Here is a 125,375-nt window from a genome sequence, read left to right as displayed (position 1 = left end):
CAACTCCCAGAATGCCTGAGCTAACATGACTGGAGGAGGAATTCTGGGAGTTGAAGTCCACAAGTCTTAAAGCTGTCAAATTTGAAGACCCCTGGTATATACTATAGCTTTCAACAGCAGCTTGTCTATTATCCTGCTGGGGCTTCCTTGAAGTAATAGTACCTTGAAATACAAAAACTCAAAAGGTGTTTTTTTCAAGAGCAAGAAGTGTTTATGCATGCATTGGTGTGTGCAGGTGGGATAGGGAAGGGATTTTTTTCTGTATTTGTTTGTTTGTCAAACATGTACAAGATAACAAGTATAAATATGGACATAATTCCCTCAACACTGTCCCAACTATTTACAAGGTCTGCTACTATTAATCTCATCACTCCTTATCACCCATCCCCTCCCACTTGTATGACTACAACTTTGTCACTTGTATCCTTACGATTTATATTTACTATTTCCTAGTATGATTTGATTGCTAATTGTATCCCATGACTATTATTAAATGTTGTACCTGATGATTCTTGACGAATGTATCTTTTCTTTGATGTACACTGAGAGCGTTTGCACCAAGACAAATTCCTTGTGTGTCCAATCACACTTGGCCAATAAAGAATTCTATTCTGTTCTGTTCTACTCTACTCTACTCTATAAACAAGAACAAAGGAAGTAAATACAGATAAATGGGGTGGGTAAGACAGGGCTGGTAGGCCCGCCCCCTTTAAGGACCTCTTTAAGAAAGGGGTGAGGTCCACAGTTTCTTAGAAGAGAGTGTCCATAGGATGAGTAGATCCTTTACATAGTGATTTGAACACTGGAGGGATGGTGGAGGCAAATAGAATGCTAAGACCCGAAAGGATATCTATGCCAATGCCTGGTAGGTTACACTGGTCAATCCAAAACCACCTTGGGACAAGATTGGTACCCATTTGGGTCCAAGAGAAGCCCTCAGGAGATGGGGTGTGGTCTGAGGGAGCTATAATGGTGTGATTAAAACTTTGGCTGATTTTTTTGTGCAGCACACACAAGACCATGTGGCTGCCTTTTTAATTTTGGACACCAGTCTCCAGTCCACTGCCTGGACTTGAGAATGTCTTAATGGGGCTGTAGTTTGCAAAACAGTCCCTACATTTGGTGGGCAGGAAGAAGCTTGGAGGATGTTCTGGAGGGTGGAACCTAGGCATTGGGGTAATTGAGCAACAGGACAAACAATACACACCCTGCCTTTTCCAGGTATGTTTCCCATCCATAATTAACTTACTCATGGTGTATACAACTGGACTTTCTTGGCCTACGTGCCAACATGCAACATGCCAGCATCCTATGTGGACCCTTAATCTAATGATCTGGATTTCGAATACAGATAGTCCTCGATTTACAACCACAACTGGCTCCCAACATTTCTGTTGTTAAGTGAGATATTTGTTAAGTGAGCTTTGGGTGTCCATTTTGTAAGAATCCAATGTATTGGCAATAAGGACAGCAGACAGAATAGTAAGAAATTCCCTTAAGAGGGGATAATACAGGTAGTCCTTGGGATTCAAGGCTGGTGAATTTTTTCTGGCCTGATTTTTTTGCTACAAATTTTTATAGATTTGAACCGTACGGCTACTGTAATAAATTATATTGGTCCTCAACTTACAACCACAATTGATCCCCAAAATTTCTGTTGCTAAGTGAGACATTTGTATTGATATTCTGGGAATTGAAGTCCACATATCTTAAAATAGCTAAGGTTGGGAAAGAATGGTTTAGGTCTAAACTTTAGGAAGACATGAGAACCATTCAACAGTGGTGTCTGCAGAGTAGAGTTAAAGAAGTGGAAAAAAAAGGTTTCTATCATTCTACCTATTACATAAATAGGCTACCATTCCACCTATTGTGTAAACACACAACACACATAAAAAATAGACATGACTTTGATCACCCCATCGTGACCTCCTTTGACTTTGATCATGCTGTCATGACTTTTTAAAAAAACATTTCCTACATTCAACCAAAGTTAAGGTTGAATCTGGGCCATAGAAGAGTGCCCCCTAGAGTTTGCCTGGTGGACATCAATGGAAGTTCTCCAGCTGCATTCTGCGTTAAAGCAGATGAACCAACCTGGCGATTAAAAGATGACAACCAAACGACCTTGATGTGAATAGATAGATGCAAATGATGGGTTGATGCATGATCGAGAGATTGCAAGCTGCTGTAATTGCTATTGAAGCTTTGCAACCAGCTGAGAATCATCTGCTAATCTCAGCAATGCAGCTCGTGGAATTTCATTCCTCATGCCCAAATACAAATCTGTAATAGACCAAGAATAATGGAAAATAATTAAACCTAACAGTGTCTGTCAAAAATGTTGCCCTTCGTTTTGGGCATGAGTTCTGCCTGTTTGGCATGCATGTATTTAGATGCAGATTTCCTGGCAGGCAAAGGCACGGGTGGGGAAAACTTAAAAAGTACAAAGAAGATGCACAAGAAGGGAAGGGTTCTTTTGGCTTCGTTTTTCAATTCTTAGAAATGGAGATTTGGAACTATTAGAAACAACAAGAAACGTCTGCAAAACAAGATTGGGACGAAGAAGCCATCTTTAATGAACAAGTAATTTTATGTGGGGAAGAAAAAAGAAAGAGGGGAAAGAGAATGGAGAATTTAAGGCTTAAAGAAACAACCAAAGAAAAGAAAAATAATTCGAAAAATAAGTATAATACTGGAAAGCAACAGAAAAGGGGAATACAGAGGAGAGAAATAGAGGTAGAGAGACAAGGGAGTAAAAGGGGGGGAGAGAAGAAGAGAGGGAGGAAAGGAAAGGAAAAGAAGTTACAAAGGAACAAGATATAGAGAAACAGGACCTATTTAGAGAGAATGGGTGAAAATCTAACTGAAAAAGGGATTCTGTAAAGGTACATAAGATTGTATTGTTATATTAGTAATAGAAATAACTTTAGAAAAGGCTGAGTTCCTGAAGTGTTGTGTGCTGACTTTTGAACTTTCCAAGAGTCCTTGCATTCCTGTGGGCTGGATCGTTTGCTTCCTGAACTCCTTGTATAGCCTTGGTGTAGATAGCACTGGGTTGCACTATTTGCAGCCAGAGGCTGCTTGAGGTTTGGGTGGGGGTTTGTTATCACCCTGCTCTGGGACTTGCCAGAAATGTGGGAAATTTGGAGCACTGAAGGGATGGTTTGAACTTCCAGCTGTTTGTGTTATCTTTGTGCCATGCCCTGGGTCATCACAATTGTGTTGTGAGTGTCTTGGCATATTTTTTTGTTTAATGTATGTGTATATTTTATTCACACTGCTGTAAAACCCTTTGGGTCATCTCCACTGCATGCCCCAATCACTTGTAACACAAATAAATTAAGACGACCTTGATAAAAATCCTCTCTGGTTTCTTTGGTTTTTAAAAAAACCATTCTGGACACAGGCTCTCAACCAATCAGTAGCAAGCACATTATTTATTTAAATTAGTTTTACAAACTTCTCTTGATTGGTGAAAGACATGTGGATGTAGTGAGAATCATTAAAAAATAGTAGCCGCTATAAATCAGTCAAATTCTATTATATTTGGAACAACTTTTAAAAAAATTAAAACCCCTTTCTTTCTTTCTTTCTTTTGCAGCCTATAGACACATTTTAACTTTTGAAGAGCAGGGTTTCGTTTTAAGGAAATGTTTGGAAGCTGTGAACATGGTTTTTAGCTTCATGAGAAAGGTGGATTTTCTAATATTAATTGCCATTACGACAGTTCCCTAATTCAGAAATCTATCAAGGCAGTAATGAGGCAGAAAGAGCATGTTTAAATGACACATTTCCCCAAAGTGAAGGCTGGGGACTTTTTCACACATGCATGGATCATTTGCTGTTACGCTGATTTGCAAATATGAATGACTGCGGATTAAGCACCACATAGACTATTTTCAAGTCCCCAAATACCACTTTTAGCTTAAAGTCATACACTTTAAGTACAATGGGGAATCTGTAAATAACATTTCAATCAGCAAGACTCAAGTTCATCGTGCGTAATTTCTCTCATTGCTTTCACTGTGTCATGAGGTAACTCATTTTATCGGTATCCATCATGGTAGCTTGCCATGAAGACAGTTCATATGGTCATCTCTCTGACGCCTAGTAATATCTCAGCTTTCCTTTTCCAAGTGTCCAAGCTGAGATTCCCTCCTCCTTTGTAGTGGTTGGGGCCCAAAATAAATTATCTACCTTATTAGAGGCAGTATCCTGGGCTCTCAAATCCTGCTCTTTCTGAAAGAAGTCAGATCCAACTTATCAGGGTTCAGCCAATCTCTGGCTATGACACCATGAGATCAGTAAAAACACCCCTAAACCCCATCCTGACTTTATTCTGGAAAGGGGAATTCCTGGAAAGGGGAACCATATGAGACAGTGATGGCTAACCTTTTCAGCACTGGTGCCCAAAGTACGCACGCCCGCGCCCCCAAAATGCAATGTGTGTGCATCCCCCGCCCATGCGCCCCGCGCATGTATGGCAGAGACCCGAAGACCAGCTGGCCAGCAGGAGGCGTGTGTGCATGCGTGATGGAGCTGAGCTGGGACGACGGCTCATGTGCCCACAAAGAGGGCTCTCTGTGCCACCTGTGGCATGTGTGCCATAGGTTTGCCATCACGGATATAAGACAACTGTCAGTTCTTGACTAAATGAAAGGAGAAGTTCAGAAGTTAGCCCAGGAAGCTGTGAAAACTTCATGCTCTCTTGCAATGCCATTCAATCAAGAGGGGAGCTGGATTTCCTCTTATTTCTGGTCCATCAGGTCCTCACAGACGGTTGACATTCTTTGCATTCCTGCTCAACCATTCTGGTAAGGGTAAACTAGAATCTTCCAGCCACTGAGACCTGACAGAGGGGACTCCATGACTGCTGTGACTCTTCTACGTGTCCCAACAACACAACTGCCTTCTCCTCTGAGAGAAGTCTAACACGGCAAGGGCTGCACAACAAGAGGGTCATCCTGAAAACTGGCCATGGCTGGGACAGCACACGCAAACAAGGAGGGGACTTCAACTTCCTTCTCCAGCGAAGTTGATGATGCCACCCCTGCTTGCACACGAGTGACTATAGATACATGCATGTGCATACATATAGGTATGTACACCTGAGCTAGTCCCAATTCACCACTCATCAACACCTGTGCTGCCCTTGAGTGCCAAAAGCGGCCTATTTCTGTCCTAAAGTATCATGCTGGGATTATGGGGGAGTCATCCATGTTCTACTCTACACCAAGGAGCATCCATTGGAAGAATAACTGGCAACTGACCTCCTGCTTCTTCTGCTTGGCTCTGGTTGGCTGACTCCTGCAGGAAAGGAGAATTCTGAGGAAGGAGATACCAGGCAAGTGAGCTGAACATACAAACTGGAAAAACACTGGGAAAGAAGGCAATGATGGGAGGCAAATCACATCCCTAGGAGGAGGGGGGCACCTATGAAGGACATTAAAGGAGGTTGAACGTCACCTATGAAGGACATTAAAGGAGGTTGAACATCAGACCGTATCTCAGGCCTGTTATTCTGCGTGATTCATTCAACCTGGATGCACAACCTAAGCTCCATCACTACCCATCGCTCAGCCTGGTCATGGGTGGACCTCAGTGTGACTTTATGAACTTAGCCTAAACAGATGCAACCTGACCACAAAGATTCAGTGGCACCGCCGTTTTCCCAAGCCTGGGTTATCCGTATTTCTCTGGGGTGAGATCATCCTCATTATCTGACTTGGAAAAGTAGGCAGAGCTCTTACTCCACCCACCCAGAACTGGTGGACTTGCAAAGCACAACTCCTTTCAGACCACGCTTTGCCTGCTCACATCCATATTGTATCCCGGGGAGCCAGAGCAGTTTGGGCCAAAATCAATGAAAATCCCATCGGAATCGGAATCGATCGATTCTAAAATCTGGTCCACTATGTTCTCAGGGCTGGCTGTGGGAGCAATGGCAAGCAAGTCTGAGTCCTGGCCTAACTCAAATGCCCTGGTCGGGTTCTCTGTGGGATAGAAGAGTCCTTTGGATTGATCAGACACACATTGCATTGAACCAGCCGAAATCCTCTCCTGTTCTCCTGCTGGCAGGATCTTCATGGTGAGCATGGAGCTCTTGGATCCATTGTCTGTGATGGTTGTGAGATTGGAATAGCCCAGCATCTCACCGCAGGAGGTCATTTCAGAAACCGAGTGTCGTCGGATGCTCGAGCTGTTGGCGTTCGTGCCTTCTGTCTCATACTCGGCTACGGGAGTCAACAAAGGGTTGTTGTAACTTTTGGATCTCACCACCGGATTCTTAGCAAGAATATCCCCCGATTTAGAGCGCCGAAAGAAGCGTTTTTCTGTTAACAAACACAGAGAACAGTTAAAATCTTCATAGGGTGCCTACCAAGACAACTAACCCATCACAGAAAGACTGAGCCCAGGTATTTGGACGGTGACTTTGTCAGAGTATATTCATGAACTGGAATAGAGCTTGGTCACAAGGTCAGCCAATGAATAGGCAGAGCAACTAAGTCAGCCAATGAGGACTGTTTGTAAACTGAAACTAGAAGTAGCCTAGGCGTGGCTCTATATTAAGCTCTGCAGCTCTGAAGCTATGTTAAGCTCTGAGTCTGTCGATTGAAAATGAAACTAACTTGCTTGCTTACCTGCTGAAGTTACTTGCAACATGTTTCTGTCTGAGTTGGCTCCATGTTGGAGAAATCTACAACTGGTTTGTAAAATCTACTTATTATGTTTATAAAGACATTATATGAAGCATCAGCCATCCGTGTTTACTTTTCTGGCGCTGAATTAACGCTGCAAAACTTTGAACAGACTTCAAATCAGCATGTGAACTTCCTTTTCTTACATTTGTTTCTATTTTTTCCTGACCATTCAATTTCCCTGTGTCTGTACAACTGTCTCCCTTGGACTTGAATCAAAAGAGGCATAATGGAAAGGAAGGGTCCTCTAATCTTTGCTTCCCAGATCCTCTGTTCAACAGTACTGTCTACATTCCAAACCTTTATTAAATTTTGGCCTCTTCAAATAGAAGCTTGGTGTTACTGTCTATTAAGAGCAGCAATCACTGACTTCACTTTCTTATTAGTTCACTTGTATACTTTATCCTATTCTTCCATGAAGGGACACATTATTTTGGTAGTTTCCATTCCAGAAACTGGCGGTGTACATCCACACCTTGTCAGAAATTCAGATTGGCCACGAGATGGCACTAGCTTAATACTGTACTCTTCCTGGAACAAAGTTGGAGCCGAGATGTTTGCAAAAGGATGTAACAACAGATTATGCAGCCAAGGATTCAGTGGAGAGGCATTTGGGGCTTTCTTCTCTTTTCTGTTCTTTTCCTTCTTTTTCTGCCTACCTCATGCAAGCTACACAAGAAGTTTATACAAGTGTGTAGGGTTTGTAGGGTTTCTCCTTTGAGAATGCCCGAGGAAGAAGATAAATTTACCCCAGGAAAGAGATGAGTATTCATTTATTAATTCTTTTGCCTCCTCTTTTATTCCATACTCCCTGCTCCTGTCTTTTCCTCAAACAACAGCCCCGTGAGACAGGTTGGTCCAAAGGAGAGCGACTAACCCAAAATCTACAGGGAATTTTTGTGGCTGATGATGATTAGAATCTGAGTTTCCCTACTCCTAGTCCTTACTTTCTCTACCCCACTGTGATTCTTGGACTGAGAGGAAAAGATCAACCCAAAATCACCAAGGACCCTCTGTGCTTAAGTAGGGATGAGAACTGGGTATTCCTGCTTCTAGTTCAATAGCCTTACACTGGCTCTCGGTCTGGGAGAATGAGCGAGAGAGAGAGAGAGAGAGACTCTGGATCAAAGCCACACATAAATTTTACAGTGCTGAAAGAGGATTGGAGCAAGGAGATCTGAGTCTAATCCTCTTTCGGCCTTGTAAAATTTCTCTGTGACTTTGATCTCCTTGTTCCTAAGCCAACCTCTTCACCACTATGAATTCTCCCTCTTCCACTTGGAAAGCCTCCTTGGTCAACTCTACAGTCCACCGCCCTTCCTGGACAGAACTTCTACACTCCAGGCACTGCGGAGTGATTTTCACATGCTTCACAACTTTGAAATGTGAAGAAGCAAATGAATGGAATCAGGAAGTAGGTTTCAAGATGTTTTCTGATATCTGATAAGAAAGCTACTAACTCTAAAGCCAGTTGACCTATTAGTTTCGTAACAAGCCTTGGGAGACAACACTGATTAAGAAGTGGGTGTCGTATATACAGGATGTCAGATTATTATTATACAGAATAAATTATTTCTGTTACGTTTATACGTTTAAGAAGATATGCTACCATTGGCCACGCTCTAGAAGTATTACCTAAAATACAGGAAGAGTGAGTGAGAGCGCCATCACTGGAGTACAAACCGTACGTTCCCAAGTAAGGAGAAACAACCTTCTGCAAGAGAGTTTCCAACTTCAAATAATCTTCAGTAACTCCTTTTGATTCATGAACACCCTGAAAAACCAAAAGGAGAACTCTGCTTCAGTTTTTTTTAATCCAGTACAACCTGTTGGATTGACATGAATGGGGGAAGTGCAGGGTGGGAGTTAGATTAGTTTGGAACAGGAGGTCTTTCACTTGGAGAGGTGATAACTAGCTGGTTCACCCATCCATGTTCATCCACCAGGAAGGAATCTGCTTAACCTGGAGATAGAAAACATCCATATCAACCTTCCTAACTAGCAGGCTCCTCTGGCTCACCTTAAGAGGTCTCCCAAGATATCTGTCCACACTGTTAGATCACTGGCCATCAATCTACCCAGTTATCACTCAATGGTGGGCCAATAGTCCCCAAGTTTTTTCTTGCTGTAGGCACCTAACCTATTTTTTCCTTCAATTTATCTTCTTCCTTGGTTAGTTTCAGTGCTGGTATAGCAATAGCAATAGCACTTAAGACTTATTTACCACTTTATAGTGCTTTCCTTTCTAAGCAGTTTACAGAGTCAGCCTATTGCCCCCAACAATCTGGGTCCTCGTTTTACCCACCTCGGAAGGATGGAAGGCTGACTCAACCTCGAGCCTGGTGGGATTTGAATTGCCAAATTCTAGGCAGCTGGCTGCAGAAGTAGCTTACAGCAGGGGTCTCCAACCTTGGCAACTTTAAGCCTGGAGGACTTCAACTCCCAGAATTCCCCAGCCAGCAAAGCAAAGCTGGCTGGGGAATTCTGGGAGTTGAAGTCCTCCAGGCTTAAAGTTGCCAAGGTTGGAGAGCCCTGGCTTACAGTACTCTAACCACTGCACCACAGAGGCTCCTTGTTCTACCTGGTGTACCGGTAGCACCGAAGATCAACTGGCAGAGAACCAGTTTGCTCCGAGTCTCTCCGACGTTCTGCAGTTGGGCCCACCTGCCCGCTCCCTGCTCCTAGATCCTTTTTAACCTCTCAGCTGTTTGGCTCAGCAGATTGCTGTGCTAAACAGCTGAGAGGCACAGTAGCTTAGTTTGTACTCTTTTAATGCGTGCGCAAAGCGTGTGTTTGGCGCACGCAATCACACAATTCCCACCCCTGCAGCCACGCCCACCAAGCCATGCCCACAGAACCGGTGGTGGGAACTTTTGAATCCCACCACAGGTTAGTTTCTTTTTCTGGGTTGGCCCGATGTCTTGCACAAACTCAGCAGATGGGGGCTGATTCAGCAAGCAGATAATCCATGTTGTGCGAATGCAGCCATAAAGACCCAGTACCCTGACAATACAGTACAGAGGGTATTCTTGGACAGCAAAGGGGAAAAAAATTCTGTCCACGTTGAGTTTTTTTTTGTGTGTGGGATTAAAAAAAAAGAGGTAGTCTTCTTGCCCTGAATTCTCAGTTTTGCAAGGGGAGGCAGCGCTACAGATTTGTGAGTGATTAACAAGCTGCAATGGGAACTAATTGAGCAGCAAATTAAAATAGCAACTTCATGAGTGATACAACACATTTTTTTAAAAAAAAAGAGGGTATCATGCAGCTGGCATCTTGACCCCCCACCCCACCAGGATGTCCCTGTTAGTAGAGTCCTCTGAACAAAAAGCAGGAAATTGTTGAGTTGCTTGAAAAGCAGCCAAGAATCCCAAAAGCCAGAGATTTAACAGACTTGTGCTTTCATTTTCAGGCTCTCCCCTTCTTCCGCTGTTTCCTTTTTTTTTTTTTTGGTAACCTCTGATCGTAACAGGGGAGGGACAGCATCGTGAAATAAGAAGAGGTGGGGGCAGGAAGGGCTGGATTAAGGCAGCCCAAATGGAGCCAATTTGAAGAGGACCTAGATGGAAAGAGGCAACCCTGAAAAGCAGAAAGAGGCACCGTCCCAGTTAAAAGCAATACAGTGGGGGTGAATTCTTTGCTCATCTATCCAGAGGGACTGCCGTCAGAGAAAAGCAATTCAAGTGTTAAGTGCGGCAAGTTACGGGTCAGAAATCTTCCCTGCACAATGCTGCACCAAGCTGAAGAGTTCGTTACTATTTGTGAACAGCACAAAACGGAGAAGGGCCTGCTGAGAAAGACTCCCACATTCTGCTGTGAGAGCTTTAGGCTTCTTGCATCTCAAGCAGGAACCAGCAGGGTGACTCTGGTTTGGCTGTGTTCCCAGGACGTGCCCTGCATCCCTCCTCATTCCCCAGGCGGAGAGGCCCTCAAATCAACCTCCCCAGAGGGAGGATGTCCTCCAGTGGATTAAAAACAGGCCCAATGGCAGCTGTGGTCATGGGATGGAAGCTCATTTTGACGTTTCATGACCCTTTGAACTTCCCTCACCTGCTGTGGTCCACTTTGCCTTGGGGAGCAGAAAAGAGAGGATTTTAAAATTTTAAGATTTTAAAAACCTTTTTCTAATTCTCCCATGGTGCCTCGGGGGATTTAAAAAAAAACATTTTTGGTGCCACGATTTGCTTTCTTGATCACTATTGGCAATTTTTATAGGATTGTGGAAAACTCTCAGGCTGACAAGGCCAAATTTAAATGACACTTTGAAGAGACAATCTTGAAGCAGCGAGTTGAAAGACTATCAAAAAATAAAACCTCTCCACATGCTTCACTCTTTTATGCAGATATTTTAGCTCAGTTTTTCAAATAATAAGCAAATTCGGTTTTTCCCTCTGCAGTTTTCATTCCTTACTTTATACAGGAATATGTAATAGTTTTGTTTCATTGGGAAAAGTTCTATAAAATATTATGGGAATTAAAACCTCTCCACATACTTCACTCTTTTATGGCAGATATTTTGGGTGAGTTTTTCAAATAATAAGCGAATTGAGATATTCCCTCCTCCCGCAGTTTTCATTCCTTACTTTATACAGGAATATGTAATATTTTTGTTTCATTGGGAAAAGTTCTATAAAACATTCTGGAAACATTTGGCTGGTATAAAATGTGATACAAATTTTAAATTGCAATAAAGATACCATACATTTATTTATTTGTATACACACACACACACACACTTGTCTGGGCCTCCCAGCAATGTTTCACAACCATGACTTTATAGGGAAGAAACATCTTGCATCATGCTGTCTCAACCGCTGTGTAATCTATTTTGGATGCCTCACCCCACTTCCTAAAAGATAATTGAAAAGCTTCCCCAGCCAGGCTGGTGCCTGGAAACTTGAATTTATGAACAACTCAAAAGTTCTCCACCCAGGAATGCCATTCCTTGGGGTAGGCATTAATAGGCAGATGGCGGAAGGACCACAGATCATGAGTCTGACTACAATGTTGATCTGGCCCTTTTAGAAACCTAGTTTAACACCCCTGCTGTAGGTGATTGCGGTGCATGTTTATATCTTCAACTCTGGATCATAAGTACCTTTTGGGGGATCTGTTGCAGCTTCAAATGGTCACTACGTGAACAATCATAAATCAAGAACTACCTGTACCCAGCATATACACTGCGTGTAAAAGAGGGTGGAGCTTTGCATCCATGGGGGCCATCTTGGTTTTCCAGCCGCCTGCTCCATCTACCACTCGAAACTTACAATTCAGTTGTCAGTGTTCCAGAAAACCTCCACTCCAACAATTAACTCCGAGACAGACATCTTCTCAAAAGTTCTGTCTTATTTGGATAGCAAACTGGCACATCTGGGGAATCCTGAATCTGAAAGTTTCGGGCTTCCTTGCAATAAGTAAAAACTACAAATCCACCCCTTGCACCAGGGGTGGTATTCTGGTTCTGCAGAGCCGGTAGCAGCGATGAGCAGCGGAGACCAAACTGGTTCTCTCTGCTGCTCTGCTATTGGGTCTACCCGCCGCCTGGGCTCCCATACTCGCTCTGAATTTGAAGCGCAGCTGCTTTGCGCAGCATAGAAGAGTGCCACGCGGCAGCTGCTGAAGTGCCCGGGATTGTGCAGGCTTGCAGGAGGTGAGTTAGAACGCCTCTGCACCTGTGCCAAGTGTGCGTTTGGTGTGCACACACACACAGTGTGCACGCATGCCCACCAAGCATGCCCACCAAGCCACGCCCACCGAACCAGTGGTAAAAATATTTGAATCCCACCGCTGCCTTGCACCCATCATCACATCACATGCCCCAATCACCATCCGTCCCAACTTGAGACATGCCCTCACCCAGGTGCAGAGTAACATGACCTTGACTTAGAAGAAAAATGCTATTATGGCTAACATCATACACTCCAAGAACTTCGCCCCTTCCCACTTTCCCAGGCTCAAGTATGTGGCAGATAGGAAGTGAATATGGCTTCCAAAGCTGACAATTCAGTAAGGGTGCGCCAGAAAAATCCATACTTGTAGGATGAGTAACATTTGGACAATTGAAGGAGGAATCCTTGCGCGGGAACGGGATAACGCGTCTTCCAGTTTTATATTGAGAGTTATAATATTTCTGAAGTGCAACAGGGCCAGCTGACGGACAGGAGGCTCCTTCCCCTGCAGGAAACAAACAAAAGGTTTTTCATGATTTGTAGATTATTTTGTAGATTTGAAATTCAAAACGCCTATTCCCTGATTGCTATGGAGTGAACTAGAGGCTGTTCCATGAACATTTGGTCTGAATAACCCTAACAGTTAAGTCCTCGCCTTGCAACAGTTCATTTAGTGACCATTCAAAGTTACAACGGGGCTGAAAACATTAGAAAAACCCATATGAATATTAACTGATCTGAGAAGTGTTTCTCCCACTACGAAGAATTGCAGCAAAAAGTTCAAAGTCAGTGACTTACGGCTGTTTTTCACACTTACGACCTTTGTAGCAACCCCATGGTCACGTGATCAAAACTCAGTCTCTTGGCAACTGACTCATATTTATGACCACTGGTGCCTCCCAAGGTCTTGTGATCGGACACCTTTTGCAACCTTCTTGTCAGAAGGAAAGTCAATGGGGAAGCCAGATTCACTTAACAACCGGGTTATTAACTTATCAATTGCAGTGATTCACTTAACAACTGTAGCAAGAAAGGTTGTAAAATGGGGCAAAACTCACTGAAGAAATGTCCCCACTTAGCAACATAAATTTTGGACTCAGTTGTGGTCGTAAGTCGAGGACTACCTGTATTGGGATTCAGGACTGGTGAACTCTTTAAAGCCTAATTTTTTGCTACATTTTTTTTATAGATTTGAACCGTACGGCTACTGTAATAAATTATATTGGTTTATTATCCCCTCTTAAGGGAATTTCTTAATATTCTGTCTGCTGTCCTTGTTGCCAATACATTGGATTCTTACAAAATGGACACCCAAAAAGCTGAATATAATGTAAGAGCCTGAGCAACAAATTCTTAAATAAAAGTAACAGCGTTTTAATCTGATGGATATCTCATGTCACTGTTTCTAAACCTCAGCAATTTTTTAGTGTTGAAGTGTGGACTTCCAACTCTCAGCACGCTGGTTGAGGAATTCTGGGAATTGAAGCCCTCACAGCTTGAGGTTGAAAATCAATGTTTGTGATGACCCAGGGTGAGATACAAAATAAACACAGTCACAAAAAAAACGGTGAAGCCCCTTTTATTCCTTCACTTTGCTTCCAAGCTCCAAGTATCCTTGACTGAAGAGAAAAAACAACAACAACACAAACAAGGCAAGATAAGGGCTGGAGGAACACACACTGGGAAGGACGCCAAACTCAGAAAGGAACCATAAACTAGAGATATTTCCACACTTTGTTTCCAGCATTCGCCCATACGCAAGTCCGTCCCAGCTGCAGCCCATGAAGAGGATCAAGGCCCTCTCCTCCCAAGTAGACAACATCTTTCCCTTATCCTCTCCTCCCTGCGTGCCCTAGGATGGAGAGGGGATGGGCCTGGGTCCTCCTCTGACTGCCCAGCCGGCCTCTGCCCTTCCCCAGCCTCCTCCACAACCTTCCGGAGCCACGCTTCCACTCCCTGTCGGCTGTTCCTCCTCTCCCTCAGAGTCAGTCTCCACCAGGGGCATGACAATGTTCTTCATCATACGTAGCACATTAAAATTAAACCAGCACTTTTCAGAAAATGTTTCCGAGTTAGGATCAGATGGGAAACCACTGAGAAATCCCAGCACTGGAGAATGCTGGAATGGGAAGTTGAAAAAAAAAAACAAACCACATTCTAGGCAACCCATACTGTTGCCAAAAAAATACACAAATGGGTCCATGAAGTTAATAAGTCAGACCCAACTCAAGATTGTCCTTTGCACCTTGTAATAGCAGTTCTAATTCCACTGCAAGGTGAAAACGGAGGTTAATGTTATGGAAGTACAAAGTCCTATGAAATTTAAGTCAAAACAAGAGCTTCACGTTGGGAGTGGGGGTGAATCAGAATTTACTTCGAGAATACACATTACAGAATAGCTTATTCTAAGTTAGTCAAGAACTCTAGTAATTTTAATTTCCTTTTCTGAGTATGTTTTTAACTCTTCTGTCTCTAATGATTATTGTCTTTACGTTTGTGTCTTAGGTACTGAATTGCTTCTAAATCAGAGGAGTTTAGCATTATCTTGGGATCTCTTTGGAGCATTTCCTCTCACTGGAGATATTAATAGAGTTGGAAGGGACCTTGTAGGTCATCTAGTCCAACCCCCCGCCCAAGCAGGAGACCCTACACCATTTCCGAGAAATGGCAGTCCGATCTCTTCCTGAAAGCCTCCAATGATAAAGCTCCCACAACTTCCAAAGGCAATTTCTGTTCCAGAATTGATTGCTCTCACTTTCAGAAAAATTCTCCTTATTTCCAGGTTGAATCTCTCCTTCTTCAGTTTCCACCCATTATTCCTTGCCTGGCCTTCAGATGCTTTGGAAGCATCTGCCCAGAGATCCTCTCTGTTGCAGCCCCTCAAATATCGGAAGACCGCTATCATGTCTCCCCTGGTCCTTCTCTTCACTAGATTAGTCATGCCCAGTTCCTGTAACTGTTCTTTGTATGTTTTAGCCTCCAGTCCCCTAATCATCCTGGTTGCTCTTCTCTGCACTCTTTCTAGAGCAGTGGTGGCTAACCTTTTTGGGCTCCTGTGCCAAAAATTGTGTGCCCCCCCCCCTGCGCATGCGTGCATAATCCCCACCCACCCATGTTTGCCGCCCACTTACCTGCATTGCGCCTCACAGCTAATTTTGGGCTGGTTTGAGGCCTTTTTCGGCCTCCCAAAGGCTAGAGGAAGGCTTCTGCAGGCTTCTCAGGCTTTGCAGGCTGAAAACTAGCCCGGTTTTGTCACAAACCTGCCGAAAAAGGCCTCAAGCCGGCTGAAAATCAGCTGTGAGGCATGAGCATGCCCAGTGAGGTAAGTTTGCCTGCAGCTCACGTGCTGGCACAAATGGCTCTGCGTGCCGCGTGTGGCACGGGTGCCATAGGTTCGCCACCACGGCTCTAGAGTCTCAACATCTTTTTTATAGTGTGGTGACCAAATAGTGTGGTACTCTAGGTGTGGTTCTTCTACAATGCTGTGATTTGAGCAGCCCTATGCTGCATTTGAATTATTTTACCACAGATTGAGGTGAAGCTACCTATTTAACATTTTTAAAAGAGTTGTTTCCCAGTTTTTAAAATTCAAGTTTGCTTCTATTTCTCTGCTGTGAGATGGATCTATTTCACCAAGGAGCAAAGATGTTCCAATTGGGCGAAACCACCAAAACAGGTTTTTCTGGAATTACACTGGAGCTGCAAAAGGCACCTGTGGGATCCCGGAAAAAAACTGGCCTCTTTTTTTTTTTTTTTTAAATCAGATCGAGAATAAGGCTTTTTTTGCCTTCTTATCTGAAATGCCGTTCAACTTAAGGGGAAGCCAAGGGAAATAACCCGAATAGTACAGCCAAGAAGAACATTTTTATTTTAAATGTTTTTCCTGCCTGGTGCTTTGCTAGACTGCCAAGCAAATGACCTGCAGCTCTCTTCATCAATCACCAGAATTCCACTTACTGGTTTATCCGGATTCTAAAGCACCACAATTGCATTTTACCTGCACGGGGTAGAATATGGCCTGTAGCATGGGCAGGACATCACTGAAAAAGAAATCCCAGGTTTCAGCCAACGTATCCAAAAGTTTCTGTCCTGTAAGTTAAAAACAACAGGTTAAGTTAAACCGGATGAACGTCTAAAACGTAAGTCATTGCATGGAAATACAGGAAGTTCTCAGCTAGGATTGTAATGGAGGCTGTCCATTATGGCCGTAAACCAGACCGGTTTTTAGGAACTTTTTTGTTGTGGTCGTTAAGTGAACACTGTGGTTTTTAATCAACATCAGATCTGTTGTGTGTTACAGCCTGTTTTTTCTGGAAACTAGAAGTAAACAGTGGTTTTCAGCAAAAATGGTCTAAATCGTGGCCATATGACTGTGGGTTTCTCCAAAGCCCTTGGGGGCAAGTCAAGAAGCAGTGGGTGGAAACTAATCAAGGAGAGAAGAACTAAGGAGAAATTTCCTGACAGTCAGAGCAATTAATGTTCCAGCACTGGAAGTTTTTAAATTAAAATAGAATAGAATAGAATAACAGAGTTGGAAGGGACCTTGGAGGTCTTCTAGTCCGACCCCCTGCTTAGGCAGGAAACCCTACACCATTTCAGACAAAGGGTTATCCAACATCTTTTAAAAAACTTCCAGCGTTGGAGCATCCACAACTTCTGGAGGCAAACTGTTCCACTGATTAATTGTTCTAACTGTCAGGAAATGTCTCCTTACTTCTAGGTTGCTTCTCTTCTTGATTAGTTTCCATTTGTTGCTTCTTGTCCTGCCCTCAGGTGCTTTGGAGAATAGCTTGACTCCCTCTTCTTTGTGGCAGCCCCTCAAATATCGGAAAACTTCCATCATGTCACCCCTAGTCCTTCTTTTCACTTATGTTTCAAGAGGCTGATCATTTGAGAAAAGAAAAGAAAATATAAACTGGCTTTTCGGAGGCTACTGTTTGCTAAGCCGAATTGTTAGGCAAATTTCATTTCCTTGTTGACCAGGCAAAGCCACCGTTTTGTGGTCGGGCTGGAAGTAAAGGTAGGAGGCTTGACATGCATCAAGGAGCCCAACCGGATGTTTAACTTAGGGCTGTGCAAGCATGAGAAGGAGTCGGAAGGGGTTCTTCAGAGAACATATGCAGGGGCACCAATTGTGGTGTGGAAGGGTGAGTGTGAAATAGGAGTGCAGCACAGAGCTATCGAGTGAATGCAAGGCAGTTTTAGATACAAGCTTAGCTTAATGCAAAGCGTATCATCATATTTCAGATGTAGGTGTTTATGTATGTGCAGAGGGACCAAGCATATTAGTAAGTACGCACACTCACAAAAAGTACAAGTATGCAGAAAGAGTTTTTAACTAAATGGTTTGAATTTTGCTCAAAACCCTGAGCTGCTGATATTCTCTCCTCCTGCAACCAGCTTATCCACAGTTTTAAGAATGCTAATCTCCTCTCCTGTCTGTCTCTCCATAACTAAGACAAAGTTTATTTTTCTCACTTCTTCTTTAACTCTCCCTTGTGTTGTTCTCCAGCGCCTGCATATATCTGCTTTGTCATTCTGCCTTCTCTGCTGTACATTTCATGTTTATCTTTCACTCCAGCCGCATCTTTTATCTTTCATTTCCTGCCTCAACTAATGATTCCCCACCTTCCGTCTACCAGCCCCGGCACCTTTTGCAGGTAGTCCTTGACTTACAACAGTTTATTTAGTGACTGCTCCAAATTACAATGGCACTGAAAAAAGTGACTCATGACCATTTTTCACACCTATAACTGTTGCAGCACCCCCAGGGCAATGAGGTTTACCCCATGGTCATGTGATTTTGCTTGACAACTAACTCACATTTATGATGGTAGTAGTGTCCTGGGGTCATGTGAAAGAAAGGAACCAGAATCATTTAACAACTGTGTTACTAATTTACTAATTTGTGTATACTGTGTATATTCATACAATGACAATAAATAATAATAATAATAATAATAATAATAATAATAATAATAATAATAATAATAATAATAATAATAATTAGGAGGAGGAGTAATAGTAGTATTCTAATTTAAGAACTGCATTGAAGTTGTAAAATGGGGCAAAATTCACTTAACAAATTTCTTAACATTCATTTTAGGTTCCGTTCTGATCATACATTGAGAACTATCTTCTTTCTTTCTTTCTTTCTTTCTTTCTTTCTTTCTTTCTTTCTTTCTTTCTTTCTTTCTTTCTTTCTTTCTTTCTTTCTTTCTTTCTATTTTCCTTCCTTCCCTTCTCTCTTTTTTCTTTCAAAGGCAGCTTGCAGGGGATATTAAGAAGTTTAAACATCCCCCCTCTTTGGGCCTAATCTATGCGCTTGATAGTCAGACCACAAGAGAAAACCGACCCTGACTCTTGCACATATTATTGTTTCAGGGTAGTCCATACTTCCAGATGCAGTGCCTCTTTAAAGCAGCCACACCATTTTTCAGGCTTGCACGTGAACCCCCCCAAAAAGACCTAGCTGCTTTAAAGAGTTGTCTCCTTAAAACAACCGTGTGGCTGTTTCCATGTGACTTCTTAAAGCAGTTGTATCCACTCTCAGGCTGTGTGTACAGGAGTCTGAAAAAGAAGGATACTGCTGCTTTAAAAGAAATACAGTGCTTGCATTCCTATGTCCTGTTAGCACCTTTCTGAAATCATTTTGAAACATACACAGGCCTTAATCACCTTCATAAAATCGGATCTTATCCCTCAGGATCACCATGCCTTTTGTAAGCAGCTGGTTCTGAAAAGAGGACACAAAATATTAACAATTTTCATTACATGCTGTATTTTAACTACACTGGGTTTTTTTAATGACAGCTCAATAGAAAAATGATTGTTTGGAAATTACATTTTTATTAGACTAAAATTTGCTTACAGTGGAAGGAATCTTTGCTGCCTTATATGCACCTTTAGTGGGCTCCAGACATGTAGTAAACACTCTGGGTTTTTGCTCCAAATTTACAGTACTCTTTCTGGGTATGGTTCTCTGAACCCGAAGCATCTTAAGATGAAGCACAGGGCAAATAACCAAACAAAATTTTGGTGCTTAAATTTCTTAGAAGGACAATAATAGCTATCAGTAATTTATTTGGTAACTTGCTTCGGCTAATAATAAAGCTTTCATTAAAACAGTAAAAGAGAAATCAAAACTAAACAGAAGATTATACGAACCTGTAAATATTCCGTAAAAAAAGATCCCAACTCAGTTTTCAGAAGCTGCCTGTTCCAAAAAAAAAACATAATAAATAAAAAGAATCACCATATTTTAGTATACATTTATTGAACTTTGTTATTCATGGTTGTTGCACTACAAATGCAGAGCTTGTCAGAAGGGATGATCAGAGAATATGATGCTTTATGGAAATTCTCTAACTTGAGTGCTAACAACTACACACATAGGCCACATTCTTTGTATGTACTTTTGTTTCCTATCTAAATAACAATCAAACCTAATTCTGCTAATAAGTGCTAAGTAACAAAATTGTTTCTTAAATAAAATCTCTTTTAAGCTAATGTCAATAGCAGTTAGACTTATATACCACTTCACAGTGCTCTCTAAGCAGTTCATTAAGTGTTGTACCTTATGATTCTTGACGAATGTATCTTTTCTTTTTATGTACTCTGAGAGCACATGCACCAAGACAAATTCCTTGTGTGTCTAATCACACTTGGCCAAGAAAAAATCCATCCATCCATCCACAGAGTCAGCATATTGCCCCCAACAAGCTCCAGTTCAGATGGCTTCATAAAGATATCAATAAGACAATAATCTGAACGTACTTTGCCAGCTTTATTAAATTTGAAAGAAGCATAAAATACACATAAAAATACAAATGGACAACCATTTCTTTGAAATGGTATAAGGATCTCCTGCCTGAGCAGGGAGTTGGATTAGAGGACCACCAAAATCCCTTCCAACTCTTGTTATTCTGTTAAAAACAAAGAATAAAATAATTTAAATAAAAGAGGAAGGGGTAGGGAAAAACAAAATTCCAGAAGGCAGATGAAAAAGAAAAAAAAAAAGCTCTAGAAATAAATAACACACACTCCACGCGAGGCTACTATCAACCATCCAACTAGCAAACCCAAAATAAGGAAACATTCTCTTGAGTTTTAAAATCGCAACAGCACAACTTTATTGGATACACCATTTTGGTACTGAAGAATGAAAACCAGCTCTTAACCTAACTCACCCTACTCGGGTGCCTTAAAGAGTCTTTGGAAGTTGGCATAGAATGCAGCTATATGAACAGTTCCTGGGACCCCTAGGGTGGCCCATGTTACACCGCTGTTCCACAAGCTGCATTGATTGACAGTTGCTTCCAGATCCAATTGAAGGTATTGGTCCTTACCTTTAATGCCCTGGTTATCTGAAGAATCATCTCACCCCTAACGGGATTGGCCCGCCCCACTCATGCTGGCAGAATGGACCCCATCTTTCAAGGAAATCCAGCGGGTGGGGTCTCTTTTCTGCCATGGCTCCCACCCTCTGGAACATCATGCCCTCCAAAGTGAGATCCATACCCACATTTTTGGCCTTCCTGGCTCTGCCAAGTAGTCCAGGACCCCAGTGGAGGCATGTTGTTCTGGAGGTGGATAGCAATAGCACTTAGATTTATATACCGCTTCACAGTGTTTCACAGCCCTCTCTAAGCGGTTTACAGCCTCTTGCCCCCAACAATCTGGGTCCTCATTTTACCCACCTTGGAAGGACAAAAGGCTGAGTCAACCTTGAGCTTGGTGAGATTCGAGCTGCCGAATTGCTGGCAGGCGGCAATCAGCAGAAATAGCCTGCAGTACTGCGTTCTAACCACTGCGCCACTACGGCTCATAATAATAGAATAAGATAACCCCACCTCCTTCCTGCGTGCATCTTGTTCTCTTCCTCCCCATCTTGTCAATTTTAAATTGTGAATATTTATCACTTTAATGTTTTATCTTTTTGCTATGATTGTAAGCCACCCATAGTCGCCTCTAGGCAGGACAGTCAGCATAAAGAAGCCTCTGTGGCGCAGTGGTTAGAGTGCAGTACTGCAAGCTACTTCTGCAGCCAGCTGCCTACAGTTTGGCAGTTCAAATCCCACCAGGCTCAAGGTTGACTCAGCCTTCCATCCTTGTGGGTAAAATGAAGACCCAGATTGTTGGGGGCAATATGGTGACTCTGTAAACCGCTTAGAGAGGGCTGTAAAGCACTATATAAAGCGGTATATAAGTCTAAGTGCTATTGCTATATAAGCTTAATAAATAAGCAAATAAACTTTTGACTTAGATGCGGATCTAAGCCTAAAAACCAGTGACCCTTTGAACTAGAGTAAACCAAAGCAAACAGTACTGCCATCATCATAAACAAATCTAAGCATCAAAGCCCCAGATTAAAATTTTGTTTTTGTTTTCATTTCCTGCAAAAAAAAAAAAAAAAAATCCAAGGGTGGTTTCCAAATAGAAACAAAGCTAGAAAAAGTCCCTGCTTCTTCTGACGAGCTTGTTTTAACTGCTTTTACTAGGTTGTCCTTTGTTATCTGTAGCTAATTAATTTTGATTGTGTGGTTCCAGACACTTTATTACACGCCCACGATTGATCTTTCTTTAGAGAAAGTGCTCCAACCTCCCTGTAATTATAATGTAATTGTCTGCTTCTTACTTCCAATTTACTGATTGAAACGCTCTCCATAATATTTGAGATAATGACTCATTGCTCTGTCAAACAGATTTTCTTCCAAGGTGGCTGCATTACAGATTTTTTTTTTCCTATTCCTTTCCTCAGAAGCCTTGGCACACAATTTGGTTGGTTTTAATCACAAAAAAAAAAGCAAGGTGGAAGTTTTAAAAAACAAAATAAAAATTATCTCTTACTTTCGTGCAGCAAGCTACAATCCGAGGATTCTGTCTTAGTCACCATCAATTCAGATCCTAGCAAGATCTAAGTTACGTTCAAGAATAGGGGCAGGGCAGGATCCCAATGCGTAACCTTTGATTTTTATCTCCATTGCCAGAAACAGCTTTTTGAAGGAAAAGTGAAATCTTAAAGCAATGTTTCTCAAGTTTGGCAACTGTAAGATGTGTTGCCTCTCACGGATGATGTTGAAGAGACGGTGGGTGGCGGCGGAGCCTGTGGAGGAGTTGCTGAAAGCCTGCAGTTCTCCCCTTTGCCGCAATGGGCACCGGCAGCAGTAGACATCGAGTGCCAGTTGGGCACCTGGCCCAAAGCTCACAGCAAGTGGCTGGCTATCCAGGAGCTCTACTGGGCGGAGGAAGACTTCGGCTACCAATATGCCCTCCAGGAGCCGGCGAGAGAACGTCCGGTCACCTCAACGAGGAAGCAGAGGACCACGATCCTCGAGTGGAGGCCCCTGGACCTCACCAAATCAGTTTTCACTACGTCGTGCCAATATGACATGTCCAATAAATCTATTCTTTGAGGAATCAACCTGCCTCGGTAGTTTTGATTGCTATGGGTGTGTTACTGGGAACCCTGACAACCAGTTTGATGTAGTGGTGAAGGCATTAGGCTAGAAACCAGGAGGTTGTGAGTTCTAGTCCCACCTTAAGCACAAAACCAGCTGGGTGACCTTAGGCCAAACATGTTCTGTCAGCCCTACGAAGGGAGCATTGGCAACCCACATCTGAAAAATCTTGCCAAGAAAACTGACAGTCTCCAAGAATCAGACATGACTGAATGGAAGAAAAATAACTTTTGAGAAATAGGCAAAAGTTATCCATACAGATTTCTCAGAACGTTTTTCGTAGCAAAATTAACAATTATACAATACTGGTGGACCAAAGTATGTTAAAAGTTTCTGTTGTTGTTCGCCGGCAGCAGGTGCGGATGGCAGTGGTCTCTGAGAGTGAGGACTCGGATGAGGGACCTGCATATGATGCAGGGATGCGGCCAGGACTATCGGAGAGTGGGGTGATGCTTTCAGAGGTCGTGGAATCTGGCAGCAGTGACGAAGAGGACCCTGAGGAGCCTGTGCTCAGTGCATGTGTGTATAGGGCTGCTCAAAGGAAAGAGCAGTTGAAGCAGCATGGGCGACTCGGGAGTAAGGCTGGAAGGTAATGGCCCCTCCTATAAGGGATAAAAGCCAGCCTTCAGGGTTGGCTTCTTTGCAGGAAGCAAAGAAGTTCTTTATGCTCAGAGTCCTCATTGAAGCCATGCTTGCTCCAGTTTGTTTTTGAAACTTCTGACTTGGGGTATTTATCTGCAATTGGTCTTTTGTTCTTGGCAGCCTTTCGCAACATTGAAAGGCTTGTTCTTATCTGAGACAATTAGTTTTGAATGACTCTTGGCTGTGAATGCACAGAATTCATAGTGCCGCATTAAAAAGGTTTGCTTTTATACTTACTTTGTGTTTGTTTGATTTGAACAAGGCTTGGGTCAGAACAGTTTCCTGGACTGAATTTAGTTCTCCCGGGTCCTGCTCCAAGACTCTCACACCAGCTTCTTCCAAGTTTGAGGAAAGAATTAAGGCTCACCTTGGCTGGTGGTTCACTAAGCTGAGAAAATGGCCATGTTATATGCATGATGATGTAATGCAATCTCATCAATTGTGCTCATTTGCTACTTGTCCTGTGGGCAGCCATACATTTTCTTATTTCCTACATCCAAATGGGAAGGAAGAATCAGGGGATCAGCAAACCCAGCAGTTAAGACTTTGGTCTTAGAATTTGGGGTTATACATTTCTTGGCCTTTTAGAATTTGAGCCAAGATGAGATAGTAACAAATGTAGTCTCAAATCAGCCTCAGGAAATGGGTGGTGTTACCAAGTTCCTTGGTTTTAGAACAGGAAGTGCATCTTTCCAGTTCATAAAGTTGAAGATTCTGCTTTCTTGCAAATTTGGGGGGGGCTCTACCTAAGGATAATCATGATTTCATCTTCATAGCTCAATGTATTTTTAAGACTATACTTAAAGATTAATGAATACGCTCAAACATCAAAGCTGCTAATTAGAATAGTTTTTTTCTTTAAAAAGATATAAGGAAATATTTTTATTAGAAATAAGCAAAAAACACCCATCCTAAGTAAGCTTTTCTCTAGATCGATGGCCTTCATCTGAGAAAGAACAGGGCCAGAACAAAAGACAGGATCACTCAATTTTACTCCAGCCCCATAGACTCTGATAAACATCTGGGCACCAAATCAGATACTGCTGAGGTTCAGAGACCAAAGCCAAAATGGGGTACAGGAATCCTACCTCACTTGAAAGACTCTCACGGTAGGAGTGATCTACTCAAGAAGGAGCTACAGGTAATCCTTAACTTACAACAGTTCCTTTAGTGACCGTTCAAAGTTACAACGGCACTGAAAAAAACTGACGTATGAGCGTTTTTCACGCTTACAACCTTCGTAGCATCCCCATACTCCTGTGATTAAGATTCAGATGCCTGGCAACTGGTTCATACTTATGACGTTGCTGTGTCCCAAGGTCAGGTGATCTCCTTTTGAAAAGCAGAATCAATGGGAAAAGTCAGATCCACTTAACAACTTCATTACTAATTCATCAACTGCAGTGATTCACTTAACAACTATGGCAAGAAAGGTCGTAAAACTGGGGCAAAACTCACTTAAGAACAGAAATTTTGGGCTGAATTGTGATTGTAAGTCAATGATTATCTGTCTTGGGGTCTTAATTAGTTGTGATCAATTCTCACTACGCCTGAGTGTAAGCCAGGACTTTCCAAGGACTTTGTGCTTCTCCTTGATAGTTTGCATTTTTTACATTTTATTTGATTTCTCAATCGCTTACAAGATACAAGTATAAGAATAAATATAGTTTTGAATACATGAGATAGATACGTATAAGAAAAATAAAAATGAATAGGACAGGGACGGTAGGCACGATTGGTGAGCTTATGCACACCCCCTACAGGCCTCTTAGGAAGGGGGTGAGGTCAATAGTAGACAGTCTAAGGTTAAAGTTTTTGGGGTTTGGGGAAGAAACCACAGAGTCAGGTAGAGTATTCCAAACATTGACCACTCTGTTGCTGAAGTCGTATTTTCCGCAGTCAAGTTTGGTGCGGTTAACCTTGAGTTTGTATCTATTGTTTGCCCTTCTATTGTTATGACTGAAGCTGAAGTATTCATTTGCAGGTAGGACATTGCAATGTATGATTTTATATACTATATTTAGATTGGACCGGAGGCGGCGTAGTTCTAGATTTTCTAGGTCTAGAGTTTCAAGTCTGGTGGCATAAGGTATTCTGCAACGAGTAGAGGAGCAGAGAACTCTTCTTGTTAAATATTTCTGGACTTTTTCAATTGTGTTAATATCAGATACATGATATGGGTTCCAGACTGATGAGCTGTATTCGAGTATTGGTCTAGCAAATGTTTTGTATGCTCTAGTTAGTAGTGTGATATTACCAGGGAAGAAGCTACGTAGGATTAGATTAACAACTCTTAATGCCTTTTTGGCTATGTAGTTGCAGTGGGCTCTAGCACTTAGATCATTAGAGATGAGTACTCCAAGGCCCTTGACAAAGTTTGGATCCTCAACAAGGTCTTGACTATTTAGCTTGTATTTTATTTTCGGATTTTTTCTGCCAATATGTAAGACAGAGCATTTATTTGTTGAGATTTGAAGTTGCCATTTGATTGACCATGCTGATACATAGTCACACCAAATTCCATTCTGATCAGCGAAGTTCTTTTAAGCAAAAGGGAACTTGCATTTCAAAGGAGAAAAAGTGGGTGGGAAGCTCCCAAAACTGGTTCAGACTTGTTGATGGGGCTGCCTAGGCCTCTTGCACGGGCTTAAGAGAGGATAGATAGAGTGGTTCAGTTTCCTCTTCAGTTTCCTGGAGGCACAGAGTTCACTCTTCAGTTAAGTCACTGTGCTTCAGAGGCCGGACTCACAACTCATTCCAACTTGATATACTATCCTAACCCAACCTCTCCCATTCAGCATGTTGTTCAACCTTATCCAATTTTGTAATTTTTCAAAAAAGAAAACTATCCGATTTTTAAAATTGTAAATCTGAAATTACTATTGCATGAACCTTTCCAGAGTGTGTAACTTTTTTTTACTATGTAATTTGGTAGGATGGAGATATGTATGTATGTATGTATGTATGTATGTATACACATACATACACATATATACATATACATATATATACATAAACATATATGGATCTTTGGTTGTTCGGGTTTTCTCCGCGAAGATTCGGAAGTATCTGAGCAACGTTTCGATGAAGTCTCATTCATCATCTTCAGGCTTCTGTCTCCGGCTCTGTGCTTCTCAGAGTAATGTGAGATTCAGCTGCTTCCTCCTTTTAACTGCCAGTGGGGTGGGACTTGATTGGATGGGGGCTTGGCTGTGTTCTGATTGGGTGGGGGTGTTCTCATTGGTAGGGGGTTTGGCTGTGTTCTGATTGGTTGGGGGTTAGCCGTGTTCTGATTGGTTGGAGGCGTGTTCTGTTCAGGTGGGGGGCTTGGTTGTGCTCAGGTTAGTCTTAGTTGCTGGGGATTTGAGCTGGTGAGTTTTGATCTTGCTGTTTGGCTTCGAGTTCTTAGTCGTGCTGCATCTTCATAGTGGGTGTCGGTTTGCTTCATGTATGGCTCGGAGGGGTTTGAAGTGGGTAGTGATGCAGCTGCAGTGCAGCTTCTGGTCCATGGTCGTGTCTCATCTTCTGAGTGGGTGGGAGTCTGTTTTCATACATGGAAGTGTGGTGGTGGCATCTTGTGTGGCTCTCATGGGTGTGGGTCTGGTGTCCTTCTTCATGTTAGGTACTCGTCTGTTCATGAGGGCGGGTTTCCAAATGGCTGGAAGGCGGGAAGTGTCATCTCGTTTGTTCATGCTGTGTGGGCGTTTTCTATCTCTATGGCTTCTCTGATTATTCTGCTGTTGAAGTGTTCGGTTTTGGCGATAGTTCTGGTATTTTTAAAATCAATTTCATGTCCTGTGGCTTTGAGGTGTTGGACCAGGGAAGAGGTCGTTTCTTCTTTTTTTGATTGAGTTCTTATGTTCTTCAATGCGTGCACTTATTCTTCTGTTAGTTTGTCCAATGTATGTGGTAGGGCAGGCAGTGCAGGGATTTCGTATACTCCTTGGTTTTCTAATTCGATTTTGTCTTTGGGGTTTCTTAGGATGGTGGATATTTTTCTGTTTGTGCAGAATGCTGTTTTGATGTTGTGTTTTTGGAGGAACTTGCTAATTTTGTCTGTAGTGCCTTTTATATATGGGAGGAGGGCTTTGCCGTTTTCTTGTTTTCTGTCTTGGATTTTGGTTGGGGTTTCTTTTTGGATTAGGTGGGTAATCTTTCTTTCTTTGGAATCCATTGGCTGTAAGTACGTTGGTGAGAGTGTGTAGTTCGGTTTTTGGTGTTGTTCATCGGCTAAGCATTTTGTTCTGGAGATGAGTGTCTTGGCTACGGAATTGATCTGTGCTGGGTGGTGGTGTGAGAGTGCATGTAGATAGCGGTTAGTATGTGTTTTCTTCTGGTAGATGGTGTGTCCTAGGGAGCCATTGGATTTTTTTGTATACCAAGACATCTAGGAAGGGAAGTTGATTGTTGGCTTCTGTTTCCATGGTGAATTGTATTTTGGGGTGTAGGCTGTTGACGTGTGTGAGGAAGTTGTTCAGTTTTTCTTTCCGTGTGGCCAGATTATGAAGGTGTCATCTACGTATCTGAGCCAGAGTTTGGGTTTGTGGTCGTATTTTTCTAGAGCTTGTGTTTCAAAGTGTTCCATGTAGAGGTTTGCGATGACAGGTGAGAGGGGTGATCCCATGGGTGCTCCTTCTATTTGTTTGTATTTTTGTCCATTGTAGGTGAAGTATGTATTGGATAGGCAGTGGTTGGTTAGATCTAGGATGTGCTTGGGGGTTGTATTTGTTTTGGATGGCTGTCAAGGCTTCTTTTATTAGCACTTGGGTGAAGAGGGATATGACACCGAAGCTTACTAGTAGGTCGCTAGGTTGTAAGTTTTGTTTCTTTATGATCTCGATGAACTGGAATGAGTTCCTTACGTGTGAGTTGATGGATTCTGCATAGGGTTGTAGTTGTTTGGCAGAAATTTGGCCAGGTTTTGTAGAGGTGAGCCTATGGAGCTGACTATTGGTCTGAGTGGGGTTCCTACTTTGTGTATTTTGGGGAGACCATAAAGCTTGGGGCATCTGGATGATTTCTCTCTGGGTATGATTCGTTGCTGGATTTCTTCACTGATGGGGGAGGCTTTTATTTTGGATTTGGTAGTTTTTTTCTAGGTAGGTGGTGGGGTCTGTCTTTAGGGGTTTGTATGTGGGGTCTTGGAGTAGGTTGGTTAACTTGGTTTGGTAGTCAGATGTGTTCATTACCACTGTCGCGTTGCCCTTGTCTGCTGGTAAGATTATTATGCTGGTGTCTTCTTTCAGGTTAAGTAGTGCGGTTTGTTCTTCTTTGGATAAGTTGCTTTTGGGTGTTTGCTAGTGCAGAGGATGTTGGTGATTTCGAGTCTGATTTTGTTAGCATCATCAGGTTGGTTTTTGGTCAGGCTGGTTTCAACTCCGCATATGATGGTTTCTGTGGGGATGTGTTTGGGAGCGACAGCAAAGTTGAATCCTTTTGAAAGGACCTTGGTTTCAGCTTCAGTGAGGATCTTGTCTGAGATGTTGTGCACTGTTTGTTTCATGTGTGGCTGTGGTGGGGGGAGGAGTTGGTTTCTGGCGTTGTTGTAGTTTCCTGAGTTTGTTGGTGTGTGTGTCTGTCTTGAGGGTGGTCTGTGTTTCGGCTCTCCAGACAGCGAGTTGTTTGGATTTGTCCCAAAGTAGAGGGTGAATCTTGTTGCTGAGTCTGAGGTGGAGTGTGAGGAGATCTTTGTTGATTTGGTCTAGGAGAAACCTTTTTGTGTGAAGTTCATTTCTAATTAGGGCCAGTTCTGTTCTTTTAAGGATGCGTTTGGTGGCTGCTGTGTTGGTGTGGAATTTCAATTGGAAGCTTGTGGGAATTAAATTTTGATCTCGGCAGTTGCATAGGAATGCAAGGTCACATAAAATGGAGGCTCTTTGGACTTCAAGTTTTTCATAAGTCCTGGTCAGATGGTGGGTTTCCTCTTCCCTGGTCCAAAACGACCTCTTCCCTGGTCCAACACCTCAAAGCCACAGGACATGAAATTGATTTTAAAAATACCAGAACTATCGCCAAAACCGAACACTTCAACAGCAGAATAATCAGAGAAGCCATAGAGATAGAAAAACGCCCACACAGCATGAACAAACGAGATGACACCTCCCGCCTTCCAGCCATTTGGAAACCCACCCTCATGAACAGACGAGTACCTAACATGAAGAAGGACACCAGACCCACACCCATGAGAGCCACACAAGATGCCACCACCACACTTCCATGTAGAAAACAGACTCCCACCCACTCAGAAGATGAGACACGACCATGGGACCAGAAGCTGCACTGCAGCTGCATCACTACCCACTTCAAACCCCTCCGAGCCATACATGAAGCAAACCGACACCCACTATGAAGATGCAGCACGACTAAGAACTCAAGCCAAACAGCAAGATCAAAACTCACCAGCTCAAATCCCCCAGCAACTAAGACTAACCTGAGCACAACCAAGCCCCCACCTGAACAGAACACGCTCCAACCAATCAGAACACGGCTAACCCCCAACCAATCAGAATTACAGCCAAACCCCCTACCAATGACTTTTTTTTTACAGAAATGAACACACCTGGTGCACCCAATACACATATGCTTCTCCTTTCCCACTATGCTAAAACCAAAGTTCAGACAGTTTCCTTTAAGCTCCTGGTAACTACAAAGACACCTAACCAATGGGTGGAAACTAATCAAGGAAAGAAGCAACTCAGAACTAAGGAGAAATTTCCTGAGAGTTAGAACGATTAATCAGTGGAACAACTTGCCTCCAGAAATTGTGAATGTTCCAACCCTGGAAGTTTTAAAGAAGATGTTGGACAACCATTTGTCTGAAATGCTATAGGGTTTCCTGCCTGAGCAGGGGGTCGGACTTGATGATCTCCAAGGTCCCTTCCAACTCTGTTATTCTGTTAAATAATAGCATGGGAAAACCACATTTGTCCTCCATTCTGCCCTCCTTCAAAGAGCATGAAGAAATAGTATCAACCTCATAACACCACTTCTAGTTTGGAACATCTTAGTCGCTAGAGTTAACTCTGATTTTCCTTAACACACCTTAGGAGCGAGCTAAAGGTAGTCCTTGACTTACGACCATGATGGAGCCCAAAATTTCTGTTGTTAAGTGAGACATATATACATATACATACATACATACATATATACATACCTATTACAGAAACACTCCTCACATGCACTTTTTCCTATGCAATGTTCCATAGAACATATGTTTTTCTGCCACTTCAACAAATATAAACCAATTCTGTCACGTCTATGAATTAATATGGACTTTCCCTTTTTCCTTGCCAAGAATACCAGATGTCCCCATTCTCAGCTGATTTCTATCATCTCTGCTATAAGGCAGCCTAAACTTCCCAACAAAAGTGCCCTTTTTTAACACTTCTATTTCTAATGACATTCGACAAACATCACAAAAATCAGTGCTGTTGAACGGTTGCTAAATGAATGATTATAAGAAGGACCACCTGTATTCTTCCTTATACATTGCATCACTACTTTTTCTCTAGAGATACTAATATTAATTAAAGCTTTTCCATAGCTTTTAGTATTGTAATAGTTCTACATATTTTAGATTGGGTAATTTTACTATCCTTATTCTCAACAATCCTTTAGTTGCCTTATATAAAATTGCATCACCCTGTTAATTTTATTCTTAAACTTTAAATTACAATTTCACTTGCATTGTTATATCATTTTATAGCTTGTTTTACACTAATAGCAATAGCACTTCAGACTTATTACCGCTTTAGAGTGCTTTACAGCGATTCACAGGGTCAGCCTCTTGCCCCCAACAGTCTGGGCCCTCATTTTAACCACCCCAGAAGGATGGAAGGCTGAGCCTGGTGAGATTTGAACTGGCAAATTGCAGGCAGCAAAAGAAGCCTGCAGTACTGCACTCGAACTACTGTACCACTGTGGCTCATCAATGTAAACTTTTTTGTTGGTCAATAACTGATATAAAATGATGGACTGACAGGCTTCCATGCAAATTTAAAGCCCAAATGTTTGACAATTTGCTTATGAGGATTCTCTCCATGGGAAATTAAATCTGTACTGGCAGCAAGACCTGTCTGGGTGCAGCAGAGAGCATTCTCCATTTCTGCCTCCCTACCTGGCCTTACACATTTGCAATAACTGACTCTACCCATCACTGGGTCTGTGCTTGGATTTTACTGATATTAGAGGAGGCAGAAAAGAACTTTGTCCTCTTCTCATTGCACAAAGGGCATGGATTCTGCAATCTGGGCCAAAGCTGCTATATAGACATCAGATCCTATCAGACACCTATGGGAACAACATCTTACAAGCGAGGACCAAAAAGCCAAGATGACGCTCACCACCTTCTTACTGAAGCTGCCATCTTGACTTTTTGCCCCAATCTGCAGATGGCAAACCTGCAACTAACACAACCCATCAATGGCAAATCACTTGTGCTGATTTACCCCCAGCCTATCAAGTACTTAGAAAGTGAAGGCTGGGCAGCACAAACAAACGGCAGCCAACTGACTTAAAAGCCAGCCATTGACACACCCCAATCAGCATTTAAAAAGCCACATACAACAGGCACTGAAAATACCACACACACACTCCACTAGACACCAGTTCCCTGAAGATGGGCTCCAGTGTGAGTTCAAAAGCTCAGAAGACAAAATCTCTGGTTCTGGTGACCGATTTGCTTTGTTTGTATTATTGGGTAGATCTTATCTTTCCTGACCTGTTCTTTTTCACCCCAGCGACTTTCAGGTACATCGAGGACTGTGACACGTGCATCGTCTTGCACAGATTATTTAAAATTGCTGCTGGCTGTTAATCCATTCAGTCCAGTCAGTTGTTGAGAGAGCTTAGAAAACAGTGAGAAATTTATCTAGCAGCAGGGATAGAAAATGTTGATGTACTCACCTGACTCCTTCATTGAGATTGTAAAGATCGTGGTCTGCGAGCCCCTTTCTCTGAAACACAGCTATGACTCCATTCTGGATACTGCAGGAGAGATGAAGAAATATAGTCTGAATTCCTAATAATAATAATAATACTCCAGCAAGCACCGTTTATTTGGGGAGGCAAGAACCCACAGCTGCCACAGCTGTTAAATTAGACTGTCAAAAGAAAAGATAAAAGAATCTGGAGTAGAATCTTGAGGTCAGCTTCTCCTTTCCCACTATGCTAAAACCAAAGTTCAGACAGTTTCCTTTAAGCTCCTGGTAACTACAAGGACACCTAACCACTATGTTTCAGTCATCTGTAAGTTGTCTGACTCAAATGGGGTGGCATGTTCCAATATCTCAGGGGCTGCTCCAAAGAAGAGGGAGTCCACCTATTCTCCCCAGCACTCCAAGGCAGGACAAGAAGCAATGGGTGGAAACTAATCAAGGAAAGAAGCAACTCAGAACTAAGGAGAAATTTCCTGAGAGTTAGAACAATTAATCAGTGGAACAACTTGCCTCCAGAAATTGTGAATGCTCCAACCCTGGAAGTTTTAAAGAAGAGATTGGACAACCATTTGTCTGAAATGCTATAGGGTTTCCTGCCTGAGCAGGGGGTCGGACTTGATGATCTCCAAGGTCCCTTCCAACTCTGTTATTCTGTTAAATAATAGCATGGGAAAACCACATTTGTCCTCCATTCTGCCCTCCTTCAAAGAGCATGAAGAAATAGTATCAACCTCATAACACCACTTCTAGTTTGGAATAACTTAGTCTCTAGAGTTAACTCTGATCTTCCTTAACACACCTTAGGAGTGAGCTAAAGGTAGTCCTTGACTTACGGCCATGATGGAGCCCAAAATTTCTGTTGTTAAGTGAGACATTTGTTAAGATAATTCTGTCCCATTTTACAACCCTTCTTGCCACAGTTGTTAAGTGAATCACTGTAGTTGTTTCTTTATCTGATTTTCTGATTGACTTTGCTTGTCAGAAGGTCGCAAAAGGTGATCACGAGACCCAAAGACACCGTAACCATCATAAATAGGAACCAGTTGCCAAGCATCCGAATTTTGATCACGCAACCATGGGGGGATGCTGCAACGATCGTAAGTGTGAAAACTAATCATAAGTCCCTTTTTTTTTTCCAATGCCATTGTAACATTGAACAGTCAGTAAATGAACTGTTGTAAGTTGAGGACTACCTGCACTTTTTTTATCCACATCTTTGTACATTCTTGAGGCTGCTTAGCTTAAATGAAGCGTAGGGCTGCTCCTGTGCTTTTTAAAACCAAATTGCACAACCTCAAAACCAATATGGCACATCAGGGGCAGGGCAGAGGAGAGGAGTCAAAGTAAAACAATAAAAATGCTATCAAAACCTGGCACCTGTGTTTTGCTTTAGTAGCACAAGTCCACCACAGATGGTAATATGTGCCAGATTTTTGGTTACATTTCCAACATTTACTAAACAAAGTTTTGAACATTTTGTCTAACCTAGCAGGTGGTAAATACCATTTATAAAACATTTTTCTTTATAAGAAGTTGCCATTGTTAATTTATAATTTATTTCCTCTATATTTTGCCATTTCTCTAATTCTATATTATATCCAAAGTTTTTTGCCCACTGTATCTTTGTTTCTTTCACTTGTTTATCTTCCATTTTCAAATTTAATATAAAGTTATATAGTTTCTTAATAAGTTTTTCAATGGAGTTCAACAATATCTGATCAAAGTTTGTTGGTTCTTTATAAAAGCAATACATTTTCACATCTTTATCATATCTAGATTGTATTTGCAGTTGAGGCCACCATGATAATTCAACACCCTCTTGTTTAGATTTTAATTCCCCTTGGTGTGCACTTCTTTTGACACAGCTGCATGTAGATGATAGGGACAATTTTTCTAATTAAGCAAATGCCTTTGCAATGGGCCTGTAATGATTCTCAGTCAATCAGGTTGCGGTTTTCCCAAAGTTCCTTTTTTCAGTAGGCAACTGGAGTTCCTTGTTTTTTCTTTGAAGACGTTTCACTTCTCACCCAAGAAGCTTCTTCAGCCCTGACAGGATGGTGGGGAATGGAAGGATTTATATTCCTTGCGGACAGCTGGCCGTTTGCATCCTTTTAGAGGGTTGTTGAAGCACTTGGAGGTTTCTCTGTGTCCTCTGGGTGCATTTGTAATGCGGCACTGCAATCCAGGTTACAACAGGACAGTTGCTACAATGGATGTGTCTGGACGGGCTGTCTCGTTTTGCAGCAGAGACAGATAGCTACTCGGCAGAGGAAGGGATGCCAGCGAGGAACAACAGTAGGAAATTAAAACTGGCAGTGACACCAGCAAGGTGGAAATGCATAAAAAGACCAAAGCAGAAGACACATTTTGCTCTTTCTCTCTTCCTTTTCCTTTCTACTTTCACTTCGTAAAAGCAAGCAAAGAATCTTAACATTTGAACTCTTCTTGAGGAAAAAAAAATGCCGCATCACCTCGCTAAGATGCAAATCTTTGGTTGATACACTGAGAACAAGTTAGACTTACTGTTTTCTTACAATTAACCTGCAAAAGCCACTCCTCACCTACAGTTTAAAATCCCACATATGTGTTGATATGATCTTGGATTAGAGCATTTTACATTTCCCTGGGCTTTAGTAATGCTTTGTACTTTTTTTAAAAAGTCCCATGGTAAAGCATGTCTACCATTGATTCCTAAGAGGCTGTAACCATGGAGCTTTTTTAAAATTAAAAATAATTCTCTTGCTCAATTTTTGGGTAAATTCAGTGGCTACATAGTTTACTTCTCCACTCTATCTACACAGAAGTCTGAAAATGCAGGCCTTCTTTTTTGTTTTAAAATCTGCTTGCCTCTTAGATACAACTTTTTAAAAGTGTGGGTTTATTCTTCCATGATTGATATCATTAAATAAAAATAAAAACAAATTACACAATTCCTGCAGATTCAAGAAATCCACCAAACGTGCATTAAATCGACCCTAAATCTGAATACCAAATGAGAATAAAAACACATAATAAATTTAGGGGTACAAACACAACAAATTCAGGAAGTCAGTGAAATCTAATAGCAGCCTTGGTGTTTACAATGTATAATCTCGATAATGCTAGCATCTTGAGTGAAGCAGAATTTATCTCTTTTCTTTTACATTTATGGTTTACTTTTTTTCATCTTCCTTGAGAGTGGAAAACTAAGGCAAGGAACAACCACCACCTACAGAATCATGGTTCTGCACTTTAAATGAGTTGGACTGCAGCTTCTGTAGGTGTCAGAAGAATGATACCACAATGATATTGTGTGCAACACGACAGTGCATAAATAGTCAGGCAAGTTATGTAGTCGATGTGTTGACATGTTGTCACATAGCTATAACCTATGTGGAGGCCTATAATCACAATTTTCATGCATGAAGTTGAGGTGATAGGTATTTTCATAGACATTTAATGGACCTTTTTTCATTCCTTCTGGATCAGAGTGTCAAACTCACAGCCTGGAGGCTGGAGGCGTCACATGCTGGCCACGCCCATGCCCCATTTACCAAAGGGGAAAAAAGTCCCAATACATCATGTGACACCGCCATGACACCCCGAGCTTGACACCCCTGTTCTAGATTGTTCCTTACAAACCGCTACATAAATGGTGTCCTTCTGGGGTTTGTCACATTGTGGAAAGAAATGGAAATGGAAGAAAAACATATCCCTGGATCTATCTGGCAGCTGGGCTGGAGGAGAAAAAAAAAAAAAGGAGGCATGTCGGAGTCCAAGTGTTTGCTGCAGTTTATTCCGGACAACTAAATCATTCAGTCAGACATCTCGAGTCAGCCAAAGATTGTGCAGCCAGGGGAAAAAAACCCTGCCGTACTCCATGTCTGCATAATAGGACATTCTTGGAAGGATAGAGGTGGTATCAAGGTTAAAAATGTACAATAAATAAGTTCAATAAATAAAACCCTTCTTACTTGCCTACTGAAAATCTGTCAGAAAAAGCTTTTGGCTGCTACTTTAGGAAAGGCTGGAGATAGAGGCCAGACAGAGAGCTATGGGTGAATTCATTTGAAAGGTTGGTTATGAATGTAACTTAGGAAACAATGAGTAGGCAACACTTTGGCAAAGAGATGCATCCCTGGACCAATTTTAGGTTAGTGCATAGTTCAAAAGCTGATAAAGCTTTCTAACCAGTTGGGAATGATTTCCACTGTGCATTTCAGTGGTTTCCCAGAAATGTCACCACCAAAGCAGTAATTTTCCTGGAATCCCTAACTTTCTATTTCCTGATAGATCAATCTCTGCCATAGAATACATTTTGTTTATAACCAAGAAATCTTTTCCAGTTTTTGAGCAGGGTATCTTGCTGGACCATCTGCAAGAGCTGCAGGTTGGAAGCACCCTTTGTGACGATCCCGCCCCTGCCTGAATGGGGTGAGAATGATGCTTTTCTCCTATGGTTTTTACCTTTTACGCAGAAGACTGGAACGAGGCCTCCATGAGCACGCAAAGATACTTGACTTTGTGTCGATGTCATCCCAAACGGACGACAAACATGCTGTGAAAGTCCTGTACTTACATCTGTCACGGCTGCATCTCTCTTATCTAAGCTTCATGAGGGGACAGCCTGACATTAGCAACGGGGCAGGGAGAGGGAAGGAAAGGATTGGACCGTAGAGAAGAAGGGGAGGCGGAGGAAGCCCAGCTGAGCCTCGTGAGAAGCTTCAACCAGCCAAAGTCAACTATCGAATATGTGCAGAGCTAGGAAGGGAGAACCTGTTTCCTAAACACTATACAAGCACCTAATCGGACATTTACAAATAACCGGGGGCGGGGAGAAAGGGAGGGAAAGAGGAGAATTTACTTTGTGTTGTTTGCATGAGAAAACCCCCGATTCAGGTTATGCTACTTCAGTAATTGCCTAACCTTCAGTAAAATATACTCTTGGCAAAAACAAATGGCCAGGAGTCCTTCTTTGTTAGATGACCGGGTGGGACAGTTGACAATATCTGGGGCTGTGTGGGTCTCGTAGGGAGAACTAAACTTAGATTAAACCCTGACAAGGTGGAGGTAACAAATATCTAGGAATTCCTGAAGCACTGGAACCAGTGCTGGCTCTAGTTAGTCATCATCAAGAGTGGGTCTGTGTTACAAGGATTAGTATGGACACAAGAGTCCTTGTAGAATACTTGGTAGCAGCTCTGGCCAGTGTAGCCTTTGACCAGTTATGGCCCTGCTTGGTCCATGAAGCTTTGGCATTATAAACTCATACCATTTGTCCCCTTGAATCTTGTTGACTGCTGCAACAGGATCTATGTCAAAGCTTCAACTGATACAGCCTCTAGCATGTCAAACCCGTCATTGTGTGAGAACATCTATTTGCAACTGCTTCACCTGTTACCAATGGGTTCCGGGCCCAATTGAACATGCTAGTACCTATTATTATTATTATTATAATTAGTAGTAGTTCTGAAGAGCTTGTTTTGTTTCAAGAAACTGCCACAAAAATAAATGGAATGAAAATACAGATTTGGGGGAAAGGATTTGTTGTTCAATATGTTTCCGTATATTTTCTAAGCAGTCTACTTCCTTTTTTAAACATTTTATTATTAGAAAGCCATGAGTGAAAATGCTGAATAAAGAAAAATACATAAAAAAAGAGAAAGTGCTAGTACCTATGTACTATATACTGTACCTATGAAGCCATATGTGGCACAGGATCAGATTACATTCAAGGGAATACCTTCCTGAAAATTATTCGGCCTGCTCTGCAGGAACATCAGAAGAAATCCTGCAGAAGGAAGGTCCTGTTGTGTGAGAAGTGAATAGCCTCTAGTGTCGTGGCTTCCCCCACACTGAAATAGGCTGCCCCCAGAGATAAAGTATGGCTAGTCTAGAGAAAAGAAGGATTAAGGGTGACATGATAGCAGTATTCCAGTATTTGAGGGGCTGCCACAAAGAAGAGGGAGTCCACTTATTTTCCAACGCACCAGAAGGCAGGACAAGAAACAATGGGTGGAAACCAGTCAAGGAGAGAAGCAACCTGGAATTTAGGGGAAATTTCCTAACAGTGAGAACAATCAACCAGTGGAACAGCTTGCCTGCAGAATTTATGGGTGCTTCTTCACTGGAGGTTTTTAAGAAGAGACTGGACAGCCATCTGTCTGAAATGGTATAGGGTCTCCTCCCTTGTGCAGCAGGGGCTGGACTAGAAGACCTCCAAGGTCCCTTCCAGCTCTATTCTGATTGACGACTAACCAGGATAGAGACCTTTAGATTTAACCCAGCAAGCTTGATAATCATAGGCCTTCAATTAAGGGGGGAACTTGTAGGTTCAGTGCAGTCTTCTAGGTTGTTGCTCCGTGACAAAATGGCTCCTTTTCAGAAGCACATTTTTATTTTGTTTTTCTGCAAAATAAGGAGGAATTGAGAGTAGGAGGCATCTTGGGAAGGCGATTGGGGAAACGGGCTGTCTGGGGAGTGTTAGGTTATTACAGATGGGAACGGTTGTATCTAAGGTGCTTCGGTTCCCTTGATAATACCGCTTTTTTTCTCAAACAGGGCAAAACAACCAGCTCCACACCTTCTCTTTCTTGGAATCTCCCGTATGATACTTTAATTCAGAGGTCTCCAAACTTGGCAAGCTGGCTGGAAAATTCTGGGAGTCAAAGTCCACAAGTCTTAAACTTGCCAAGTTTGGGGAGCCCTGCTTTAACTGAACTAGCTGTGGCCCCCAATTCTCAAAAAAATCCCTTTTCCTGCCTTTAAAACTAGCATATTTTCAACAGCTTCCAATTTTCTTAGGGTCCTGAAAAGGTTTTTTACTTGAAACAGTCCTGGTGACCATCCTCCCTGCCCAATGCAATTTTCTAGAAATTCCTCCATTTCCTATCGGATTTAGTCCTTGACTTGCAACCATAATTGGGGCTGGAATGTCCATCACTAGGTAATGCAGTCATTAAGTGAGTCACACCAATTTACTACCTTTTTTGGCTGTGGTCGTTAAGTGAATCATGTAGTCATTAAGAAAATCCAGCTTTCCTCATTGACTTTAGACATTAGAAGTTCCAGAAGGTCGCAAAAGGTGATCATGTGACCCTGAAACACTGCAATTGTCATAAATACATGCGTGTTGCCAAGCACCTAGATCAGTATTGGCAAACCTTTTCGGCACCTCCATGTGCGTGGAGGAGCACCAGAAACCGGAACAGCAGCTCCCCGGTGAGCGCACTGGGAACCGCCAGAAACCGGAAGACCAGGTGGTGGCCAGTGCATATGCACGCATGGGGGAACTGAGCTTCCAGTTGCTGGCATGTGCATGCGTGATGGCCACCTGGTTTTCTGGTTTCTGGCATGCATGCATGCACACAGACCAGCTGGCTGGCACACATGTGTGCACACCGGGGAGCTGAGCTTCTGGTTTCCAGCACTCCAATGTGTGAGAAGACTAGCTGGCTGGCATGCATGCACGACCCAGAACCTGGAAGAGCAATGGGCGACGGCTGGTGTGCCCAGAGAGATGGGTCTGCGTGACACTTCCGGCGTGCGTGCCATAGGTTCGCCATCACGGACATAGATTCTGGTCATGTGACCATGGGGATGCCACAATACAGGAAAACCAAACTAACTGCACAACTCAGTGAGCAAAACTCAGATTTTACCTTCTGGTTTCGTTAGAATAAGTTATTCCTTTTTCTTCCTTTGCATTGTCTTCGGTTGCTTAATGGAGCTTTGTTGCTTCAGTTTCAAAGCACTGAAGTGAGAATTTGTGTTAAGACAGGGATGGGGCTTACTTCTGGCCTTATTCCCCAACCATCCCGGTTTGGAATTCTGCTGGCTGCTGGGTAGGATTACTTTGCAAAACTGAGCAGCAAAGAAAGAAGCAGGGAAATAGAGAGATGGAGATGGCATGCTCCAATGATAAAAATGGAAAAACAAGATCAGAGGGCCTTTACATATCAATCCCCAACTCTTCCCATAATTTGAGGAGTCCTAACACATTGGGAAGACACCAAGCGGGGTCTGGGTTGAAGAAGATCTTTGGGGCCCCAAGCTGTCTTTCCATCTGGTTTCTTGGATGTCATCACCTTTCCCTTCAACTATGTAGCCTTCAAGTCTCTTGATGACTTTAAGAGTGACCAAGATTCATGTATGAGGAGAGGGGAATTTGTGCATATTTATCCTGGAGAAAAGTGAACTGAGGGGAACTTGATAGACTTGGGTACGAGTTCCATATTGTCACAACTAAAGATTAGTCAAGCCAAAATCAAAAGCCAATTATGACAACCCCCTCACAACCATGGAAAAGGCAGGGTTTTAGAACAATGGACTTCAAACTTGGAAAGTTTAAGACTTGTGGACTTCAACTCCCAGGATTCCTGAGCTAACATGGCTGGAGGAGGAATTCTGGGAGTTGAAGTCCACAAGTCTTAAAGCTGTCAATTTTGAAGACCCCTGTTTTAGAATAACCACAAGTGTAAAATATTGTATATTATAGATGTACAGTATATCGGTTTAGTCTTGCTTCAATATAATAGCTTCCATGTTCTCTTGCTCCCAATTTGAAATACTGCAATTTGGTGACGTGATAAAAATTCAGCTATCCTTTTTCAGTCCGTCTGAGAACAATCGTTTTAATGACTTCCTGGTAACAGGAAACCATGGTTGAACCATTTAGACCGCAGGTGCCTTTTTCAGTGCTCAATGGTTGTGAAAGTAATCCAAAGAACTCTGATTTGGAGCTCAAAAAATTCTTCTCTCCAGGATGTTAAACCCACATCCGGGTACTTTTCAGATGATTCTGTGGGACCTATATCTTTAAACAAGATTTTTAAACATTAATTTGTGTTCACAGATAATCTTATGGGTCACAATACAGTTATGCTTCACCTGTGCACTTCTCACAAACGTAAAGGAAATTTCAAGTGAAACTGAAAACTGAATACAATATATTCTTCTTGTAAATGGCAGAAAATGGAAGGGGTTCCTGGTATTAGAAAAAGCTAAAGGCACCCTTGAACTGGGCTCAGTGGCATGGCCATGTTTTCTTGGCAAAGTGATAAGAGATTATTTACTACCATCTGCTTTTGAGAATTTTCTGGTGGTCTCTAATTTAACCATTAGCCAGGTTCAGCCCCAAGTCATGGACAGAGATATTCAGAAACCATGCTGAAGTCTAATCCTTTTGTCTGGTAGTTGAAGTCCACAAGTCTCAAAGTTGCCAAGTTTGGAGATCCCTGTATTAAGAGCTGTTTTGATGGATGTAGAAGGAGGTAAAGACAAACATCCAGACTTGTGGTTCTTAAAGGTTACAACCTCCAGACACAATTTTAGGCCATCTTCAAGAACAAGGCTTATGTTTGTGGAAATGTATAATTCTGGCTACCTGTTTTCCAACAGGCCTTCTGTGATCAGCCTCACACAGAATGACTTTCAATTCACTTTCTACTACTTCAAAGGCATGTTAACTCACTCTCTCCCACACAACTGGCAGTGGCATGCCCACCACGCCCAGGCATAAGCACTAAAATTAGCCAGGAAAGCATTTGTACAGAACTCAAATCTCAGTACAGCTACATGCAATTTAAAAGATGAATCCGCCAAGAATTCCTTGCTTGCCTTCATTAAAACCAAGCTCAAATGAACAGGAGGTGACAAAAGATCAGAAGTTTGTCAAGACCTTGTTCATCTAACATAGGGTGTGAAACTGGATTTCTTCGAGGGTCGGATCAGCACGGTACTTCTCCATGGACCGGACTGGGTGGGGGGGAGTGACAGGATGGACGCCTCCTGAAGCACTCTGCTGGCCAAAATGGGCCGTGGGGGTGCTGCATGTGGCCCCCCCCATGCCCCATTTTGGCCAGCAGAGTGCTTCAGGAGGCCATCCAGGCTGAAAACAGGCTAACCCCCACCACCACCACCATGCCCCATTTTGGCTACCAGAGGCACCACGGGCCGGTCCTTTACTATTTCCAGGCCGGCCCCATGGACTAGATTTAAGAACCCTGAGGGCCTGATTTGGCCCGCAGGCCTTGAGTTTGACACCCGTGATCTAACACATTTTATTAAAAGTCATAGTCGGAAAGGATGTTACCAAACTCCTTCTGAGGTAAAGCTCCAATGGAAGAAGAAGAAAAAAGTCTTAAATTGTGTAATTTATGTAAATGCAAGTGCTTATTCTTGGTTGGCTTAATCATAATTTCATCATCTTCCCAGCAAATACTGTAACCTAACTCTTCATATGAAGCCGGGCTACGTCTTCCATAAGTTGACAATTCGCCATATTAAGGAGATCTATAAAAGAAACTATAAACTTGATTGGTTTAATGTTAATGAGAATAATAATTCATGAAGGATTATAGGTTTCCCAATCACATTAATATTTAATAACAAGCTTTCTATTATTCAGCATCACATACAATCTTTGTGAGGCCATCATAAAACCTCATTATAAAATAACCAATATTACTGCAGAAGTACAATGTTTGGAAGAGCTAAATAGCAAAGATATATTACTTTACTGAGTGATGTGGCATCTTAAATATGAACAGGTTTATTATGTTATGACTTATGCTACGGTGAACCTTTACATAATGAAATGAAACTTCTCTTTACTGCACAAATGAAACTTCAGAGAAGGACAAATGTTCAAAAAAGAATTTGGCAACAATTCATAGAATTGTAAAAAAAAAAAAAAGCTATGTGTTTTGTGATGACGAGATTGAAACATGTTTGCTTTAAGTACTGAATGGCGAAGAACTTTCACATTCATAAATCGAACATTAAAAGCCAATAATGTTTATAGTTTCTTTTATAGCCCTCCAATGTACAGTATGATGGACTCATAGGCTGAGTGGCTTACTCTCTCAAAATTATGGGGAAGATTTGAAGCCACACCTTTGGGCACAACAACTGTCATAACATGGAGGGAATTATCACCTACTTACGAATGCTGCCAAACAATTTTCTGTCAAAAACAAAGGATAAATGGCATAGGGTAAAATTTAAGATTTCCTAAGCAAGTATGTTCACCTAGATACAGATTAAGATCTTGCATCATGCAAATAAGTCCTTATTTAAGAGGCTTACTGAAACAAACATATGTTTGTTGGAAGAAATGCACAATATGGACAATGAAAGAAAGACTTAAGTTATGTGGTTCAACCTCATAAAAAGATTAACAGTTCTAAGTACACATAGTTTTGTTGCAGTCAAATATGGCCTAGGTATTCATAATGCTTATTGAAAAAATGATATAACTTGATTTTTTTTTCTTTGATGACCTTTGGAAAGTGGACTTTCTAGATGGATATGGTTGCTCTTTCTTTCTTTCCTTTATTATTTTTGTAAATAACTCAAGGTGGCGAACATATCCAACACATCTTCCTCCTTCCTATTTTCACCATAACAACAACCCTGCAAGCTGAATTGGGCTAAGAGACAAAGACATTTCAAAGTCACCAGCTGGTTCTCGAGATTAACGTGGGACTTGAACTCATGATCTCCCACTTTCTAGCCTGGTGCCTTTACCACGAGGCCAAACTGGCTCTCCGTTTCTTCACAAAATGGTGGGAAGAAACATCCAGAAGGAGAGCCTGCAGAACACTGGCAACAGACTGTGAGAAAGTCAACTGAGTGTTGAATAAAATTCCTCAGCCATGATCATTTCTATGCAATTCAATGGAGCTTTTCAATGGATTTTACTTAGCTCTTGGAAGCCTTTTAAAATCTCAGTTCAAAAGTAACATTCCAAAACAGTGTCTCTGAACCTCAACAACCACAAGATATGTGGACGTCTACTCCCAGAATTCCCAGGCAGGATGCCCATTGGCCAAGAGCTCTGTGGATTCCTTAAAAGGAATTTCAGTTCTTTCAGTCAGAGGATGAAAAGAAAATGATTTACCCTTAATCTTGGTGAATCATAAAATCTAATTCATCTTCCTTTAGGAGAGTTTCCTTCAGAATTATTCCCTGATTCCTTGTAACTTAGCTTGCAGCCAACAATGTGCAAATCTCATTTTCTGGAGGAAACTTATGATCTTTGATTAGATCCTGGATTGGCCTGATTTTCAGAGTCTTTTTCAATCTGGCTATATGAGAATTTTAAGTTCTCTGTAGATGCTCACAGTAATGCTTAATGCAGAAAAGAAACCTGTCTAGTTTTTTAAAACAAACACTACAGGTAATCAACAAGATATGACAAGTCACTTAATGAATGTTCAGAGTTATGACAGACAAACCAAAATTATATATAACACTGTTTCAAAATTACAATGTTAAAGTGCCCCTGTGGTCACTTTCCCTTATGGCCAACCAAAGACATGGATATGGTAGAGCGCCCCATAAACATCAAACTAAATGCCTCAAAGAGCTACTACGTTGGGGCCCTGGCCTTTAGCCTTACTTCATTTAGCCACATTTCATAGAATACTTCACCATCGCAGTATATAGACTGTGCCAAAATACCCAAATTTCAAACCACAGGTTCTGTATTCACAGAACATGCTACGCCCAGATTAATCAAATCAAAACATGGCTTGGTGAAACGTACAAATTAGGTAATATTGAGAAAAGAACAAGAACAACAAAACATTCAAATGTCAACTGTTTCAAAAATTATTTATGATACGAAATCAAACCCAGTAAAAGGCCAGCATGCGATACACTAACTGTACAAAGAAAACTTTAAACTTGTGAGAAAATCCTAAAGCCATGAGCAGCTAACAATTCATAATATGAAGGGAAGAACCAGACAATCCTAATAGCTATTGACTGATAAGAATTCTGCAACCTTCTTTGGCTTCTGAAGAGTGACCAATGATCATTAGAATTATTAAAAATTGGAAGTATTAAACTTGATCCCCATGGGGTATACAATGGACATTTTTAATAGTACATACAAGACAGATTCTACCTCCGATTCTGAAATAATAAAAAAGTCAAAAACTAAGGGATAAGTAAACTAGACCAAGAAAGGATAATAAGATAAGAAAGAGTCATAGCAGGCTTTGATGTCTCAGAAATAACCAAGAGTGTCTCTGGTTTGGGCATCAAAGTAAAATAATGGTCAGGTTCTGCCCCTTTTCAACATGTGCATTTCAAAAAAGCCAAGGCTTTGCTGCACAGTCATGCTATTTTCTTCAGTGATTTGACCTCCCACCTCAGAGCTATCTCTGGCAATAAGCAAGTCTTAATTACAGCATGAGGAAAGAGAAGGGGGTGGAGGTGGGGCGGGAAGCACAACTCTTTCCATAAAATTTCTTCCCAGTTACTACTTTTGCTTTCTAGCTACCCGGGTACTTAATAGTGCTGTGCAACACTTTGATCCGGTCTCCCAAAAGAGCTTCAGCAAACAAAGCAAGGAATTCTGGAAAAAGTGTCACAGGCAAAGTGTCGCTTCGAAACACTTTGGAGAGATCGAAAATGTTGAATTTGTTCGCCCTACTGATGATCGCCAAGAGACCTGCTATTTTTCCTCATTCCAAAATGCAAGCCGTTTTCTTACTCCTTTGCTTCCAAAAAGCCAGGTATCCTCAAAGACCAATGGAATGCAGAAAGGGGTGGATATCCTGGCATGCCTTTAAAAAAATATATATACCCCAACCTCCCCCAAAGGAGATTCAGCCCCAAAGGCTGAAGATTTGGGAGAAAAGAAGGAAATCGATCAACCCGAAGCAAAAGCCACCAGTTGGGTGGCAATTGTTTCTTGAGAGGGCCCTGCTGGGGAAATTCCTGGGGAGGGGAGGGGAGGGGAGAGGGTGAAGACGAAGGCCGAGCCCTTACCTGTTCCAGGTGGCATTGGAGCAGGCCCGCTGGTGCTGAGTCCCCCGCTCGTCCAAGGCAGCTGCCTCTCTCTTGCCCAGATCGCTGAGGCTGGGCGAACTCATGAACTTCAACCTGCGAAGAGTCCTCATGATCAATGGTGGTATTGTGCGCGGTGGCTAGAGAAACCCCATCCTCTTTACCACACACAGACACACGCAGCTGAGCCAACGGGGGCAACTTCTCCGTCTGCTGTTCAAAAGCGAAACTTAAAAAAAAAAAAAAGAAAGAAAAAGGAAAACCAACAGGAAAGAAAAACAAAACAAAGAAAAGAGAACCAGTCTCTACAGAACAGTCCTCGGCCAGCAAGAAGTCAAAATTCTTTCCTCAGAGCAATTCTGACATTCCACAGCCCGGTTAATCATTGCAATAGGTTGGTGCTCCTTTCTTCAAAGGCCCTTCTCGTCCCGGCCAAGGAATCACCACGTTTCTCTCTCTCCTGGCCCTCAACAGATGGAGATTCATTCAGCCCAAATGTTCCACCTGCCATAGTAAACATTGTTTTCGCTGAATGCACAGATGGCTCCTCCTCCTCCTCCTTTTGTAACAGGAGATCAAGCTGCTATGTGTGTGCGCAGGGCAAGGGTGGGGGGAGCTACCCACAAAATATGACGTATGGAAATTTCACAGCAAAGTTTCACAACCGCTGAAACTTTGCCACATTACAACACACGGGGTTTCCATTTTTTTCCATTGGAGCAAAGAACAACTCAGCTGCTAGATAGATGCCTGAGCTGAAAGGGTGAACAAGCCTCATCTTTAACTCACCTGTTTAAAGAGACAGAGACCTCGTTTTTTTTTTTGTTTTTTGCAAAGCTATTCGGAAGATGTCCTATGACCCAAGGGGCTTTCCCTCCTCCAGGCTTCCTAAGCTGGGATGCAGATTTACAGTAAGGGTCACCTCTAAATAGGTCAAGGGACACACTTGCAAGCCGGAGCATTTAAATCACAAAAGGTGCGCTGCGCATAATTATCATCTGACTCCGAATTCCAGGCATTTTCTAAGCATTCACTTTCTTTGGTATGCAAAACTGGAAATAAAGGATGCAGCAGGAATCCCAGTTTCTGAAACTTTCGACTTTCATTTAAACAGGAAGGCAGAGGACCAAGAAACACGCAGGGCCTACTCTATAATGTTTCTGTAGAATGGACATAAAGTTCTTAACCAGCAGAATTATTGAATATGAGCAGCCATTTGATAAGGCACCACAAAAAAGCAACAGGAGTTTCAGGATCAAACAAAATGTCCATGCTGAAAAAGAACAGCCAACACTTCAGAGGTATTCAGCAGGTTCTGACCAATTTTGGAGAACCGGTAGCAGAAATTTTGAGTAGTTCGGAGAACCAGCAAATACCATCTCTGACAGGTGCCGCCCCCATCTATTCTCTGCCTCCTGAGTCCCAGCTGATTGGTTTGGTTGCCCTGCACAGGAGAACGGAGATGGAAAGCAGGCTAGTGGGGTAGGGAAGGAATGGAGATTTTACAGTACCCTTCCCCTACCATGCCCACCAAGCCACACCCACAGAACCAGTAGTAAACGTTTTTGAATCCCACCACTGCAACACTTCCATATGCACGCCTCCAGGTACAACCCTACCCTGGCACAATTTCAGAGGCAGACCTGGTACTCTGCAGATCACAACGGAGACTGTTTGCTTTCCAGAAAATCCAAAGGATATCCTATGTTTTCTCTAGCTTCAGGTGCTACCATTACTTCAGTGAAGAAGGACTGAATTCCTTCAGAAATTGCTGCTTTGTTCAGTGGGAAAGATCAGCATACATGGGTCTACATGTTAGTAAGAGAGGACAGCCAGTTGTTGGGGACACTAGTCACAATCCGCAAACCAGCCTAAGGGTATTTCTTAAATGGCTGAGAATTCCCCCTTACCCTCTTGTTCGTTTTTACACAATCTGAGCTGTGACTTTTTGGTTGGAAGAGCTGTCCAATAACAGAAGAGCTCCTTCCGGAAGCAGAATATTGGAGAGGCCAGATGGCCATTTGTCAAAACTGCTGTGGTTATAGACCAGGGCTGTCAATCTTGTAGCCTGCGAGCCGGAGGTGTCATGCGCTGGCCACAGTCCAGGGGTGAAATTCAACCACCTCAGCCCACCTCAGGAGATGTGGTAGGGATGATTTGAATCGGTAAAAAATCACCCCTGGTTGCTGTTACTATTATACCATGTATACCAAGCCATGCCCACAGAGCCAGTAAGGACAATTTTTGAATTTCATCCCGGGCCATAGCCATGCCCGGTTTAGCGAAGGCGAAAAAAGTCACAATACGTCATGTGCAACCGCCGTGATGACACAAGTTTGACACCCTTACTATAACTGGGGGTCCCCAAACTTGGCAACTTTAAGACTTGTGGACTTCAACTCCCAGAATTCTCCAGCTTGGCAATTAAAGTTGCCAAGTTTGGGGACCCCTGCTATAGACTATCGTAGACTAGATGATCTCAGGCAGGCTTTTGGCCAGGGAAGGCGAAGTCCCTTTGCTTTGTTTCTATCCAGTTTGTTGTTTTTACCATCATTTATTTGTTACTTGTACTTAATATGTTAAATAGTGTAATTGTATTGTAAGTATGTGATGTAATGTAGTTATATTTTATCTTGTTTTAGTTGTTGTGAGCCATCCAGAATCATTGGGAATCAGGTGGCACATCAAACAAACAAACAAACATTAAATCTCAGAGGTTCCTTTTAACTGTTACATTTCATGAGTTTATGAGTTAAGTTTTGGAGAAATGGCAAAGAAAAACCATCTTCTTGGTTGACCAAAATGTCCTAAGGCAACTCCTTCTCCTCTACTATCAAAACTTTCCTAAAGTGAAGGGCCAATTCAAATGCCTTATATTAAAACAGCCGTAACCTGACTCTCTTCCTACCCAACCAGGAAATTCTCTTTGATGCTATCCTTCACTTTGACCCATTGATGCAGTAAAAGATTGGATAATGCAATTTGCCTAAGAGAAAGAAAGCAAAGTGGCGAGTATAGTAAGCCGAAGTTAGCATGATGTCTGGTGATTAAGATGGACAAACACCACTTCTCCATTTAGCCTACAATCTGGAGATTTCCTGGTCTATCTCCTGCTTAGTTTTTCAAAACCATCTACCATATGGAAAAGAGGTGGAGAACCAGATGGAGACGATCCAATTATGGGTCCTTCTAGAGCAAGGGTCTTCAAACTTAGCAAGTTTTAAGACTTGTGGACTTCAACTCCCAGAATTCCTGAGCTAACATGACTGGAGGAAGAATTCTGGGAGTTGAAGTCCACAAGTCTTAAAGCTGACAAATTTGAAGACTCCTGTTCCAGAGCACCATTAAAGGGAACTGTTTCTCATTTGCATTGGTTACTTCCTTTCTGACATTTCCAAGGAGTTTCTCTCTCCTTTTATTCTATGTCCCTTGTCTACTCGAACAGTTTGCCTGAAAACGCATCCCAGCCACTGAAAATTTCATTCAGAAAATGTTCTTCTCTACATTCAGTACCGAGATTCAACGTTCATCTATCTCACAATAAATACTTTCTCATTTCAAGTCCAGCAAGTCAGACTTTCCTCCAGGAATGACTCAGTATCTCATTTCAAGCTCATTTTTGCATCTTTAAAAAACATTGTGGTGGCAATGTTGAACTTGGATGAAAAAACAGAGGCCACGCTTTTTCTCTTGACTTTCTGTCTTTTGCTGGGTTTTTGGCAAGAGGGCAACAAAAGGTTCTGTATCTTAAGACCAAAGGTGACATGTAATTGCAACCATAAATTAATGCCTGATAATAAAACTAGCTTCCTTTATAGAATAAGGACCTTGAGCCCTAACAAAATTATGATTAAGGAAATGTAAATGGAGGAAAACACATAATAAGAATGACATAAAAATGGTCTTCAGCTGTTGATAAATGGATTAATTGGTAATTAATAAATTTAAATCCTACCTGTCAAATTTTTTATCAAATATTTGCACCAAGACAAGTGTGTCCAACCACACTTGGCCAATAAAGAATTCTGTTCTATTCTATTATTTGAATCTATTTGTTGTTGTCTGTCTAATTTTATAGAGTCTACTAGTTAGGATTCTTGTGTTTAACCAAAGACACAACTAAGTTCTTGAGAAAAAGCGAGCAGAAATATTCAATGGTTGAGGGGGAAGGAACTGACTTGATATCTGCTGTAGTTATTAAACGCAGCAACAATAGATTTACATAATCAGATTGAAACAAGATTTACTCTATTTTTTAAAAAAATCAAATCTGTATGAACAAGAAAGCACGAAGACAAATTAGTCATCTAGTGGGAGGTTGCATTTTGGGGAAGAGGCATGGCCATGGTTTTTAGCTTCTACGATGAGATCAGTGAGAAGAGACAGGAATGATATTTTAGACTGTTCTTCCTCACTTTTAAAAAAGAAATAGAGGCATTAATACCCTGGATGTACCTAATCACTTCCCATTTCTGCCTAAAAATTACCTCAAGTATTTTTGCATAGGAAGAAATCCTAGATCAGAAGGGGTTTTGAAGGTCATCTAGCCCAAACCCCTGTGGGACATAAATACTCAAATTGTGTTTCATCTTCGTTTGCAAGGGCTGGAAATATGAACTTGAATGGCTGAAATGTCAGGGGGCACATTTCATCCGTTGAATACAGATTGCCCAATCTTGTGTGAACAAAATCCAGGCTCCTAATCTGGCAGATTTTTGCTTAGGTCATTTTCACCTACTGCCATACAGTCTTCAGAGGTCGGCAACCTGAAACTCAAAGAGCCCAAAAGGTCCTAACCAGAAGCCCCCTACCCCGGTTCAATTCTGGAGCTGACCGGAAGTCCAGTTTCCTCCTCCTAGCATGGCGTCCGTTTTCCTCTACCAGTCCTAACCAAAAGCCCTATCAACTGTGGAGCCAACTGTGACAGGGAGCCGCAGCAGAGGGATGAAAGAGCCACATGCGGCTCCAGAGCCGCAGGTTGCCAACCCCTCTTCTAAACAATCTAATCCTGTTTATGAGGATGAAGGATCAATGAGATATTTCTCATGGCCATGTTCTTATCTCAGCCAAGAACCAAGGCTGCCTTCTTTCTGTCATTAAAGATTCTGTAAAACTCAAAGCTCTGCAGATTTTTCCACAGTTGTCCTTAATTTTAATTCAGAGCTCTTTTAAATGTTGTAAAGTACAGCAGATCCTCCAGGTCAAGGCTCTGGAGAGCTGCTAAGTGAAGATCCAACGGGTAGTAGCTTTGGAGTAAATATCCTCGGCCCACATCTAATCCCATCTTCCTGAATCACCCAGGGCTTCTAATTACAGTTCAGCCTCATGTGAAGAACAGAATCCTTCACCTGGAGGGGCTCCCTCCTATCTTAAGCTGTCCTTTGATGTCATTTAAGCTTCTTTTCTTTCCTCGGGTTCTGACTTATTCTTGGTGCTGACTCTTAATATTCCCCATGGCTTTCAAAGGGAATATGAGCAGGCTTATTTCTCTCCGTCACAGATGGCACCCTGGACTTCCTCTGGCTTGCTTTTTTAAAAATAAAAAATAAGATATTTCGACACAGTTCGTAATTTACCCCAGGTCACTGATACTGATTTAGCAGAGGCTAAGCAGGATGTACTGTGGTTTCTACTTGGAGGGGCAACTATCAGAAATTCCAGGTCTGAATAATTAGACTGGGAAGTTAAAGGAACAACCAGGAAGAAGGCAAAACCAAACTGCTTGTATACTGTTCCCAATAAAACTGCATAGATGTGGAGATGAAGTCAACAAAACAGTATTTCTCAAACACTGGCCAATTTTAACATGTGTGAACTTCAAATCCCAGTATCCCAAACTAGCATACTGGGCAGAATTATATTGTCTTTCAGCTAACTTTTCCAACACAGCTTCTTTCCCTTAATTTCCTCCTCTTTTTTAAAACCAAAAATAATGAACATGAATGCATCAAAACCGGGCTCAATTTTTAAATGGATTCAGAGGATATTATCATGCTTGTTCACACAAACAGTGAAAATACTCACAGTACTGTGGAAACAGTGATTGTTTGGGGGTGGGGGGAAGGCTTGCAATTTTTGCATAGGAAAAATCAGCACTGTCCTTAGACAAGGATTCTTTATAAATATTTTTAGAACCTGTTTTAGAACCCCAACAGCAGCGCTGAATTGCAGTAGATATGGGCAAAGCCTAATCACTTAAGAACTGGGTAGGTTTGGAATTATTTATTTGTATGATCTGAGTCAGACATACAATTAGCACCCAGTCCGAACTGAGCATTCCATGTATTGAATGGTATTATGTGTGTGTGTATATATCACAACTTGTTTAAAATAAGTCTATTTATTTTTCTTAATTATGAGAAGCCTGGGCATCTACAGGGGGAATTCACTGACAGTGTAGTAATGAGACAATGTAAGTTTTGCATTAATTGTACATGCTCAAGGATTTGTGTGCGTGTATGAAAGAAGTGACTGTGTATAGTTACAGTGCAAAGCCATGAATCCTGCAGAGACTATGAACTCGAAAAAGAATAGGAAGGATACACACAGGAATAGGCCGAAATTCATGAAAATGTATCTACCACCTTGCAAATTTTGATCATCTTACCCTGAGGTATGCCACTGTTGGCATGGTATGCAGTGGTGCTGTGCTGAAGATATTTATTAATATTTATTTCCAAAGATCCTGCTTAGCTTATCAGACAAGCCAAGGCTACTTGCTACAGAACTCAGCTATAAACTTATAGCAATGCCCAATGTCATAGTTACACAAGTCGACACACCTATCTAAATATTTGGCTATATATTTCACTTCAGCCAGTTTTGTTCCTCTTGCTCCTGATTATCTTTCTTTCTTTTTCCTCCAGCTATAAAACCAAGATATGCAAAGGATGACCTAACACCAAATGCAGGGACAATCCCTCACATACTTGGAAACTTAAAGCAAAGGTTACTCCAATTGTAATGCCTGGTTATGCCCCTAGGCTTCACTAAAATGCAGGAAGATTGTCAGATCTCTCCTGTCAATAGCTACATCACCATTGGAGGGCAGCAAAGGTCAACCTGAGATGAGTAAGTTGTTACTGCCCTCTGGTGTTCACCTGTGGTTTTAATGGCTCAGATCTGATGCCTTCCAATAGCTTCATTGAAATACAAAGTGAAACAAAGACTTGCAAATTAGATTGAAAAGAACATCCCCTTCCTGAATCATCCTATTCCTTCCAAAACCCATATAATTTGTTATCTAAACTAAATCTGTTGAGTATTACCCAAGGTCATTAGTAACACCAAAAGTTATCAGATATCCATCTTAAAACTTTCTTGTTGAAAATGGCTCCCTCTACTGAGAAAAAGGTTTATCTGAAAAACATGTCACAAGAAATAACATATCTGAATTGTCATATGGTATTTACAGTATGGAGATACAGTGATTTAGTATATGTTCTTAACGTGCTAAATGCCTTATCACCACATGACTACATTTAAATATATATATTGTTATGGGCAGGGGTAGGATTCAAAAATCCCAACAACCAGTTATCTGGCCAGTTGCTAGGTGGGCGTGGCCATGGTGGGCATGGCGTACCAGAACTTCCGAGAGGGCCATTTTTCATCTTCCCCAGAGTCCGGAGGCTTCCCTTCGGGCCTCTGGGAGAGTCAAAACGGCCTCCTCTGGGCTCTGAAGGGCCTCCGGAAGCTGGAAACAGGCCGGTTTCCAGACCTCTGGAACTTCTGGGAGGGCAGTTTTTCGCCCTTCCAGAGTCTCTGCATAGACTCTGCACTTACCTGCATCCAAAATGGGCCACGTGGAGACTCCTGGGAGAGGACGGGTGGGGCGGGCGGTTCAACTACCGGTTTGGCGAACCAGATGTAAATTTAACATCCGGTTTGCCTGAACCGGCCCAATCCCATCCCTGACTATGGGCTATTTTGCTGCTACGCAATAGCAGTTAAAATTTCACTATAATATAAACAATATGCTATATATCACCTTAATACAAAAAAGGTAGAATTTTGATGGCAATGTCATGCCCACTTTCTTGCATTTTGTTGACCTCCTTCTGTGGACAACCTGCCATTGAAATAAGAATTCTGAATCACAAAATTCATTTCTGAAATCTTAAGGCCTAGTCAAATATATAAGTCAAATGATGAAGCAGACAGCCATTAATCCTTCCTGTGGTTATCAAGCCTACAAAATCCAAACTACAGTTGCACGCAAATATCTTCTGAGGTCATATCAATTCAAATGACCAGGAAGCAGATAGTTCTTCTGTGAAAAATGTAACTTCAAGTACAAATTGAGCTTGAAATATCCAAAGCTTCTAAAGTGGAATGCTCAACAATTATGGAGAGATCATTTAACCATTTAACCTCAACCACAGAAGCTCAAAGAGGGAACCATCACTATTAAGGCAACCTGCTCCACAAGGTCATAGTAGGGATAAAATGCAGAAAGATCTCCACATAAAACCATTTTAGGATTCTAAAAAAAAAAAGATGTTGTTGTTGATGATATCCATAATGGCAATATGGATACTTTGCGATTAGCAGTGACATTAAGAACCTGACTGCATGACAGGACTGTCCCCTGACAGTGAACATCACTAGAAAGACACCAAAGGATTATGCTTGATACTGGGGAAGGGGGAAGAGTAGAGGGATAAAATCGAGAGACTATTATGTGCTAGCAACTAGTAGGATAAGAACCTCATGGGAATCCCCTCCTGAGGTTGTAAGAGGAGAGAGAGAGAGAAGAAAACTTTGGTTTCTTGTTAGGCCTTCCAGGTAGCTCAGAGAACAAAAGCAAAGATATGAATATAGTAAAGCTACTTTTATTATAGGGTTAGACTAACAAAATCTGGAAGTCTGAACGTCTTTCCTCCCCCACCAGTTCTTCCTTTATCTTCAAGAGAACTTGGGAGTGTCAAGACTGAGATGCTTTCTCAAACTACATTTCTGCTCTGGGCTCAGATTTCTTTTATTGGACTGTCATCTTGGTTGTGGCTTTTTCCCCTGTTCCTCGAGGTTATTCTCACATTAACCCATTACATGGCCAGAGAGCTTTTCTATTCTCTATCAGCCCAAGCATAAATGGCCATGGTGGCTCAGAGCTTGTGGTCAGATGAATGGGGAATGGTCCTACAGCAGGCCAGTGGGACCTCCTTCAGGCTCCGCCTCCATGCCAATCAAGATTGCAGTTTCCTATGGAAAACCCCACTTTCCCACTGAACCATTTGAGTCTGGCTTTAACTGCTGTCTAGAGGGACGCTCCATTATTAGCAGGACATGTTCCTTCAGAAACAGTCAGCAGGCCATCTCATCAGGATACAGTTGGTGTGTGAATCACACTTGTGAATTTCCTCCTAGTTGATGTTCCAGCTGAGTCTTAGCTCTACTGCTCATATGTAAAGATGTGTTTTACCTATGCTCATATATAAAGATAAGCTCATATGTCTTCCTTAAAAACATGGAACGAAAAATAGAGGATTATTCCCCTCACATCCTTGTCTCCTACAGGAGAAAAGGTCAGGAATGTCAAACTCGATTTCATTGAGGGCTGCACCAGGGTTGCATTTGACCTTGCGGGAGGGGAACAAGGGTGGATGTGGCTCCCTCGAGCTCCATTTTTGTCCGCAAAAGCTTCCTGCAGCCCTCTGCCAGCAAAAATGGAGCTCAGGGAGGGGGCACATGCAGCCCTCCTGAGCTAAGTTTCCACTGGCTGAGGCACCGTGGGCCGGTCCCTCGCTGTTTCCAGGGCAACTCCGTGGGTCAGATCTAAGCACCACGCGGGTTGTATCTGGCCCACAGGCCTTGAGTTTGACATTTCTGGCGTAGATGATGCAAATAGATATTATTGTCCAAATAATCATAATTTCATGGCAGAAGGGAAGGAGGCCAATTTCTTCACCCACCCACCCCAAGCCTCCCGCAAAAATTGTCAGGTTTGGAAGCCTTATTCTGTGCTGCCACATAGCCTGAGAAAGTGGGAGGGGGTGATTTCAATTGAGAGTAGTTCTAAGTAGACAAAATAAAATTATTTTCTTAGTTCAAGGTGATTAAGTGTGGCGCAGCAGAGAAAAAGGATCTTACACTGGGACAGATCGTGATTAGTCCATGTGATGTGATGATGGGAGAAAAGGGGATGGATTGTAGGTTGGGACATTGTGGGAAACTTTAGTTCCAAGATTCCACAGGTGTGCCAGGTGCTATTCTAATAAAGGTACTTTTGAGATTATGCTTGTCTCGGAGTTACTGATTGGAATGAAGGTTTGTTGGAACACTGACAGGGACCCTAATCAAGGTCAGATTCTGGCCACATCAATGCCATATAACTATGGAAACCAAAATAGGACATTTTTTAAAAGAAATCCTGTATTTGTCAAATCAACAAGGAATCATGCAATCGCTTCAAGTAAACAGAGTCTGTCTCTGAGATTATAATGAATTTCTTATCTTGAAGAACTACCTTCTACTAGGAACTGCTTTCACTCAAATTGAAGTTTTGGGGAAAAAGGGAGGGTTACATCTAGTACAGGTAGTCCTCAACTTACAGCAATTCATTTAGTGACCATTCAAAGTTACAACGGTACTGAAAAAAGTGATTTATGACCATTTTTCACACTCACAACCGCTGCAGCATCCCCATGATCACGTGATCTGCATTTAGATGTTTAACAACTGGTTCATATTTATGACGGTTGCAGTGTCCTAGTGAGGTCATGCGATCCTCTTTTGCAATCTTCTGACAAGCAAAGTTGATGGGGAAGCCAGATTCATTTAACAACTGCATTACTTAATTAACAGCCGCAGTGGTTAACTTAATACACGCGGCAGAAAAATGTAAAATGGGGCAAATATTGTAAAATGGGGCAAATATTCACTTAGCAATATTTTTCACTAACAACACCCATTTTGGGCTCAATTGTGATTGTAAGTTGAAGATTATCTGCAGCAGATCAAAGTTCATGTTCTGAAGGATGAGGAAGAAACTTGGGCCAGCACAGATTCGGCCCGGTCTACCCAATGCGAAGAGGAAACATGCCAGCAGTTTGGAAAGTGGCGTCAAACTGGACACCCCCACCCAGTTGGCCACGCCTCCCCGGTTTGCCGAGGTCAACCATAGCCCAATGCAATTGAGTTTGACACCCCTGACCAAAACTATAATGTACAGCAAACAGCCTCCGAACACTGACAAGGAACATACCTGCTGAGGGTTGCAGAAGAAGTGGAGTAGAAGTGGGCGAAATAATGAGGTTTTTCTCTCATATGCCTCCTCTCTTCCCTTTTCTGTGGGTCAGAAATGGAGGATGCTGGCCACTGATGAAAACTGCACAAGTGATGTTGGAGAAAGAGCTCTGCAGATTTCTAAAAAAATTACATAAAACTATGAAGTCTCCTTTCAGCTAAGCTTGACTCTTACTGACTTTATGGAAAACCCCATTTAGTCTTCTTTAAAAAAATGATTGCTTTTTTTCTAGCATATGTTGCTTACTTACTCCTTGTCTAGCCTGGATTTCTATGTGTGGTCTCCCATTCAAATGCTAGCCCAACCCAACCCTACTTAGCTTTTGAGACTAGGGAAATCACTTAGGTGCAGTTCACACAAAGTAACAGTTTGCATTTGCACTGACACACAATTTTTAGAGTCCAGCATTAACCGCAGCATAATTAATGAAGCAATTAGGAGGAAACGGCTGGGCTAAAATGGCAGAAAAATTGCGGCAAAATGTTTTATTACCTGTAAATTAAATACAGATCAAGGAAACCTTTAAATGACCCAACACTGGGAATCAATTTCACCCAGACAAGCAGTGAAGGTGCGGCCAGATAGTTGCTTTAAACTATTTTAAAATAGCATGCTTTGGGAAGAGGGAATGTATAAGAAAATAAATAATTAAAGTTAGCTTTTGCTCTCCACTTTATTCTGAGCATCTGAAAAGAAAATTGGGATAAATAGCTGCCTTCTCTTGGAATACGGAACTTCTCATCCATTTAAAAGATTATTAAAAAATACTTCTATTCCTGTATCAAGTTTACAATGACCAATTATCTCATTTCTTCTAATTTGGATTTGCAGACAGACCTCTTGGCAGATGGATGGGAAGGGCTGAGGCAGGCAAGAGACTGATTCCCTGTGTAGAAGAAGGCATAGAATACAAAACGGCAGCAGGAGGCAGTGGCTAAAAGACTTCTGCTCTTTCCTTGCAAGAGGCCATACTTCTGGCCTGTATGTTCTGTTGTCCCCAAAACTTGCTTGGTGTCGAAGCCGATAAGTCACTGGACACAAGGTGTGGTACAAAATTATGCTTTTATTTGGGTGCCAAGATATAAGCACCCTGGTCTGAAAGCTAACCAAAGGGCCTCAATGAGAATCTTACAGCAATTTTTATAGTCAAGGGGTGGTCGCATTCAATCTTTGCCCTTCCCCTAATAATGCATGCATAACAGATAATATTGATTGGTTATTTGGATCTCAGCCCCTTACATAGTTAAATGTTGCGTCACCTGTGTTTCACCCCAGATCATAGGTATCTTGCAAAGTGTCCTAGTTTCATGTGCCAGCTATGTGGTTTTGGGGTTTTTTCATATAAGCAAGCTATTCTTGGGCCTAATATCCTGGCTAGTGGTTTAAGGTGCTAACTTCTATCTCGCTAAGAATGTGCGGTTCCAACCCGTTTCCTATTGCAGAGCAGCTCAGGGTAGCTCCCTCACTCCCTGCGACCCCCACTCCTTCCACAGAGAAAAGTAAAAGCAGTTTTAAATCTTTGTCTGAGGCAGCACCCCCACCCCACCCCCGCGATCCCCCTCCTTCTGTAGAGAGAGAGAAGACAGGAAGGAGCAAGGCTGCTTAAGGCACAGAAATGAAGACAAGAGAAAATGTTTTTATCAGAATTCATGTTCCTCGCTCTCGTGTCCATTCCACCCATACCTGGGTCCTATCTCCACATATGACCCTTCCTCTGATCCCCAGGGCCTCCTCTTTATATACATTCCATCATCTGATCCTTCAGCTCCTTATAATTAGGAGAAAAGGGGGAGAAAAGAAGGCCCAGAGCATTTAAGCAAAGATATTATTAACATTTTTGCATGATCATCCCCTAAATTCTACATAAAGCTGAGTTCTGCTTTTGAGTTAGGCCAATGTTTTCAACCTTGGCAGCTTGAAGATGTGTGGACTTCAACTCCCAGAATTTCACAACCAGCCATGCTGACTGGGGAATTCTGGGAGTTGAAGTCCACTCATCTTCAGGCTGCTATGGTAGAGAGAAACACCGAGTTAGGCCAAATAAGCACATTTCCCAGAGTCCCTTTGGCACCTGTCTGTTATGGGAAAAGGCTGGGTAATGAACCCAATTCTCTCCAGGGATGCCTTAGATCAGGGGTGTCAAACTGGATTTCTTCGAGGGCCAGATCAGCATTGTACTTCCTCTCTGCAGGCCGGACGGGGGTGGTGGTAGGTGGGACGGAAAGGCAAAACTGGCCAAAACAGGGTACAGGGTGGGGGTGGCACCCCCCGTGCCCCATTTTGACTGCCAGAAACACTGTGGGGCTGGTCCTTTGCTATTTCCAGGAGGGCCCCATGGGCCAGATTTAAGCACCCTATGGGCTGGATCTGGCCCTCAGGTCTTAAGTTTGACACCTCTGCCCTAGATAGGGATGGGGGATGGGGAAGGATTTTACCCTGTATTTTATCACAAAGCTTCTTAGAAACAGGGTTTTTTTTCATATTATTTTCTTCCTGTGAAAGATAAGGAAAATGCAAAGTTCTAAAATAGTTACTTCTATACTCTTTAACTGACCCCGAAGCTTTCTCTGTAGGATCATTTGAAATGGTTCTTGTACCCACGTTTTTGTACAGACATTTATGCAACATATACTTCTATCAGACCAGAAGCACAGAATTGAGAATACTTTGAAAGAGAAAAGGTGGTTTGGGATGGAACAGTTATCATTACCCAATAACATAAAATGAAACACACACACACACACACACTTTAAATATAGCTTCTGAATGACTATGTGGAGATTCTGTGTCTACAGTAAACATTGCCCATTCTGGTACTTTCTACAGCCCTCTTGATCTTTTTCCAAAAGGAAAAAAAGGCTATATTTTACTAAGGTAAACTAAAACTAAAGGTAAACTAAAATTAAATTTAATATATCAAACAGTATCTTTTTAAAGCACAGGTGGTCAATCCCTGACTAGAGAGGAAGGAAATGCAATAGTCAAACTTGGCGATGCCCAAACTTGGCGATGCCCAACCTTTGCAGATCTCCAAAAGGAAATGGCGTTATGGAAATATTGTCTACAGTTTCATTTTTCCTTCCTATTTGGCATCTTCTCTGAGCAAGAGACACTGACTTTGATCTTCCACAGCTTCTTCTCAAGTCTATAATTAACTGAACAGTTGCTTGGTTCTATTTGGAAGTAAATGGTCCTATCATCTTTCTCCCTTCCGTGTTTTACAATCCCTGGGATTCAATGTGTGCAAAAGAGCTAATGAAACTCTTCCTCTGACCTTTGTGCATTAACAGTGACAACTGGGCTCAATCAGGGCAGATGGAGGTTTTCAACACAGAGCTCTTTCGATGGTGGCAGGCAACCTGAAACCTGAAAGGGTTGGTTCACTATGGGTAGCTAGCAATAGCACTTAGACTTACATACAGCTTCATAGTGCTTTATGTCCCTCTCTAAGCGGTTTACAGAATCAGCATATTACCCACAACAATCCGGGTCCTCATTTTACCCACCTTGGAAGGACAGAAGGTTGAGTCAACCTTGAGCTGCTCAGAATCAAACTCCTGGAGTAAGCAGTGAGTTAGCCCTGCAGTATTGCATTCTAACCACTGTGCCACCACGGCTCTTTTCAACTAACTGAAAAGTCAGAAAAACACTCAGAAGAAAAATAGTCATCGATCCTGAATTATAGGGAGGCCCTTTGGGGCAGGAAGTCCCCTATTGCATTCAATATGACCCAAATCAGAATGAACACATCTACTAGGACACCTATGCCTACTAGGAAACGGTACTTCTCAAAGCACCTGAGAGCAAAACAAGAAGTAATGGATGGAAGCTTAACAAAGAGAAAGCCAACCTAGAATTAAGGAGAAATTTCCTGTCAGTGAGAACAAAATGAACCTGTGGGATGCCTTGCCTTCAGAAGTTATGGATGCTCAATTACTGGAGATTTTTAAGAAGTGATTGGACAGCCACTTGTCCAGAATGGTATGGGTTCTCCTGCTTGAGCAGGGGTTGGACTACTAGATGTCCTCCAAGTTCCCTTCCAACTCTGTTATTCTTTCTATTCTATAATTGTACAACAAAAGGTGAATATATGGAAGACTAATTTGGTGAAAAATGTACACTGCTATTATTTTTCCCTTTTGTTCTTTTTAGGTATACAGTTAAAAATATAATTGAAGAAGATCAACCAGCTCTGAATCCAATGCTGTCTGATGGCTTTGCGCTTTATTTTGCCTTGAAAATAATTTTCTGTTATTTCCCTTTATTGACATTTCCAACATATCCTGCCTTAGAGTGCGAGAAGGTTCGTGTGTGTGTGTGTGTGTGTGTGTGTGTCACTTAAAAATAAATATAATACACAGGTACGGTATATGTGGTACCTTGCTCAACAGTAGTAACTGTGAGAGGGAACTTGGAGTCCTAGTGGACAACCATTTAAATATGAGCCAGCCGTGTGCAGCAGCTGTCAAAAAAGCCAACACAGTTCTAGGCTGCATAAACAGAGGGATAGAATCAGTTATAATGCCTTGGTAAGGCCACACTTGGAATACTGCATTCGGTTTTGGTTGCCACAATGTAAAAAAAGATGTTGAGACTCTAGAAAGAGTGCAGAGAAGAGCAACAAAGATGATTAGGGGGCTGGAGTCTAAAATATATAAAAAACAGTTCCTGGAATTTGGTACATCTAATTTAATGAAATAAGGACTAGGGGTGACATGATAGCAGTGTTCCCAATATCTCAGGGGCTGCCACAAAGTAGAGGGAATCAAGCTATTTAACAAAGCACCTGAGAATCAATGGGTGGAAATTAATCAAAGAGAGAAGCAACGTAGAACTAAGGAGAAATTTCCTTACAGTTGGAACAATTAATCAGTGGAACAACTTGCCTCCAGAAGTTGTGAATGCTCCAACACTGGAGATTTTAAAACAGATGTCGGATAACCATTTGTCTGAAGTGGTGTAGGGTTTCCTGTCTAGGCAGGGGGTTGGACTACAAGACCTCCAAGGTCCCTCCCAACTCTGTTATCCTATCCTATCCTATCCTATCTCTAAGTGCAATTTAAAAAATACAAATGAATGGTTGTCATTCTTTCCTTTCAGAGAACACAAAATGTTATTTGGGGCTTTGAGGAGAGGGGGCACTTTCATTTTTCAATATTAGTGGATTTTCCTGGTTTGTCTGAAGAGGGAGCTCCTTCCACACACAATGAAAATTTTCAGCTGCTTTGTTGCTCATCTTGACAGCAATTCCATTTGGGCTGGAGGGAGGGCCTCTCTCTGTGGGAAGACTGGTTGTGTGAGTCACACAACTGTGTGTAACAAAGGGAGTCTGAACTGAAGAAGGGAGCGAGGCAAAGAGAACAATGGGAAGACGGCGTGGAAACTAAAGATTCTATTGAAAAGTCTACTAAAGTCTACTATTGACCTCACCCCTTTCCTAAGAGGCATAAGCGCACCAATGTGCCTACCGTCCCTGTCCTATTGTTTCTTTTATTTTTCTTCTATGTACCCATTTCATGTATTCAAAACTATGTATGTACTTATACCTATTATCTTGTAAGCGATTGACAAATCAAAATAAATAAAATAAAATAAACCAGAGCAGCTGCCTGCAAAATAAAGAGCTTTCAAGATGATCTCAGAAAGATGATGAAAAAAGTATCTCTCTGTGTTAAGCATTGCTTTAAAGCAAGAGGAAAAAAAGCTGATCAGGAAGAAACTGGAATTTCAATCCAAGACCTCATCTCATGAAGAGACTTGCAATCTTCAGCATTAAAGTTTCATTTTTTTAATATACAAAGGGTACAGCACTGTATCCATTATTATTTCATCCCCTTTAATTCATATGTTACTGCAGAAAACTGATCATTATAATAATAAGAATTGAAGAATCAATAACATCAATCAATAATTGATACTTCTTTGAAAGAAATTCTCAAATATGTTGTCAGGATTTTATTTTTGCATGGAGTTTGTTTTGTAATATATTTTTATGTGAGCTGCCAAAAATCATCTTTGATTGCAGCATCCTATAAATATATAGAATATTGTTCTCTGCTTTAATAGACTTCTTCAGGACATATGTAGTTACAGCAGAATAAAATAAAAGATTTGCAATATTGTCAATATTTACTTTTCATAATTTAGATACCCTGCCAAATTTAATTCATCTTGATAATTAGATTGCCCTGATGCATTTTTGTTTTTTTTGAATACAGGTAATCCTCAATTGACAACCACAAGTGAGTCCAAACATTTTATTGCTCAGTGAGACAGTAGTTAAGTATCTCATTTTAGGATCTTTCTTGTCACAGTCGATAAGTGAAACCCTGCAGTTCTTAAAGTTACTAACCTGGTTGTTAGGTGAATCTGGCTCCCCACTGATTTTGCTTGTCAGAAGGTCGCAAAAGGGGATCATGTGACCCCTGGACACTGCAACCGTCATAAATATGAGTCAGTTGCCAAATATCTGAATTTTAATCGTGTGACCATTGGGATGCTGCAATGGTCGTAAGTTGAAAAATGGTCGTAAGTCACTTTTTTCAGTACCGTTGTAACTTTGATGTTAGCTTTGGAAGCCATATTCCATGCTGCCACATAGCCTGAGAAAATGGGAGGGGGATGATTTCAATTGAGTAGTTCTAAGTAGACAAAATAAAATTATTTTCTTAGTTCAAGGTGATTAAGCGTGGCGCAGCAGGGAAAAAGGATCTTACTCTGAGACAGATCGTGATTGGTCCATGTGATGGGAGAAAAGGGGAGGGATTGTAGGTTGGGACAGTCCAGGAAACCTTAGTTTCAAGATTCCACAGGTGTGCCAGGTGCTATTCTAATAAAGGTACTTTTGCGATTATGCTTGTCTCGGAGTTACTGATTGGAATGGAGGTTTGCTGGAATGCTGACATTTGAACTGTTACTAAATGAACTGATGTAAGTCGAGAACTACCTGTATATATATATTTAAAATATATTTTGAATATAGTTTTTTGAATATATTGTAGAATTATAACCATGCAGTTGTACCTTGTCCTTGTCCTATTATTGATTTAAAAAAAGGGTTTACAAGGGAGAACTCAGATATAAAACACCCCCACCCATCTTAACCAAGAACTACACAAGCTGCTAGAATGTAAGAAAGAGCAGAGCTTACCCCCACTGGGAAAAAAAATGAGTGATGCTTATCTTTGTACAGAATCTTTGAACCTTTTAGAAACATAATTCTTGTATCTCTGCCAACTTCAGCTGAAGGGCAAATGTTACCAGGACTTTCATAATGTATTTAGAGAACACTGGAAATCTGCAAAATTTGCAGCCACAAATGTCCGCTATCTTAAATGGAGACTTTTCCATTAGAAAATACAAATTTCCAAAGTCTGAAAAAGCAGAAGGACAGAGAGACCAGGAAGAGGGATCAATCTCCTCAAGTTGAGTGTATATCTACATCTTGAAATTTGTTAGATACTATAGGTGCAGCAGGGACAACACACATGCTCTTTGCCACTTAAGTTTAAGTTTAGTGTCACTGCACCTCGTACAACGAAATTAAATGCCACCTTCAGTTTTGCCTTCCATTAATATAACAAGTTATGATTAAACCCAGCAAGTTGATGAAATTTTTCCCCCAAACATAGGTCTAAAAGCATGTTTTTCAACCATGGCAACTTTAAAGATGTGTGTACTTCAACTTCCAGAATTCCAAATCAAAGAGATTATATCACAGATATTGAGTTGAATTCTCCCCTTGTTAAGGATGCCTACAGGGTGTAGGTTAACAAAGCCAAGATAGTAGACACCAGTGTCATCAAAGCTTGCTATTTTGGGGCGGGGGGTGTATGTGCTGCACATAGCAGGCAGAGCTCCTGTGAGCAAAATAAATTCTTGGATGAGTGGGAGTGTGTTAGCAAAACAGAAACATAGAAGGAATGAGTGCTAACTGGCACATAAAAAGGGTGACATTGACCTGCCTGGTTCTGGGTAAATCTTATCAGCACAACCGATACCTTTCTTTCTATTAAGACAGTAATTCTTCTTGAGGATGCTAGCAAGAGAAGGACGGAGAAATAACTTGAGATTTGCTAATTATGAATATAATTTACTACCGGTTCTGTGGGCATGGCTAGGTGGCCTTGTGACTGGTTGGGCTTGGCTTCTTTCTTTTCTTTTTTTTTGCAGCATCCCCCCCTCCCCCCGGTGCTTCATTTTTTGGCCTCCTGGGACTCAGGGAAGCCTCCTGGGGGGGGGGGGCATTTTTGCTCCCAGAAGGCTTCCGTGAGGCCCAGGAGGCAAAAAATGGAGTGCGGTAGGGTGTGCACCACTCCGTGGGCCCCTTTTTGCCTCCTGGGCCTCAGGGAAAATTCTTGAGAAAAAGCAATAAGACAGTGAGGGGGATCCCAACACAGCTGATCATTGAAACAGCTGATTGTCAGGAGAAGAGAGAAAGAAAGAAAGAAAGAAAGAAAGAAAGAAAGAAAGAAAGAAAGAAAGAAAGAAAGAAAGAAAGAAAGAAAGAAAGAAAGAACAGTTCAATTGAACCGGTCGCTGTTGTTTTTTTTTAACTACTGGTTCACCCAAACTGGGCCAAACCAGTATAATACCACCACTGCTATGCCTACATTACTTTTACACACACTCACAAGAAATTACAGCAGGCAACAAAAACTGGGTGGCTTTGGCTGTCCTTGAGGAAGAACAAAATAGCTTTCAGAATGGAAGCCCACAAGAAGATGCCAAGGTTATCATGGGAAGTCCAAATGCACATTGTAAGAAAATACAAATCACTTCTGGACTGTTCACCAAATCCAGGAAGATACTTCAGGAGTTCAACTCAACCCGAGGGCTTCTTCTTGTTTGAGTGACAGAACAGAAATTCCAAGCTGGAGACAGGCAATAATTACCCAGGCTGTACAGCTACAAAAGCTGGAAAGAGACAGATCTGGATTCATTCTCCCACCTCTCTCCTGAAATACAATATTGCCTTTGGTCAAAGTCACTGGGGAAAAAATGAGGATGATTTTGCATGCTGACTGCTTAAGAAAGTGGTTTTTTAAATAGCCTTTTGGAAAAGCTACTCAGTTAAAACAGTGACTCAGCGAAATGAGATACCATCAAGGCAAAGGGCCTCGTATAACACCTGAGCACAGGTGCTTGTAGGGGGGAAGACATTCCCAGTTTGGCTATGGTTATGGAGTCCAATGTGGACCAGCAATGGAAAACCAACTGTTGGTTACATCAACTGATGTCAGACCAAACAAACGCAGATGTTAGACCAGAATTGGTAACGAAGTCCAAGCAAAAGTCAAAGTTATCCTTGTTTCAATGCAACACTCAAATACAGTGTCAACTTTTTCTCATCATCCAGAGAAGGAAAGGTGATGAATCCATAAACCCCAAGCAACTTTCTGCTCTTACGGACAAGCAGAGTGATGTCACACAGCTCATGAGGTCATTATACAGATGATGCCATTACATATTTCACACAGTTTGAACCATGATGTCATTATGCTTTGTAGTGGGCAACTCCTGCCTTCATACCGCAATAAATGTGGGTATCTCCTTCAACTCACCTCCTTCCAACTCCATTTGTTCTGAACTGTATAGTTCAATAAGACAGTAATTGACAAGCAAGTCTACCCCTTTCTTGCCCAATCCTGGTTTAAGGCATTGTAAATCAGGAAATTTTAAACGACTTCCATCTTTATGTCATGGAATGGATCCTCTCCGGGTGCAAGTTTAGAGGAGGAGTGTGAGTTTGGGTCTGCAGAGGAAAGAGTGGAGCCAAATACTGAGCAGGATCAGGGCACAGAGAATGCTAGCCGGTTGGAGCATCCTCAGCTGGGCTGATCGGACGAAGGTCAGTCTGAGGCTGAGAGAAGGGAGCTGCAGCAAGTTGGCTAGGTGGCTCCAGGCGAAGACCAGGAGCATCTGCCACCTATTCAGGATAACGTCAGCATCCCAAACCTCCATTCCAATCAGTAACTCCAATACAAACCTATCTCAAAAGTACCTTTATTAGATTAGCACCAGGCACATCTGTAGAATCCCGAATCTAAAAGTTTTCAGGCTTCCCGCAAATTTCCCAAACTACAAATCCAACCCCCCCTCGGCCATCATCCCATCTCATGGCCCAGTCACGATCTGTCCAAAAATAAGATCCTTATTTCATTCTACGCCATACTAAATGACCTTGAACTAACAAAAGAACTTTATTTTGTCTACTTAGAGCTACTTAACTGAAATCACCCCTCCCGTTTTCTCAGGCGATGTGGCAGTGTGGAATATGGCTTCCAAAGCTGACAATGAGGAGGTGGAGTCCACACTCCTCCTGATCTGAGGACACACAGAGCAGAGAGGAGACAGGCACGACGTCAGTCAGCTAGACTACTCATGAGGAGGCAATCTCGCCTCTCATGAAGGACTGCACTGCATTGCCTATTTAACCCCACCCTGAGGACTTTAGTGTTGTTGGAGTTATGTGCCCAATTCTGAGCCTTGTGTGCTTGTGCCGTGTATCCTGGCCTGTTTGAATCGTGGACTGCTTCCCTGGACTTTGTGTGTGCCCATTGGACTTGGTTACCCAATAACTCTGAGCCTGGAATCCAGATCTGCAAAACAGGGGTGTTTTCTGAGGACTTGTTTGGGGAGTTTGAATAAGAGTAGAAACTCTTGCTGTATGTGTGTCAGGGGTGGGTTTCTACCGGTTCTGTCCACCTCTATAGAACTGGTAGCTATGAAGAGTTGATGTTTTTGCCCACCCGTCCGCCTGGGCTCTTACCTGATCTTTATTTCCTGGTTTTTCAACTTCAGCTGCTGAATGAGGCACAGCTGCAGTTAAAAAAGCAGGAAAAGAGGGCTATTTCAAAGGCTGCTTCTCTGCACAGAGTGTGCTGGTGACGATTTACAGGAGCGCAGCTCGCAGCGAAGCTCGTAAATCCTGAACCAGTAGTTAACCCTGTTGTATCCCACCCCTGATGTGTGTGTGTGTGTGTGTGTGTGTGTGTGAGTGGGACAGCATACCTTAAATCATCATCTTCTTTTAACGACCCCATAATCCCTTGTGGGGTGGAGTCTAGGCAACTGAATGGAGCTAGCAGAGTGTTTTAATGGCCGGATGCCCTTCCAGTCGCCAATGTGGAGTTTTGTTCAGCAGATATATTCTCAGTGTGCCCAGAGAAATATCTGCCTCTTACCTAGGATCGAACTCACACCTCCTGATTGTGAGGTGAGAGCTCCACCTCTAGGCCACTGCACCGCTCCAGCACGCTTTAAATCCATTGCAAAATTACATTGGTTTTATTAGGAATATAGTGAATATAAAGCAGAAAGGTCTGCGGTGGGTCTATAACGTTTAAACTTGGGCTGCAATCCCCTACCCGCTTTTACATGCACTCTATTTTGTTTTCTTGATGGTTTCTCCCCTGGTAGACACTCTCAAAAGTGTCATTAAGGTGGTCATTAAGTTCCATGCTGGATGGGGAATTCTGGGAGTTGAAGTACACACATCTTCACGTTGTCAAGGTTGAGAAACGCTGTTCCGAAGTAAAGATATAATGTTTAAAATAAAAGGGTATGCAACTGAGGCAGTCTGCACAGAATTTTAAAACATAAATTATCAGGAAGAAAAATCCTTTTAGTCAGAGGTATATTTATATCATGTAAAAACTTAGAGGAGGCGAGGAACTGGGTTTAATCTAATTGTTCTAGTCTGGATTGCCAGGCAATATACTGTTCAATTTAGCTGTCAGCATGCAGTTAGCATTCATTGGTGGTCCTAGCTGTTTGGCAGGCCTGAAAACGCAAGTGCAGATTAATTTAGATTCCTGTTTGTAAGCTGCAGTCTGAGAGCCTTCTAGCCACAATTCTGTCTTTCAAACCAAGCTACACCCACCTTTCCACCTACAAAACAAAATTCCCAAAAAGGAACAAAGGCCAGATGGTTCAAAACAAGCCCGTCCCTTTGCAGCTCACAAATCTCCAGCTGAAGTAGGTTGGTATCTGTCCTTTAAAACAACATATTCCCTTATTGAGTTTTCACAGTAAACCATCTGGTCAAAAGTGGCAAGCTGTTTTGTAGTGGAAATTCAGAAACATAAGAAACTGGGACACTCCTCTAAATAAATTTGAGACTGGCTAGATTCCATGCATCAAACTCAAGTTTTGCCAGCATGGGTACAAATTACTGATATATAATAAGGTGTCCATAAAAATATGATACATCCTTTCCTTCATTTTCTTTGCCTCTTTGTGTATCCTTGAATATCAAAATGGAGGTTATTATTTCATGTAGATCATTGTTTGTTTGTGTGTGTGTGTGTGTCAAAAAGCCATGACTGCCCCCTTTTACCTGCCTTTTCTGACATATTCATATCCTCCTGTGAATATTTCCAAGTTAATTTTCCCTTTTTTTGAAGTAAATCTCAACTTGGCTGCTTGCCACTACAGGCTAAATCATAGTTTGAGTAAACCATAATGGACCAAGTTCATACAATTTTTTAAACTAAAAACCAACCAATATTATGACTTTAATATAAAGCTTGGATTCTGCCAGCATGCTTGTCTGCAAGGAATGTATTATATTTTTTATTGTAAAGCACCCAGAGTGACTTAGGTGAGATGGGCAATGTAGAATGAATGAATATTATAAATGCTTCAAATGTAAAGGCTGCATTCAGATAGGATATAACCATGAAGTTTGTTTCTATTTCATGAGATCCACTGTCTTAATGCTTTCTCCCAGCCTACAACCTTTTCCCACGAAAACTATTTACCCAAAATATATGAAAATGAAACAATATTTATATCCGCTGTAATAGAATTATGCATTTTGTTTTACTGGCTTAGAAAAATGTTACTTGAAAATTTTTACTTCTAAATCTACATTAGAGCCTATGTCTCCATAGCATCTGGTAGAAATCATGACGCTACATCGCCGGTAAGATTTGCTTAGTGACGTGCAAGGGTGGGATTCTACCAGTTCAGACCAGTTCTATAGAACCGGTTGTTACGATTCTGCGCAGTTCGGAGAACCGGCAAATCACACCACTGGCTGGCCACTCCCTTCCCCACTCACCCCACTCAGGAGGCTTCCCTGAGGCCCGGTCAGAGGTGGCATTCAGGGGGCTGGTGGGGAGGGAGAAGTGGCCTGAGAGCAGAGCTGAACCTTCCTTAGGATTGAAGCTTCTATTTTTCAGTGCAGACTCAGGCAGCAGATTGCAGAAAGGTAGATCTGGGAGTGAAGCTGTGATTCTGCAAGCAGCTCAATCTGCCTGCCTGCTTTGCTTGATTTGGGGTAAAAGCTGCTCTTATTTTAAAATAAAAAATTCAATCTTTACATATATATATTTACAATATTTACATACAAGCCACGCCCAGCCAGTCACATGATCACCAAGCCACACCCACAAATTAGGCCATGTCCACAGAACCGGCTGTTAAAAAATTTGAATCGCACCCCTGGTGACATAATAGCACAGTCTTCGCAGGATAACTTGAAAGATTTGGTAGCCCATTTGAGGCTTAGGAAATCTAAACAACTTTTCAATCTTTCTTCTCTAGAGCTGAATTGGAAAACTGAATCCCTGTTTGCGTCATCAAAATCACAGTCAGTCAGGAAAAAAAGAGAAAAACCTCAACAGTTGAACACAAAAGGGAATTCACATCCATTAAAAACCAGGAGGAAAATAGGGATCCACTATAGGGAATTTCCCATGTTCTCTATGAGTCATTGTATATGTTTTCATCTATCTGTCAGTCTCTGCAAACATGTCTACAAAGATTTACAATATAAACCCAAGTGACAGCAATGCAGTAACAATATTTAATAAAATATCAAAGAATATCCTACTGTCATTGTCAAGGGCCTGTGGTTTTAACAAGCCTAACTGGGAGAAGAATTTATTATAACTAAGTGTTTATTTTATTTGTTCAAAATAACTTTTTAACATTTTATTTTACATACTCTACAACTCATAAAGCCTTCATCTGAATGAGACAAATCCAGATTAAGATGCTGTTTACAGCCATATAAAATAGGGTCTTTAGCTAGTTTTACTCTGCATTTTTAACTTTTTGTATGTGGTTTTTAAATTTTGTTAGCTACAATGGAGCTTGCCACTGACTTTAATCAATCCTATTCTTGCCTGCTCAAACATTTGCTCTTTTCTATCAGGCTCATCCCAAAGTGAGCTACATAATAGTGATCTTATGATCCAGTCAATTTAGATATAGTGGCGGGGTTCATACTTTCCCTTAGCCTAGGTTTAAACATGGTTTGCTGAATAAGTTTCAGTGTTGGGGTAAGTCAGACAACATGCTGAACCAAAATGTAGTTGGGCTGGCTTGGTTGAGTTTGGACTTCATGTGACCTTTCATGCAACTCTTTCAAAGGGAAGAGCGGTGGCGGCACAGTGGTTAGAATGCAGTATTGCAGGCTAACTCTGCTTTCCCTGCCAGGAGTTTGATTCTTTCGATCCTGACTGGCTCAAGGTTGATTCAGCCTTCCATCCTTCCGAGGTTCGGTAAAATGAGAACCCAGATTGTTGGGGGCAACATGCTAACTGCTTGGAGAGGGCTGAAAAGAACTGTGAAGCAGGACATAAGCGCTACTGCTATTGCTTAATCTTATCTGGATGAGAGCACATTTATGTTATGATCCTAGCAAGTGAGCTTTCTCTAGCAGAAAAGCAGGTAAACAATCAATCAGTAGTTCACCTTTCCAATTCCTGACACTCCTTGCTTGGGTCTAATCCAGGAGTGTCAAGCGATCAAGAGACTGGTGCATGGTGCCTCTGGCGGCTAAAATGGGCCGTGTGCGTCCCCTCCACACCTTGTTTTCACCCTTCATGGCCTCCTGCAGCACTCTGCCGAAATCCAGGCCCAAAACAGATTGAAAAGGCTAAAAAAACGGGTCAAAAATGGGCCCCGCCCCCGCTCCCACCCCGCTGCCATCCCACAGAGGAGAACTGCAATGCTGATCTGGCCTTTGAAGAAATCCAATTTGACACCCCTGGTCTAATCTGACTCTCACATCCTCCTTTTTCACAGTTGACCCAATTTATCAACACAGAGACCTTCTACTAGGGCAAGGCTTCCCAACCTTGGCAACTTTAAGATATATGAACTTCAACTCCCAGAATTCCCCAGCCAGTCCTGTTTTAGGGAGAAAATCAAACAGAGCACTATAAATCGACAGTGCAAATGATTAAACCCAAATATTTGACAGTGGTTTTTGCCACAGTTTGTGGGCTAATCTGGTTAATTCCAAACATGCCCCTGGGGAAAAAAATGTCCTGATTTCAATATACATGTCTGATCCGTGCTTTATACATCTTAAACCATTCTTCTCTCCCTTCCAAATCACCCCATTTCCTCTCCTTTCCCCAAATAAACATAACAAAATGTTTTAATTCACAAATAATTTGAATGTCAACAAGCAGTAGATACAGTAGGAAAAACTTCCTTTTCATAATGAAAAAAACAATCATATTGCTGGCAGTAGCGATATAAATTATTTTGGTCTGGGGCCAAACATAATAACCCTCACTGAAAAGTTTCCACTCTTTTGTAATAAAACATCCTATAATGCAGAAGCAGAAACAGAAGGAATCAGAAACACGATGACTGCCGGAGGAAAATTTCCCTTTCCATTAACACCACATTAACTATGATTTAGAGACTGAGTTTGGTGTAGTGATTGAAGCATCACCCTAGAAACTTGGATGCCATGAGTTCTAGTCCCACGTTAGGCACAAAGCCAGCCAGTGGTGATCTTGGGCCAGTCACCTTTTTCTCAGCCCTAGGAAGAAGGCAAGGGCCAACCATTTTTGAGAGTAAACTACAGGGACTTGTCCAGGCAGTTTCTTAGAATCAAAAATGACTGGATGGAAAGAAAAACAAAGTTTTAATGATGACTTGAAACTGAGATCTGAACCTTGATTTGTAAGAGAGAAGTGTTAACCTTTAATGGGCCAAGCCACTGTGGGGTAAGATCTATGCATCATATCACAGTCAGGTTGTTGGCTTGAGCCCCGAGCTCAGCAATTTGGTTGCAAACATTTTGTCACCATTCGAGGAGACATCGTCAGTGCTTTTTGAACTGTGCTCTTCAGAACTGACGATGTCTCCTCGAAGGATGATGAAACATTTGCAATGCCAAGCTCGGAGCTCAAGCCAACAACCCAACTTCCAACCCAAGCTACTAATATTCAAACACATTTCAATATCATAGTTTGGTCTAGTGGTAAAAGTGCTGGCCTAGAAAACCAGGGAATGGTGAGTTCTAGTACTGTCTTAGGCATGAAAGCTGACTGTGTGACTTTGAGCCGGTCACTCTCTCTCAACCCAATTCACCTCAGAGGGTGGCTGTTGTGGGGAAAATAGGAGGAGGAGGGCGGAGGTATGGTCACTGCCTTGAACTATTTATAAAAATAATAAAGGTGGGATATAAATAAATACATAAAAATTAATCTACACAAAGTACATGATGAAGTTTGTTTTAATATTGGCAACACCTGCTGATTAGTTTGTCCCTCCCTCGAACCAACGCTATAGAGCATTGCACATCAGAACTAGACACAAGGACAGTTTTTCCCCAAACGCTATCAATCTGCTAAACAAATAATTCCCTCAATACTGTCCAACTATTTTCTAAGTCTGCATTACTAGCGGTATTAATCCTCCCATCCTTCCTTTCACCCACCCCCTCCCACTTGTGACTTTATGACTGTAACTTTGTCACTTGTATCCTTACCATTTATATTGACTGTTTTCTAGTATAATTTGATTGCTTATTGTACTCTATGACTATTATTAAGTGTTGTACCTTATGATTCTTGACTCTTGACGAATGTATCTTTTCTTTTATGTACACTGAGAGCATTTGCACCAAGACAAATTCCTTGTGTGTCCAATCACACTTGGCCAATAAAGAATTCTATTCTATCTATCTCATCTAACATCTATTTCAGAACTTGAAATGGCCAATTTAACTCCACTGAAGCTCAGAATGGTCCACCTGGCATTGCATACCTACCCCCAACATGCAATACTAAACTCCATAGTATTTTAAAGATAATTAGAGGACCCCTCAAAAACACCATTAAATTTTATAATAATATATGCTGTAATGACATTCCATAGTGTTGGAATGTCACAACATTTCAAGATAAATGGCTGTAATAGCTAAATTAGCAGGTACAGATTTCTTGACTGTTCCTTGGCTCTTTCTCTTAGGGTAAAAGAAAAATCAAAATTAAATGCTAAAAAAATTGGCTCCTGTGCTGAATTTTAAGGGATTTAGGAATACCTCCAGAATAAATTGTATATCTCTCACTAGAAAGCTACTATATACAGCTAGGCTTAGATTTTTATATGTGGTAGATTCAGGGGGTATTTGCAAGGAAAAGTCAAAAAGTCGTATTTGATCATGTGACCCAAATCTAGAGTTTTTATTACATGGATGCAGATCCATCTTGACTATTTTGAACACTCCTCCCATGGAAGCCCACAGTAGAGGTTTCTACTAAACTGTTGATTTGAATGACAGTACTACAATGCATTTAAGCTAGATTGCTTAGCGAGATCACAACAGAGCTACAGTGCAATGCAATTGAATATCAGTTAATGAGCTGTCTGAAAATGCAACCTAGCTCAAAATGTTCCTATTCGCTGCATTTCTACTACAGCTTTAAAGACGTATGTTCATATAGCACTGCCTTAAAAATTTAAGATTAGGAGCCAGATTCAGCTTTCAAAAGGGGAGGTTTTAGGGTTTTGCTTCCCTAGCCCAAGTTTCTAGCTTTTCTGTCTGATCAAATCTTGCAGATGAAAAAGTGGAATGGGCAGTTTTCCACAGTTGTGATCAGAGTTTATGATCCTGCAGAATACAATTGCCTCATTCTTAACCAGCCCAGAGGGAACAATGGAAATTGACTGCATTTATACAAGAGTGCATGTTTTATAAATGTAAAATTATTCAGCTGTACAGAATTAACTTCTGAAGGTCACGGGTGTAATTTATAGCACTATCTGAAATTTTCCAGCCAATCAGAATTTTTTTTAAAATGTATTTGATTTCCCAATAGCATACACAACTTGACTCCAATTGCATTGTGACCCAAGTCTTGCAGAACTGAGTAATAATACTTTTTATTAATTTAGCAGTAGGGGCACCATTCACATTTCTTTCACAGACAATCATATTTGATAAATTAACCCCTCCCCTCAAGCCACACACTTTTGACAAATTAAAACAGGAAACAAAGATCTCCAAATTGCTTCTGCTTGAATATACAAGATAAGTAAAATAGAGTGTTCATTCTAAGTGTGTGGGTGTCCATTTCCAGTCTGGATGACACACGATTTTTCACGTACACAATGACTCAAAGGGAGCCAAAACAATTTCTAACACAAACACCCACTAAACATCTGCAAAACTTAAAAAGAAATCTCTGCCTCAAGTACCCCATCACCCCTAATACATTTGACAGGCAAGGATACCTGCAGGCCTACACATCAAAAAGTCAAGATGGTAAACACACAACAGAAACCTCACCTTTTCCTTAGGGTCCTTGTGGTTTCAGCATTGAATATCAGCACCCCAACAGTCCATTTCTGCTGAGGTCCTCTCCTGGTTCTTGTGATAAACTTTCCCACCTCTTCTTCATGCTGTTTCTCTTTTCCATGCCTCATTTTTGGAAGCTATATTTTTTTTCCTTAAACCAGGTTGCAAAATTCTGGGCGTTGAAGTCAACCATCTTAAAGTTGCTGAGGTTGGAAGACACTGGTTTTAATGAAAGATTTAACCAAGAAACTTCCAGGGGGAATGACAACACTCAGGAGTGGGAGCTAAAAGACGTGGAAGGAATAAAACCAAATCAAGAGGGCAATTGCAACTCCAAGACTGAAGCCCCGACCTTTTTATAAACCTCTTGCAACATCAGTTTCTGGGTGGTAGCCAGCTACATCTCTACCTAGGTCAGGAACCAATCTCCCTAGAGAATGAATATAAATCTAAGTCTAGTAATTTGTTAGCCACTACAGGGGAGCAGGGACAAAATATATAAACCGTCCTTCCTCAGAGTCTAGAAGCATGAAGATCTGGAGAAGGAATAAGCTTCACCTCCAATCCTAGCAAGGCTCTGGATTTTAGGGCTCTCTGGTTCTGGGACTTTCAATCCTTGGTTGTGGATGGGGTTGTACTACTTCACTTAGCCTCTATGTGCAATTGGGGATCCTTCTAGACTTATGGCAACTGTGACTTGTGGCCAAGAGGGCCATTACACAATTATGTGTTGGGTACCCAATGTGTACTTTCTTGGACCAGGAGGCTTTATTCACAATCACTCATATCTTGGTCACCTGCCCCAAGGAGAATTTGAAAGCTCCAGGTGGTGCAAAATGCAGCAGGGAGGGCAGATATATGACACTAATGCTTCACAAGCGGTATTGCTTGCCAATATTTTTCTGAGTTTAGTTCAAGTTATCTACAAAGTTCAGTTCTACAGAGGAATTATTGAGTTTGTCATCTGCACCTCTATAACTGTCTGGTTTGGTTCTGCAACCCAACAGGACAAACACAGACTTCAGACTGCAGTAAAAACAATGGTAACCAACCTGCCTTTCATGGAGGACCTGTATACTGCATGAGTCAAAAAGCGGGCTGTGAAAATATCTACAGACCCCGCACATCCCGGACATAAACTGTTTCAACTCCTTCCCTCAAAACGACGCTATAAGGCACTGCACACCAGAACAACTAGACACAAGGACAGTTTTTCCCCGAACGCCATCACTCTGCTAAACAAATATTTCCCTCAACACTGTTCAACTATTTACAAAGTCTGCACTACTATTACTATTAATTTTCTCATCACTCCTTATCACCCATTCCCTCCCACTTGTGACTGTATGACTGTAACTTTGTCACTTGTATCCTTACCATTTATATTGACTGTTTCCTAGTATGATTTGATTGCTTATTGTACCCTATGACTGTGTGGTACCTTATGATTCTTGATTCTTGATGAATGAATCTTTTCTTTTATGTATACTGAGAGCATTTGCACCAAGACAAATTCCTTGTGTGTCCAATCACACTTGGCCAATAAAGAATTCTATATTCTGTTCTGTTCAACTTGTCCTGTGTTTCTTGTAGGGTCATCTCCTACTAGATGTATCTATCCATGATTGTATCACTCTCCTTCAACTGCAAAATGAGCAATGCATAAATTTGATAAATAAACTGCATCTACACACCCAGAAGTCTGCTCCAGGAAAGTGTCCCTTCGGCAATACCATATCTGTCAGGGTTCCTGTCCTCTTGAATGTAATTCCCCATGAGATTAAATTTGTCACTGTTGGTCTTGAAGACTAGCTTTGATTACTGAGCATGGAACTCTAGGTGTATGGTTAAGTCCATATCATGGTTATATTAATTGTGTTGGGTTTTATCTCAGCTGCTTGATGTTTTAATCATTGTTAGCCACCCAGAGTCATGTATTTGAGCCATATATATCACACCTAACTCATCATGTAATCTTAAGACTATTTATTCTGTCCATGGTAACTAGTGATCTGGATATATGTTTTAGACTCAGCAGCAAAACTCTACCCCCACACCCACTGAGCAATAAGAAGGGAGTCCTCCCCCCTTTCAGTAACCCATGGTTCAACTTTAAGACTTTAGGGTGTCGTGGAGTTACCAAACTCCGGCAGAGTTCCTCTAGCCCAAAGCACTTTCCAGTTGCTCCATGTTAGACCTTCTCCCATCCGTCCTCTGTCTGCCCTCCTCCATCCTGAACATCCAGGAAAGAGGCCGTCAGCCCTGTGTGAATCTATCGCACCTTCCCCCATTCATCCACCTCCTCTCTACTCAAGAGTCCAGCAAGCAAGTCCAAGCTTTGACCCAGCCAAAGCCCTCGCCTGGTGGAATCTTCCCCCATATCTGTCACTCCAAAACACCCAGCCAACGCTCCAACTAACTGTACCCAAAACAGTCTTTGCCAAGGAACCACAGGAACAACCAAACAGATCTGTCCTGGGATTTCCTCCAGAGGGCTTGACCCCACCCCTTCTCAGGCCCCAGCAGAAGATCAAGGAAAGTGACACCTGGGCCTCTCCTGCAAGATCTACCTCAGGGGTCTTCAAACCTGACAGCTTTAAGACTTGTGGACTTCAACTCCCAGAATCCCCCCACCAGTCATGTTAGCTCAGGAATTCTGGGAGTTGAAGTCCACAAGTCTTAAAGCTGTCAAGTTTGAAGACTCTTGATCTACCTCCCTGTTCTGCTTCCATCCTCCTACCTTCCTCTGGGAGGATGCTACCATCGTGGCATTTCAATGTTTGGCTAAAACAAGCAGGTGGTGGTTAAAAAAGATGCCAGAGGAATGAAAGCTTTTCTCCAAAAGCTACTTTTATCCATTCCACTTGCTTTAGAGTCCTGCTTCCCAGCAGGAAGCAAACCCTTAGCTAATACCAAACATCTGAATGAGGCAGTACTTAAATGGGAAGTTGTGTGGCAGGTTGAAAAGTCAAAATGAGTATCTGGAAAGGCCAATTGGCCAATCCGTATGATTGCTAGTGACACTGCATGAACACCAACATGAAGCACAAGGAGTCCATTTTGGCTCAAGGTAAACTCCTTTGCTTCTCTGGAGCAAGCAAACACCCAAAAGTCTCTCTTCACAGAAATGATTTGCCAATTCTGTGTCGTTTCAGTTGCATACTGAAAATGGATTGCTGCTCATCCATCTGTGGCAAATAAACTGTTTCCCCTAGCCACTGAGCCAGGTAGCTTACAGAATTGCAATTTCTTTGGAACCATTCATGCTTTGCAAATAATAAAAGACCGCAATGGGTGACTGCTTTTTTTCTCTCTTTGTGTACTCATGTTTCTAGTAAACACTTTTTCAGGCCTTTGTATTTTCCTAAAATACTGGAACAAAATAGCCTCAGGAGGCCACGCAAGACTTGATCATAGATCCTTGTTGACTGCAAATCAATGCTGCGTGATGCGAACACTAGTCAGAAATTCAGGAGCTAGTGGAGTCCTTGACATCTGGGGCTTTCTGAAGCAGATGTCAAAGCCCAGGTTCTTCCTGAACCGTGCTCCTTTCAAATCATGTTACGTGATTCCATGTAGACTTAATTCCAAGTACAAGGGGCGCCACATCCATTAAAGAAACATGTTAACTTCAAATAGAAGGGGCATTTCTGCCCCTCTCCTATATTCATTCTAGCAGTTCAGAAATGTAAGGCACGTTAAAAATTTTATCTTGAGTAAAAAGAGTGAGAGAAAATACACAGCACATGAATTTGATTAAAGTCCTTGACTACTTGGTTGAGGTGTATAGATCTTGAAAAGAATCAAGCAGAATAGAACCCGAATAAGAGTTGGATTAGAGACACTATAAAATTCCAGGGCCAAAAACAAATTTGGGACATGGAAAGAGCACTTCAGAAGACCATTGATTTTATTTTTATCTTATTATTTATTTTATATTGGAATATATATCCTGCCTTCTGCTTCAAATCCACCAGTAAAATTGATTGATCAAGATAAATTAAAAAGAAAATTAAAATCAATCTCATGAAATCAACAAACAGTTAAAACTTTGGTAGGAGAGATGTATTTTTGCCATTTTTCTAAATTGGGGAAAGGGGAAAGGGCAAATGCACCCTTTGTCAGACCTGCCCTAATCAGGTCCCTTAGGAAAGAAAGACCCACAACTCCATTTGACTGAATTGATAGGTTCTTTTACTAAAGGTTGCTGGTTGCAGTAAAACCAGGCTAGAACCAAGTTTCCTGCATGAAAGGTTACACATTTTTCTCCTCATCCCAGCCCGCTCCCCATGACCAGTTCATCTTCAGCCAATGAAGAGCTGCGTAGCACTGAGAATCGCTGAGATGTTTGGGGCAATCCACCTTCCATTCTCAGGGTGTGTGGCCTTGAGTACAGGCACAAACTGGTTATGTGCTTCCCTGCTCTTCCTCAAGCAGTCATTCCCCGCTCCCTACTTCTCATCACATCACCATGCACTAGGGGGTGACATGATAGCAGTGTTCCAATATCTCAGGGGCTGCCACAAAGAAGAAGGAGTCAAGCTATTGTCTAAAGCACCTGAAGGCAGGATAAGAAGCAATGGGTTGAAACTCATCAAGGAGAGAAGCAACCTAGAATTAAGGAGAAATTTCCTGACTGTGAGAACAATTAATCATTGGAACAACTTGCCTCCAGAAGTTGTGAATGCTCCACCACTGGAGGTTTTTAAAAAGATGTTGAACAACCATTTGCCTGAAGTGATGTAGGGTTTCCTGCAGGGTGTTGGACTAGAAGACCTCCAAGGTCCCTTCCCACTCTATTATTTTGTTATTTACCCTGGACATAGACTGACACACCTTATCTCCCTCTCTCCCTCACCCTCTTTCTCGCTCATGCACACACATTTCTCTGTGATTGGTGGCATCATATCAATTTTTCAAGCAGAGGGTTGGACTAGACAAGGTCCCTTCCAACTCTGTTATTCTGTTCTGTTCTTTTCAGTGTCTTCACAGAAATACACCATTGTTGATGGTAGCAAAAATTGATGAGAGGTCCCGGAGAACGTATAGGGCTTTGCTTCCCTCACCCAGTTTTAACACAGATCGTTCATCCAAGCCACCAAATTACCATATTCCCAGAGGTAACCCTGATTAGAATGAGCTCAGATAATCAGCTTCTAGAACCGCAAGCTCAGCATTCGCTCAATTATTCAATCCCAAAATAGAATTTTCTTGACCTAGAATTACAAAGAACTTCTGAGAGTTTTCATTAGAGGTCTTATCACGGGCTCCTTAAGCAAGGAAGGATGCATTCCATGCTCAAAGGAGTATCGATGGTGGCTTAATCAGAGGGTCTGTGCCAATCATGGTCAATTTAATTAGCCAGGAGGGAAAGAGTCAAACAAGCAAGTGGTAATGGTGTATCAGGATGGTGGCTGTGACTGTGTGACTGAGGGTGGGCCTTCCACAATCATGGCCACCTCTTTGATTAGCCAACAGACACCCTGATCTGAAAAAAGTCCTTATATACAGCAACAATGACAATCATAGTTTCCTCTGCAAGATCAGCCCTAACTCAAGAGACCAGTTTGAGGCTCATCTTCTTTTTAATCTCTGCCTGCAAGAAACAATGAAAATGTTTCTTTTCCAGCTAGATGTCTAAGCTTCTTGGATGAGAAGCGAAACATCTTCAAAGAAAAAAACCCAGAAAGTCCAGTTGCCCCTTGAAAAAAGTACCTTTGGGACAACCATGAATGACTGAGAACCTCCATAGACAATCAGCGATACACTTTGGGATGAACCCTCTTTGAATAGTGAGGGAATATGAATGGATTTCCAGAAAAACTGCAGACTACAGGAACCATTTGCGCTTCAGTTTGAGATGCACACAACATAGACTTATTGTCAAGATTCTGACATGCACCCCGAGTCAAATCTTAAGTCTCTAGCTGTATCTCTCAAAGTAAAAAAGATTGATTTTTTAAGAGTTGACATGTCAGTGTTTCTTGGTTGCAGCTGACTCTGACACATGATTCATTTCACCCTTGACCTGGTCTTCCCCCCACCCCCTGGATGTATATTCTCCAATGAAACACATCCATAGCCAAGAGTCATCAATCATGCTCTCCAGTCATAATCTTGCGTGCCAACAGCTTCGGCTGCCAAAGCGATTATCTGAAGCATTTAAGGAATGCACTGCTTTCCCCCACTCCCTTTCTGCTGGCAACTAAAAAGACCAAAGAAGTATTTTTTAGTTACTTATCTCCAAGAAAGCACAGCCCCTACTCCTCAATGAAAGAATCAGAACTGAAGAAGCTTCTTGGATAAGAAGTGAAACATCTTGAAAGAAAGAAAGGAAAAAAAATATAGAAAGTCCAGTTGCCTCTTCAAAAAGCACTTTTGGGTCCTCTGTCATAACTTGCAGGAGAATATGCTCTGGGATAGGCAGGAGTTGGCAATCTGATCCGTGGAGACACAACTGAAGAAACTCACTGTAGCCTCCAGCATAAGGCCCCATATCCTGCTTGAAAACTGTCTGCATGGACTTCTATGTTTTACCAAATTGTACACTGGGTTATCCATTTAATTCTCCAGAACAAGAGGGAGTTTAGATGAGGATTTCCCTTTTGGTCATCAACTCAAAAACCCTGTGGGATAGGCTGGGCTGAAAGAAATTTGTTAACTGGTTGAAAATAGTCCAGAGAAGTTACGTGTCGGACAGTAAATCGCAGTGGCACAGTGGTTACAATGCAGTATTGCAGGCTACTTCTGCTAACTGCGGGCTGCCTGCAATTTGGCAATTCAAATCTCACCAGGTTCAAGGTTGACTCAGTCTTCAAACCCTCTGAGGTTGGTAAAATGAGGACCCAGATTGTTGGGAGCAATATGCTGACTCTGTAAACCACTAGAGAGGGCTGTAAAGCACTGTGAAGCGGTACATAAGTCTAAGTGCTATTGCTATTACTTTGAACCCAGGTTTTACTGAGCCTTCACCTCCATATCACTTTATCTCCCTTGTTAATTCAGGATTCAGTGTAGAACATAAACCAGAGAAAGGGGTCAATTCAAAAAATCTTCTTTACTACTGAGCTCAATAGGCCTGTGTAATCTTTCCAGTCGGACGTGCTTAGTTCCAGGATGAACTTTCCAGTTGGATGTGCTGAGCTCCACTCGCAAGCCCATCCAAATCCTAAGCAATCTGACCTTGCAAGGCTCCAGTTCCAATTCTTCAATGAGCCTCCAACCAGCAAGCAGCCTTCCCCCTGACTTTTCAAAGCACCCTTTCCTAGGATTGTCCCGCTGCAGACGGGTCAGTTGGCTACTTCTGCGCCTGCGGAAGCTAATCGGAATAGAACAGGAAGGGACCTTTGGAAGCTGTGTGACCAGCCAGTTATAATTAATAGGGAATTGGGATAGTTAGTTAGGAATTGGGAGCTGTCCCCTTAAGGGAATGCATCATGGTAAATATAGTTTAAGGTATCCTGGGAAATGTAGTCCATGTCATGTGGCCTGATTGGTCACTGAATTTACCCTTGGTGGGTTGGGGGAGAACGTAGCATCATGGTGCTGCTTCACCCCCTTGCTCCACCATTAACAGAATGAAAGGAGAACTATCTCTTTTACACCAGAAAGTCAGCTGTGCAAAGAGTTGGACATTGAGATGAATCTCGACATAACCGTGAGTTATCTTGAGGATGCCTGATGAACCAATAAAAAGACTTTTGTATGGATGTTTTGTGGAGTTCTCTGTTCTGTTTTATAATCAGCTTATGATTGTAAGGTCCAGAAGAGTAAAAGGATAGTGATCTCTTCCAATTCCTAAGACAAGTAAAAGGATGGTGCTTATCTGGGTTTAAAGACAGTTAATTTGGACAAACCTTCTAGTCCAGGGGTCTCCAACCTTGGCAACTTTAAGCCTGGAGGACGAGGACTTCAACTCCCAGAATTCCCCAGCCGGCTTAACTTTAAGCCTGGAGGACGAGGACTTCAACTCCCAGAATTCCCCAGCCGGCTTAACTTTAAGCCTTGAGGACGAGGACTTCAACTCCCAGAATTCCCAGCCGGCTTAACTTTAAGCCTGGAGGACGAGGACTTCAACTCCCAGAATTCCACAGCCGGCTTAACTTTAAGCCTGGAGGACGAGGACTTTAACTCCCAGAATTCCCCAGCCAAGCTTAACTTTAAGCCTGGAGGACGAGGACTTCAACTCCCAGAATTCCCCAGCCAAGCTTAACTTTAAGCCTGGAGGACGAGGACTTTAACTCCCAGAATTCCCCAGCCAAGCTTAACTTTAAGCCTGGGGACGAGGACTTCAACTCCCAGAATTCCCCAGCCGGCTTAACTTTAAGCCTGGAGGACGAGACTTCAACTCCCAGAATTCCCCAGCCAGCTGGCTGGGGAATTCTGGGAGTTGAAGTCCTCGTCCTCCAGGCTTAAAGTTGCCAAGGTTGGAGACCCCAACAGGTCCAACTACCTGCTCAAGCAGGAGACCAGATACCATTTCAGACAAACTGGCTGTCCGGTCTCCTCATTCAAATCTTCAGGGATGGAGCACCTACAAACTTCTGAAGGCAAGCTCTTCCTGGAAAGGCATCCAGAGCCGGGCTCCAAAACTCCCCCTCACACCTTGACCCGAGCCTTCTGTCTGGTCCGGCACTAGCGCCACAGCCCCGGGATTTCCCCGGGGTCCGTCCCCCCCTTCCAAATCCCAGCCGGCCCATCCCAAACGCTCCCCTCCCGCGCGCTGAGCTAAAGTCGGGCTGCTGCAGCAGCCCTCCGCGGGAAGCGCCGCCGCTCCATCGCCGGCAACCGCTCTGGAACTAGCCGGCTCAAACCCGCAGGGAAGCAGCCGAAGGAAGCCGAGAGACTCCCCACCCACCCACCCCTCCCGAAACCCGGCTCTTCGGTCCTCTTTCTCCCCCACGCCCGCCACCTCTCCAGCCTCCTCCCCGCTCACCTTGGGCGAGGGGCGGCCGCGACCACCCTCTGGTTCCCGCGCTCACTGCAGCGGCGGCGGCGGCGGCGACTGCGCGGGCGACCCTCGGGGCTCCTTCCCTCGCCGCTCTTCCCTCCTCACAGCCCGGCCTCGCCGCCTGAGGTGAGGCGCCCAGAGAATCCTTCCCGGGAGGGGTGGGGGAGCCGCGGGAAACCCGCCGGGCGACAAGGCGAGCTGCAGCCGCATTTGCAGCTCGGCGGAAGCCCGGGATCCCTCGGCGAGCCGCGCCAAGGCAGATGGAGATGGAGAACCAGGAGGCGAGCCGGACTCAGGCGCTGCGCAAGCGGGCTCCGCCGCCGCCGCCGCCTCTGCTGCTGCTGCTGCCGCCCCCCCTGCTATCTTCCGCTGCCATTTTAGCCCCCCCCTCCTGGCCGCGGGGTGCTTAGCCAGGGGCGGGGCGGCCGAAGGGCGGCGGGGCAGCGCTCTCTCTTTCTCTTCCTTCCTTCCTTCCTTCCTGCCGGCCGAGACTTGCCGGTCCTTGGAGGGTCCGCGCGCTAAGGGGAGGAGGCGACCGGCGGCGCTGGGACCCCGCTTCGCCCCCCCACCCAAGGTCACCAAGCGGCCCTCGGCAATTTCCGCCACTCCTCGCTCTTGGGGCTGAGCAGGTGCAGAAAGCCGCCCCGAGGGAGGGGCCTGGTTGAGGGGGGTGTCTCGCCTCCCCCTCGCCCGTCCTGAGGGGGTGACCGGAGAAGAAGAGGGGTAGCGGTGGGGACGTGTTTGTAGCTCTGGCGGTGCTTTGCGAACCCGGGAGAGTTGATTTCTTAGACTTTGAAAACTGCTCGTTCTCTTTTGGTTTCAAGAATGGGGCTTCTTCCGCTGCAGCCCACCCAGACAGAGAGACAGAATTACACAGTTGGGAGGGACCAGGGAGGCCATCTAGTCCAACCCCCTGCTCAAGTAGGAGACCCTATATGCCATTTCTGACAAGTGCTTGTCAAGTCTCTTCTGGAAAGCCTCCCGTGACAGGGCACCCACAACCTCCAAAGGCAACTTCTGTTCTGATTGTTATCACTGTCAAAAAGTTTCTCCTTATTTCTAGGTTGAATCCCTCCTTGATCAGTTTCCATCCATTGTTCCTTGTCTGGCCTTCGGGTGCTTTGGAAAACAGGTTCCCCCGCCCCCTTCTTTGTGGCAGCCTCTCAAATACTGGAATGCCGCTATCATGTCCCCCCAGTCCTCCTTTTTCCTAGAGTAGCCAAACTCAAATCCAGCCACCATTCTTCCCATATAACTTATAGTCTACAGGCCTTTAATCATCTTAGTTGTTCTTCTCTGCACTTTTTGTAATGTGGCCAAAACTGTACTTAGTATTCCAGGTCTTACTAAGCCTTTATAAAGGGTACTAATACTTCATGTGATTTTGTTTTGTTTCAGATATCGGAAGACTGCTATCATGTCTCCCCTGGTCCTTCTCTTCACTAGATAAGCCATGCCCAGTTCCTGTAACGATTCTTCATATGTTTTAGTCTCCAGCCCCCGAGTTATCTTTGTTGCTCTTCTCTACACTTTTTCTAGAGTCTCAACATCTTTTTTATAGTTTGGTGACCAAAACTGAATGCAGTACTCAAGGAGTGACCTTACTAAGGCTTTATAGAGTGGTACTAGTACCTCAAGTGATCTTGATTCAATCCCTCTGTTAATCCAATTTAGGATTGCACTGGCTTTTTTGGCTGCTGCTGCACACTGCTGGCTCATATTTAATTGATTGCCCAATAGGACTCCAAGATCCTTCTCACAGTTACTGCTATTAAGCCAGGTTCCATCTAATCTGTACGTGTCCTTTTGGTTTTTCTCACCTAAGTGTAGGACTTTACTTTTCTCTCCATTGAATTTCATTTTGTTAGATAGGACCCATTGTTCAAGTCTGTTGAGATTCATCTTTATCTTGTAAAAATCACATTTCTCACCTGTTTGGCTCTTTTCTGATTTCTATTGTCTTTTAGCGTAACCTTAGCTAACCTCAAAAAGATAAGCAGGGTTGGATCTGGTTAGGGCTTGGAGGGGTGACCACCAGGAACTCCCAAGATTTGGAAAACAGAACATCCTTGCAGTTTGAAGTGACAAAACAAGTCCATATAGTTTCATATATTCCTCCCATTTTAATATGCCTGCAAATATACTTTTTTTTCTTTCTGTCCTGTAACTACAGTCCTCTGCCAGCTCTAAGTTGGGGTCATAAAGCATTCTGAAAAATGGATCACTATTTTGGATGGGAAGGGAAGAGAAAGCTGCCCCCTAGATGTTGCTGAATTAGCAAACCCAACGTCCCTTGCTATTGGCCAGATCAGAAGCAGAAATCTCCAACCAAAATGATCTGGTTTGGTTCTGCAACCCAACAAGACAGACACAGACTTCAGAGAGTAATTAGGACTATAGAAAAAACAATTACTACCAACCTGCCTTCCATTGAGGACTTGTACACTGCATGAGTCAAAAAGATGGCTGTGAAAATATTTACAGACCCCTCACATCCTGGACATAAACTGCTTCAACTCCTACCCTCGAAACATTGCTATAGAGCACTGCACACCAGAACAACTAGGCACAAGAACAGTTTTTTCCCAAACGCCATCACTCTGCTAAACAAATAATTCCCTCAACACTGTTCAACTATTTACAAAGTCTGCACTACTATTACTGTTAACCTTCTCATCACTCCTTATCACCCATCCCCTCCCACTTGTGACTGTATGACTTTACTTTGTCACTTGTATCCTTATGATTTATATTGACTATTTCCTGGTATGACTTGATTGCTTATTGTACCCTATGACTATTATTAAGTGTTGCACCTTATGGTTCTTGAACTCTTGACAAATGTATCTTTTCTTTTATGTACGCTGAGAGCATTTGCACCAAGACAAATTCCTTGTGTGTCCAATCACACTTGGCCACTAAAGAATTCTATCACAAATTGCCAGTCCTAATTTAGTGTTAGAGCTTAATGCAGTAATTAAATAGGGATTAAAAGAGAGACTGGAAGTGGCATCTTTGTGGAGAAAGGGAGAATGACTGTGATTGAGGTCCCTATCAAGTTCACCGTTTTGGGATTTCTTGGTGGTCTCCTCTCCAAACACTAACCAAATGTTGCTATGTTTAGTTCCAACATTGGCAAGTAAAGCCCCCCTACTCCTGCTGAGCTGTGGCAGCTAGTTCTTAAAGGTGTTTTCTTGGCAGCATGAGATTTGAGAAGGGCAAAATTTCCCTGCAGTGGGGAATAAAACCAGTACAGGGTTGTGCTGAGGCTATAAAGTAAATGAGGAAGAAAAAGCATGAAAGCCGTCAGAATAAAATAAACGGCTATCTGTTGATATTTATTAAAGGATCCCACCATTCAATACAATTGCTTTTTGCTCCTGAGAGTGGCTATCTATATATTCTCAACAGAGGCTTCATGCTCTTCCCCCTTCAAGATACCCAGGGTTGGGCAAAGCATAGACAAAACAGCAAGAGGTTGTGAGCAAAAGAAATTAGAAGAAGAAAAGTAGAAAGGAAACTACATCTCACTTATCCCCAACACATACACTACGATGTTTACAAATTTTCCCTGCTTCTTCTGATTACACTACACTGTTTCAGGCATGGCCTTTTCATGTTTCGACTTTGTTAAAAAAAAAACTTTTGTCTCTTTGAGGCTTTCTAACCATTTCTAGCCACATTCTTTCTCTTTTCCTCCCTTCCTGTCAACCCATTTCCTCTTCCTTCATATCCTGATGTTGGGGTTTGATCTTCTTTTATTCTTCCTACATGGACAAACCCCTTGAACTTCCTCTCTCGTTCGAGTCGCTTTTGCATTCCAATTAACTACGTGTTCTTGATCCTAAGGATGTTTTTTGGGAGGGGAAAAATTCTAATGTGCGTTATTCCCACTGAGCACAATTCTCTCTTTTTTCTTTCAATATGCAGAGCTCTCATTTCCATAAATCAAAATAAAAAGACACGTGCTCTTCTTCTGCAATAATTGGCTTACCTGTTTTGAAGTAGCTATTAACATTTAAAAGCAAAAGACAAGTAAATTAAACCCTTTTTGATATTACCTTAGAAAGAAAAATGTACCTAGATTTTTAACATGTGCTGAGAGACAAATATCTATCGGATGTAACTCAAAGGCAATATTTGCAGCTACAACATCTGTAAACAACATCATTTGGAGCAACAGCATTTTCAGCTTTTGAAACACCTGAGAGACTGAAACAACTGGGTAAATCTATTGGAAAAAAAACTACAATTAATTTTTAAATGTATTTGTTATCAATACAGGTAGACCTCAGGTTACGACCACAATTTAAGGCCAAAGTTGATGTTGCTAAGTGAAACATTTGTCAAGTGAGTTTTGCCCATTTTACGACTTTTCTTGCCACAGTTGTTAAGTGAACCATTGCAGTTGTTAGGTTAGTAACATGGTTGTTAAGTGAATCTGGCTTCCCCATTGATTTTGCTTGTGAGAAGGCCGCAAAAGGGGATCACATGATATTGGGATGGAGCAACTGTCATAAATATGAACCAGTTGCCAAGCATCTGAATTTTGATCACGTGACTAAGGGGATACTGCAATGGTTGTACGTGTGAAAAATGGTCATAAGTCACTTCTTTTCACTGCAGTTGTAGTTTTGAACAGTCATCAGATGTTGCAAGTCGAGGATTAACTGTAAATCAATCTGATATGCAGAAATTAAGAAATGAGTGGAATAAAGAATGAGAGGTTCCTGTATTGTCTAGACCAGTGGTGGCTAAACTTTTGGGGCTCCTGTGCCAAAAACTGAGAGCACGCTTGCACGTTCGCACTCGTGTGCCCGCACCCAGAAGGCAATGCACGCTCCCCCCACGTCCCCTTCATATACGCATGCAATCCCTCCACCCCCCGCTGCCTCCTTACCTGCACTGCGTATCACAGCTGATTTTCGGCCTCCCAAAGTCTTGAGGAAGGCTTCTGCAGGCTTCTACAAGCTTTGTAGGCCGAAATCTAGCCCCCTTTCATCCCTTCCTGTTTTTCCGAAAATACCGGAAGTGACGAAACAGGGCTAGATTTCGGCCTACAAAGCTTGTAGAAGCCTGCAGAAGCCTTCCTCAAGACGCTGGGAAGCCGAAAAAGGCCTCAAACCCACCGAAAATAAGCTGTGAGGCGTGCGCATGCGCAGTGAGGTAAATTTGCCTGCAGCTCATCTGCTGGCACAAATGGCTCTGCGTGCCGCTTGTGGCACACATGCCATAGGTTCGCCCTCACGGGTCTAGACAATGGGAGATTGTATCAACTTCTGCACGTAGTCCTCAATTTATGAAGACCCAGATTGTTGGGGGCAAGAGGCTGACTCTGTAAACCGCTTAGAGAGGGCTGTAAAGCACTGTGAAGGGGTATATAAGTCTAAATCAGTGGTGGGATTTAATTTCTTTTACTACTGGTTCTGTGGGCATGGCTTAGTGGGCGTGGCTTGGTGGGCATGGCAGGGGAAGGATACTGCAAAATCCCCATTCCCTCCCCACCCCACTAGACTGCTTTTCAGCTCCGTTCTCCTGTGCAGGGCAACAAAAGAAGACCCAGCTGATCAGCTGGGACTCGGGAGGCGGAGAAGAGATGGGGTCGGGGCCAGTCAGAGGTGGCATTTGCCAGTTCTCCGAACTACTCAAAATTTCTGCTACCGGTTCTCCGAACTACTCAAAATTTCCGCTACCGGTTTTCCAGAACCTGTCAGAACTGGCTGAATACCACCTCTGAAATAAAGCAAACTCTGAATTATGCTGTTGCAGCGTTACTGATAAGAAAGAAAGAAAAGCCTGGAAATCTTGAAGAATAGCTACAGGCCTAGGAATATAAGAATGAGGGCATGCGGGGAAGTCAAGTTCCCTATAATATGATCTCAGTGGCCATTTTGATTTGTTGAGCTACACAATCAGAGGGCCCCTGATTTAAAACACAAACCCTGTTTGGAAAAGCAAGGATATCTGAGGCACCCACCGCCATAGATACTTGACATTTGAGAATCAGAAGCCCGTATGGTAAAAAGTTCCACTCATGCTTCTTGTAAGCCTTTAATTCCTCTGATTTCTGCTGCTTCGGTTCCTTGCTTTAATTCATTAAGTCACTTTAATTTGAACAAAGCAAATCTGCAAATATTTTTCCCAACACTGAATCTTAAAATAATGTTTCTGAATTAGGATTGCAGTCTTTATTGCAGTATTTTAAAAAAAAACAACCCACTACATAATCTACAGGAGCAGAAGAGAAAGGAATGTTCTTGGTTATAAGAATTGTATTTTCCATGCGGGAACAGGTGTTTCTGTGGCTCATGGCTGTTTCTAAAAATCTGTCCCAGAGATCAAGTCTTGGGTGATTATATTGTTTCTGCTCTACTGAATTGTTTAGTTTGTTGCTACTGGACCAAGAGGAGACAGGAAAGAGGGTAGAAAGTGAAAAAATATTATAAAGTGCATACAGGAGTAATTAATGCATCCGTCAAATTCTTATCAGAAATTCATGTTTTGCTTACAGTTTTGCTGGGTTTGCTAAATTAGACAAACACAGTTTTACTTCCCAGTTTTATTTTTCATGGTTTATTTTACTACAAGCTACTTTGTCTGAGTTAATGTTTAAAAAAGTAATGATAAGACAGTCTCATCTTATTCCATGATGGAGAGAAATCTGTGCATCCACGATAAAGATCCAAATAAAGTACCTAACCCTAAAAATGGCTTTATTTATTTATTTTTATTTCCGGACTGTTCAACATCTACTGTTACCTGGAATGCATAAATCAGTAAAGCTGATGCAAAATAAAATAGTATAAAATGATGAAAACAGTCATGTAGTAGAGATTCTAAAAAGCCAACACATTTAATACAATCAATGATAATAAAAAACACAATTCACCCAAGCACAACAGAATTGACAGCAAAATTGTATGTGACCTTTGGAAATGTTTCTAAAATAAAAGCAAAGACTTTACAAAAAAGGGTAAGAAAGATAAACTCTCCCTTGGTTGAACTTGACTCTCGTTACACCAAAAGCACCAAACATTCCTCCAGAATGTTTTTTGCTTAGTCTCAGAGTTTCATAGTATTCTCCCATCCAAACCCTAAGCAAATTCAACCTTGCCTGGCCTTTAACAATCAGCTTAGGTTAAATAGTAGTAACATTTCCTTTGTCCCTTGAAATATCTAAAACAATGAAAAACCATTGCAAAGGCCATAATGTAGGACTGATAAAATGGTATTTATTAAAGAGTAGAAGATGGTGACTCACTAGGGACAATTTTTTTATAGTGGAAAAACTATTCCTGTTTCTTCTAACAGCAGAAAGAAATATTTTTGGCTGACAGTATGACAGCAATTTTTCTTCTGGTTTGTGAGTGTGTGTGTGTGTGTGTGCGCGCGCAACCGTGCAAATTAATAATCTTCAAGATAGCATATATAAGAGTCAATAAATATAAGATATAAGATAGCTTTATTGTCATTTTTTTTTACTCTGAGCACACTGGCCCACATTAAGAATGAAATTCTGTTGCCTGCTCTCAAGAGGAAGTGTATGTTTACTCAAACACATGCATAACACACATAAACACATACTATATACATACATAAATATATACCTGCACCATACATAAAGGTAAAGGTTCCCCTCACACATGCGTGCTAGTCATTTCTGGCTCTAGGGGGCGGTGCTCATCTCTGTTACAAAGCTGAAGAGCCAGCACTGTCCGAAGATGTCTCCATGGTCATGTGGCTGGCATGACTATACACCAAAGGCCCACGAAACACTATTACCTTCCCACCCAAGTGATCTCTATTTTTCTACTTGCATTTTTACATGCTTTTGAACTGCTTGGTTGGCAGAAGCTGGGACAAGTAACGGGAGCTCACTCCGCTACGTGGTGCTAGGGATTCGAACTGCTGCCCTTTCTGATCTGAAGAGGATGTCTAGAGTCTCACACCATCCTGCGGACCCTGGGCAAGAAACCTATATGTGCCATCTCCTGGATAGAAGGGAGTGAGCTGCCAATTATCTTCTCTGACATCCTCACCATTTTCCGCACTGTCTTCCTGTCTGAAGCAGAAATGCTTCCAAACCAGAGAGTAATGTAATACGACAGTAAAGAGCTGTCCTCCTCTTCCTCCTCTTTGAAACATAGAATCATAGAGCTGGAAGGGAACTTAGAGGTCTTCTAATTTAACCTCTTGCCCAAGATAAGAGACCTTATACCAGGTCTCCAAACTTGGCAACCTTAAGACTGGTGGACTTCAACTCCCAGAATTCCTCAGCCAGTATGGAGACCCTTGCCTTATACCATCCTCGGCAAATAGATGTCCTGTTGTTCCTTGAAAACTTTTAGTGATGGAGCTTCCCCTCACCCTCCTCCTCTTCCTCTTCATATTTCTCCAACTTTTTCAACCTTTGAATTGTTTGTTTCTGAACTACTGATGAAACTTTTCTGGTTGAGATTCCTTTCCCTATGCTTATTTAATGAATTAATTTTCTACACTATTGTTATCTTGTCGGCTCATTGGTTCATTGTCTTCATTTTAATAAAATGTAGAACTGTAAATTTCAGCTATTGACAAGAACAATTAATTTGGTAGATAAAGCGAGGGGCCTTTCTCCTGTTTCTTTCCTTTCTGAGCAAAATATTAATTTGTTTTATATGAAACTCTTTTTCAATACAATTGTACAATCAAGAACCTTCATTAATTTGGACATTTTATTTTATTTGACATAGTTGTCTCTGGATAATATTTTCATTACTTTTTGGTTTCAGCCAGGTACATGCTACACAACTGGTTTCAACCAGTTTGTATTGGTTCCATTTCCTCCCTTTACCTTTTAAATCCCTTAGGGTTTTTTTTAACCCCAAGAGGGAGCTCCAACATAAGGAATGTTATCTTTCCTTAATCTTTCTAAATTAAATCTGCAAGTGCAACAAGATCTAGAAGCAAAACAGGATTCTCTCAAGGCTGCTACAGGACAAATTAATGATTCTAGTTTTTTGTAAAAACTACTTAGAGCTCAGAAGTAGGATTTGCGTAAAGAGGACTTAGAAAGAGAAATCGAAATTTTATTTAACAGTTACCTCGACCTGAACAGTGATGAGACCTTGGAAATTTGCGATGTTTACTAATGAAATTCTTCGATAGCATGATAGAGAAAATTGTGACACACAATCTATTTACAATATGCACTTGTTTTTTTTTCTTTTTTTAAAAAAGAAGCAATATTGCATTGTAATTAAAAAGAAGTAAAGCTCTTTTAAAGATAGACTACTCTTTTAAAGTAGTCTTTTAAAGATTAGTGAGATAGGCTAATTGAGATTTTATCAGGTGCACTTCCAAATATACTTGAGAAGAAGAAAAATGTGACATTTTTGACAAGTGTCTTTTAGGACAGCTAGATACAAATTGCCCTCTCCTTTTTGTGTCAAGATATTTTTTGACAGAGAATAAAAACTTTTGTGTACTCTATCAATAATGTTAAGAGAAGGAAGTCTATATCATATGTTCACCCTGTCATTAAGCAACTGGTCATAAATCAAAAATTACCTGTACTTTGTAAAACTGCAGAAGGAAATGTCCTAGTCCTGTAGCAGAACTTCTAGTTTAAAAAGCTGGAAATTAAATGAACAAGTCAGGAGCTTCTTGTAAAATTCCAAAACACTTATGAATAAAGTTCCAGGATGTGGTAAGACCTCTCAAGAACTTCTAGTTAAATATTTAACTCAAGTAACAAATGAGACTCAGGAACATGAAGTACTTGCTTTGTCATGTGAAGAAGCCTTTATCACTTTGATTTATAAAGAAGTGGGGGTGGGAATTCAACTTTTCCTGTCATACAGATCTATTTGTTTAGTGAATGTAGATTATAGATTTTTCACAATAATATTTGTAAAGAAAATGATTTTTAAACCAACTGGATACATTAAACTGTTCTAATTTATATATAAAAGACAACATTAAATGTATTTTGAATCTATTAAGAAGATAAATAAAAACAAGCAAACAAAAAGTAGTTATTTTTCTTGATGTAGAAAAAGCCTTTGATATCTTAGAATGTTTTCTTCTTACACTTCTTGCAGTTTTGAAAAAGAGGGATTGTGGCTCCTGATTTTTTTTTTTTTTGCATAGAATGTTTGTAAAGAACAAAAAGCTAAAATGGTCTTTTTCATAACTATGCACCATGTTAAGAGGTCAAGATACTCATGGAACTTAGTGGGATCAAGCTTATGTCTCTTGCAACTGTGCAAGAACTCAAAGCTAGATCCCAACTTGACCCCTCCTTCTTGCCTGGTTGGAACAGGTTCTTGTAAGCAAGCAAGCGATGTCTTCTAATGTATCTTGAATAGTGCCATCTCTACTGTATAGTGTTTCAGTATACTCCTTTCATCTTCCTTTGATCTCCTTTGAATTGGTTATTATCTATCCATTGGCATATTTTAGCATACCAATTTGAGGTTGGAAACTCCCTTTGAGTTCTAAAATCTTTTGAAAGATTTTCCTTGTTTTTTCATTTTGCTTCCATCTTCAATGTCTTCACAGATTTTTCTCAGTCCTTTATTAGTGAGTGGTACTCAATCAACCAGATTCAAGACTTTCTAATGTTCTCCTTAAAAATGATGAACACATGTTCAAAATTACACTGACTGGCTTTCTTCTTCTTTAGTTTAACATGGAGCTCATACATGAGCACTTCATAAACTATTTCTGCATCTAGCCATCTCTTTGATGCTATAGCTTTGCTCTTCCACCTCCTTTTAACAATAATATGGTCCATCCAATTTCTATATAGTCTATCTGGTGATGCCCATGTCCATATACAGGCATTGTTTTGATGTTTGAAGACAGCATTAGTTATGAAGTGGCAGAAATTGATAAGCTAGTCTCCTGTTCATTTTGGTTTCCTGTCAACAATCCAACTACATATATTTTGAAAGTTTCCAATGTTGACATTCCAATCTGCAATTTTCTTTTATAGAAGTCACCAACAACTTCTTTTGTGTTGCTGATTAGAGCACAAATTTGAATGATAGCCATATTACAGTACATGGGTGTACACAAAACCTAATACATGTTATATGCTTATTGATTGTATTGTAGCTGTGTATTGTTCTTACTACACCTTTTCTAACTATAAAATCAACACTATTTCTTCATGAATTTTCATGTCCTATGATCTTCTGACTGAGAATGTCTGATCCCAGTCCACCTCAAAATGTGGATGCCTAAAATGGCAGTTTGTAGTCATTTCATTTAATCTTTACCCATGTTGAACTTTCCTGTGTTCATGCATCTTACATCCCATAGTCCTACCATAATATTTATCTTTGCAGCTTCAGATTTATCAACATATAGTCAATAAAGAGCAAGGATTAAATTCAACAGTTTATAGGATTTGAAAGATGGGCAGTTGCAAACTATAAATTGTATTTCCATGCCAATATAGCTTAATGAGGATTACAGGGTGGTTTGTATATCTCCTTATGTCTTCTGCAGATGGAGCAGAACTTCCAGATGGTCTCCATAATTATCACTGGATTGATAGAATCAAACTATGTATGACAGATGGTAATAAGTAATTTACTGAATGTCTGGGATAAATGCACAAAGAAAGTAAAACTCCGTTTTTCCTATATAAGCTTCTGGGAAAGTCAGAGATATCTAGGCTGGGAAATACAGCAAATTCTGGAAGGAAACCATGGCAAATTCCTTCCACATTGTTGCTAAGACAACAGCATGGGTCTGTCTAAGGAAGCACCAGATGTTGTGTTTGACTCAAGAGAATTAGCCTCTTCAATGTGTTGGTGAACTGCTGAAGTTCCAAGGATTTATTTTTGGTGGGTGATTTGATGCTTTTGATCTTTGGTGTAGGAGAAAACTCCTTAGAATACCATGGAGAACAGGAAAGCAATGGATCATTGAACAATCAATCCAGAATTTTCACCTGAGGCACAAATAACCAGGCTCTCGATTATTCTATATTATATGAAGAACCGGTTCTCTGGAGAAGGCTGTAATGCTGGAAAAGTGAAAGGAAAATGAAGATGGTGACTAGAAGAAAAGTGGCTGGATTCAGTTGTAATGGCGATGGATAGTAACAAACTTATTATTATTTTTATTTTAACAAACTCAGAGAGAGCTTGGGAAAGATTCCATGGGTGAAAATCTTAAAGGGAAAAACAACTCATATATAATATATTTATTATTATTGTTTTTCTGTTAACCATTTTGTTATTAATATAGCTTGCAATTTGTAAAGGCTAATAATTTTTAAATAGATTTTAGTAGTTTAATAATTTAAATTTAAAATTCTTTTGGCCTGTTTCGCTAGAGGTGGGAAACCAATATTGCTGTATTATATTGCTTAAACCATAAACACTAGTGCCCTCCATAAGTGTAGGGTTTATTGACTGGGAATTCAGGACTTTTGATCTCAACTCACCTGGAAATTATGAGAAAAATTGGATTAAAACAGGTCCCCCTCTTAAAAATAACATTGCAGCTGAAGTTGAAAAAACACAGCAAACACTATGTCCCAGATGCCCCTTAATCTCAAAACATATTTGTTGGTCTCCATCTTTGCTTGTAGTCCACATATCATGAAGCCAATTTCAAATTCCCAAATGCATGCTGAACTGTGTCCTCCCACTTCTGTCATTTACTTCGTGCTGAAGAACACATATTTTCTTTTTCTAATGTCGGAGTTGGACCCGTCCATCCATCCTCTGCAAACAAGAGGAGAGAAAAGGACTATTGTCAGGATCACATCTCAAACAGCTCTTGCTATCAAACTGCCCCATGAAATGACTTTTCCTCAGTCAGGAATCAAGGAACTTCTCCATTAGGTAGGAAACCATTCAGGAGTATCCGAAATAGGTGATGAACTTAATCCTAACTTAAGGTGATGAAAACGATCATGACGGCAACTAGGACTGAAAGGTTGAAACTGTCAGCGTTCCAGAAAAACCAAACTCCAACACCAAAACTCTGAGGCAGGCATTTCCTCAAATTTCTATTTTATTAGAATAGTCATACTGGCACACCTGGGAAAACCCAAATCTGAGAGTTCTGGGTTTTCCCCCAGCAATTCAAAACACAAATCCATCCCCTGCACCCATCAGTCCATCACATGGTCCAATCACCATCCCAACTAGAGACATCCCCAAACCACTCTTCATCCAGGTGCAGGAAAGACATGACCGTGACTGCAAGGAAGAATGCTATTATGTCTAACTACATACACTCGACAAAATCTCCCCACCCAATTTCCCAGGCAACGGAATGTGGCAGCATGGAAGCTTCTGGTGGCTTCCAAAGCTGACAAGAGCCAATGGGTGGGGGTGTTCATGGAGGGGGTCAAGAAAGTCAAGATGGCCACCACAGGACTTTAACTGCCATCTTGATCTTTTTCAGTTTTTCACAGCCCACCCCATGAAAAAGCCATTGCTATCAGAAAGTAGCATTCAATAAAACAGAATATTGAGTGTGATTAAATTAAATTTGATTCTTTTTTTATCACTCCGGGATACTGGAGTGAGCTATATTCTTACTTGTTGCTATGGTTAGGAGATGAACTTTGAGGTTAGGAGATGAAGGTCTCAGATCAAGGGAATGTAACGAAGAGGTTCCAATGAACACATGCATTCCATCTGACCTGAATGAGAGGAAAAAAATTAAAGTCTTGTTTTGGAGGATGGCCAGCAACTGGTGTCACTTTTGCAGTGTGTGAATTGACAGGGAACTATGCAGAAAAAAAAGGTTTGGTAACAGCATTTATCAGTCTTAGAAACTTTAAGATCGCCATGATGTAAAAGAGATGTTGAGACTCTAGAAAGAGTGAAGAGAAGATCAACAAAGATAATCAGCGGACTGGAGGCTAAAACATATAAAGAATAATTGCAGGAATTGAGTATGTCTAGTTTGATGAAAAGGAGGACTAGGGGTGACAGGATAGCAGTGTTCCAATATCTCAGGGCCTGCCACAAAGAAGAGGGAGTCAATCTATTCTCCAAAGCACCTGAGGGCAGGACAAGTAGCAATGGGTGGAAATGAATCAAGCAACCTAAAACTAAGAAATTTCCTGCCAGTTAGAACAATTAATCAGTGGAACAATTTACCTCCAGAAGTTGTAAATGCTCCAACACTGGAAGTTTTTAAAAAGACATTGGATAACCATTTGTCTGAAGTGGTATAAAGTTTCCTGCCTAAGCATGGGGTTGGACTAGAAGACCTCCAAGGTCCCTTCTAATTCTGTTATTCTATTTCTATTTCTATAAGATGTGTTGGTTTCAACTCCCAGAATGCTGTGTTCTCTCAGTGTGTGAGTCCCATGATAATGCATTCAGGTCATATGAGCCATAAAATTATTTTAGTGAACCTTTGATAACTTAAGGCATATTTTTCTTCCTGATGGTGTGTAGGAATGGTATACCTATCAAAAGTAAGGACCGCATATCCTTTCAAGAGAAGAGATTAATTGTCGCAATTCCTCCGAGTAAAAACCAAGAACACAGCAGCTTGAATGCACCCTGTGAAAAGAATGTCTAATTCTGAAATTGGCCTGTACAGCAGTATACAGTATTAGCGTCTCCAGAAGATCCTAAATGTTTGCTGGTTAAAGAGATCAACTTCAGAAAACCTGGCTGACTTGTCAGTGGTGCAGCCAGATTAAAAAGAAAAGCTTTTGCACACATTTTTAATGTTTCTTTTTTTCATTTCTAAATTGGAACCCAACAGGATGCCATAGTTTAACTCTGCACTGCATAAAACTGTGTTTTTTAGATGTGGCAACTTTAAGATGCTGGCTAGAGGGGGGGGGGGGGGGGGGGGGGGGGGGGGGGGGGGGGGGGGGGGGGGGGGGGGGGGGGGGGGGGGGGGGGGGGGGGGGGGGGGGGGGGGGGGGGGGGGGGGGGGGGGGGGGGGGGGGGCGGGGGGGTTTTTTTTTTTTTTTTTTTTTTTTTTTTTTTTTTTTTTTTTTTTTTTTTTTTTTTTTTTTTTTTTTTTTTTTTTTTTTTTTTTTTTTTTTTTTTTTTTTTTTTTTTTTTTTTTTTTTTTTTTTTTTTTTTTTTTTTGGGGGGGGTGGGGTGGGGTTTTTTGGGGGGGGGGGGTGTTTTGTTTGTTTTTTTTTTGGGTTTTTTTTTTTTTTTTTGTGTGGTTTTTTTGTTGTTTTTTTTTTTTTTTGGTTTTTTTTTTGTTTTTTTTGGTTTTTTTTTTTTTTTTTTTTTTATTTTTGGGGGGGGGTTGGGGGGGGGGGTTGGGTGGGGGGGGGGGGTGGGGGGGGGGGGGGTTTGTGGGGGGGGGGGGGGGGGGGGGGGGTTTTTTTTTGTTGGGGGGGGTGGAGGGGGTTGGAAGGGGGGGGGGGGGGGGGGGTGGGGGGGGGGGGGGGGGGGATGGTGTGGGATTTGGTGGTTTTTTTTTTTTTGGGGTGGTTTTTTTTTTTTTTTTTTTTTTTGGTTTTGGGGGGGTTTGGGGGGGGGGGTAAATGTGGGGGGGGTTTTTTTTATAAAGTGTGAATAATATTGGGTGGGTGTGGGGTTGCAATCCGCCTATTTCAAAGTAGCCACCTTTGAAAAAACACGGATATGAAACGTATTTTTGTGGCTCTATTTGCAATTTCCGTGCATTCACAGAGGACCCAAGGCCTGTTCAGGCATGAAGGAAAAAAGCAGACTGTGATACGATTGAAAAAACATTCCTCCTTGTAGATAATGTTACTGCAAGGGCTTTGTATGGACAGCTGTACCTGAGGTATCTATCTTTTAAACGTCTGCCTTTTAAAGTCTGCTGTTACACCCTCACTGCTTTCTGATTGCCATCTCTTTTCCAATAGCAATCCCTACCTAAGCTTTCATATCTCCGTGAAATGCATTTGTTTGAGTCTGGGAATATTTAAGCATTCAATACCCCAGTGGCGATATGTGCCTTAAGAACCTAAATCTTTCTTCTTTCAAAGTCACCTTCAAGGACCAAAGAGAAAAAGGCATTGGTGGCTGAGAATGCTAAGCTGGTGAACAAATAAGGCTTGACAGGCCTATATGCAGTCACCCCCTCTTCCCCCAGGACTTTCATCCTCCTGAGGGGAGGAGAACAAACCCAACAGTTGCTAGAAAACAGCTGTCCAGGGAGCTTACAAAGAGATAAACAAGTGTTGGAAGAAACCATTCATACTATTTTCAAACTGTGGGAAATGGAGAGCTTTGGCAGCCAGCTGAACATCAGTGGAAGCTAAAGAAGGCCATGGCAGCTCAGAGGTTAGAGTGCAATACTGCAGGCAACTTCTGACTGCCAGCTGCCTGCAATTTGGCAGTTTAAATTTCACTCAGCCTTCCATCCTTCCGAGGTGGGTTAAATGAGGACCCAAATTGTTGGGGACAATAGGCTGACTCTGTAAATCACTTATAGAGGGCTGTAAAGCAGTGTAAAGTGGTATATAAGTCTAAGTCAGGGCCTTCAAACTTGACAGTTTAAGACTTGTGGACTTCAACTCCCAGAATTCCTCCTCCATTCATCTCAGCTCAGGAATTCTGGGAGTTGAAGTCCACAAGTCTTGAACTGTCAAGTTTGAAGGCCCTTGGTTTAGAGCCAGGTTTTGCCTAATCTGTACCTTTGTTTTTTCCTGCCTAAATATAAAACCTTGCTTTTCTCCACATTAAATTTCATTTTGTTGGATAGGGCCCGTTGTTCAATTCTATCAAGATCCTGAGTGTGGCTTCTGAGGTGTTTTATGACTTTTCTTACCCCTGAATCATTGCAGTTGTTAAGCTAGTGGCACAGTTGTTAAGTGAACCTGGTTTCCCCATTGACTTTGCTTGTCAGAAGATTGCAAAAGGGGATTGCACAACCTCTGTGACTGTCATAAATATGAACTAATTGCCAAGTGCCTGAATTTTGATCACATGGCCTCAGGAACGCTACAATGGTTGTAAGTGTAAAAAAATCATTATGTCTTTTTTTTCAATGCTGTTGTAATTTTGAACGGTCCCTAAATGAACTATTCTAAATTGAGGGCTATCTGAATAGCAAGGCAAATTTTAGTTCAGGTTGCCTGCTGTTGCAACAATTCAAAGTACAGATGTTTTGCAGACCTAAACATTATTTTTACGGCAGGAAGGCCATTCTGAATCAAGTTTCCTCCCTAACATCTTGTTTTCCAAAGCAAGCCTCAATTTCCAGCCTTTGGCTACCCGTTCATATCCTTCATATCCTTCACAACTGTGAAAATAAATCCTGGATCGGCTTTTTTTCCTCTCATATCATCTGCTGCAGATGGTTGCATGTTTACATTCTCTGCATTCCTGCTTCTCGTCTTAGATAGTCCTCTCAAGTTAGTCTTCAACTTTACAGCAGTGAGTGAACCAGTGGTGGGATTCAAATTTTTTTTACTACCGGTTCTGCAGGTGTGGCTTGGTGGGTGTGGCAGGTGAAGGATACTGGTGAAGGATACTGGTGAAGGATACTGGTGAAAATCTCCATTCCCACCCCACCCCACTAACCTTCTTTCCAGCTCCGTTCTCCTGTGCAGGGCAACCAAAGAAGACCCAGCGGATCAGCTGGGACTCAGGAGGCAGAGAATAGATGGGGGTGGGGCCAGTCAGGGGTGGTATTTGCTAGTTCACTGAACTACTCAAAATTTCCCCCGCCGGTTCTCCAGAACTGTTCCGAACCTGCTGAATACCACCTCTGCAGTGAACACAACAACTTGTGATCGTCTAATAACCCAGTGTTTCTGAACCTTGACAACTCAAAGATGTGTGAACTTCAATTCCCAGAATTTCCCAGCCAGCCACAGGGATTCTAAACTGGTTTGACTGAGATCTGTTAAGAAACAATTCTTGGTGATGTGAGAGTAGAATCAATTTATCCTATAAATTCTGGCCATTCTTTAAAATCAAATTAATTGAGGTCAGTCTAGGTTGAATTTGGGTTACAGTGTGTAATTGATTTTTTTTCTTTAAATAACATTGGGTGGGGACAGTCTTTTGAATTTTAATTTGGCATTATGAAGAAGTTTGGAAGACTTATCATCATGACTGGTAGAAATCCAGACTTACAAAAGTTTAGGGGTGATTTGCTTCAACTGTGCTTTGAGAAAAGGAGTCCATTGAAGGGGAACTGGAAGATGTAAAAAAAAAAAGTCAAGATGATGGCTACAATTGTTTAATCAAAGCCACACATCTTTTATATATATATGATGTAAACAAGGATGGAGCATGGATGAGTAGAGTAGAGTGGAGTAGAATAGGAATAGAAAAACAGAATTCAAAGGGACCTTGGAGGTCTTCTAGTCCAACCCCCTGCTTAGGCAGGAAACCCTACACCATTTCAGACAAATGGTTATCCAACATCTTCTTAAAAACTTCCAGTGTTGGAACATTCACAACTTCTGGAGGCAAGTTGTTCCACTGATTAATTGTTCTGTTAGGAAATTTCTCCTTAGTTTTAGGTTGCTATTCTCCTTGATTAGTTTCCATCCATTGCTTCTTGTCCTGCCCTCAGGTGTTTTGGAGAATAGCCTGACTCCCTATTCTTTGTGACAACCTCTGAGATATGAGAAAACTGCTATCATGTCTCCCATAGTCCTTCTTTTGTATACACAGGCTTGCCACCTGGACTTTCTTGATCCTTCCTACAAGTGCCCTTAAAGGTTTGTTTCATTCCGACATCTTTCTCTTCCATCTCACTCTATGTTCAAAAGCATTTTGGATTATTTCCAGGGCTGGAATTGGATGGATGCAAGGTATTCTCTGTTTTTCTTTTTTAAGAAGGGAAAAACATGAAGGCCTTGTCAGATCTATTGCAGCTGTCTGGTACAGACATAATGTAAATTAATTGGATTTATAAATGTGTATCTAAGCTTTCATTTTCCTGTCCATTACCCATTTCCTTTCTGGTGTCTAGCAGCCTAAGACACAAAAGCATTAGTCACTGAATACCAGAAGGCTAAGCAGAACTGACTCAGTTTCCACCATCTGTTTTAACAAATATTTATTACAGGTGCCTGCTAATATTTGCCAGTTCAACAGGTTAACAGAGTTTCCTCAAACCCGAGAACAATAGAGCAGCTGTTTATGTTTAATATTTGGATTTTATTTCTCCATACCAGAGGCCTAGGTCAGTTTACACCATTTGGCCAAAAGTGGCCAATTGTAAACTTCAGTTTTACAGGGCCTGGGTGGCTTTGACATGATGGAACCAGTCTGTTTGGAAAAAGGAATAATATAACTAGGATGTTGCTTGCAGTTTTTAAAACAGCTCTGTGTGCCACAGGTAACAAGTATCAATCAAAGCAATGCACAATTTAAAGAGAAAAAGCAATAAATTCACACCAGAATAAAGGCTAAACCAGGTTATTATTTTTTTAAAAAGCCAAAATAATATGAAAATCCATTTAGAGCAAGGCTTCTGGAAAAAATATTCGGGAACTTCAGTTAATGCTACAGCCCAACCAACCAACCAGAGGAAATAGATGAACATTATTAATCAGTTAGTGAAGTGTGCAGGAAACAAGCCACTGTAGTAGTAGAGGACTTTAATTACCCCAACATCAACTGGGAGACAAACTCTGCAAGTGGGCAATCACTTTTTCTAAATGTTAGTGCACATTGATAACTTGAAGTCATTGTGATCTTGACACATATAGGCGAGTGCATATACCTATCACATTCAACCAAAGACAGAACTTAATACAGAATAAAACAAACAGTCAAACACAATCAGGGAAAAGAGAATTGGAGGCAGTTTGTAAGTAGAATTTGATTCATCCTTTTAAATGCCTTTAAGTTCAGTGGTATCATTGGCTGCATGATTGAATGCTACCATGAGGGCAAATTTCCTCCGATCTGATTTTGTATCTGTATTCTGTTTCCACCAGATACTTGAGGACACCATCCCACACCTTTCTTTTCCTCATGTAAAAAACTTCTTATAGAGCTTACTCCTGATCATATCCTCTTGGTGTTGGCCAGATTCCCAGAATTCCTAACTAGTACAGCCAAAGATATCTCTGATTAGCTCAAAACGTATGGAGCACAAGGACTGGAAGTCTGCATGTGCGCATGTTAGAAACAATGATGGTGGTGGCCAACTTATTGGGTTGCTGTTATGGGGAAATGGAAAGGAGGAGTATTATGTATGCTGCCCTGGGTTGTGCAAAATAAAGGCTGGATTAGTGGTGGGATTCAGAGGTGGGATTCAGCAGGTTCTGACCAGTTCTGGAGAACCGGTAGTGGAAATTTTGAGTAGTTTGGAGAACCAGCAAATGCCACCTCTGCCTCCATCTATTCTCTGCCTCCCATTGAGTCCCAGCTGATCAGCTGGGTCTTCTTTTGTTGCCCTGCACAGGAGAATGGAGCTGGAAAGCAGGTTAGTGAGGTGGGGAGGGAATGGAGATTTTGCAGTAATCTTCCCCCAGGAGTGGGGAGGGAATGGAGATCTTGCAGTATCCTTTCCCTGCCACGCCCACCAAACCATGCCCACCAAGCCACACACCGTCCACCAAGCCACGCCCACAGAACCAATAGTAAAAAAAAATGGTGGGATTCAAATTTTTTTACTGCTGGTTTTGTGGGCTTGGCTTGGTGTGGCATGGGAAGGATACTATAAAATTTCCAGTCAGAGTTGGTATTTGCTGGTTCTCCAAACTACTCAAAATTTCTGATGAATACCACCTCTGGACTGGATATAAGTCTAAGGACTATATAAATTCTCAAGAAACATGGTGCGAATCTAAGCAAAATTCCCACATCCAAATTCAGAACTGCAACAGGGACATGTTTTTGTAGATGAATTGCAAGCTGAGCTTAAAATATGCAGTCTTATAGGTGCCCTTACAACCTCAAAATTATAAGGCTAAAGTTATACTTCCAATTCCACACGGATAATTGGTATTATTTCCCAGAGCATTATAATTAAAGAACAACTGCTAATCTGCAAAAAGATATAATGTGATATTTCTTTGTGAGAAATCTTATGATTTGAATCTCACTTCCTTAGGCGAGAAGAAGGAAATCCCTTTTCTGTCCAACTGCTTCTGTTGCTTTGCTGAACAGACCCTCCCTAAGCTGCCTTTTAGGCTGATTAAGAAAACGGGCATATTTTGTTTGCTAACAACCAATTCCTGTGATGATTTGGTATTATTTATTCAGATGCCAGGGGGCATGAAGGATTAGGATGCCCTTTACTGTAAGATGGGCCTAGAAAAACACATCTTCAGTGAAAGGTTTTACCAATTCTATAGAGACCAAGGCAGTGGCGGGATTCGAATTTTTTTACTACTGGTTCTGTGGGTGTGGCTTGGTGGGCATGGCGTGGCTTGATGTGTGTGGCTTTGTGAACGTGGCAGGGGAAGGATACTGCAAAATCCCCATTCTCTCCCCACCCCAGTAACCTTCTTTCCAGCTCCATTCTCCTGTGCAGGACAACCAAAGAAGACCCAGCCGATCAGCTGGGACTCAATGGGAGGCAGAGAAGAGATGAGGGCGGGGCCAGTCAAAGGTGGTATTTGCTGGTTCTCCGAACTACTCAAATTTTCCGCTACTGATTCTCCAGAACTGATCAGAACCTGCTGAATACCACTTCTGGACCAAGGGATGCTGTTGTTATTGTTGATGCTGCTGCTACTGATACACTATGAAGGTTAACCCACTGATCAGTGCAAGGAGGTTGTCATCACAACCATCCATTGCTCTACCAATGGGTGTTACTATTCTATTTCCCCCTTCCTCTTTTCTTTCCCATTCCCTACTTATCAGTGAAAAGGTAGTTCATTCATCGGTCTTGACATTTACTAGACAGATGCCAGTAGCTCTAACCTACAGCACCGTTTCATATTTCATGAGCTTGGACTCCAGGGAAAGAAGTCTGCGAAGTATTTAAATGCCTGCTGTATTTGGAAGGTTATGTGCATCTCTTTGCAACCATTTGCAGGACAAAGCAAAACAGGCCCACCCTGCAAAACTTTGTTGGAATAATTATCCTTCTGGGTTCAGTTCCAAGTGAGGAAAAAAGACATTGGAAACATGGAAGCTGTTTGGAAAGTGGTTTAATGGTGGACAGGATCACATGCCTTGGAGCTCCTGGGTGAAAAAAGGGAGGAGATTGTTCTATATTAACATTCTTGTAACCTCGCATTCTGATTGGTCCACACGGACCACGACGTGATTGGCTAACTGAACTCCTGTGATTGGTGCACTAAGAACCTACCGCGATTGGCCAAGCCGATCGCGGGAGATTCGAAGCGCTGCCATTGGCTGCCGAGCCGCCGGCCGGCTGTATAAAGCCAAGCGGCTCTCAAGTCTTGAACTGTTCTATACATGCAATAAAGAGCTGAATGTACACTTTTGAGTCTCGCCTCTCAATGCAACCCGATCTACCCAGAACCGATCTACCAGATCTAACAGAGATGCTGAGAGTCCCTAGATTTTATGCCCTCTGTTGGGATTTGAAATTGAGCTCGTGTTATGATTGGTTGTCAGACTCCCATGGGGCCATGCAGGGTCCACTCTAGGCTGTCCTGAGTCCCAGGCTTGGTTGAACCTTGCTGGATGATGATGTAATGAAAAGGGCTTTGGGCAATTGCTATTATAACTCTACCTGGAGATCTTTGCTATGTAAAATAGACTGGCCTAGGCCACAGTAATGGTCCATTAGCAAAAGTGGGAGGGGGCTGAATTTCTGGCTCTCTGAGCTTCTACTTTTCTTTTTTAGGGGAAATATTCTGCCTTTTTAATATTTCCTAGGATATTGCATTTTTCTAGGAGAGGGGTGGGTGCTAACTTCCTACAACTGGAAGCCCATCGATGTTTCTGTTCTCTTTGAAGAATGGTGACCTACTGTTGTTGGGTATATGCATACACCAACTAATTTGGGTGAATAAATATATAAGCCTAGGTTTAAGTGTTTGTAGCTTTAAGCACAAAAACTGCAATGTAATGTGATAATTAAGGGTGCGGTTGCAAGCTGCAATAATAGGCAGTGAGAGAGACGTAACACTTCCTGGTCTGGTTTCTGGTCTGCTCCCTGGTGTTACTGGTCGCTGGTCTGCTGGTCTCTCTGATCTCTGCTGCCTGCTGTTTTACTCCTGTATGAGACGTCTGCTTGTTGGCTACTGTGCAAGATACCGTGTCTACTGAACAAAAGGACTGTTAATTTGGTGAGCTGATATCCTGTGCATACTCAGCGTTGTCTTGGAGAGAAAGGTATCGGAAGGAAAAGATTTACAAGCAGATAACTTACTAGTTAATGGACTAGGTTACTGGATGGATATATTGGATATTGACATATGGACTGAATGACACTTCTTAATCTCTGTGTGAATTAAATAACTATTTAAAAACTACAAACAGTGTGTTTTTTGTCTCCAGTGTGTGTATACTCTTGGGCCCAGCCTCTCTCTCATTTGGCTGCCTGGCTTGACTGCTGCTGTGCACTCTGCTTGGGGGTTTGTCCCCAAACACTAACAACTGTACAATATTCTCTTTGGGGTTACCCATTTCAGGCAGGTCAGCTCTGAAGAATCCCAAAGACAGTAGGCATCATATTTCTGTTTTACCTACTGTTTGGAGATAGCAAATGGTTGTTGAAGACCAACCATCTGGACACATATAGGAAGCTCATTGAGTCAAGTTGACTGTGTTTAGTTTAGTTTACTTTACTTTATTGTCATTGCACCTCATACAACAAAATTGAATACCATCTTCAGTGTACAATTTATGACTATGAAAATAAACAAATACACACCCCTCACACTCCACACATTGAATTGAAAACCCCTGATATCGCATTAATATTGCACTATACAGTAGAATTCAATAGAGTTACTGCCCTGAGATAGAAGCTGTTTTTCAGCCTATTTGTGCTTGTTTTTATTATTCTGTACCGTCTGCCAGATGGTAATAGTTAAAAAAAAAAGGATGCCCAGGATGAGCTGGATCTTTAAGAATGGTTTGAACTTTCTTAAGGCAGCGGGAGCTATAAAGCTCTTCCAAAGAGGGGAGAGGGCAACCAATGATCTTCTGGGCAATTACGTTAACCCTCTGGAGTGCTGTCCTATCTGCCCCTGTGCAGTTGGCAAACCAGACACAGGTGCAGCAAGGTAAGATACTTGACAGTGGCCAAGTGATTGAAGTCCAACCCCAGCCTTCTTGACTTTTTATATACCACTTATGCAACCCCTTTCCTCCAAAGAGGGGAAAAAAAACTATAATGTGTGTTGTGTTTTATTTTGTATTTTCACTGCAAGTTTGTAGGTGAGCTTTATCATTAAGTTTCCCGTATCTCAGACGACCAGATCGGGGCTGTATGAAAAGAGGTACCTCTGTCTTTCCAGAACTAATCTACCACATTTGGATTTTAACAGCCCAGACCTGATATTCTGTTCCAAGAGAAAGATGAATGATGAACCAATATTGAGCCGATAAAAGGTTCTATGGTTTTTTATTCTATAGTTTTTTTTACTAATTTTTTTTTTACTAATTTTCTTCCCTATAGATCTGGCCCCTTTGGTGCTTGTGACCACTTTAATGTGATGGTGTTCCCTAGTTTGTAGCTACAAGAAAACAAGCAAACATTGAAAGGAATCAAAGTCAATCTGAAGAAAAGTTAACTAGTTTCTCTCTCTCTCTCTCTCTCCAAAATATGCTTGCATTTACCACAAGATGGCAGCAGGTGACTTAACAGTAAAGAAGTCACCTGCAAACTCTTGACACAAGATATTTCTGAATACTTCAAAGAGTATTCAGCAAAATCTGATTATTTTGAGACACTATTTTGAGATTGCCCACTTGGGGGAAACCTGTATGTGATCTTTGACTTCTTCCTTGTGTGTTAACAAATGTACACAATACTAAAATATTTAATTGCAGTAGTAAGGAGTACAAATGCTCAGTGCTATTTCAATTCAAATGGAAAAAGAAGAGAATTTAAGACAATAGATGCAGAAAATGTTGTGCCTTTGTGTCTGTCTCTGTATTCAAACCAGCTGGATTTTTCTTCTGTAAAAAGCTTACAATTTGTATCACCTTAAAGGCACATCACAAAAAATGTGGTGGCTAAGTCTCCAGTTTGACAGATTTTAGTGCTGTAGCAGTTGCTTTTTCTAGATGGAATCAAAAAAAGTAAATGGCAGTGCAATCAAACCCTTCTCCCTTTTAAAATGTGTGTCAGGATTCTGGTAGTTATCCCCGTTTAAATCATGAATCTTGAGCCAAACTTCCAAAACTTCAAAATGATTTATTGGGAGTTAAAATGTCTAGCACTGCCTGGGTGTAGCAACTCTGAGACACATCATTCATTGTCACCCTTGACCCTTGTTTTCCCCGCACCCCCTGGGTGTATCGTAATTCATATTCTCCAATGAGACACATCCCTAGCCAAGAGGCATCAATCATGCTCTCCAGTTAGAGTTTTGCACGGCAGAAACTTCAGTCACCTAGTTACTATCTTTGAACAACTATTTATGGAATGCACTTTTGGTTTCCAGCTGCTGCACTGCTCCCTCCTCCCTTTCTGCTGGCAACTCTAAAAAGACCATAGGAATATTTTATGAGTTGACAGTGTGTTGCACATGGGATGTCCATTCATAAAGGGGTGGGACCTTGATTGCACTGTTAGGGTCACTCTCTGGACTTCTTTTTGAACATGTGAAAAGATGCACCTGCTGTTCTATGGGGCATTATAATAGGAGATTCCATATAAACATTACCTGAGACATATTCTCTCCCCTCAGTGGTCTCTGCTGGGTATAATTTTTTAAAAAAATCAACACGTGACAGAGATTTTTTTAAAAAAGGACAGAACTTCCTTTATACTTTTTGATTTTATTTATTCATTTGATTTATATGTCGGCCATCTTGCTATCCAGAGTGGCTCTGGTTGGCTTACTATTCAATAAAAATAGAAGTATGTACTCTTTGTTATAGCATTAGAAGCTTTTCTGATAAAGGCATTGTGATGGCAAATGCCATGATAGTATCTTGCAGTAAAGGAAGAAGTATGGTGCATACATTCCTTGTTCAAAATTATATTGTGTTGGGACCTGATCTGGCACAAAGTAAAAACATATCTTATTTTTTTTCTTTTTCATCTGCCTAGTTTGATGTATTTTCTTCTTTTTCTCATATCTGTTGCATTATCCCCACATGAACTCTCACTTGACACATTGTATAGTTTTGAGTGATAAGATTTTGGGAAAAGATTGTTGTTGTATTAAAGGTTTTGGACCTCTCTTTAAGAGACCCATGCTGCTTCATTGCACAGTTAAAAATTTCAAAGGTCAAGAAAGAAAAGAGATGAATAATACACAATTGCTGCAGCTGTCTTTTAATCACGAATGAAGGCGGATATTCATATTCCAGGATAACGCTGAAGGATCCAATCTGGGTCGGTCTTCGAGACCAGAGGTTTTTTCTTCCAAGTATTCAGGTTCTTGCTGGAGCCGTTCTGCAGGGAACCTCTCTCTAGCACCTGTCTTTTAATCTCACAAGGTAAAAGGTAAAGGTTCCCCTCGCACATACGTCCTCGTCATTTCGGGCTCTAGGGGCCAGTGCTCATCTCCGTTACAAAGCTGAAGAGCCAGCGCTGTCCAAAGACGTCTCTGTAGTCATGTGGCTGGCATAACTAAAATGCTGAAGGTGCACGGAGCGCTGTTGCCTTCCCACCAAAGTGGTCCCTATTTTTCTACTTGCATTTTTTAACCTGCTTTTGAACTGCTAGGTTGGCAGAAGCTGGGACAAATAACGGGAGCTCACTCCATTATGTGGCGCTAGGGATTCAAACCGCCGAACTGCCAAGCTCAGCATCTTAGCCACTGAGCAAGCACAGCAAAAATGAAGTACATTTTAGTGTGAGACATGCATTTGTCATGATAGAGGTATTTCTAAGGGTAAACTCTTTAGAAATGTCCCATGAGTGTTTCCCAGCTATAGAATTGTATGCCTTGCAATCTTTCACCAGCCTTTAAACTGCCTCCTACTTATTTTAATTCTCCTGAAATAAATAATAAACATCATTCGCTCTTAGCACATTACTACCTCTGTGATTTAGTTTGTTCTTGTGCAAATTCTGCATTTCTTTGCAGGCTTTTGACGTTAGCACATCCTGGTTCTTCTGTTAAAAATGCTGTCGTGATTAGTTTTAGGATCAAATGTTATTTCAGCCACTGACCTGGAAGGCTTCCTCAAAATGTATAAGTGTCCAATGAATTAAACTGCTAACCCAAAACCACAAAGGAAAAAGTTGAAAGTTGTTTTCAAAAGGTTGTTTCCCCAATAACATGTGTAAATTAAAGGTTAACATATTTAGATGAAAACTTGATAAAATAAACACACACACACACACACACACACACACACATATATTGCTGTTTGTTATTATGTTATTTATTATGTTTGTTCCGACCCAGGCTTCGTCAAACTTAATAAAACACAAACTGATTTTAAAAGTAAAACCTATTTTAATGCGACACTGGGAACTACTTGCATTCCCAGCCAAAACTAATTATACACAGTTCCTCCAGATAAAAGCATGCTTTTCAGTGCTGTAGAATGCTGCCAAAAAACAGAAGTCCAATTAAGGCTCACATAAACCAACCCAAAAACCCAGAAAAAACTGACCAGAGCTTCAAGAAGGACTCAGAAATTACTGAACTGCTTTGCTTCCTGCAAAGCTTTTCATCACTGAGGTCTGACTTTTATCCCTTATGGGAGGGGCAAACACCTCCCAGCCTTACTGCCGAGTCAACCCTTCTACTTCAGCTGCTCTCACCTTCTAGCACCTCTGCGCACAGGTGCACTGGGAACAGGCTCCCCTGGGTCCCTCTGCTTTACAGCTGCCAGACTCCAAAGGCTCCAAAGGCAGCACCCCACTCCCAGATGGTCCTGGCCTCATCCCTGCATAGGATGCAGGACCCTCATCTGAGTCCTCTCCAAACTCCCTGACTGGTCCCCTTTCTTCCTCACTGTCCGATACCTCTGCCAGCTGCACCGGCTGCTGGCGAACCACAATAATGTTATGGCCGGATGGTACTGCTTCTATTTAACCTTGTCACCTGCATTGGTCTGCTTGCCAATCAAGCGGCCTTATCCAGGATGCTTCTTCTTATGTTCTTTATTTTTAAAACTGTATAAAGCAACTCTACCTGCCTTAATCAGAAGCTTCATACCACAAGGGCAATCTTATTCATTGCATGAAGCCAAAGGGTTGATTTTGTTTGCTTTCATCACATGCCTGGTAGCTTATTTTTACAAAACCCAAAAATTATGTATTGTATTATTTTTTGTATGTTATTATAAAATTCCTCCTCCTTTCTAACCAGATTCCAGTGTAGAAAGTTAGCACCCACCCTTCTCCTAGAAGAATGAAATATTTTAGGAAATTTTAAAAAGGCAGAATATTTCCCCTAAAAGAAATCTTAAGGGGCACAGATATTTTGGTGCCAGCTTATCTACAAGACAAAAGACCTTCAGCCAGGGGTGGGATTCGACCGGTTCTGTCCACTTCTGCAGAAACGGTCGCTCTGAAAAGCAGCAAACAGAGAGCATACACTCTCCGCCCGGGCTCTTAGCTGACCTTTATTTCCGGCATTTCAAACCGCAGCTGCTTCGCACGACCCACTGCAGTTGAAAAAGCAGGAAAAGGGGGCTTTTTCAACTGCCGTGCCCTCGCGCGCAGCGCTGCTCAGCTGTCCAGGCAGTTAGATGACGATGACATACATGCAGGCGCAATATGTAAAATCACCAAACTGGTAATTACTCCGGTCGGATCCCACCCCTGCCTTCAGCTCCAGGGTGATAGGATTAGCCCTCATTCAGATCCAAACCAGGACAAAGCCATTTAGCCATAATAGGAATTGCCAAAGCCCCTTCATTACATCACCCAGCGAGATTCAACCAAGCCTGGGACTCAAGACAACCTACAAAGTTACCCCTACATGGCCCCGTGGGAGTCTGACAACCAATCAGGATACAATTTCTTGCCACAGGAACAGGAAACAAGTTCAAAGCCCAACAGAGGATATAAATTGTTCTCCCTCCCACGTGGTCCTGTCCACCATTAAACCATCCTTCCAAGCAGTCTCCATGTTTCTTCCCACTTGGAACTGAATCCAGATGGACATTTCTTTGAACACCAGTACATTGGTGCAAGGATTTCTAATTTCATACTGTAAAAAGCTTCATCTGTTGAATTTCTACTTGTCATATAGTTCTTCCAAGTACTAAGGATTTGGTAGAAAAATATAAACAGTCTAGCAAATTTTCTCTTGTAACTGGCATAGATGTGGAGGTTAGGAGTCAAAGCAAATTCACACTCTTGACAAGCTAAGTTTTGCATTTATTCCTTAACCTGTAACTCCTATGAAATTGCCTGTTGTTTGCATTAATAGTGTTAATATACTCAAATGAATAGGAATAAATTGCCCACTCTGTGTTTCTAATATAAAGGAATAAAGCATCCATAATGGTTCCATTCATGTTAAGATTGTTATAATTTTAATGCCCTTTCAGGGAAAGGTTTGCTTAGCACTTCAACATTTTTGTAATCAGGAGCCTCCACCTGAGTCCTGATGCTAAAACGCATCCCTTTCTTCATCATGCAAGTTTGACTTCAAATGTATCAAGATAATGCTACGGAATGTCAAGGAAGCACAACACACTCCAGGGATAAATCTAATCAGACAGACCAAATGAACCAGATGAAAGAGGAGAATGAGAGAGGAGAAGAAAAAAAAAAAAGGAAAGCAAAATAGCTTTGACAAGAAAGAAGATGTACTTTTCTACTGGAAGTATAAAAGACTATTTATTGCATTTTCTTAGTCCAAAAGAGTTTTAGAATTGAATTTGAAGACTGCAGTCTTAATATGGAATGGGCAAGGGGAAGAATCCCAAGGTTACAATGTTTTTTTCTGAGAGAATTTTCCCTTTAAGAATGAAAAGAAGAGAAGGTCTTATCATCACTGGATAATGTCATCAATATTTTGAGGGGCTGCCCCAAAGAAGAGGGCGTTAACCGATGTTCGAAAGCATCAGCGAGCAAGACAAGGAGCAATGGTTGGAAACTAACCAAGGAGAGACGCAACCTAAAACTATGGAGACATTTCCTATCAGTTAGACCAATTATCCAGGGGCCTTCAAACTTGACAGCTTTAAGACTTGTGGACTTCAACTCCCAGAATTCCTCCTCCAGTCATGTTAGCTCAGGAATTCTGGGAGTTGAAGTCCACAAGTCTTAAAAACTTGCCTTGAATTAATCAGTGGAACAATTTGCTTCCAGAAGTTGACGGGTGCTCCATCACTGGAGGCTTTTAAGAAGAGACTGGACATCCATCTGGAATGGCATGAGGTCTCTGGCTTGAGCGGCAGGTTGGACTAGATCAGGGTGTCCAACCTTGGCAATTTTAAGACTTGTGGACTTCAACTCCCAGAGTTCCTCAGCCAGCAAAGCTGGCTGAGGAACTCTGGGAGTTGAAGTCCACAAGTCTTAAAATTGCCAAGGTTGGACACCCCTGGACTAGATCTTCAAAGGCCCTTCCAACTCTGTTATTCAATTATTTTTCCTACTCATGCTGAAAACCTGAAAACCAGCCTTATTTCCCTGATAATCTCTCTCTGACATAAGGAGTGAGGGAAAGGGGAAGGAATATTTCCTGGCATTCGAGAAGAACTCTCAGAAAGTCTTCCAGATGTTTCCTCTGCACACCAGAAGATAGATCTCCTCCCATTGGCATCAACCTGAATACATTCCTCTTCTTTTTGCTTTTCCTCCTCCATTTTTGAGAAACTGATGGGTTTGGCAACTGGGAGAAACTGGCATCCAGAGGCCTTCCCTGCTTGAAGTTAGACATGGGAGATTTAAGTCTCTCCTACCATGGTTAGTGGAGATATTCTACTGGTTTGGCCGAACCGGGAGCTCCCACGATCAGCTGCTGGGCCCTCTCACCTGCTATGGTGACCTTTATTTCCTGCTTTTCAACCTCAGCTGCTTTGCGCGGCACAGCCGATTGCCACGCGTCGGCTGTTTTACACACAGGGCTTGCAGCAGAAGGGGAGTTGCAAATGCTACATGTGGGCAAAGTGCACGCTCACACCGAACCAGTAGGAAAACTTTTTGAAACCCACCACTGACAGTGGCCAATCGATTAAGTACCATATCATACTCATAGGACATTTTGTTGGATTTGTTATTGATAGACTGTAGGAATGGCGTGGTGGCCTAGATGGCGAAGATGCTTGCCTTCCACTTGAAAGGTTGATAATTCAATCCTACCAGTAGCAGCAGGTCTTTCTCTCCTGGGGTGTAAAGAAAAATAATAATTTGCTGCTAACTCTGCACTGGCATCAGGAAGGGAATCCAGCACTAAATGCTCAGCTCCATCCAGTCATCACTCTACCCCCAATTAAGGGATTACAGCAGCGGCCCCCAACCATTTTTGTGCCACGGCCCGGTACCGGCATCACAAAATGATCCGTGGCCCGGTACCGGCATCAGCACGCATGACAAGGCAAGGCAAGCCAAGTGACCGGCCAGCCAGCCGTCCCCCGCTTCTCCCCACCACCTTCAACTCCTCCTTTGTACCTTTGTCAATGGGCTTCACTTCAGGACGGCTTCGGGACGGTCGCTCGGCTCGCCTTGCCTTGGGTGCTGAAAGAATCCTCGCGCCTTAGTTTCATTCAAAGCCCCCCCCTTCAATGAAACTAAGGCGCGAGGATTCCTTCAGGACCCAAACGCCGCTTTCCAACCGGAAAAGCTCACCCAGAAGCACTTTCTCATCAAACAAGATAGCGGCGCCCAGCAAACCGGCGGCCCAGTAGGAAATGTTCCATGGACCGGTACCGGTCCATGGCCCGGTGGTTGGGGACCCCTGGATTACAGGATTGTTTTAAAAAAAGTTATAGATTGTAAAATACTAAAAGCCTCTTGGTCTTTGCAGAACGTGGGTATGAGACAGGGAGAGAGGGAGAGGGAGGGATGGAAGGAGGGAAGGGGAGAGAGGGAGAGGGAGGGGGAGGAGTGCAGTGAACTAAAGATGGCAGAATTTAAAATTGGAGTTCAATCAGAAAAATCATGCTGCTGCTACTGAGTATGTCTCCAATCTTATATTAACCCCAACTTCTAAGCAAATATATACAATTTCTTTACAGGTAGTCCTTGATTTAACAATCATTTGCTTAACCACTGCTCAGAGTTATTATAATAGCCCTGAAAAAAAAAGAAGTCTTATCTTCAACTGATCCTCATTCTTACGACCTTCGCAGCATTCTCACAGCCATGACCTGGTTGACTGAGAACCTCTACAGATTTTTAGCCATACAATTTGGGGTGAACACCCTTTGAATGGTGTGCGAATAGGAATGGATTTCCAGAGGAAAAATTGCAGACTACAGGAACCAGGAGCACTACTCAGATGACCCTGAGAACACAGATAAATCTCCAAGTGCTTCCACTACCCTCTAAAAGGATGCAAATGACCAGCTGTCTGCAAGAAATATAAATCCTTCCATTCCCCACCATCCAATCAGGGGTGAAGAATCGTCTTGGATGAGAAGTGAAATGTCTTCAAAGAAAAACCAGAAAGTCCAGTTGCCTCCTGAAAAATAACACCTTTGGGTCTTCCTTCTGTAGGAAGTTAGCAGCCACCCCCGCTCCTATAAAAATAAAATATCCTGGGAAATATTAAAAAGGCAGAATATTTCCCCTAAAAAGAGTAGAAACTCAGAAGCAGAAACTCACCTCAGAGAGGCAGAAACTCAGCCACCCACCCTTTGCTAGTGGGCTTAGGCCAGAGTACTCTACATAATAAACCACCTGGCCAGGGAAGATTGTATCAGCCAACACTCAGGTGAAGCCATGTGGTCCAGACAAAGCCTACAAAGTTAGCTAAGACCCCGCCCCTGGGAGTCTGAGAGCCAATGAGATACATTTCTTGCACAGGAACAGGAAACACTAAGGTGGGGCCCAACAGAGGGTATATAAGGGAATCTCCGCATCTTGGCCTGCCTTTCTTTCCCTTCACCCAACACTTGGAAGCATGTGACCATCCTTCCTTCTTTGGAGCTCCAAGTCATGTGGTCCTGCTGTCCACCATTAAACCATCTTTCCAAACAGCCTCCATGTTTCCAGTGTCTTTTTCCCCACTTGGAACTGAACCCAGAAGGATAATTCTTCCAACACTTCTTCTGGAACTAAAATAAAACAAATTTCCCTTCGAAAATGGTGCTTTTATCTCAAATCAATGCTCAGTGGGGGTGAAGGAGAAATGGTGAATTATGAGAAGATGAGTCCGAAATATTCCTAGTGTTATCTTTCCCTCCAGATGCTTTCTGAGTTCTGGTGGGGAAGAGGAGAGATGCTACTTGCTTGTTTGGAGCCCTAAGTTAATAACATCTTGTAACATTGGAGCAGTCATGACCTGCCAAACTGAAGAAATTGTCAGTTGCAGCACTAAATTAGGGTGGTTAAAAGTTGCTGCAATGAGAGGCAACGGAAGAAAACTTTCCACAATTTACTGGTATTCTAATTTCTTCACTGTGTTAATCTGATTGCTACATGAATCATTTCTCATTTTGACAAATAATATTCGTCAACCCCAATCACACTCCGTAAAAATGCCATTTAAAAGCTTTAATTTCCATCTGATTTTTTTTTTTATTTTAAACCACAGGGAAGGTACATGTTCCTGGTAACAGCTACTCCTACTATTTCTGATTAACAACTCTTTTGCAAGAACTGGGAAAATTAAATGTCTATAACTGATTGCTATTGTGGAACTGTTCCATTTAATCTAAAAAAACAACAGGTAGGAGAGATCAGATGTAATGCACGTTGCTGAAGCTTAGCTGAAATCCATTAAGTCCAGAGTGGGGTAATAAAAATGTCATTTAAACACAGCAGTTTGACTTTAAACCCCACACTTCACAAATGTTTTTGTTCTTTCAGTCCCCCATCTGAACAGGACACAGAACAGAACACAGCTCAACAAATCTTGGTTAGGGATGTGCTCAGGCAGATAAGAAGCAAGTAAATTGATTCAGAGCAAGGGAGGAGTTTTGATGACTCCCCTCCAGTCAAAACCCAACATAAAAAGGGGGGTGGGGTTTGGTCTCAGGGATACAGGCACCATCTTGCCTTTTTTTTTTGGATGCTCTCTCCAATACCCTAAAGAGGGGACTAGTTTTAGCCACCCATGACCATTTGATGTCCTGGGAGACACCCCTTTCTGACCCAGTGGTTGCATCCCCTTCCTTCTTTCATGGGCTGGTTCATGGGTGGGATTCTGCTGGTTCGGACTGGCTCGGGTGAACCCCTTGCTCCAAAGATCAGCTGTCTCTGAACCTGTTCGCTGTGATGATCATGTGGGCCTACTCACCTGCCCCTGTGCTTTACTGACCTTTATTGTCCCAGCTGGTTAGCAAAGAAGAGCGGATTGCCGCTCCTCAGCTGTGTTACTCCCCTGAAGTAGGTAAGGACTTTTGCATTGTGTTGACATGAAATGCACGATCACCTAACCGGTTGTTATACCGGCAGCATCCCACCTCTGGGCTGGTTGCATCTTAGATTCAGCCTTCAGGATGGACTTTGCAGGTTCCAGTCACACATCTGGAGGCTAAAACATATAAAGAACAGTTGCTGGGATTGGGTATATCCAGTTTAATGAAAAGAAGACCTAGGAGTGACATGATAGCAGGGGTCCAGTATTTGAGGGGCTGCCACAAAGAAGAGGGAGTCAAGCTATTCTCCAAAGCACCGGAAGGCAGGACAGGAAGCCATGGATGGAAACCAATCAAGGAGAGAAGCAACGTGGACAATTAATCAGTGGAACGACTTGTCTCCAGAAGTTGTGGGTGTTTCAATACCAGAGGTTTTCAAGAAGACATTGGGCAACCATTTGTCTGAAATGGTATAGGGTTTTCTGCCTGACCAAAGGGTTGGACTAGAACAGGGATGTCAAACTCAAGGCCCGCAAGCCGGATTCAGCCCGGGATGTGGTTGGATCCTGCCTGCATGGCTGTCCCTGTCTACCCGCATTACCTCGGCCTAGTCTACTCACACTGCTTCAACCCGGTCTACTCATGTCGCTTCGGCCAGGTCTACCCAATGCAGAGAGGAAAGATCAAGCCAGCAAAGCTTCAGCCTGGTCTACCAGGTGCGAAGAGGAAAGATCAGGCTAATGTAGCTGTCAGGACTCCAACAAATCCACCCCCATTCAATACTCTTTTGGTCTTTTTAGCTGCCAGTAGCTTTGGCCCGGTCTTGTTCTGACCCAAGCCCTTTTCCAACAAATCAAACTCAATCCAAAGGGAACAGAAACCTTATAATGCTGTTGCAAAATAATTAGCTGTAATAAACACAAACCTTACCAAACTGCGCGAGGCTTGCCAAAAGATAACAGACAAGAAATAAGTTGCAATACAAGAATCTTCAAATATAAACTCAGGATACTGGAATGTCCACGAGGCCGGAGTTACAAAACATCTTTGCCTTCTGCAAAGTATGTTCATTTCACAGCTGGCTTTTATCTTCTTGAAGGAGGGGCCATTACCTTTTCAGCCTTATTCCTGAGTCGCTTGTGCTGTTGTAATTGTTTTTTCCTCCGAGCAATCCTGCACGCACGCACACTTGGCATAGGCTCCTCAGCAACCTCCTCATCACTTCTGCCAGCCCCCACAATCTCTGAATCACTTCCTAATGGTCCTGGCCCCTCATCTGAGTCCTCGCTCTCCTCAACCATCTGTACCTGCTGCTGGCGAACCACAACAGGTCTCCCCAATTAGGCCAGTGTGGCTTCAGCCTGGTCTACTCAATGCGAAGAGGAAACATGCCAGAAGTTTGTGGAGTGGCGTCAAGCTGGCAATGCTCACCTAGTCAGCCACACCCACTAGCCCCCCCGAGGGCAACCACAGCCCTGATGTGGCCCTCAATAAAATTGACACCCCTGGAGTAGAAGATCGCCAAGATCCCTTCCAACTCTGTTATTCTGTTATCCCAGGCCAGCTGCTTTATTGGGGCCTTCCTCCACATGTTCTGAAGCATGTTTGGGAGAAGAAATTGAAGTGCTCTTCAGCCCTGTGTCACTTTCCAGCAGTTGGCGTGAATCCTTTTTGCTTCTGACAGCTAAGCTCACTGATATTATTTGGGTGTTGTGCTCCTGTTGCTTCAGAAGCTGGGAGCCTTCCCTATCAAAAATGCAATTTTCCATGATGCCAGGCTGTTCAGATTGGGATCAGCTGTTGTGTCAGAGTCTCTTTGCCTTTAAACTGGTAATTTCCTCCCTGCAGCCCTTGCCATGCGCTGGTACATGGCTTTGAGGGACCTGAGTGACACTAATGAGGTGGGAATACCTGCAGGAAGTCCATCGATGTGCTTTGACAACACAATAATTGGAGAATTACACACTGAACATGAGCTCTGCCATGGCTCTTGTCAAATCTGGCAAGCTTCTTCTGACTGGCTTATTTATTTATATTGCTCCAAAGAAACCAGGATTCCATTTATCTGCCAAGTTCCCTTTGCACTGAAAATTTTAATTCAGGCCAAAGATTGCAAGAGCAAGAACACTTAGACCCAAAGGTGCTTTTGCCTTCTCTTTTTTCCCAAGTGGCAACTGGACTAGTTCTTGTTTTTCTTTGAAGAGGTTTTGCTTCTCATCCAAGAAGTTTCCTCAGAGCTGAAGAAGCTTCCTGGACAAGAAGCGAAACCTCTTCAAAGAAAAACAAGAACTAGTCCAGCTGCCTCCTGGGGGAATAAAAGCACCATTGGGACAATCCTGACTGAGAATCTCCAGAGACAATAGCACTTAAGACTTATATACTGCTTCACGGTGCTTTTACATCCCTCTCTAAGTGATTTACAAGTCAGCCTATTGCCCTCAACAATCTGGGTCCTCATTTTACCCACCTCGGAAGGATGGAAGGCTGAGTCAACTTTGAGCCTGGTGAGATTCGAACTGCCCAACTGCTGGCAGCCAGCAGTCAGCAGAAGTCATCTGCAGTACTCCATTCTAACCACTGTGCCACCGTGGCTGGTAATATGATGGCTCTTATTGTTGGATAACAATCTCTTGGCAAAACTGGAGTGTTACAACTTACACCACTCAGGGAGACCTGGGCAAAATTTGTGCAGTTATTGGTGATTGCATGATCAAACTTCCCTCTTTATTTGTGCTTTGCAAAGAATGATGGAGCTTTGTGGTGGTTATGGTTGACACCTTGACTCTCTCTCTTTTTTTTTTAACTACCCCTGGCAGATGCCCCAGGGAAGAATCTTTTGCTTGCCAGCCTGAAGAAGGCACTGTCCCAGAGATTCCTGGGGGTGCATTGGGACAAGGTTTGTAACCTATTGCTTTGCTACAGGAAATCTAGGTTGAGGAGAGGTACTCCAAGAAGAAGTTTGGGAGGGTGGACAAATGGTCTCACTGCACTTTTAGAGAAGCCAAGGTCAGACATCTCTTGAAAAGAGCAGAGTTTGGAAGTTTCATTGGACCATTAAATACTCATTTTTGTGCATTACTTTATCTCAGCCTTTTTTCCCAATTAAATATGACATTTTTAATGGCTTGTCTGAGTTTTCTGGGTGACTAATAATGCTGATTTCATTCCAATGTGGCCTAACATTATCCATCCAGTATTTTGTCTATAAATCAGGAATGGAACAGGTTTTTGGAAGGGGCATTTACTTGAGTCCTTGTGGCTGAGAGCTCACCCAGTTGGCCTAATGCTCAAGGCAGGCTAGAACTCATGATGCCCTTCACCACTGCACCAAAGTGGCTCTTCTTTAGGTTTTATAAATTGCTGCTTAAAATGGCTCTGCTGGAGTTTGAGAAACTGCAGGCAGAGAACAGAAACATGTTCAGGAAGCTGCATCCGGCTTGGATGTACAAATTTGAAGTGCTGTTGAATCACACCGAGAAGGTTTTCCTTGCTTTTATTAGACAAACTGGAAGCTGCCTTTGCAAGGCAGAAAAGGAACAAAAGCTTGGAATTCAGTCTGGATCATGGTCAGATTTTCCTCCCACTCTGCTTGGACATACCAGCAGGCATGGGAACCTTCCAACAACCTTTTCCAGCAGAGTCTAGACAAAGAACCTCTCAGATCTTCCATCAGAGGCATTTTCTGACTGTTCTTTCTCTCTTCTCTCTTTTTTTGGCTAGAAATAAATCCATTGAGGGGCTGTGCAGTTCCTGTGATTTAGTGAAAGTAGGACCTTCAATTTAGATGCAGCCTGAATTGATTTTTTATTTTATGTTTTTTTCTTATGCCCACCCAATTCCCATGACTCTTAGTGGCTTCCCAGAATTAAAAGAAAAGAGCAGGAATGGAGATTGGAGCTCTGTGTTTTCGCAACACAGGATTCCTTTTTTCAACCCTGGATTTCTCCTCTTCTTATCTCTGTTTGGAATTGTGCACCTGAATTCATTCATCTGGTCTGTATCTGGATTGTGTCGGGATCAGCTGCTACTCAAGATAATTGATGCATGGCATCTTCTCTGAGTGCATGTAATTATTTTTTGGAATCTTGTGTTAAACAGCTTGGCTAAAGGGGATTAGCTTCCCAAGAATTTCCTTGGGAAACCCTGCAACGGATGATAATGCAAATTTGTACGCCTCACATTTGGGAGAGAGAGGTAGCGGAAGCATAGTGATCGTATTCATCGTTTGCTCCTCTTGTAGTGGATGCTTGCCTAGATGTGCAGAGCAAACTCCAATATCATAGGTGCAGCTGAAAGCAATTTTGGGGAGCAGGGTAGGGGAGAGCAGGGGTTTGAAAGAGATAAGAGATTGTCTGTGATCACAGAATTGGGGTCCAGCCTCTTTTTGAGGGTGCAACAAAGAAAACATGGTTTTGACGGCACTGTTGTGGCTACCCTCTTCTCCTCTCCCAACACCATTTATATTCCTGGCTTCAGATGGTGAGCATCGTTTTCCAGCATACCTTGATTTGATTCTGCTTAGTTTAGAAGCCACTCACAGCTGCTTATCCAGTTCAGATTCTAACCCAGCATTTCTCAAATTTGGCAACTTTAAGACATGAGGACCAGTGGTGGGATTCAAATTTTTTTACTACTGGCCGTGTGGGTATGGCTTGGTGGGCATGGCAGGGGAAGGATACTATAAAATCTGCATTCCTACCCCACTCCTGGGAGAAGGTTACTGCAAAATCCCTTTCCCTCCCCACTCCACCAACCTGCTTTCCAGCTCCGTTCTCCTGTGCAGGGCAACCAAAGAAGACCTAGCCGATCAGCTGGGACTCAATGGGAGGCAGAGAATAGATGGGGGCAGGGCCAGTCAGAGGTGGGATTTGCCGGTTCTCCAAACTACTCAAGATTTCTACTACCGGTTCTCCAGAACTGGTCAGAACCTGCTGAATACCCACCTCTGATGTGGACTTCAACTCCCAGAATTTCTCAACCATCATGGAAGTGGGAATTGAAGCTCACATGTTCTAAAAATTGTCACGTTTGAGACATAATGTCAGGCTTGCTCCAGCTAAGTTCCTGGGAAAGAGTGACCCTGGACTCCATTTGGTTGAAATGATAGGTTCTTTTACTAAGAGTCAGTGGTTGCAAAGAAGCAGGCGAGAGCTAAAGTCCCCACACAAAAAGGTTACAAACTTTCCCCTTTCCTCTTGGCCCTCCCTTCTTGACGAGCTCATCTTTGACCAATGGCGTGTTGCATAGGTGTTTTGGGAACCACTTGGATGTTTGGTGCAATTCGGATTCCTTTCTCAGGCTCCATGTCCTTGAAGACTGGAACAAGCCGGTTCTCACACCTCTGGTTTCCATCAAGCCTATCTCCCTTTTGGTGCCAATTGCCTATTTCCTCTCCCCTGTTTCCTTGAGAGCCGTGGTGGCACAATGGTTAGAATGCAGTACTGCAGGCTGCCTGCAATTTGTCAGTTCAAATCAAGGTTGACTCAGCCTTCCATCCATCTGAGGTGAGCAAAATGAGGACCCGAATTGTTGGGGGGGCAATATACTGACTCTATAAACTGCTTTGAGAGGGCTGTAAAGTACTGTAAAGTGGTATATAAGTGTTATTGCTATTGCTGTTGTCAAGCTGAAGATGGCAGATCTGACACATGCTGTTCTAACCTCTACCATCACACTTACTTGTAAGAACACCTTTGTTGCAAATGAGGAATCCTTAAAACCATTGAAGGGGATGGCTTAAAATAAATTCTGATAATGGAGAATTGTGTGCCACAGCAACACAATCACGAGGGTCAACAGGTACCTGGCAGAGCAGCCATTTTGTACATGTGCTGACTATACACTCTCTGAATTCCCTATCAGCTTTTGTCCCAAGATGTTGGCTTCTGCAATAGTAAAAGACTCTTGGCCATGCTAAAAATGTTGGCATTAGTGGCCATACAGGTGAGCTGCCATTTGGCAAAGCCTAGAACAGGGAGCCCCAAGCATGGCAACTTTAAGACTTGTGGACTTCAACACCCAG

The 125,375-nt window shown here is 42.1% G+C and overlaps 1 protein-coding gene across 4 annotated transcripts; it reads right to left on the bottom strand.

The window, feature by feature from the left end:
• Positions 1 to 3,759: 3,759 nt before the first annotated feature.
• PRR5 (proline rich 5) lies at positions 3,760 to 85,416 on the bottom strand. Of its 4 annotated transcripts, none has more exons than XM_087934194.1 (9): positions 84,921 to 85,416; positions 46,164 to 46,410; positions 32,371 to 32,451; positions 19,532 to 19,580; positions 19,043 to 19,100; positions 16,362 to 16,453; positions 12,729 to 12,869; positions 8,334 to 8,472; positions 3,760 to 6,332 (listed from the first exon to the last, which is right to left on the bottom strand). In XM_087934194.1, exons 2-9 carry the CDS (start codon positions 46,292 to 46,294, stop codon positions 5,794 to 5,796), a joined length of 1,230 nt encoding a protein of 409 aa, XP_087790320.1. In that variant the 5' UTR covers positions 46,295 to 46,410; positions 84,921 to 85,416; the 3' UTR covers positions 3,760 to 5,793. The 4 variants fall into 4 exon arrangements, with proteins under 4 accessions (XP_087790320.1, XP_087790321.1, XP_087790323.1 ...); XM_087934195.1 differs by having other exon boundaries at positions 46,164 to 46,277; XM_087934197.1 differs by lacking the exon at positions 46,164 to 46,410 and having other exon boundaries at positions 84,921 to 85,019.
• Positions 85,417 to 125,375: the final 39,959 nt, after the last annotated feature.

Source organism: Pseudonaja textilis, chromosome 5, assembly GCF_049901715.1.
Source record: "Pseudonaja textilis isolate UNSWEBS1 chromosome 5, rPseTex1.2, whole genome shotgun sequence".
NCBI classification, from domain to species: domain Eukaryota; kingdom Metazoa; phylum Chordata; class Lepidosauria; order Squamata; family Elapidae; genus Pseudonaja; species Pseudonaja textilis.
The sequence above is the reverse complement of the archived record's forward strand: the minus strand, read 5'-3'. Positions and strand labels throughout refer to the sequence as shown.

Coding starts and splice junctions, on each gene's coding strand:
- PRR5 (XM_087934194.1), bottom strand. CDS start 46,294: ATGAGGACTCTTCGCAGGTTGAAGTTCATGAGTTCGCCCAGCCTCAGC. Junction 12,870..16,361: donor CCATATTCTACCCCGTGCAG/GTAAAATGCAAT, acceptor TGTTTCCTGCAG/GGGAAGGAGCCTCCTGTCCG. Junction 6,333..8,333: donor TCACTCTTCCTGTATTTTAG/GTAATACTTCTA, acceptor GTTTGTTAACAG/AAAAACGCTTCTTTCGGCGC.